Consider the following 144,179-nt stretch of genomic DNA (forward strand, 5'->3'; position numbering starts at 1 on the left):
CATCTCCTGCGTTAGTGGCGAGCGCCTTGCCCACTGCGCCACTTAGCCGCCCCTGTCTTTTCACTTTGAGCTAACGTTCTCTAACGTTCTCTCTCATGCGCACACAGCTCCAAGGACATACACTCACAAATCACAACTAATGTTGTTAGCTTGCACTAGGTGGCTAAGTTGTACCAAAAGTCCAAAACACAGCTTAACTAACGTTATTGCTATACTAGCAGTAGCAACTAACGTTAGCCATCAACCATACACTCTTTATAGCCTCTATAGCCACAAGTTCGGTAGCTAGCTAGCTACTTAACGTTAGTAAACGTTGGTAAACACAGGTGCAATGATATTATATATAGGTGTGCAAGGGCCCTGGTAAACACAGGTGCAATGATATTTAGGTGTGCAAGGGCCCTGGTGCAATGATATTATATATAGGTGTGCAAGGGCCCTGGTGCAATGATATTATATATAGGTGTGCAAGGGCCCTGGTGCAATGATATTATATATAGGTGTGCAAGGGCCCTGGTGCAATGATATTATATATAGGTGTGCAAGGGCCCTGGTGCAATGATATTATATATAGGTGTGCAAGGGCCCTGTTGCAATGATATTATATATAGGTGTGCAAGGGCCCTGGTGCAATGATATTATATATAGGTGTGCAAGGGCCCTGGTGCAATGATATTATATAGGTGTTATATTATATAGGTGTGCAAGGGCCTGCTATTTTGCACGCTGTCCTGTCGTAATGGTTGTGACACATTTAAATGGAATGGGACCATAATTAATGTTCTTAATTACACCTGTGATGACATGTTAAAATGACCACTGTGAAAAGGGCCTAAAGCAACACTTATTTATTGTTATTATTATTGTTATTTATTGTTATTATTAGTGTTATAATAATAATCATTATTATGTTCTATTATTTATGTTATTGTGCTTCTTGAAGTGAAGTGTAATAATTTAAGAGAAAGCCCTGTTGTTGAAGGGCTCCATACTGAGCTCTGGCTTGTCAGCCACACGCCTAATGGGGCCACGCTCCAATCTGTACAAGCACTGAAATAAATGCTGAGACTTTGGTGCCTCAGTGGCTGAGGTGACAAGCTACAGTTCTTGCTTAGGAGTTTTTTTTTCTTTATTTGATTTTTTTTTTTACTTCGACAGCTCTCAACCTCTTAACAGGCGTCCCCAAAAGTGGATTTTTTTCTTACTTGAACTTGAGGACTGCATACTCTTTTTGCAATCCAAAATACTATACTTTATATTTATAGCACATGCATGAGCCTGGTCCCTTTTGAAAGACGACATTCTGAAGTACAATAAAGATAATTCACACAATAAAGATAATGAAATAGAGTAACATAGGTCTGAACTTGAGTTGTAGAAAAACGTGTTACTCACGTTGTTCTGTAGTAGTTGCAATATCCAAAGTAGTATATCCAAAAAAATTGGAATGGCTGAAAAAACACCCTCGGTCCATAGCCTGAAGTCTTGTGTAGTACATGTCCAGATTTCATAAATATCCGTTAACATTTGTGATATAGAGCGATATCGCCAAATGATTGACTGAGCGAGAGCCTCGGGAGTCGGGAGTGGTATTCGAAAAAATTAAAAGTCGGCTAAAGACGTTGGCGCACGCCTCACATATCGGCATGTAACTCAAGAACCGCTGATTGGATCTATATATTGTATTAAAAACATTGTCTTTATTAAAAATGTTTTACTTCTGTGCAATGCTCATTGCTGAAAATATCTAATGAATGAATTCAAATAATGAAAAATCCATGTTTCTCTCTTCTTAATTAGTCTCTGTTCCAAGAGTCGCATTCTCTGCTGCATTAGGAACGACAGTGTCTGCCGATAAAGGTAGATTGATCTTCAAACACGTCTTCACCAACTTGGCCAATGCTTACAACAACGACACAGGTAATGTATCTGGGGGTTGAAATGTTTTGAGCCTGCAACGTTTTTGATGAGTGTTTATTTCCAATGAAGCCTGCATTCATTTTAACTGCCATGTTATACGTTACATTTACACAGAGAACACAAGTGTAATAATGCTTTTGATAAAACGACTAAATGTAAATGTAGTATAGGCAAGGTAGATTCCTTAGTAGCAAAGTGCATACTAGTAAAAGACAGTATGAAGGTTAGTATTTATTTTTTAATTATTTGTTACATTATTATGAATGTTTTTTTTTTTTTTTTATTATTATTCTTTTTTAAACAAACACATAAACAAACATGACAACACACGATTAGATATACAAGCATTGTTAACAGTGCACATCAGTTAAATCACTGTTTGGATAAATGTCTTATACAAGATATACCCCTAATACCTGCTATCTATTCCCCTACACACATATGCTCTTGCTCGCACCCCCCGCCCTGGACCCCCCAATGGATAATCCATCCATTATCATTCGCTCCTAACCATTATTATGAATGTAATACAATGTCAATGTCATTATTATGAATAAAATACAATGTCAATGTTACAATGTCCTTCTGTCACAGGTATCTTCACTGCTCCAGTCAGAGGCGTGTACCTCTTCACCTTCACCATTGCCTTTCGAATCACCCGACATCAGTCAAGGGCCATGTTGGTGAAGAACAACGACTATCGTCAAGTCAGCAGCAGCACCTACGCGACAAGTGATGGCAGATCAGCCTCCAGTGGCACAGTGATTCTGCAGCTTAATCTTGATGACACGGTCTCCATTATCCATCGAGGCATTGTGTTTGATCATCAGGTCCACCACTTTCAGTGGCTTCCTGCTCTTCCCATGGTAGACTGGTGTACTATTGGTGGTATTCTCGTGACATGTCGTGTATATATATATATACTGTAGCTCAACACCACAGCTCACTGGCCATGTTGTCATTTAACAGTAACCAAAAATAAGACTTAAATTACTTTGAAAGCGTATTGTAATCAGTAAATAAATACGTTTATGCCTATAATCAGTAAATTGAACCTGTACCTTTTGCAGCAGTGGTAATCGGTGTGTGTTCTCTGTGTAAACAGAAATGTTTGAAACCCTTTCCTTTCCTTTGGAATATCTTTGACTGAATATATGAACCACTCTAAGTGCATCCATAGCTTGGTGTTCAATCGTGTGTGCCTGCTCTTGATCTGTGCCAGACAAACTCTAGTAGTTGAATGTGGAAGGAGGGGCTGGGAGGCAGTGAAGCCATCACAGGCTTAAGTCGTCTTTGAAATTAGTTGTTTTTATTATTTTACCATTAAACAATGATCTTTAATTTAGCGTGACCTGGTTTTATTCTGGCAGTATATCCATTCTAGTCTCAACATTGCCTTGTATGTACAGTACTCTGGTGTCTGGGGTGTAAAGCTGTCTGGAGTGTGAGGTGGGCGTGGACACTTATGGCCCAGTGACATCGTATTGGCCAACGTTGAAATGTATTCCTCTTTTGCTATGTTGATTGGACAATGGTATCTGTAATGTATTCATTTTCATATTCTCTTATTGGTTGATTTGTGATGCTACGTCCTTCCTATAAAACCATCATTGTGAGTCAAGCTGTTGTTGTACAAAACAAAGTGCTTCCTAGATCTGGTAAATAAACAGTTCTAACTTCTTGATGAAATCCTGGGTTGAGGTGTCTTTCTTCCGTCCTTAGCCATCCAAGTCTCCAAGGCTGCCTTACAGTAGTGAGCAAAGAATATGCAAATAGGATCATACCTTTTTGTAAGGAGATGACTGCGATTGAATATTTAACTGGTTAATATAAAACAGCATAAAAATAACTTTGTACAGCTTTATCGTTATTCACATTGTCAACCGGGAAGCCATACATTCCCCTATGCTAAAATCATTAAATAAAGCACACAAACACATATTTCCAGTTTTAAATATGTCAATTTTTCATGAAAAACAGGGGCATTGCAGAAAGCTCTATCGTACTATTGATGTACAGTAAAGTAGTAAACAGATCATAGTCCCTGAGGATGCACATTACACTACAGTCCAGTTCAGGAGAAAGTACATGTTCATTGCATCAATACATTATACTGTGACTGTCTGTCTCAATAAAGAACCTTCTCTCCTGTGTCTTATATTAGATTAGATTAAATTATATTCAAATATATTGTCATTATACAGTATACAGTACACCAAAAATAAGTTTGGCATCCAACCAGAGTGCAAATGTAACAGTAAAGTGCAATAGTGATATACAATGTACAGGTGATTAAACTGGGTATAAAATATATAAAGAGTACTACTGAGTAAAAGTGCTAATCAGATGTATGTACAGGGTTATAGTATTAATATGTACAGTGATACAGGTATAAGGACATTATGGTAGTAAGTCATACTGGCCAGCCCAGCAGTGTAGTAGGTAAAAAAAAGTCAACCAACGAACACGATTCTTGTACCGGATCTCCTCTCTGGTAAACATGAATACCCTGAAGACTCTGGCAGGAGCACTCATTCAAGGGTACTACGACTATGCTTGCACCTCAAGGTACCAAAGCACCTCAAAGGCGCTAAAAACAAGATTACAAACATCACAAAACAAACTGGTCAGACTACTACTTGACCTTACTCCTAGAACCCACCTCACCCCTGCCCACTTTGACAACCTAGGATGGCTTAGAGTAGATGACAGAGTACAGCAACTTGCAATGGGCCTGGTCTACAAGATACACTATACGACTAAGGTACCCATGTACATGTCAAAATACTTCCCAAAGGTCAGTGAATACCACAACCACTACACCAGAGGGAGCTCCACAAATCATGTTAAACCCAGATTCGGCTCAAACAAGGGACTAAACACGTTTCGCAATTATGCCACATCAATGTGGAACGCCCTACCCACAGCTGTAAAGGAATGTGAATCACTACCCACTTTTAAAACCACTCTCAAGGAGCACCTACGGGAGACTGCAATTCGAAACTGGCCCCTGTAAATACCCTAACCCAACCCCCCCTCCAATGTACAGTAAATGTCCTAACCCAGTAATACACAAGACCCTCTTCTTGGACCTAGTAAGGTTTTGTCGATAATCCAATGTACAGTTACCCCCCCCCCCGCCTACCCCCCCCCCCCCCACCCCCCGCCTACCCCACCCACCAACCACCTCCAATGTACAGTCCCCCCCCCCCACCCTACCTACCCACCCCCCCCCCCCACCTCCTACAATGTACAGTTTCTTCGTCGAATGTATATTCTTCTCTTCTTTTTTTTTTACTCTTTTTGTATCACAAACAGTACTGTATTTGTAAATCTGGTATGTCATAAATGTATAGATGTAGCAGTACTGTCTATCTGTATGTCATGTATGTCATATTATGTTATGATGAATTGAAAATGGGGGACCCTGATGTAAACAAGACGAAAGTCTTTCTCTGGTCTGCATCCCCTTAACAATTGTGTATATTGAGCTGTACTGATATTGTACCCATTCTGTAATCTGTTAATACAATTTTCAATCAATCAATCAATCAATCAATCAATCAATCAATCAATCAATCAATCAATCAATCAATCAATCAATCAATCAATCAATCAATCAATGATATACATCGTAATAAGTCACAGTTTATGTACAGTAGGTCAGTGGTTTTAAGACATTAAATGCATTGATGTAATGATGTGCCTGTGCTACTAGAAGAGGAACAGGATCTAACATCATCTTACTTTGCTCAAGGAGTCGATTATTTATTTATAGTCGAAAAGCAACTGAGGTTTCCCTCATGTACAGTTAACATCGAGTGTACATGTGAGACCAGCGATGATAAATTCAGCATAGAAATCACACAGCATATGAAATCACAACAATAAGGCAACAAGAAGAGGGAGAACAAGAGCAAGGATAAGAAATACATTTTTTGGATTTATTTGACATTCAGTTAAAAAACACATGAAATGCGTTTAAAGCTAAACATCAAGGATAGGCACAATAAAGTCATGGACTTATTTCCATTGTGGTTTCCTTGGTCTCGGACATATAAAACAATACAACAGCATCGACGAGTGTTTTAATAATGTAGATTGGGCAACTGTTCTGAAATGTAATAATATTGATAACGCCTGGATATGTTTTAAATCTATTTTTCTAAATGTAGTGGAGAAACTAGCACCAAGCAAAGTGGTAAGGATCAAGCGTAGAACAGAGCCCTGGGTTACTGATGACATTTTAAAACTGATACATTTAAGAAATCTAAGTTTTTCAAAATTTAAGAAATCAAGGGATAATTCAGACTACCAAGAGTTTAAGAAACTAAGAAGTGAAGCGAACAGGGAGATTATGACAGCCAAAAAATCCCACTTTTCTGAAAAGATAGTCGAATACAGGAACAACCCCAGTAAATTGTGGAAATCATTAAAGGATCTAGGCTACAGCAAAAGGCTAAAAACCAAACCTAGCAGCCTTAGTTTGAACCACGAGGGTAAATTGACCTCAGACAAAAAAGAGGTGGCGGAGGGGCTGAACACGTACTTTACATCAGTGGCAAGTAATCTGGTAAAAGATCTCCCACAGCATTCAGGGCGTTTTGGAGAAGCACAGGTTAATGAGTATTACTCACAACTATAGCTGCAAGAGGACTCCTTTTCTTTTAGTAAAGTGACAGAGAGCGCAGTCCTCAAGAGGCTAAATCAACTTAATTCCAGTAAAGTGACAGGATTAGATCAGATGCCTGCTAGGTTTCTTAACGACGCAGCAGAGAGCATCACACCTGCTATTACCCACCTAATCAATCTCTCCATTGAGCATGGGAAGGTACCAGCAGATCTAAAGAGTGCTAGAGTAATCCCACTCTATAAGAAAGGTAATAAGTCAGACAAAGGTAACTATAGACCAATTAGCATTTTAAGTATACTATCAAAAGTCATGGAAAAAATCATTCATGAACAGATCAATACATATTTAGTGAGTAACAATATCCTATTTGAGCATCAGTCAGGCTTTAGACAATCTCATTCCACTGAGACTTGTCTGGTGTATTTGACTGACTGCATCAGAAAGGAGATTGATGCAAAGAAATTCTGTGGAATGATCATGTTGGACCTACAAAAGGCCTTTGATACGGTTGACCATAGTGTCCTTTTATTTAAATTGAAGGCGATTGGGTTTAGTTGGTCAGCGTTGAACTGGGTCACCTCATATCTATCAGGCAGGTCTCAGATGGTAGATGTAAACGGGACCTACTCCTCAGCCAAGGCGATCACCTGCGGGGTGCCTCACGGGAGTGTCCTGGGGCCGCTCTTCTTTCTCATTTACATAAATGATATGAAGAATGCCTGTTCATCAGACCTTTTTCTTTATGCGGATGACTCAGCCATTCTGGTCTCCCATAGGGACTTGGCAGTAGTGGAGAGGACCCTTAGTGAGGAGCTATCAAATGTGCAGACATGGCTGTCAGATAACAAACTATCTCTTCATCTAGGAAAAACAGAGGCCATCCTGTTTGGATCAAAGAAACGGCTTGGTAAAGATATTGAAATGAAGGTAAGAGTAGGTGAAAGGCAAATAACAAACAAGGATTCTGTTGTATATCTAGGCTGCATACTGGACAAACATCTTACAGGAGAGGCCATAGCTAAAAAAGCCCACACTAAAATCTGCCAGAAAACGAAATTCCTAGCTAGACAAGGGAAACTACTGGACCAGGCAACACTTAAAATGCTAGCGGGCGCATTAGTACAGAGTCACTTTGACTATGCTGCCACCTCCTGGTTCAGTGGCGCTCCACAGGTCCTGAAAAATAAACTTCAGACAGCTCAAAACAAATTAATTAGAGTAGTCCTTAAACTACCTCCACGCACTCACCTAGGGCCAACTTTCTTTAGGCAACTAAACTGGCTTCCGGTCAATAAAAGGGTAATTCACATCAAATTAGGTCTCACACACAAGATAGTTCAAAATACAGGTCCGAAATATCTATCTAATTATTTTAATCGATTCCGTGACAATCATTCATACTCCACTAGAAGGAGCAGTACGGATTTTATTCTGCCAAGATTTAACTCCCTAATGGGCACAAATACATTTTTATATTCTGCAGCACTGGAGTGGAACAAGCTTCCAGTGGCCCTGAAAAACATCGAAGAGGGGGGAAGTTTTAGACATGCCACAAAGAAATGGCTAGCCAGTGAAGTATAGAATAGCCATAGGAAGGAGAGGGTAGGAAGTGCTTTTTTTGTATGGGGTTGCTATTATGTTTTATTCTGTTTTTTATTATGATGATCTTTGTTTTATTATGATGCTCTATGTTTTATTATGATGCTCTATGTTTTATTATGATGCTCTATGTTTTTATTATGATGCTCTGTTTTAGTATGTTTTATTATGATGCTCTATGTTTTATGATGTCTGTCCATGTCCAAAATCAGGGACCATGATGGAAATAAGTGCTTGCACTTTCTCATGTTTTTATCCCTTGGATGCTGTCTTTTACTCCACAATAAAAATCAATCAATCAATCAATCATCAGTAAATACTATTTACATGAACATGTTCTTAAGCTTTAACATTTTCAAGGAGCCAGGTTTGGACCCTTTCACTGCCACACGACAGAAGGTTAGCCCTTTACTATCACACAACCAACGGCGATGCTCCATCATTAGCATCATTAGCTCCGCAAATGCGGAGCTAATGATGCTAATGATGGAGCATCGCCGTCGGTTGGGTGATAGTAAAGGGCTAACCTTCTGTATTGTCACAGTGATGTCTGTATAACCCAGTTCTATGAGTTATGGTGCGCTCAGCACCTGGACGCCGCTGCGGCCCTTGATCTCGCCTTGTGGTGAAAGTTTGGGAAAGAGGCGAGTAGGTGACCACACACCTGCTTATGAAGGTAAGCGGAAGGGGGTGTGGTCAGACGGATGTTGGGATGTAAAGGTACATGGTGGAATTTTTTATTCAGTGCTCGTGCACGAAGTGAAGTACAGTGCAGACAGGTGCTGAGCAAGCCATAACTTATAGAACTGGGTTATATACATAACCCTTAGTTAACCCTTTCACTGCGACAACACACAGCAGGTTAACCCTTTCACTGCGACAATACACAGCAGGTTGACCCTTTCACTGTGACAATACACAGCAGGTTAACCCTTTCACTGCGACAATACACAGCAGGTTAACCCTGTCACTGCGACAATACACAGCAGGTTGACCCTTTCACTGCGACAATACACAGCAGGTTAACCCTTTCACTGCGACAATACACAGCAGGTTAACCCTTTCACTGTGACAATACACAGCAGGTTAACCCTTTCACTGTGACAATACACAGCAGGTTAACCCTTTCACTGTGACAATACACAGCAGGTTAACCCTTTCACTGTGACAAAACAGAAGGTTGACCCTTTCACTGTGACAATACACAGCAGGTTAACCCTTTCACTGTGACAATACACAGCAGGTTGACCACACAGCAGGTTAACCCTTTCACTGTGACAATACACAGCAGGTTAACCCTTTCACTGTGACAATACACAGCAGGTTAACCCTTTCACTGTGACAATACACAGCAGGTTAACCTTTTCACTGTGACAAAACAGAAGGTTGACCCTTTCACTGTGACAATACACAGCAGGTTAACCCTTTCACTGTGACAATACACAGCAGGTTGACCTACACAGCAGGTTAACCCTTTCACTGTGACAATACACAGCATGTTAACCCTTTCACTGTGACAATACACAGCAGGATAGCAGGAGATTCAAGCCTTACCTGCCCTCTGTCGTTATGGGGAACGTGCGATCGCTGGCCAACAAGACGGACGAGCTCTCAGCCCTGATGAACAACCAGCGTGAGTACAAAGAGGCAAGCCTACTGTGCTTTACAGAATCCTGGCTGAACGATAACATCCCGGACAGTGCAATCGAACAGGAGGGCTTCATGCTGGTGCGCGCCGACCGGGGTAAACAGAGCGGCAAGCGGAGAGGCGGAGGGCTTGTTGTCTTTGTTAACTCCAAATGGTGCCACCCGGGGCACATCACCATTAAGGAACGTATCTGTTCCCCCGACATTGAACTATTGGCACTGAGTCTACGGCCATACTATTTACAGCGAGAAATAACACACGTCCTGGCTCTCACTGTTTACATCCCACCCAGCGCGGCGGCGGCGCAGGCGAGTGACGTCATACACTCTACTGTTGCGGCGCTTCAGACAAAACACCCGGATGCATTTATTTTTATCAATAGGGATTTCAACCATGTCAGACTGAACAAGACCCTGACAAACTTCACCCAGTATGTCACCTGCAAAACCAGGGGAGACAAAACACTGGACCTCCTGTATGCTAACGTGAAGGAGGCTTTCAGTGCGACTTCCCTGCCCCCCCTCGGCCAGTCAGACCACAACCTTGTGAGGCTTGTATCCACATACACGCCTCTCATCAAGAGACAGCCGCCGACCACCATGTCTGTCCCACAGTGGTCTGACAACGTCGAGGAGGAGCTAAGGAGTGTTTCAGGTCGACAGACTGGGACATGTTTGAGAGGGCCCATGGTGATGACATTGATGGACTATCCCACTGCATCACAGACTACATCAGGTTCTGTGAGGAGAGCATCGTACCCACAAAGAAGGTACGCTGCTTTTCAAACAATAAACCCTGGATTAGCAAGGACATTAAACACCTGCTAAACAGGAAAAAGAGGGCCTTCATGGCAGGGGACACTGAGCAGGCCAGGGCTGTCCAAAGGGAGCTCAAAAAAGAGCTAAGGGCAGCCAAGGTCAGCTACAAGGACAGGCTGGAGGGCAGACTACAGGCCAACAACACCAGGGAGGTGTGGGCGGGGGTCAGGAAGATCACTGGTTTCAAACAGCAGGGCACAGCTGTTGAGGGCCCGCCAGAGCGTGCAAACGAGTTCAACTCGTTTTTCAACCGCTTTGACCAGAGTGGCCTCCCCACACCCCTCCCCCCACCCATCGACACCAGCACCAGATCACACCTACAAAGCAGCCCCCCCATCCCCCACCAACCCACACCCATCAGCACCGGCACCCCACCCCCACCGCCAACATCAGCAGACTGCCCACCACCCCCAACCCTGACGATCACAATCAGTCAGGTCAGTAGGCAGCTCTCCAGGATTAATGTAAACAAGGCCAGAGGACCGGACAACACCAATCCCAGGGTGCTCAAAGTATGTGCGGAGCAGCTGGCAGCACCGCTCCAGCATCTTTTCAACCTCTCCCTGAGGCTGGAGAGGATGCCCCAGCTCTGGAAGACCTCCTGCATTGTCCCGGTGCCCAAGAAGGGACGTCCCAGCACCCTCAACGACTACAGGCCAGTTGCTCTGACGTCACACGTCATGAAGACGTTTGAGAGACTGGTCCTGCAACACCTCAAGCCCCTGGTGCGTGACTCCCTCGACCCCCTGCAGTTTTCATACCAGGCAAACATCGGGGTGGAGGATGCCATCATCTACATGCTCCACAGAGCGTACACGCACCTGGAGAAGCCGCGCAGCTCAGTGAGGATTATGTTCTTTGATTTCTCCAGCGCCTTCAACACCATCCAGCCGTCACTGCTAGCGGAGAAGCTCTCCGTGATGCAGCTGGAGCACGGCTTGGTGGCCTGGATCAAGGACTACCTCACTGAGAGGCCACAGTACGTCAGACTAAAGGACAGTCAGTCTGACGTACTGGTGAGCAACACCGGCGCCCCCCAAGGAACTGTGCTGTCACCCTTCCTCTTCACCCTCTACACCTCAGACTTCTGCCGCAACTCAAGCGGGTGCCACCTGCAGAAGTTCTCAGACGACTCCTCCATCGTAAGCTACATCACCGACGATGATGAGGAGGAGTACAGAGCCCTGGTGGAGAGCTTCGTGGGGTGGAGCGACAGCAACCACCTCCAACTCAACACCAGTAAGACCAAGGAGCTGGTGGTGGACTTCCGGAGGGGCAAGAAGAGGCCCCCCCCGATTCCCATCTCCATCCGAGGGGTGGATGTGGAGATGGTGGACTCATACAAGTTCCTTGGGGTACACCTGAACAATAAACTGGACTGGTTGGACAACACAGAGGCCCTCTACAGGAAGGGACAGAGCAGGCTGTTCTTCCTGAGGAGACTCAGGTCCTTCAATGTGTGCAACAGACTGCTGCAGTCTTTTTACCAGTCTGTTGTGGCCAGCATCCTCTTCTATGCTGTGGCATGCTGGGGAGGCTACATCAACTCAAGGGACACCAACAAGCTCAACAAGCTGGTGAGGAAGGCTAGCTCCGTGGTGGGAGTCGAGCTACCTAGACTTGAGGTGATGGCAGAGAGGGGGATGATAAGGAAGCTGGCTGCCATCATGGAGAACCCCTACCACCCCCTCTACGACGAGCTAGTCAAGATGAGAAGCTCGTTCAGCCACAGACTCATTCCCCCCCGACACTCAACTAACCGCCTCGGTCCTTCATACCAGCGGCCATCAGGCTCCACAACAGTGGGCAGCGACTAGCAGCCTCCAGGCTCCACAACAGGGGGCAGCGACAGCGACTGCTACCAGACATTGACCTGGGACTCATAGGAACCCAAGGAGGACAACCTACACTACCTTAGGCTTACTGCACCTTATGTGGATACTGTGATACTGTGATACTGTGATACTGTGATACTGTGAATAATGTATATTTCAGTGGATACCGTGATACTGTGAATAATGTATACTCAGTAGATAGTAAATTATAACACTACCTTATGCATACTGCACCTTATGTGACACTGTGAATAATGTGAATATTTTTTCAGCTAGTCAGATAGTAATTATATTGACCATATTGATCAATTGTTTACACTGCCTGTGTTGTTTTTTACTACCTGTACACTGTGTTGTTTTACTACCTGTACCCCCCCCCCCTCCCCCCCATGCTGCTATGATGCCTGAATTTCCCCAAGGGGATCAATAAAGGAATATCTTATCTTAGGTTAACCCTTTCACTGTGACAATACACAGCAGGTTAACCCTTTCACTGCGACAATACACAGCAGGTTAACCCTTTCACTGCGACAATACACAGCAGGTTAACCCTTTCACTGTGACAATACACATCAGGTTAACCCTTTCACTGCGACAATACACAACAGGTTAACCCTTTCACTGAGCATGTTAACCCTTTCACTGTGACAATACACATCAGGTTAACCCTTTCACTGCGACAATACACAGCAGGTTAACCCTTTCACTGCAACAATACACATAAGGTTAACCATTTCACTGCCACACAACAGCAGGTTAACCCTTTCACTGCCACACAACAGCAGGTTAACCCTTTCACTGCAGCACTACCAAACGGTTAACCCTTTCACTGCCACAATACACAGAAGGTTAACCCTTTCACTGCCACACGACAGCAGGTTAACCCTTTCACTGCCACACTACAGAAGGTTAACCCTTTACTATCACACTACTGACGGTGAAAGGGTTAATAAAACGTGCTATGATCCCAGAGCAGGTGATGATAGGCTGCTACACTGATCCCAGAGCAGCTGATGATAGACTGCTACACTGATCCCAGAGCAGGTGATGATAGGCTACACTTATCCCAGAGCAGCTTATGATAGACTACACTGATCCCAGAGCAGCTGATGATAGACTACACTGATCCCAGAGCAGCTGATGATAGACTACACTGATCCCAGAGCAGGTGATGATAGACTACACTGATCCCAGAGCAGCTGATGATAGACTACACTGATCCCAGAGCAGCTGATGATAGACTACACTGATCCCAGAGCAGCTGATGATAGACTACACTGATCCCAGAGCAGGTGATGATAGACTACACTAATCCCAGAGCAGCTGATGATAGACTACACTGATCCCAGAGCAGGTGATGATAGACTACACTGATCCCAGAGCAGGTGATGATAGGCTGCTACACTGATCCCAGAGCAGGTGAAGATAGACTACACTGATCCCAGAGCAGGTGATGATAGGCTACACTGATCCCAGAGCAGGTGATGATAGGCTGCTACACTGATCCCAGAGCAGGTGATGATAGGCTACACTGATCCCAGAGCAGGTGATGATAGGCTACACTGATCCCAGAGCAGGTGATGATAGGCTACACTGATCCCAGAGCAGGTGATGATAGACTACACTGATCCCAGAGGAAAGGTGATGCGACGCTGAATCGTGACAGGTCTAAAATTACATCAATCACATTTATATATAATTTTGAATTTAAATAACATTAATAGCATTAAAAAAAGCACTCTTGCTGAAATAATTCATTCATTCCGGTTACCGTCGGTAGTGTGATAGTAAAGGGTTAACCTTCTGCAGTGTGGCAGTGAAAGGGTTAACCTTCTGTGTATTGTTGCAGTGAAAGGGTTAACCGTTTGGTAGTGCGGCAGTGAAAGTGTTCATTTTGAATTTCTTATAAATTTTTTATTTAAATAACATTTATAGCATTAAAAAAAGCACTCTTGCTGAAATAATTCATTCATTCATTAATTGGTGGGACGGCAGTATATTGTGCCATGTACTGTATGTGTAACACTTTTGACAAACACCCCTCACCTTGATGAGGGAAAACTCTCATATTATATATATTATGGCCATTTCCCAATTGTAATATTCTTCGTCATGGTCTAAGAGAAGTAAGACGTCAAGTAAAAGGTCCATTGACGATGAATGGGAGACTGATTTTGTGGACCCACAGAATGTTTGTTTTATTTGTTTATACCCAAATGTGCCTGTATGCTCTCAGTCTGGCCTTTACCCTCTGGCCTTTACCCTCTGACCTTTACCTTCTGACCTTTACCATCTCTCCCAATTCACTGACTCTGGAGCAGCTCCAGACTGTATGCTTGATGACATCACAAAGTATATTAATAATATTATAAATAAATAATAGATACATTTGAGATTTTCGGGGCGAGAGTTGCTCATGTTCACTATCATCGTTGGTCTTAAACATCTGCTCTGTTGTTCTATTAAATAAAGTTAATATTATTATTATTAAACCATATGAATATCATATATGAATTCTGAAAATGGGTGTAGTTCCCCTTTTCTAAATCAGAGCGATGGACTGCTCTGTTGTATGTTTGAGCGACGGACTGCTCTGTTGTATGTTAGAGCGACGGACTGCTCTGTTGTATGTTAGAGCGATGCTCTGTTGTATGTTAGAACTTTGTAAAGAAACTCAATGTACTAAGAGCGATACACTGCTCTGTTGTTATATATTTTTTATTGAACAATCTTATCACACTTTTTTACTGTCCGTTCTATCTTATTATCTTTAGCCTATTTTAAACTGAATCAAACCGTACTTTTTTACTCTATCTAATCTATTCTATTTTATTATTTGTATTGCTGAAGAACTGTGATTTGCCTAACCTTGCTACCTCTCTATCTCTTTGTAATTACATTTAAAAAAATTATGCTTGCTTATGCCTGTATTTTTTACTGTTGTGAAGCACTTTAAACTGCAACCTCTGTATGAAAAGTGCTATACAAATAAAGTTATTATTATTAAATGAAAATGGACTGCTTCTACCCTGTGCGGCTGCACTCTCTGGTTCCCAAAATTCAGATCAAACTGTAATGAGCCGTTTGTATAAATCATCATATACAAAACTATCTTTCTTGGTATATATAGACTATACAAAACTATCTTTCTTGGTATATATAGACTATACAAAACTATCTTTCTTGGTATATATAGACTATACAAAACTATCTTTCTTGGTATATATAGACTATACAAAACTATCTTTCTTGGTATATATAGACTATACAAAACTTTCTTTCTTGGTATATATAGACTATACAAAACTATCTTTCTTGGTATATATAGAGTATACAAAACTATCTTTCTTGGTATATATAGAGTATACAAAACTATCTTTCTTGGTATATATAGACAGGCATGCGTTCTTCATGGGACGGGGTCTGTGCAACCCCATATAAGTACTCGCTATTTGCATATCAATAGCGCCGGTCGTCAGGTGTGTTAAATACGTTCTCAGATACATTCACACCTAACTTGTTGTGAAGACATGTGTTACATTCCATTCGTAGAGGCAATTAGGCACTGTCTTTAGTCTGTGCTCAAGCGAGGGGACATTAAATGCGCATTCGCGGGAGCGCGCGCACGTGCCGGGAGTGCGTACACGTGGTGCGTGCAAGCCCAGATGATTTCAATAACGCACCACTGTATAAAGAGTATACAAAACTATCTTTCTTGGTATATATAGACTACAAAACTATCTTTCTTGGTATATATAAAGTATACAAAACTATCTTTATTGGTATATATAGACTATACAAAACTATCTTTCTTGGTATATATAGACTATACAAAACTATCTTTCTTGGTATATATAGACTATACAAAACTATCTTTCTTGGTATATATAGACTATACAAAACTATCTTTCTTGGTATATATAGAGTATACAAAACTATCTTTCTTGGTATATATAGAGTATACAAAACTATCTTTCTTGGTATATATAGACTATACAAAACTATCTTTTTTGGTATATATAGACTATACAAAACTATCTTTCTTGGTATATATAGAGTATACAAAACTATCTTTCTTGGTATATATAGACTACAAAACTATCTTTCTTGGTATATATAGAGTATACAAAACTATCTTTCTTGGTATATATAGACTATACAAAACTATCTTTCTTGGTATATATAGACTATACAAAACTATATATTTGAAAAATATGAGGAAACATGCTGGGGAGATTCTCTCTCTCTCACACACACACACACACACACACACACACACACACACACACACACACACACACACACACACACACACACACACACACACACACACACACACACACACACACACACACACACACACACACACACACACACACACACACACACACACACACACCTCCCGGGGGTCGCGACCCTGACTTTGGGAACCCCTGCTCTAGGGAGTTTGTTAAAGTTGTGTGTGTGTGTGTGTGTGTGTGTGTGTGTGTGTGTGTGTTTTGTTGTGGGAAATTGTTTGTTGTGTTAAAGGACAAAAACGATGAGCCATTTGTATAAATCATTCTGAGTCGTTATTAAAAATAGAAACATAGTTTATTTCATCTGTGGCCACAAAATGTAAGTTCAGTTTACAGTCAGAGACAACATGTGTTCACACACTGAATCTGACTAGCAAAGTGACCAAGAGAAATACATGTAACATTAGAACAGATATGACTGAAAGTATCAAATGGCCCCGTTAGGAGAATCAACCTTGGCTAGGCGGTGATGTTCACGATGTTCCTAACTGGAATGTTAAACAACCTTGCTAGGAGAGGAAAATATTAGATATGTGCTAATCAATGTTCCTGTCTCCCTAATAAACTGGTTTAGATCCTGATGCGTGAGTTCCTCTTTGGTGAGCCTGTTTTGAGAGCACAGACACCACAAAAGATACCCCCCCCCCCTTCTCAAAGTCAACTGGTATTAGTATAAGAAGAGGTGGCCCACAAGCAGAAGCAGAACCCAAACCACAGAGACACACATCGTATACTTTCCACTGATAGGATCCGGCAAAATGTTGAAGACCGCTTTCTGTTTCCTCTTTGTGTTCCTTGGATATGTGTCCATTGAACCTGTGGATGCCAGCAAGAATGACCTGTTCATCCTGAAACAGGAAATCAACCAGCTGAAGTTGAATGAAGAAGCCACCAAGAAGGAAATCAACCAGCTGAAGGTGAATGAAGATGCCAGCAAGAAGGAAATCAACCAGCTGAAGGTGAATGAAGATGCCAGCAAGAAGGAAATCAACCAACTGAAGGTGAATGAAGATGCCAGCAAGAAGGAAATCAACCAGCTGAAGGTGAATGAAGATGCCACTAAGAAAGAACTGCTCATCCAGAAACAGGAAATCAACCAGCTGAAGGTGAATGAAGGTGCCAGCAAGAAGGAAATCAACCAGCTGAAGGTGAATGAAGATGCCACCCAGAAAGAGCTGCTCATCCAGAAACAGGAAATCAACCAGCTGAAGGTGAATGAAGGTGCCAGCAAGAAGGAAATCAACCAGCTGAAGGTGAATGAAGATGCCACCAAGAAAGAACTGCTCATCCAGAAACAGGAAATCAACCAGCTGAAGGTGAATGAAGGTGCCAGCAAGAAAGAAATCAACCAGCTGAAGGTGAATGAAGATGCCACCAAGAAGGACATCAACCAGCTGAAGGTGAAGGTGATCGAGCTACAGAGACAATCCACTCCACAAGCAGGTAATTAATTAACACAATTCATTTCTCAACAGTATATATAATTGGTAAGAATCGAGGGGCACAAGTAATGAATATTTACCTAAGAACTAATAAAAAACTATTAACAAAATGTGGGAACATTATGGAAATATATTGTTAACGTTTAGAATTAAAGCCAAGCAGGTAGATAATTGGGATTTGAGAGGCAAATGTAATAGTTCTTCACTGAATGTGTCATAGAACCTTTTCACAGTGACCGTTTTGGTACATCATCACAGGCCCAGGGGTAAACACAGGTGCAATGATATTATATATAGGTGTGCCAGGGCCCTGGTGCAATGATATTATATATAGGTGTTATATTATATAGGTGTGCAACGGCCTGGTATTTTGCACGCTGTCCTGTCGGAATGGTTGTGACACATTTAAATGGAATGGGACCATAATTAATGTTCTTAATTACACCTGTGATGACATGTTAAAATGACCACTGTGAGAAGGGCCTAAAGCAACACTTACTCCTACAGTTATTCTGTACTTTACTAACAATTATTGTTATTATTGTATTATTATCGTTATTTATTGTTATTATTATTGTTATTTATTGTTATAATTAGTGTTATAATAATAATCATTATTATGTTGTATTATTTATTTTATTGTGCTTCTTGAAGTGAACGGTAATAATTTCATGGGTAAGCCCTGTTGTTGAAGGGCAGAGTCCTTTCTCACCACAATCCATGCTGTTCTCCATACTGAGCTCTGGCTTGTCAGCCACACGCCTAATGGGGCCACGCTCCAATCTGTACAAGCACTGAAATGAATGCTGAGACCTACTTTGGTGCCTCAGTGGCTGAGGTGACAAGCTACAGTTCTTGCTTAGGATTTTTTTTTTCTTTATTTGAATTTTCTTTTTACTTCAACAGCTCTCAACCTCTTAACAGGCACCGCCAAAAGTGGCCATTTTATAACTGGAATTTGAGGACTGCATACTCTTTTTTGCAATCCAAAATACTATACCTTATATTTATAGCACATGCATGAGCCTGGTCCCTTTTGAAAGAGGACATTCTGAAGTACAATAAAGATAATTCACACAATAAAGATAATTCACTTTTAGTGCTAATGAAATAGAGTAGGTCTGAAATTGAGTTGTAGAAAAAAGTGTTCCAAAGTAGTATATCCAAAAAAAATTGTATGGCTGAAAAAAATACCTCGGCCCATAGCCTGAAGTCTTGTGTAGTACATGTCTGGGTCCATAGCCCCATTTCCATGAGTATTGAAACCATTTTAAATATTCAGAATCGATATGTATCGATTTTTGATATTTTTGACAACACTAGGATGCAGACTGTTGTAGTTTGGACTGGGTTCCTTATAACAATAACTTGACAACACATGAGCCGCAGCTACTTGGGACAGCTCTGCTGTAAACACTGGAAATAATCTCGCTTACTATGTCCACACGCAACCAATGCAACCGGGATGCGCGCAAAACTTCACTCTGGACTCCGGTTTTAAAAGACCACGGTTGCAGTGTTCCAAAACCCCGGTTGCGTGTGGTCGAACAGTGCAACTGCGCACATTAAATCACGGTTACATAACACCCCGCGTTCATGTGGACAGGGCCTAAGTGGGGTGAGATTTGTGGCAAGTCAAATAACATCTGATTACAAATTACCGGTACTAGGGCTGACCACGACTAGTCGAATAGTCAACTAATCAATCGAAAGGAGCCGTAGTCGACTGCCAACCTCTTAGTCGAATGCACAACATACAAAAAAAAAATTGTCCAAAAGCAAAGAGGCCTATAAGGGTGGCTAACGCTAATGGCGCGCATACCAGCAAGGCTAACTGCCTAAGAAAACGGGCACAGAGGCACTGAAAGAGGATTTCACCTGTCTAATGAACACACTAGACAAATTGGGTCAATAGGAAGGTGGATGTAATTACAGAGGAAATCAGAAAGTGGCCAAATACTTTTCCATGCTACTGTAAGTACTTAGTTGCTGTCTCCCTCTGCTCCAGATCCACCCAGCGACCTACTGACGATTAAGATAGAAGAGGCTCAGGACACACTAGACCCAACCATGGATATTTCCACTGGGCTGAAGGAGGAGCCCACAGACCATCAGGATATCAGTATGTTACTTTTCTTTTTATTGTCTTTATTTTCTCTTGTTGTCTTTCCTCTGTTGCAGCACAGTTGTCTATCTCTGTATATGTGTCCATAGCTTTCCCTCCTCTCATTCTTTCCATTAAGCCCCAATTTGTGATTTTCCTTTACCATAATAAAGTGAGGTATTTTAACACTTTGGATGCCAGCAGGTCTAGCCATCTTTGTACCGCTCTAAGAGATAGGGATTTTGATCGATTACGCGTGAAGGAAAATCTATTTTTAAAACGCATCTTTAAAAGCATGGCAACAGCAATAATATACTCGATGCTTTATGCTTATTGTCAATCAAAATAGTCACAGTTACCATTTGATATTAAGAGTTTATTCATAACTAACAAACAAGTTGCGCCCACACACACACATGCTCTGTGGTATTGCTGCTAGTAGCAATAACTTTAGTTAAGCTGCATTATGGTATAACTTAGCCACCTAGTGCTACCTAACGTTAGCTAAGACAGTGTCTACGGGAGCTGCCGTGGTACAGCCATGGCTATGATCGGACTAACCAACATGGTTAGCTAGCCAATCTGTCTTTTCACTTATTTTTTTTGATCAACTTTTTCTCCAAATTATTCAATTTTTCTCCCATCCCAATTTCGCCTCGCCAATTCTCCCTTCAATTCTCCCTTCAATTCTCCCCTCCCCTCCCCTGTCTCGAACGTTGCTAGACCATGCCTCCCACTGGTCGGCTGCAGTGAGGACGAAGCCTTGCATCACGTGTCCCCTCCGGTACACGAGGAGGCAGCCGTCGCATCTTTTCACCTGTACAGAGCGATCTCTCAGTGGCGAGGAGTAATGTGTGGGAGGCTCACGCTGCCCCCGTTACTTCCTGATTCTGCTGTACAGGTACACCAACCGACCTGTAGGAGTCGCTGTACACAACGTCCGATCCCCACCCACCAGCTTTCCCACCCCTAACACTGCCAATTGTGTTAGTATGAACGACCAGCCAAGCTGGTAGCAACAGCGAGAGCTGGGCTCGAACCCAGCATCTCCTGCATTAGTGGCGAGCGCCTTGCCCACTGCGCCACTTAGCCGCCCCTGTCTTTTCACTTTGAGCTAACGTTCTCTAACGTTCTCTCTCATGCGCACACAGCTCCAAGGACATACACTCACAAATCACAACTAATGTTAGCTTGCACTAGGTGGCTAATTTGTACCAAAAGTCCAAAACACAGCTTAACTAACGTTATTGCTACTAGCAGTAGCAACTAACGTTAGCCATCAACCATACACTCTTTATATTTATAGCCTCTATAGCCACAAGTTCGGTAGCTAGCTAGCTACTTAACGTTAGTAAACGTTGGTAAACACAGGTGCAATGATATTATATATAGGTGTGCAAGGGCCCTGGTAAACACAGGTGCAATGATATTATATATAGGTGTGCAAGGGCCCTGGTGCAATGATATTATATATAGGTGTGCAAGGGCCCTGGTGCAATGATATTATATATAGGTGTGCAAGGGCCCTGGTGCAATGATATTATATATAGGTGTGCAAGGGCCCTGGTGCAATGATATTATATATAGGTGTGCAAGGGCCCTGGTGCAATGATATTATATATAGGTGTTATATTATATAGGTGTGCAAGGGCCTGCTATTTTGCACGCTGTCCTGTCGTAATGGTTGTGACACATTTAAATGGAATGGGACCATAATTAATGTTCTTAATTACACCTGTGATGACATGTTAAAATCACCACTGTGAGAAGGGCCTAAAGCAACACTTACTCCTACAGTGCTTCTGTACTTTACTAACAATTATTGTTATTATTGTATTATTATCGTTATTTATTGTTATTATTATTGTTATTTATTGTTATTATTAGTGTTATAATAATAATCATTATTATGTTGTATTATTTATGTTATTGTGCTTCTTGAAGTGAAGTGTAATAATTTAAGGGTAAGCCCTGTTGTTGAAGGGCAGAGTCCTTTCTCACCACAATCCATGCTGTTCTCCATACTGAGCTCTGGCTTGTCAGCCACACGCCTAATGGGGCCACGCTCCAATCTGTACAAGCACTGAAATAAATGCTGAGACCTACTTTGGTGCCTCAGTGGCTGAGGTGACAAGCTACAGTTCTTGCTTAGGAGTTTCTTTTTCTTTATTTGAATTTGTTTTACTTCGACAGCTCTCAACCTCTTAACAGGCGTCCCCAAAAGTGGATTTTTTTTTACTTGAACTTGAGGGACTGCATACTTTTTTTGCAATCCAAAATACTATACTTTATATTTATAGCACATGCATGAGCCTGGTCCCTTTTGAAAGAGGACATTCTGAAGTACAATAAAGATAATTCACACAATAAAGATAATTCACTTTTAGTGCTAATGAAATAGAGTAACATAGGTCTGAACTTGAGTTGTAGAAAAACGTGTTACTCACGTTGTTCTGTAGTAGTTGCAATATCCAAAGTAGTATATCCAAAAAAATTGGAATGGCTGAAAAAACACCCTCGGTCCATAGCCTGAAGTCTTGTGTAGTCGGCTAAAGACGTTGGCGCACGCCTCACATATAGGCATGTAACTCAAGAACCGCTGATTGGATCTATATATTGTATTAAAAACATTGTCTTTATTAAAATACTTCTGTGCAATGCTCATTGCTGAAAATATCTAATGAATGAATTCAAATAATGAAAAATCCATGTTTCTCTCTTCTTAATTAGTCTCTGTTCCAAGAGTCGCATTCTCTGCTGCATTAGGAACGACTGTGACAGACCGTGCCGATGGCGGTATATTGATCTTCAAACACGTCTTCACCAACTTGGCCAATGCTTACAACAACGACACAGGTAATGTATCTGGGGGTTGAAATGTTTTGAGCCTGCAACGTTTTTTTGATGAGTGTTTATTTCCAATGAACCCTGCATTCATTTTAACTGCCATGTTATACGTTACTGTTACAAAGGGTCAGATTAAACCGAATATATATATTTATTGCCTGAGATCCCATGTATACTATTTTTATATCGTTTGATATCCCTTGTATATTCTTTGTACATATACACGGAATATCCCTTTACCTGGTACAGGACAGACCATAATATTCGTTCTCCTATTGGAAGCGATCCCCTAGGCGCCACGGCCATACCCCCCAATGTCTAGTTCAAAGCCACCGCCAAGGCTTGTCTCAACATGCCCAGGTTTGCGCAGGAATACGAGACAGAAATAAGGTTGGCACTAGATTATTCACCGTACGTATAAATACGTCGCAGGTGGATACAGCAGTAGTCTTGTCGTATCCTAAAACGTTCGTTCAACGTATCGTTCGTTCCTTACTAGTTGTAACTGAGGGGTACAATTCCCTGACTGTATTACTAGATATGATACTTACTACCACTACCTTTGTACTTAATATTCGGCCACCCAGTACACGGCATAAATATATTATGATGAACACTGTCACGTAGATGAAACGGATCCAACACAAATGTACGAATTAGAAATAGGTCTTTATTTCTACACAGCGATGGTGTGTAGAGCAAGCACTTAATCAAATCAATCACATTTATGAATGGAATTAGTATGCACTTTTATGGCAAGAGTATTCGTCGGTATATCAATAGAGAATGTCCAATCTCTGAAGGCGCAGGTGGTACATATACGACCTGGAATAGTTTAAGGAATAACAGCAATGATACTTTAATGATTATATACTGGACACACTAGGGGGGGTTAATCCGGTCGCTTGTAAGCCGACAGGAGTAGGAGGGGGGGGGGGGTAGAATCCGGCTGCCTCATCCGGCCAAGGGTATCCCAGGTGAACCCACTGTAGTGCCGTTCAATGCGCCGGCGATCCTTGGACCACAGATGAAAGCAGATGGACTCTTTGTGGGCCGGCTCTCTCCGGTCCACGGGGGAGAGACGTGAAGCGACCTCGTCTTGCAGAGCGTCTCCTCACCTTGCGTCCTCTCCAGGGGGGGGGGTTTCCAACACACGGCAGTGTCGGGGGTCTTTATCCATGGAATAATCAAAGTATACAAAGCATAATCCGTGCCTGGGAAGGCGGGCTGTCGTCGGTAGAATAATCCGGTATACAGGTCCACTCGCTCGTCGGCTCTGGGGCTCCTCGGGTGCAGCTTCACGTGGGGTCAACCACCCTGGATAAGCAGCCAGTTCTCTGCCCGAAACGATGGGGTACTGACTACGGTAGTATTCTCACCGCACGAAGCACTATATATTAACAGACTATTATTAGCTTAATAGACTACGTCCAACTCGACGATATAGTGCCAAATATGACTATTCAAATATTAATATACACGATGTCTCAATACCGATGGTAGGCGAACTTGGCCTTACTCCCACACGTGGCGTCGCGGGGAGGCTTTACGTCTGTGACTCTATTGGAGGGTAAGAAACTGGACTGAAAAGGAAGTCCTACTTTAGTAGCGCAGTATATATACGCACTATGAACAAATAGTCCCATTAGTGGTGCGGTAGTCAGATTCCTACGCGGAACTAGGACTTGTTCGTACATGTGGAGCGGTACGTTTGAACTGGGTCTGAGGGGTATGGCAGCCTGGCACCAAGGTCTCGACCAATAGTAGAATGGAGACTATTATGGGATGTTCAGTAGGCTAGAATGGATATTCAATGCATATTGTACAAGGAATATACAAGGGATATCAGGGAATATTAGAGAATATACAAATACAATTAAATATATATATATAAATAAATATATATATTCGGTTTAATCTGGCCCTTCACAACAGCCACCCCCTGATTGGTCCCAGACCTAATCAGTTAAACAGAGACAGATTAATCGCGTTGTCTATTTACACATAAGGGTTTGCTGTAGGGGTCAGTCAACTTCACAAAGTCATAGGGTTATAGGGTCATGGTCATCATCGATTGTGTCTGGGAGTCGAGGCAGTTCTATGAGCCTCGCCACGGGACGGGTGTAAGTGCGACCCTGGACGAGCACTTCAGCTGCTCGGACCTTGCCGTCGGCACCGGTGATCACTTCGCTTACGCGGCCGGCCGGCCACATAGCTCTGGGCAGTGATTGATCAATAATCATGACGACTGTTCCTTCTGTCAAATTGTCTCTCTGGGCTCGCTGCAGTAGAAGCAATTCTGCTTCCTCGTAGTTAGCTGCTGACATATCAGCGGGGGACTTGCACTCCGGGTGGTACCGCAGGAATGTTCTTTGTTGTGCACTCTCTATGGACGTGCAATCGTCTATGTTAGGGTCGGTGGAGGCTACGGTGCTCAATCCACAGAACCCAGACTTCTTATTTTCCACCTCCTCTGGACTTGCTTCCCTCGGGATAGGCATGGGCCACTGTCCTTCCGGGAGTCTTAGGAATGCGGGGCCGTCACTGTAGACATTGCGACGGGTGAGGTCATCCAGGGGCATCCCCCGGGTGATGACGTCAGCTGGGTTCTGTTTTGTATCAACGTAGCGCCACTCTGTTTCTCCGGTTAACTCTACGGTTAAGTCTTGAATCTCGGTGACTCTGACTCCCACGAAGACTTTGTACTTGCATGAGTCCGATTTGATCCAGGCGAGTACCGTCGTGGAATCTGACCACAGGATTGTTCTAGACACCGGTATGGTGAGCTCACGTTGGATGAGCGTGGCTAGGTGCGCTCCGGCTAGGGCTGCGCAGAGCTCTAGACGTGGGATAGATTGTTGCTTGCGTGGGGCTATTCTCGAGCGGGCGAGGACAAATGCTGTGTAGATCTCTCCCCCCTTCTCTTGGGCCCGCAAGTAGGCTACTGATCCGTATGCGACCTCTGAGGCGTCACTGAAGACGTGTAAGTCCATTTTACATGTCTCTGGCCTCACCGTGGGTGGGAAGTAGCTTCGGCGCATATTAACGCCTGGGAGTGAGTGGAGCTCCATCTCCCACTCTCTCCAGGTGGATGCAAGCTGTGCGGGAATGGGGTCGTCCCAGCCCTGGTCCTTGTCCCACAATGCTCGTACAATAATTTTTGCCCTGGTGGTGTACGGTAGAATACATCCTAGCGGGTCATATTGTCGGGCGAGTGTTGTGTACACACTCCGTCTGGTGGTCGGCGCCGCCGCCGGCCTTCCCTGCTCCGTAGTCAGGGGCTTGTGTCTGTAGTGAAGCGAATCTGTTTTGAATCGCCACACCAATCCCAGGGTCATCTCCTGGGCTTCTCCCGGGATTGTAGCCATCCAGGTCTCGCTGCTGGCTGCCTTGTCCTCGGAGGAGAGGCTGCGCAGTACTTGCGGATCGCTGCTGGCCCACTGCCTGAGATCAAAGCCGCCTTTGATCAATGAGGCGCGGAGTTTAATCAGGAGAGCCTCGGCTTCTTCTTGGGTTGAAAGGCTTTGTAGACAGTTGTCTACGTAGAAGCTGTTCTTTACGCTGTGTCGGACCTCTTCGTCCGCTGCTGGGTCCTCTGCTACATGTTTCTGTAGTGCAAATGTAGCACAGCAGGGGCTGCACGTCGTTCCGAAGGGGAGGACTTCCCATTGGTAGATGGCTGGGTGCTCATCTCCTGGCTTCTCTCTCCATAGGAACCGTAACAGGGGCTTGTCCGCCTCTACTAATCTCACCTGCAGGAACATTCCTTTAATGTCCCCGCTGATGGCCACCTTTTCCTGGCGGAAGCGGAGTAGAACGCCGAGTAGGGAGGGGCCGAGTGTGGGACCGGGCAGTAACTCTTTATTCAGATTTTGGGATCCGATCTGGTAGCTGCAGTTAAATACTATGCGGTCTTTACCGTTGTGATGGACCTTGTGGTGAGGCACGTACCACGATTCAGTGGTCTGGTCAGCCTCTTTAATGTCCATCTTTGTGACGTGTCCCGCTGTGATGAGCTTCTCAATCTCAGCGCGGTATACACTCTCTTGGGCGGGGTTCTTGGCTAAGCGCCGCTCCGTGTTCAGCAGGTACCGTTCTGTGGCGTCTGTCTTGGCGTGGAAAGTAGGCATTCCTTCTCGCCGCAGGAGTGGCGTGGCGTATCTCAACACGCCGTTGACCGGGACTCTCTTGGTCCCTGTCTCGAGGAGGTGAATGGCGTAAATGTCATCTTTAGAGCGAATGTCTTTCTTTCCGTTCTTAAAGGGCATTTGTTCCAAGGTCCATAGCCGCTCTACGTGTTGCAGGAGTGCGGTTTCTCCCTCTGTGACTCGGGAGTGGAGACATCTAGTGGCTGTACTTCGGTTGAGAGATTTGGCGAGCGGGCCTTGGAGAGTCCATCCCAAACGGGTCCTCGACTGCTGCAGGACAGCCTCGGGGTCCGGTATGAACCCGGTCTATCGGGACAATGATGTCTGCATGGTCGGAGCCTATCAACAGGGTCGGCATAGCATTGTCTATGAGCGGGATCGGTAACTTGCGCAGATGTGCATATTTCTCCATCAGCTTGGCGACGGGGTATGTGTACCGCGACAGTCCTATTTCTTGGCTGGTGAAAGCGTCTGTAATCTGGTACCGTCGCTCAGGCTGGCCGCTTGCTGCGATAGAGAATGAGACATTCTCGCCCTTTATCGTCTTCAAATCTTGTCTTATTGTCCGAATTGTCATTTGGGTTTCGCTTCCCCGCAGCCCTAGCTGGGCCGCAGCGGAGGCGAGCAGAAGGGTCTTCTCGGACCCGTCATCGAGGACGGCGTAAGTGTCCAGGACTTTATTCTGGTAGCTTAGTGTCACACGCACTACTTTTAGGAGTACTCGGGCTCCACTGCTGCTGGCGGGATCGATGTACATGACGCTCGCTTTGCTGCTGGATGGTGCGGGTGGAGGGCGCCGTCTGTTACTGTCGTGAAGTATGTCCAGATGGGCTCCATCGCACTTGGTGCACCTTTTCTTTAAGCGGCATTCGGCTGCCATGTGTGAGCGCGCACAGCGAAAACAGCGCTTGTTGGACTTTATCCATTGACTTGCTTCCTCCGCGTTCAGCTTGGGGAAGGAGTCACATTGCGCTAGCCAGTGTTCTTTCTCACAGTAGGGGCACACTATCTTCCACTTCTCCGTTCTGGAGGGGGTACTGTGGCTCCTGCTGCTCGGTACTGACTCCGATTGGTGCATCACAGTCACCGATCTTCTTCCATCATTTAGTCGTCTGGTTCCTTCTCTGGAGCCAGGGGTGCTCCGTCCGAATGTATCTAGCCGTAGGCTGCTGACTTCTCTCGCCAGGAAGTCTGCTAGATCGAGGAGGTTCGGTTCGGGGCCATTCGGGTCTCGGTGGTCCCTCTGTCGCCTAAAACGCTCCTGTCGAGCGGGCGGCAGCTTCTCCAAGATCCTTTCCACATTTGAGTTGGCGTAAAGTTCATGCCTCCCCTTCTCTCTCTGCGCTCCCAACATCCCTACCAGGGACTGCACTCTGATGGACAGGTCGTCCAGTGCTCGATTGTCTATTGCTGGGGGTAAGCGGTCGATGTGTCGGATCTCCTGGATCACGTAATCCCATATGCGCCCATACCTCTGGTCCAATGCTACCAGCGCTGCTGTGTATGGGGTGGTGGAAGTCGCGTAGGCGAGCGCTATATTATGTGCGCGGGGCACCTTTAAGTGCTTCAGTAGGATGGCGTATTTATGGCGTTCATCCAATACATCCACCAACATGGTCTCCAGACACATGCGGAGTTCCGTATACTGGGCCCGGTTCTCTTGGGTGAAGTCGGGTACCATAGGCGTGCCAATGTATGACGCTGACTGTGGATACATCGGCGAGCGTTGGGGGAGAGGCCTCCTAGGCGAGTCTCCTCCCGCTCCTTGGTATGGGCTGGTACCGGCAGTGTACCATGGCCCGCTTGTCCAGGTGCTGTTCCTCGGTGCGGGTCGTGCGTCGTGCTCACCCGTGTATAGAGTCGGGGGTCTGTAGCGCAGCTCCGCGGGAGTATAGCCTGGGCTGTACCGGACCTCCTGGTCCGGTAGAGTACTGTGCTGTCGTCGGGTGTGGTTCTCCTCCTCTTCCTCTTCGTCTTCAGTTAGGTCATCCAGTGCTTGTAGTCTCTGGTTTAGCCTCTCCACAGGATATGCTGCTCCTTCCCGGTTGCTAGGTCTCGCTTGGACCGGTGGGGGGAGGTGGTCTGTGGGGGGTATAGACCTCGTCTGTTGGTCAAGTTCAGGGTTGTTTACTCGGCTAGGGGATGCCGCCCTGGAGGTGTGTCTAGACGAGTTCCTGGAGCCTCTGGCGGAGGGAGAGGGTGTTGTCCGTCTGATCAGCTGTTCTATTAGTTGCGCTTGCTGTCTGTCGCGCTCTGCGTCCCGTAGAGCACCAGCAGCTGCTCGCTGGCTGTCTGCTCGGTCTCGGGCCACATTCTCTTCTCTCTGAATGCGTCTTAGTTCTAGACGTATATGCTCTTCTTCGCTCCGCTGCTGGATCTGCAGTCGGTCGCGTTCAGCAGCGGCGTTCAGGCTGATGAGGAAGGCCTGCTGTAGGGTCCTCTCTGCCTCGCTGGGAGAAGGCGGTTGTATAGGGGAGCCTTCCCTCGGGGTACTCCTTGCGGAGCCTTGGAGCTCTATCTCCACGGTGCTCTCCCCGTCTTCTTCCGTGCCGAGTTCTCTCTCGGTAGCGTTGTATTCCTCCCGGGACTCATCGGGGACTACTTCTTCAGTACTGGCGGGGTGTGAAGTCATGTCTGGTTCCCACTGGTCCCCACCGTGAACTTGGTCAGTTACATTAGAGCCCGTAGGGGCCTCTATGGTCGGGGTAGTCTGGGCGTTGGGGTTAGACATACTTTTACTTTCTAGTTTTACCGCGTTTACTGTTAGTAGAAGACTAGGTTGTTGACTGACAGCGTAAGCCTCTAAGTACTGAGGGAGCCGTCGTTCGCGCTGCGGGCGTTGGTTAGGAGGATCGTTTCGTGGAGTGTTCATCATAGGCCATTTCAATATTAATAACACTATATTAATATTACACTAATTACCCTCCGGCTCGAAGGACCAATTGTAACTGAGGGGTACAATTCCCTGACTGTATTACTAGATATGATACTTACTACCACTACCTTTGTACTTAATATTCGGCCACCCAGTACACGGCATAAATATATTATGATGAACACTGTCACGTAGATGAAACGGATCCAACACAAATGTACGAATTAGAAATAGGTCTTTATTTCTACACAGCGATGGTGTGTAGAGCAAGCACTTAATCAAATCAATCACATTTATGAATGGAATTAGTATGCACTTTTATGGCAAGAGTATTCGTCGGTATATCAATAGAGAATGTCCAATCTCTGAAGGCGCAGGTGGTACATATACGACCTGGAATAGTTTAAGGAATAACAGCAATGATACTTTAATGATTATATACTGGACACACTAGGGGGGGGTTAATCCGGTCGCTTGTAAGCCGACAGGAGTAGGAGGGGGGGGGGGGTAGAATCCGGCTGCCTCATCCGGCCAAGGGTATCCCAGGTGAACCCACTGTAGTGCCGTTCAATGCGCCGGCGATCCTTGGACCACAGATGAAAGCAGATGGACTCTTTGTGGGCCGGCTCTCTCCGGTCCACGGGGGAGAGACGTGAAGCGACCTCGTCTTGCAGAGCGTCTCCTCACCTTGCGTCCTCTCCAGGGGGGGGGGGTTCCAACACACGGCAGTGTCGGGGGTCTTTATCCATGGAATAATCAAAGTATACAAAGCATAATCCGTGCCTGGAAGGCGGGCTGTCGTCGGTAGAATAATCCGGTATACAGGTCCACTCGCTCGTCGGCTCTGGGGCTCCTCGGGTGCAGCTTCACGTGGGGTCAACCACCCTGGATAAGCAGCCAGTTCTCTGCCCGAAACGATGGGGTACTGACTACGGTAGTATTCTCACCGCACGAAGCACTATATATTAACAGACTATTATTAGCTTAATAGACTACGTCCAACTCGACGATATAGTGCCAAATATGACTATTCAAATATTAATATACACGATGTCTCAATACCGATGGTAGGCGAACTTGGCCTTACTCCCACACGTGGCGTCGCGGGGAGGCTTTACGTCTGTGACTCTATTGGAGGGTAAGAAACTGGACTGAAAAGGAAGTCCTACTTTAGTAGCGCAGTATATATACGCACTATGAACAAATAGTCCCATTAGTGGTGCGGTAGTCAGATTCCTACGCGGAACTAGGACTTGTTCGTACATGTGGAGCGGTACGTTTGAACTGGGTCTGAGGGGTATGGCAGCCTGGCACCAAGGTCTCGACCAATAGTAGAATGGAGACTATTATGGGATGTTCAGTAGGCTAGAATGGATATTCAATGCATATTGTACAAGGAATATACAAGGGATATCAGGGAATATTAGAGAATATACAAATACAATTAAATATATATATATAAATAAATATATATATTCGGTTTAATCTGGCCCTTCACAACACTAGTAAAGCCTTCATCACGAGTCAACGACCAAGTGAAGTGAGCATCTTGCGTCTAACTAGAGCACTTATAACCGCGTGCGAATAGGACAGTAAAAGTGTCAGAGCTTAGTGGAATAACGTCAAGTTCGACCTAGTTAATGTGAAGTACCGTGCACCGGAGAATCTACACCGGTGAATGCAGAGCCTTTTCCGGCTGGATTATTATATTGCTTTGGTACCGTGGCTGCTGGATCAGAGAACCGTTCTACCCCGCTGCTGTGTGGGATTTACCCGTGAGGAGCATCACTCGAGCCCGTCTCTAGGAGAGGCTGGCTGGCTTTCACCTATGCTGCACGCATACTTGGATTATAGCTGCTGCTTTCGTCTGCCGATCAAGGGAGTAATGTACCGCCTCCCGTAGCTGGAGCTTATTGATTCCTCGGTGATCCAGACTTTTGCATTCGAACATTCCAGCGGACCTACTAGTGTACCATATATATAATTCTTATGATACAGGTGGTATTAATTATCTCCTGCGTAATATGCTCATGGACTTACGCTCTTGACCTATTCATGCACATTCTTCGCCTTACAAGCGCAACTCTCAATCTTGATAAGTAAAGTAATGTAAGATAATCTTCGTGCTGCTAATAAATATTCTTCTAAACAAGTATTTGTTGTGAAGCCGTGTTATTGTGGATGTGTTCATCTCATATACCTGTGTACTGTATGGCCAGTAGTAATGTACATAACGCAGTAGTGGTTTAATGATACCATACTTATTCAATACAGTCAGGGAATTGTACCCCTCAGTTACAATTGGTCCTTCGAGCCGGAGGGTAATTAGCGTAATATTAATATAATATTAATATTAACATGGCCAGCGGTGAACACTCCACAAACGGTTCCCCTAAGCTAGATCGCCCGGAGCGCAGACGGCAGCCACCTCGTTACCTAGAGGACTACGCTGCCAGTCTACTACCTAGCTTTATACAGACGTTAAACGCGGAAAAAGCGGATAGTAAAAGTATGTCAAACCCTACCGACCAGGCGACCCCGCCAGTAGAGACCCTAGTGGGTTCTAACGTAACTGACCAAGCTCACGGGGGGGACCAGGAGGGACCTGACATGACTTTACCCCCCGCCAACGTCAACGAGATAGTCCCCGGAGAGCTCCAGGATAAAGAAAGCCCTCCAGGGACGGAACCCGACCCACTACCAGAAGAGACGCACACCCAGGAGATGGACCTCCTTGGAGCGCGACAGGAGAACGGATCTCCAACGAGCACTGCCAGAAGCCGATCACCTCCGCCGGTGTCTTCCCCCAGCGAAGCGGACAAGATGCTGGCGCAGGCATTCATCGCCACCCTGGCAGCCTCCACCGAACGCGATCGACTTCAAGCGCAACAGACGAGCGAGCGCGAACAAGCTGCAGACCAACGAGAACGCCTTCACGCGCAACTCCAAGCGCAAGCCCTCAGTGAACGCGAACACGCTGCAACCGAGCGAGAGCGCTTCCAGGCGCAACAAAGGAGTGAAGACAACCGCATAAGACTGGAGACCAGACGCCTTCAGACGGAAGAGAACATTGAAAGAAGCCGCGCCGATGCACAGTGCGCCGCCGCCAATGCACAGCGCGACGCCACCCATGCCAGCGCCAATGCACAGCGCGACACCGCCAATGCCCAGCGCGAAGCAGTGCGCGACGCCGCCCATGCCCAGCGCGAGGCAGAGCGCGACCGGCTGCAGGCGCAGATGATGGACAAATTGATTGCCATGGCGACACCCCCTCTCTCCGCACGGAGCTCCCGGAGATCGTCACGACAAGGGTCTAGGACACATTCCCCTACCCGACCAAGCGACCCGGGACCCCGCCAACAGGAGGATCCTGTCCACATCTCCGAACCCCCTCCCCGGCCGGTCCATACGAGACCCAGCAACCGGGAAGAACCGGACCACGCCGAGAGACTGAACAGAAGACTCCAGGACCTAGCAGAGGAAGAGGAAGAGGAAGAGGAGGAATGTCAAGCCGACCAGCAGCAACGTACTCTGGACCAGGAGGCCCAGTACAGCCCCGACCAGCAGCAACGTACTCTGGACCAGGAGGCCCAGTACAGCCCAGACGTCAGCCCCGAGGCACTGCGCTACAAACCCCCGACTCAACTCACGGGTGAGTTTGACGCACCGCCAGCCCCGAGGAACAGCACCTGGGTACCCGGGCTTCGGTACCCACCAAGTACCAGTCCACGACGACACGTACAGGGAGACTCGCCCAGGAGGCCTCTCCCCCAACGCTCACCGATGTGCCAGCCATCCATGGCATCGTACCTTGGCACACCGACGTTCCCGGACTTCACACACGAGAACAGAGCACAGTACACAGAGCTACGGATGTGCTTAGAGACTATGCTGTCCGACGTCCCAGACGAGACGTACAAATATGCTATCCTCCTCAAGCACCTGAAGGTGCCCAGAGCGCATAATATAGCGCTGGCATATTCCAACTCAAGTACCCCATACACCGCGGCTCTAGTAGCCCTCGACCAACGTTATGGACGCATATGGGACTACGTAATACAGGAGATAAGAGACATCGACCGTCTCCCCCCAGCCAGAGACAACAGAGCATTAGATGACCTCTCTATCAAGGTACAGTCCCTGGTAGGGATGCTGGGGTCCCAAAAGGAAAAAGGGATATACGAACTGTACGCTAACTCTAATGTAGAGAGGATATTAGAGAAGCTCCCTCCCGCCCGACAAGAGCGTTTTCGGCGGCAGAGAGACCACCGCGACCCCAACGGCCCAGAGGCATCCCTCCTAGACTTATCTGACTTCCTCGCGAGAGAAGTCAGCAGCTTACGACTGGACACGTTCGTATGGAGTGGACCAAGCCCAAGACCAAGACCTCAGGGATTAAATGATAACCGCCGGTCGGCTTGGTGACCGTTATGCACCAAGCCGAATCAGTACCGCAGCACAAGAACCACAACACCCCCTCGACGAAAGAGGAGTGGAAGATTGAATGCCAGTACTGTGAAGGGGAACATCGGCTGTATCAATGCGACACTTTCGGGAAGCTGACCACGGACGAGGTGAGTCAGTGGATAAAAGACCACCGCCGCTGCTTCCGCTGCGCGCGCAGCCATATGGCAGCTGAGTGCCGTTTGAAGAAGAAGTGCGGCAGGTGCGGCACAAGCTGCAGACCAACGAGAACGCCTTCACGCGCAACTCCAAGCGCAAGCCCTCAGTGAACGCGAACACGCTGCAACCGAGCGAGAGCGCTTCCAGGCGCAACAAAGGAGTGAAGACAACCGCATAAGACTGGAGACCAGACGCCTTCAGACGGAAGAGAACATTGAAAGAAGCCGCGCCGATGCACAGTGCGCCGCCGCCAATGCACAGCGCGACGCCACCCATGCCAGCGCCAATGCACAGCGCGACACCGCCAATGCCCAGCGCGAAGCAGTGCGCGACGCCGCCCATGCCCAGCGCGAGGCAGAGCGCGACCGGCTGCAGGCGCAGATGATGGACAAATTGATTGCCATGGCGACACCCCCTCTCTCCGCACGGAGCTCCCGGAGATCGTCACGACAAGGGTCTAGGACACATTCCCCTACCCGACCAAGCGACCCGGGACCCCGCCAACAGGAGGATCCTGTCCACATCTCCGAACCCCCTCCCCGGCCGGTCCATACGAGACCCAGCAACCGGGAAGAACCGGACCACGCCGAGAGACTGAACAGAAGACTCCAGGACCTAGCAGAGGAAGAGGAAGAGGAAGAGGAGGAATGTCAAGCCGACCAGCAGCAACGTACTCTGGACCAGGAGGCCCAGTACAGCCCCGACCAGCAGCAACGTACTCTGGACCAGGAGGCCCAGTACAGCCCAGACGTCAGCCCCGAGGCACTGCGCTACAAACCCCCGACTCAACTCACGGGTGAGTTTGACGCACCGCCAGCCCCGAGGAACAGCACCTGGGTACCCGGGCTTCGGTACCCACCAAGTACCAGTCCACGACGACACGTACAGGGAGACTCGCCCAGGAGGCCTCTCCCCCAACGCTCACCGATGTGCCAGCCATCCATGGCATCGTACCTTGGCACACCGACGTTCCCGGACTTCACACACGAGAACAGAGCACAGTACACAGAGCTACGGATGTGCTTAGAGACTATGCTGTCCGACGTCCCAGACGAGACGTACAAATATGCTATCCTCCTCAAGCACCTGAAGGTGCCCAGAGCGCATAATATAGCGCTGGCATATTCCAACTCAAGTACCCCATACACCGCGGCTCTAGTAGCCCTCGACCAACGTTATGGACGCATATGGGACTACGTAATACAGGAGATAAGAGACATCGACCGTCTCCCCCCAGCCAGAGACAACAGAGCATTAGATGACCTCTCTATCAAGGTACAGTCCCTGGTAGGGATGCTGGGGTCCCAAAAGGAAAAAGGGATATACGAACTGTACGCTAACTCTAATGTAGAGAGGATATTAGAGAAGCTCCCTCCCGCCCGACAAGAGCGTTTTCGGCGGCAGAGAGACCACCGCGACCCCAACGGCCCAGAGGCATCCCTCCTAGACTTATCTGACTTCCTCGCGAGAGAAGTCAGCAGCTTACGACTGGACACGTTCGTATGGAGTGGACCAAGCCCAAGACCAAGACCTCAGGGATTAAATGATAACCGCCGGTCGGCTTGGTGACCGTTATGCACCAAGCCGAATCAGTACCGCAGCACAAGAACCACAACACCCCCTCGACGAAAGAGGAGTGGAAGATTGAATGCCAGTACTGTGAAGGGGAACATCGGCTGTATCAATGCGACACTTTCGGGAAGCTGACCACGGACGAGGTGAGTCAGTGGATAAAAGACCACCGCCGCTGCTTCCGCTGCGCGCGCAGCCATATGGCAGCTGAGTGCCGTTTGAAGAAGAAGTGCGGCAGGTGCGGCGGCGCCCACTTGGAGGTCCTGCATGACATCAACAGGCGTCCGCCAGGACAACAAAGTGGGCCCGTCACGGTAATGTACCAGGCCGAGGCGGTGGCACCAGTACCGAAGACCCACCAGACCGCCCCCTGGTGTCCCGACTGCTACAGCAGACACTGGGAGTCACGGTGCTACTCGGACGACCGCGAGTCGGCACCACTCCAGAAGATCCAAAGCAACCAACTAACAGGAGTGCTCCACATTGACCAGCATAGCGGGACCCCCCGAGTGCTCATCAAAGTGGTCAGAGTGCTCCTGAGCTACGAGGACAAGGTCCTGGACACTTACGCCGTCCTGGACGATGGGTCTGAAAAGACTCTCCTTCTCGCTTCCGCCGCAGCCCAGTTGGGCCTGCGGGGTGCCAAAGGTACCATGACCATACGCACCATCAGAAGGGACCAGAAGACCATAAAAGGTGAAAAGGTCTCCTTCAAGATAGCAGCGGTGGACCAGCCCGAGAAGCAGTATAGTATTACCAACGTCTTCACCAGCCACGACATAGGCCTGTCCCAGTACACCTACCCCATCCCACAGCTGATGGCGAAGTATGTGCACCTACGTCAACTACCTATACCGCTTATCGACGGCGCCACACCGACCCTGCTCATCGGCTCCGACCACGCGGACCTCATTCTCCCAATTGAGGCGGCCCACATCGGACCCAAAGGATGCCCAGTCGCGGTTCAGACCCGACTGGGGTGGACGCTCCAGGGCCCCCTCTACGGACTTGCCAGTCAACCCACGTCTACACGCTGCCTACACACAAAGGCGAGCGACACCGGCCACTCCCTCGTACAGCCCGTTGAGAGGCTATTGACATTAAGCGAGAGGCCTGTGAGAGAACCGTGGGCACAAGAGGGAGTTCGGAACTCCACCCCCCTCAGCTGCGCTCCAGACGTAGCTGACCTCGAACCCAGCACCCCAAGCGACTCCTTGATGGGGCGGCCGGAACCGGCCCCTACTCAGACGGGGTACAGAGCAAACAAGAGAAACAGACGGAGGAGGTGGAGGCGCAGCCAAGCACAGATCAAAGCAGTCTCAGGCCTGCTTCCTCCTAACCCCCCTACCATCCCTTCCAGCCCGTCAGAAGCGGGTCAAGGACGGGGACAACTTAAAAGTGGACACAGTCGTCGTGATCATAGACCAGTCACTACCCCGAGCTGCGTGGCCGGCCGGCCGCGTAAGCAAAGTGATCACTGGTGCCGACGGAAAGGTCAGAGCGGCAGAAGTGCTCGTCCAGGGGCGGACATACACCCGACCCGTGGCGAGGCTGATAGAGTTGTCAAGGCTCCCCGACTCGCTTAATGACGACCATGACCCACTGACTTTGTGAATTGCCCTACTCCTCACAACGGACATTGAGTAGTGGACAAGACGGTTAATCTGTCTCTGCTTATCTAATTAGGTGCGGACTAATTAGGAGGCGGCTGTTACAAAGGGTCAGATTAAACCGAATATATATATTTATTGCCTGAGATCCCATGTATACTATTTGTATATCGTTTGATATCCCTTGTATATTCTTTGTACATATACACGGAATATCCCTTTACCTGGTACAGGACAGACCATAATATTCGTTCTCCTATTGGAAGCGATCCCCTAGGCGCCACGGCCATACCCCCCAATGTCTAGTTCAAAGCCACCGCCAAGGCTTGTCTCAACATGCCCAGGTTTGCGCAGGAATACGAGACAGAAATAAGGTTGGCACTAGATTATTCACCGTACGTATAAATACGTCGCAGGTGGATACAGCAGTAGTCTTGTCGTATCCTAAAACGTTCGTTCAACGTATCGTTCGTTCCTTACTAGTAAAGCCTTCATCACGAGTCAACGACCAAGTGAAGTGAGCATCTTGCGTCTAACTAGAGCACTTATAACCGCGTGCGAATAGGACAGTAAAAGTGTCAGAGCTTAGTGGAATAACGTCAAGTTCGACCTAGTTAATGTGAAGTACCGTGCACCGGAGAATCTACACCGGTGAATGCAGAGCCTTTTCCGGCTGGATTATTATATTGCTTTGGTACCGTGGCTGCTGGATCAGAGAACCGTTCTACCCCGCTGCTGTGTGGGATTTACCCGTGAGGAGCATCACTCGAGCCCGTCTCTAGGAGAGGCTGGCTGGCTTTCACCTATGCTGCACGCATACTTGGATTATAGCTGCTGCTTTCGTCTGCCGATCAAGGGAGTAATGTACCGCCTCCCGTAGCTGGAGCTTATTGATTCCTCGGTGATCCAGACTTTTGCATTCGAACATTCCTCCCCCTGCTGGCTTACAACCGGAGGGACCCTTTTAGTATCTCCAGCGGACCTACTAGTGTACCATATATATAATTCTTATGATACAGGTGGTATTAATTATCTCCTGCGTAATATGCTCATGGACTTACGCTCTTGACCTATTCATGCACATTCTTCGCCTTACAAGCGCAACTCTCAATCTTGATAAGTAAAGTAATGTAAGATAATCTTCGTGCTGCTAATAAATATTCTTCTAAACAAGTATTTGTTGTGAAGCCGTGTTATTGTGGATGTGTTCATCTCATATACCTGTGTACTGTATGGCCAGTAGTAATGTACATAACGCAGTAGTGGTTTAATGATACCATACTTATTCAATACAGTCAGGGAATTGTACCCCTCAGTTACAGTTACATTTACACAGAGAACACAAGTGTAATAATGCTTTTGATAAAACGACTAAATGTAAATGTAGTATAGGCAAGGTAAATTCCTTAGTAGCAAAGTGCATAATAGTAAGACAGTATGAAGGTTAGTATTTATTTTTTAATTATTTGTTACATTATTATGTGTTATGGTTTGTAACCGACCCCAAACGCAACGGCACAGAGAGAGTTGTTTTCAGAGTTAGCCAAAAACAAGGGGGTGTTTATTCTCAGAGTCACAAGATTGAATTAGGTGGAAAACAGAACAAACAGGGAATCTGGCATGTGAAGAATGTCTTGCGGCTCTGCAGATTCTCCCAGACGGTGTTGGTGAGGAATTTGCTTGTGACGTCTGAGCCGCTCTGCAGATCCCCCCAGCATACACTCCAGATGGAACACGGAGGGAGAGAGAGAATCCCAGTTAGCTCAGCGCACAACAGATAACAGAGAGGTGACTGATCCAAATTAATATCCAAGTGACTTGATCTTCGGTGTGATACACACAGTTAGCAGAGTCCAGAGAAAAAACAATACGGTAATCCAAAGAGTAAATCCAACAACAAAAAATAGGTGAGAACAGTATAACAAAAACGGGATCTCTTCGGTGTTTCACAAACACACAAAAAACTGGTGATCCAAAAAGACTGTTTCAAAAACTCACCAAAGCGCAACGCGTAAAGCGGGCAGATAAACAAGGCGTAGCTTCGTATGGGGAATCAGGTTCTCCAATGGATACTTCACGAGAGTCCTGGAGAGCAACAGACAGCGAACGGGAAAGAAAGGCAGATGCAGGGAATATTCAAAACGATCCAACATCGATATTAGGGAGATCAGGGTATTTAAAGCAACGGGGCGCTTAATGACAAGCTGTGACAGCTGCGGGATGAAATTGATCATTGCTCCAGAAGCGTGTGGTTGGGAGAGCACCAATCAAACGGCATCTTACAGGAAAGAAGCGTGAGGCGCGGAATGCAATTAATTAACAAAATACCTTAAAGGAACGGAGCGAGTGGGTGGGCAGCGGACAAAACCTCACATTATGAATGTTATAATAAAATACAATGTCAATGTTACAATGTCCTTCTGTCACAGGTATCTTCACTGCTCCAGTCAGAGGCGTGTACCTCTTCACCTTCACCACGGCCTTTCGAATCTACCGACATGATGACTCAAGTGCCATGTTGGTGTGGAACAACGACCAACTTCAAGTCAGCAGCAGCAGCTACGCGACAAGTGATTACAGATCAGCCTCCAGTGGCACAGTGATTCTGCAGCTTAATCTTGATGACACGGTCTCCATTATCCATCACGGCATTGTGTTTGACAATGAGTTCCACCGCACCACTTTCAGTGGCTTCCTGCTCTTCCCATGGTAGACTGGTGTACTATTGGTGGTATTCTCGTGACATGTCGGGTCAATCAATATACTGTAGCTCAACACCACAGCTCACTGGCCATGTTGTCATTTAACAGTAACCAAAAATAAGACTTAAATGACTTTGAAAGCATATTGTAATCAGTAAATAAATACGTTTATGCCTATAATCAGTAAATTGAACCTGTACCTTTTGCAGCAGTGGTAATCGGTGTGTGTTCTCTGTGTAAACAGAAATGTTTGAAACCCTTTCCTTTCCTTTGGAATATCTTTGACTGAATATATGAACCACTCTAAGTGCATCCATAGCTTGGTGTTCAATCGTGTGTGCCTACTCTTGATCTGTGCCAGACAAACTCTAGTAGTTGAATGTGGAAGGAGGGGCTGGGAGGCAGTGAAGCCATCACAGGCTTAAGTCGTCTTTGAAATTAGTTGTTTTTATTATTTTACCTTAAACAATGATCTTTAATTTAGCGTGACCTGGTTTTATTCTGGCAGTATATCCATTCTAGTCTCAACATTGCCTTGTATGTGCAGTACTCTGGTGTCTGGGGTGTAAAGCTGTCTGGAGTGTGAGGTGGGCGTGGACACTTATGGCCCAGTGACATCGTATTGGCCAACGTTGAAATGTATTCCTCTTTTACTATGTTGATTGGACAATGGTATCTATAATGTATTAATTTTCATATTCTCTTATTGGTTGATTTGTGATGCTACGTCCTTCCTATAAAACCATCATTGTGAGTCAAGCTGTTGTTGTACAAAACAAAGTGCTTCCTAGATCTGGTAAATAAACAGTTCTAACTTCTTGATGAAATCCTGGGTTGAGGTGTCTTTCTTCCGTCCTTAGCCATCCAAGTCTCCAAGGCTGCCTTACAGTAGTGAGCAAAGAATATGCAAATAGGATCATACCTTTTTGTAAGGAGATGACTGCGATTGAATATTTAACTGGTTAATATAAAACAGCATAAAAATAACTTTGTACAGCTTTATCGTTATTCACATTGTCAACCGGGAAGCCATACATTCCCCTATGCTAAAATCATTAAATATAGCACACAAACACATATTTCCAGTTTTAAATATGTCAATGTATTTTCATGAAAAACAGGGGCATTGCAGAAAGCTCTATCGTACTATTGATGTACAGTAAAGTAGTAAACAGATCATAGTCCCTGAGGATGCACATTACACTACAGTCCAGTTCAGGAGAAAGTACATGTTCATTGCATCAATACATTATACTGTGACTGTCTGTCTCAATAAAGAACCTTCTCTCCTGTGTCTTATATTAGATTAGATTAAATTATATTCAAATATATTGTCATTATACAGTATACAGTACACCAAAAATAAGTTTGGCATCCAACCAGAGTGCAAATGTAACAGTAAAGTGCAATAGTGATATACAATGTACAGGTGATTAAACTGGGTATAAAATATATAAAGAGTACTACTGAGTAAAAGTGCTAATCAGATGTATGTACAGTGTTATAGTATTAATATGTACAGTGATACAGGTATAAGGACATTATGGTAGTAAGTCATACTGGCCAGCAGTGTAGTAGGTAAAAAAAAGTCAACCAACGAACACGATTCTTGTACCGGATCTCCTCTCTGGTAAACATGAATACCCTGAAGACTCTGGCAGGAGCACTCATTCAAGGGTACTACGACTATGCTTGCACCTCATGGTACCAAAGCACCTCAAAGGCGCTAAAAACAAGATTACAAACATCACAAAACAAACTGGTCAGACTACTACTTGACCTTACTCCTAGAACCCACCTCACCCCTGCCCACTTTGACAACCTAGGATGGCTTAGAGTAGATGACAGAGTACAGCAACTTGCAATGGGCCTGGTCTACAAGATACACTATATGACTAAGGTACCCATGTACATGTCAAAATACTTCCCAAAGGTCAGTGAATACCACAACCACTACACCAGAAGGAGCTCCACAAATCATGTTAAACCCAGATTCGGCTCAAACAAGGGACTAAACACGTTTAGCAATTATGCCACATCAATGTGGAATGCCCTAACCACAGCTGTAAAGGAATGTGAATCACTACCCACTTTTAAAACCACTCTCAAGGAGCACCTATGGGAGACTGCAATTCGAAACTGGCCCCTGTAAATACCCTAACCCAACCCCCCCTCCAATGTACAGTAAATGTCCTAACCCAGTAATACACAAGACCCTCTTCCTGGACCTAGTAAGGTTTTGTCGATAATCCAATGTACAGTTACCCCCCCCCCCCGCCTACCCCACCCACCAACCACCTCCAATGTACAGTCCCCCCCCCCCACCCCACCTACCCAATCCCCCCCCCCACCCCACCTCCTACAATGTACAGTTTCTTCGTCAAATGTATATTCTTCTCTTCTCTTCTTTTTTTTTTTTTTACTCTTTTTGTATCACAAACAGTACTGTATTTGTAAATCTGGTATGTCATAAATGTATAGATGTAGCAGTACTGTCTATCTGTATGTCGTATGTCATATTATGTTATGATGAATTGAAAATGGGGGACCCTGATGTAAACAAGACGAAAGTCTTTCTCTGGTCTGCATCCCCTTAACAATTGTGTGTATTGAGCTGTACTGATATTGTACCCATTCTGCAATCTGTTAATACAATTTTCAATCAATCAATCAATCAATCAATCAATAAATCAATCAATCAATCAATCAATGATATACATCGTAATAAGTCACAGTTTATGTACAGTAGGTCAGTGGTTTTAAGACATTAAATGCATTGATGTAATGATGTGCCTGTGCTACTAGAAGAGGAACAGGATCTAACATCATCTTACTTTGCTCAAGGAGTCGATTATTTATTTATAGTCGAAAAGCAACTGAGGTTTCCCTCATGTACAGTTAACATCGAGTGTACATGTGAGACCAGCGATGATAAATTCAGCATAGAAATCACACAGCATATGAAATCACAACAATAAGGCAACAAGAAGAGGGAGGACAAGAGCAAGGATAAGAAATACATTTTTTGGATTTATTTGACATTCAGTTAAAAAACACATGAAATGCGTTTAAAGCTAAACATCAAGGATAGGCACAATAAAGTCATGGACTTATTTCCATTGTGGTTTCCTTGGTCTCGGACATATAAAACAATACAACAGCATCAGTACATACTATTTACATTAACATGTTCTTAAGCTTTAACATTTTCAAGGAGCCAGGTTTGGACCCTTTCACTGCCACACGACAGAAGGTTAGCCCTTTACTATCACACAACCGACGGCGAAGCTCCATCATTAGCATCATTAGCTCCGCAAATGCAGAGCTAATGATGCTAATGATGGAGCATCGCCGTCGGTTGTGTGATAGTAAAAGGCTAACCTTCTGTATTGTCACAGTGAAAGGGTTAACCGGCTGTCGTGTGGCAGTGAAAGGGTTAAAAGGTGCCGGCTGCTTCCTACTTTTTAACAGCAAAGTCAACATATTCCAGCTTGTCGCTCCACCAAACCTAAAGGAACATTTACCCATGTTAGTTTTGAACCTATAGGCAGCACAGATCAGCACCACTGGCTCTTGTGAGGTGAGAACGAGTGTCACCACTCCTCCGAGAGTGATCATCGAGGTGCTCTGGTTCTGGTTGAGGTACTGTTGTAGTAGACGTTATGGACCATACTGAGCTGCAGTTGTACTGACCTAGCTTCCAGAGGGAGCCAGCCCAACTGTGGATACCAAACAGAAGGTAAAGACGACTTTAACGTACAGTAACAGTAATCCAGAACTATTTTATTGCACTGGTAAAGAAACTGTGATTTTATAGTATGTCTGCATTTTATGTGCTCATGTCATCATTCATGTCTTTTGCATTCTACTAAAACTGAATCAAACCATAAACAAGGTGGCCTGTTGGGATGTTGGATCCTAATGTGAAAAACTGTGATTTTATATGTCTGCTCATTTTACCCTTGCTATTATTTTATTTATTTTTACTTTTATCTCTACGCCCCCCCCCCCTATCTGCTGGGTGCATACTATGACCTTTATCATGTTTTGTAACAGATTACAGAAATTCAAGAAGCCTATTGGAACATGAGGTTCTGATATGATTTGATTAATAATACACAGCAGGTTAACCCTTTCACTGTGACAATACACAGCAGGTTAACCCTTTCACTGCGACATTACACAGCAGGTTAAACCTTTCACTGTGACAATACACAGCAGGTTAACCCTTTCACTGCAACAATACACATCAGGTTAAACCTTTCACTCTGACAATACACAGCAGGTTAACCCTTTCACTGTGACAACACACAGCAGGTTAACCCTTTCACTGCGACAATACACATCAGGTTGACCCTTTCACTGTGACAATACACAGCAGGTTAACCCTTTCACTGCGACAATACACATCAGGTTAAACCTTTCACTGTGACAATACACAGCAAGTTGACCCTTTCACTGTGACATTACACAGCAGGTTAACCCTTTCACTGTGACAATACACAGCAGGTTGACCCTTTCACTGTGACAATACACAGCAGGTTAACCCTTTCACTGTGACAATACACTGCAGGTTAACCCTTTCACTGTGACAATACACAGCAGGTTGAACCTTTCACTGTGACAATACACATCAGGTTGACCCTTTCACTGTGACAATACACAGCAGGTTAACCCTTTCACTGTGACAATACACAGCAGGTTAACCCTTTCACTGTGACAATACACAGCAGGTTAACCCTTTCACTGTGACAATACACAGCAGGTTGACCCTTTCACTGCGACAAAACACAGCAGGTTAACCCTTTCACTGCGACAATACACAGCAGGTTAACCCGTTCACTGTGACAATACACAGCAGGTTAACTCTTTCACTGAGCAGGTTAACCCTTTCACTGTGACAATACACATCAGGTTAACCATTTCACTGCGACAATACACATCAGGTTAACCCTTTCACTGCGACAATACACAGCAGGTTAACCCTTTCACTGTGACAATACACAGACGGTTAACCCTTTCACTGCGACAAAACACAGAATGTTAACCCTTTCACTGACACACAACAGCAGGTTAACCCTTTCACTGCCACACAATAGCAGGTTAACGTTAGGTTATGACTATAACCAAGTTCTGTTAGTATAGCGACGCTCGGCATCGCTCTCTGCACTATCTCGCATACGTGCACGCGCACTGAATAAAGACCACAATGTACCTTTAATCCCAATATTCGTCTGACCACACCCCTATCAGCTTACCCATATAAGCAGGGGTGGGGCCACCCACTCTCCTCCTTCCCAAGCTTTCGCCACAAGGCGAGGTCAAAGGCTGCAGCGGCGTCGGATGCCGAGCGTCGCTATACTAACAGAACTTGGTTATAGTCATAACCTAACGTTCTGTATCGTATCGCTCTCGCTCGGCATCGCTCTCTGCACAAGGGAGGCCGAGCGAGAGCCAACGGCCGACAAATACACCCCGCTGACAGCCCCCCACAAACCATCAGAACAGGGAGGGCCGAGCCCCCCCGACCCACCCTAATGGCGGGCACCCCCCCTATTAGGGGCTTCACGGGAGGGCGACGGACCCGACCGTGCGAAGAGGCACTCAAGCAACTCAACGCACAGGGTGAGCAGACCGTGGCTTGACCCCACGACTACACACACGCACAACCCGCATGCCACCCGGGAACGAACGGAGGAACAACCTCGTTACTGCCCCCAGAATCACGGGGTCAAGGGCAAACCCAACCCCGTGGCAAGGCCGTAGCAGCGGAGCACGAAGGAAGACCCAGACCCACCAAAAGGACTGGACTCCCTAGAATGGGGGCCCGGAGAAGTCCATGATGCCAGCATCAAGACCCCACCAGGTGGGCACGTAGTGCCCCGCCCCCCACATCGCCAGCGTATTCGGACAAAGGCCCCTCAGTTACTGCACCTGGTATTCCCAGGCGGAATCCCATCCAAGTACTAACCAGGCCAGAACCTGCTTAGCTTCCGAGATCGGATGAGATCGGGCGTGTTCAGGTTGGTATGGCCGTAAGCCGAGCGGGCCCTGTCCCCCCAATAGTACACCGACTGGCACACTGACCCTGCAGAACAGGCAGTCAGCATGGCCGTAAGCACACAAAAAAGGTTAACCAACGGAAGCAGGCAGCGCACCGGGGAAAAACCAGGCAACAGGCTGTTAACCCTAGCCTGGAGACTGCGGACGAGACAGGCGCCAGAGGGGACAGCTGAACACAGCCGCCCCGGCGGAAGGAGCGTAAGCTGGCGGTGTTGCATGACCAAGCCTCCATTTAAAAACCCCCACCCAGAGGGGTCGAGGCAGAGAAGGCTGACACGATTGGCAGACGTCATGAACGTGCAGGGGCACCCTCAAACGGTGAACCCGGGAGTTGACACTGCTCCAACACACCAGGGAATCAACCACCTCGGTGTTACCCAATGCGGTGGTTGTTCCTATAACCCCTCAAGAAAAAACTCCAAAACACACCTGCGGGTATACACCGGCTATACCGCAGTACAAGTGTTTCAGTTTCCAAAAAGGGTTAACCCAGGCCTACGGGTCGCAAACATCACTTCGGACCGGGCCTGGCGGTACGGGAAGCACAGGGTCACCAGAGGAGGTCAAAAAACCACCCCCACAGGCCCCTCTTCGCCATGCGTGAGAGAGGAGCGAAAAATAATGGAGAACCAGCCCCTAAGCACACCGTACCTGGTATTCCCCGGCGGTCTCCCAACCAAGTACTAACCAGGACCAACCTGTGTAGCGGCCGAGATCCGACGAGATCGAGCGCGTACAGAATGGCATGGCTGTAAGCCATGACGACAGTGCTGAGTAAAAACATACCCAACCAGGGTCTCCATAGCGCTTAACCCTGTGACACCCAGACCGACCTGGCATTTTTCCCCCTGAAAAAAGCCCAAGTCCCTCAGGGTACCAGAACAGCAGATCTGCATCCCCGGCGGACAACGGGTTCAACTGATCTGGACCAGCGTGACCAGAACCAGTCCCGTGCCCTAACCACGCCGACATGCCTACTCCAGGAGAAGGGCAGATATGCGTGTTGATCTTAACATGAAAAGAAGGCGCCACCCAGACGTTCGGACGAACCGCGCCTGGTGGCCCACCCCAAGGGCGTGAGACCCCACCACATATGTTCAGATCCATCCCGTCATCATCCCCCAGACATGAACGAGAATCCGTCGACAACCCACCCAGGTCATGGGATGTGGTCGTCGGAAGAGGAAAAACCCCCATCTCAGTTGCTCTATAAAAACGCTGTTTCAACCACAAGCAACCAAGGCGTGCCAGTCAATCGCCTGTTTACAGCGAGCTAGCACTATACGTGCGTCGGGACACACCCCCATCAATGAACAGGCTATTTAGACCTGTCATTGAATCCCCAAGGCGCCCAGGGGAACGACAAGAGGGGTGTGACACTCCCTAACTCCAACACTTCTGGAATAGAAAGAAGGAAGCATCAACAGTATGTATCCCAGTCTACACAGCCGGGGTAAAATTTTTTCACATTTTTACATCCCACCACCCTCCCATAGGAAAGAGACGGGGATCCCCAGAGAGACTTCCCACGCGAGCTGTACAGATTGAAAAGAATATATTGCACCTTGAGCCATGTAAAAAACTGGTTTTAGGGCCTCCGGGGAAGAGGCACTGAACCCATACACACTCAATAAACGAATTGAATCGAATATACATACAATAGAAAAGGACCCTTCTAGAGGGTCCACTCACTTTGACAATCTGAGGAGGAAGGCTCTGTACTCTGATGGAGGCTTCCTCACATGGAAGAAGGAGTCCGAACTCACAGAAGGCCTGAATAGGCGCTTGGTGAGGAGGAGCCCTGACCACCCCCCCTGAAAACAGATCCATCACATGGACCTGAACAGCACACGGAAGTCCTACCAACAGAGACGCGCACGGTGACGTACTCTATGGCGGGGGAATTCCTGCGGTGCACACGCCCAATATACCAGGCCGTGGGACCAGGAACTCCCTCCCCCCCCCCCCCCCCCCCCCCCGTAACGTGCCGAACCGCCACGTGACGGGAACCTTGAAGGACAGGGGGTGTACCCCTGACCGACAGAACAATGGGGAGAGGAAAGGTTACCAGTTCACCCCTTTACGACCCCACACCCATGATACGATGTAACGACAAAAAGAGAATATGACACAGTCATAGTCAGCTCTATGAAGCGTTTCACAGCTCCACACAGCGCATGAGCTAACCTGCTATCTGATTTTTACTAAGGAAAAACACAGAATAGAGAGGGCTCTAAGAACCCCGGTCCAACATACACATGTGCTTCTGTGGCCAGTACAACCCAGTTGTAGGTCACATGACACACACAACCCATCATCACCTACAAAAAATGGCAAAAACACTCAACAGAGGAACGCCGTTTTTTTCACAATGAGAGAATACATCATTCTTGATTAGTATCAACCACAGGCCTTGCTAAGCACACATGACAGCAACCAAACCAATTTCCCTTTAGGAAATAAGTTTCTCCAGCAGATTTAGCACAACCTCAGCAATCAAGCTAAGAGTTACATCGTATCCCTACCACACAAAAGACACAATTAATGCACAACATGTCTGATAGGAGGATGAAAAAGTCCCCAGGGAACCGGGGGGGAAACACAATCCTCCTATTTTACCCTCAATACGGCCAGTTAAAACAGGAAAACCTGTTAATGTGTGAACACACTGTTCATTGTCATTACAGTCTGAGAAAGAACATTCTTTTACTCACTTGTCACCAAGCATAGCTTCATAGGTTAGTTACCTTAGTTGTGAGTACACGGCCGTGTTTCTCACACAACAACCAGATCATTACATCCCGTTTGCACGGAGAAGCTAACTGCCAGTGACAAAAACAGCTCACACATAACCCGCAACGTATCCTAAATGCATTGTAGCAACACACGTTTTGGGAAAAACACCGTTATTCACAATACATTTAGCAAAGTAAAACCAGAAGACGTGTTATGAGGTTTGGTCAACCCCGTTCCTACCCGGAACGCAGATCAGCGAAGTGCAGTCACAGACACCGTAGGAAACACAGCCGCTCCTGTGTTGTCCGAACTGGGCAGCGTCACCGCCCCAACCCGCACTACAGTCCCCTGTTGATGCAACCTTGCCGTCCTGGCTCAGGGCAGGGTCGACGAAAACATCCCCTGTCAAGGATGACGTCGTGGTCAAGAGTGTAAAACATGTTAAAATCAAAGCACGTTCAACAGACTAGCATCAAGCTAACGGCCGCTCCAACCGTTCGGGTGCTACTGCTTCTGCTCGCGAGACGCCGATCTAACGACGCACGCGATCAGAAGCGAGCTCACGGCGGCGCGCGAGAAGCTAAGCTACCCCGCGCCAGGCCATGGCCATAGCAGCAAGCTAACGTTACCTAGCGACCACGACATGCTAGCCCCGCAGCTAACAGCTGACTGGCTAATAGTAGGCCCTAAGCAGGCCATGCAGCGATCCAGCAGGCTAACGCAGCAGTTAACAGCTGACTGGCTAACCGTAAGCTATGAACATGTAAACAATGACATAACACTCACCCAGACAGGCCGCCGTTCTGAACCTCTCCTCACTTTTTAAGAGAAAAGAGAAAACAAGATGTCAACACCGCTTCACAACGGTGACTTTACCACATCCGACGGAATCAGCACAGTACCAACTGGCCTGTGTAGCTGACTTTGAACATGAATCTGCCGCTATCGCACATTACATGCACATATCCCCTCGTGAAGGAATACTCTCATTTGGATATGAAAGATGGGGCCTTAACACGGTGACAGAGAGAATCCACTCGTCCAGAACACACAGGGATCACCAGTGTCAATGGTCGCGGCCCACTAGTTAAAACTATAATGGTCTTCAGACCAAGGTCTTCTGTCGCCTAGGTGGCTGAACAAAGGACCCTAGCCTGGGGCCGGTTTCCATAAACTTTGTCAAGTAGCCCCCATAGCACTAACAGACAAGTGGAGCCCGCCAGCAAACACTACTCACCCAACCTGGAACGCACCGCTTCTCACAACAGCGGCATGTCCGACAGTTCAGCTGTGGCCTGACAGGTTTCACCCCAACAAACACAGCAAGGAACTGCAGTTGAGAAGCATGCAGCGGCGTGCTCCCAATACGAAAACCGGTGGAGGGTTTTTAGAATGATCATCATCTTCCAGACACTCCAGTACGAAGACAATATCGCCGTATTTTCTCGAAAATAGTGAGAGAGAAAATAAAGATATGATGTCAACGTATCCTTGTTTCCCAAAGCTGCTCCTAAACCTTTCTTCCATCATGGTGTCAAGTGTGGGGATCTACCGAGGCACTTCTTCCTTGTGGTGAAAGCGAGAAGGAGGAGAGTGGGTGGCCCCACCCCTGCTTATATGGGTAAGCTGATAGGGGTGTGGTCAGACGAATATTGGGATTAAAGGTACATTGTGGTCTTTATTCAGTGCGCGTGCACGTATGCGAGATAGTGCAGAGAGCGATGCCGAGCGAGAGCGATACGATACAGAACCCTTTCACTGCAGCACTACCAAACGGTTAACCCTTTCACTGCCACAATACACAGAAGGTTAACTTTTCACTGCCACACGACAGCAGGTTAACCCTTTCACTGCCACACTACAGAAGGTTAACCCTTTACTATCACACTACTGATGGTGAAAGGGTTAATAAAACGTGCTATGATCCCAGAGCAGGTGATGATAGGCTGCTACACTGATCCCAGAGCAGCTGATGATAGACTACACTGATCCCAGAGCAGCTGATGATAGACTACACTGATCCCAGAGCAGCTGATGATAGACTACACTGATCCCAGAGCAGCTGATGATAGACTGCTACACTGATCCCAGAGCAGCTGATGATAGACTACACTGATCCCAGAGCAGCTGATGATAGACTACACTGATCCCAGAGCAGCTGATGATAGACTACAATGATCCCAGAGCAGCTGATGATAGACTACACTGATCCCAGAGCAGCTGATGATAGACTACACTGATCCCAGAGCAGGTGATGATAGACTACACTGATTCCAGAGCAGCTGATGATAGGCTGCTACACTGATCCCAGAGCAGGTGATGATAGACTACACTGATCCCAGAGCAGGTGATGATAGACTACACTGATCCCAAAGAAGGTGATGAATAGGCTACACTGCTCCCAGAGCAGGTGATGATAGGCTGCTACACTGATCCCAGAGCAGGTGTTGATAGGCTACACTGATCCCAGAGCAGCTGATGATAGGCTACACTGATCCCAGAGCAGGTGATGATAGGCTACACTGATCCCAGAGCAGGTGATGATAGACTACACTGATCCCAGAGCAGCTGATGATAGACTACACTGATCCCAGAGCAGGTGATGATAGGCTACACTGATCCCAGAGCAGCTGATGATAGACTACACTGATCCCAGAGCAGGTGATGATAGGCTACACTGATCCCAGAGCAGGTGATGATAGGCTACACTGATCCCAGAGCAGGTGATGATAGGCTACACTGATCCCAGAGCAGCTGATGATAGACTACACTGATCCCAAAGGAAACCAGGTGATGCGACGCTGAATCGTGACAGGTCTAAAATTACATCAATCACATTTATAATTTTGAATTTAAATAACATTTATAGCATTAAAAAAGGCACTCTTGCTGAAATAATTCATTCATTCCGGTTACCGTCGGTAGTGTGATAGTAAAGGGTTAACCTTCTGCAGTGTGGCAGTGAAAGGGTTAACCTTCTGTGTATTGTTGCAGTGAAAGGGTTAACCGTTTGGTAGTGCGGCAGTGAAAGTGTTCATTTTGAATTTCTTATTAATTTTATTTATTTAAATAACATTTATAGCATTAAAAAAAGCACTCTTGCTGAAATAATTCATTCATTCATTAATTGGTGGGACGGCAGTATATTGTGCCATGTACTGTATGTGTAAAACACTTTTGACAAACACCCCTCACCTTGATGAGGGAAAACTCTCATATTATATATATTATGGCCATTTCCCAATTGTAATATTCTTCGTCATGGTCTAAGAGAAGTAAGACGTCAAGTAAAAGGTCCATTGACGATGAATGGGAGACTGATTTTGTGGACCCACAGAATGTTTGTTTTATTTTTTTATACCCAAATGTGCCTGTATGCTCTCAGTCTGGCCTTTACCCTCTGGCCTTTACCCTCTGACCTTTACCCTCTGACCTTTACCATCTCTCCCAATTCACTGACTCTGGAGCAGCTCCAGACTGTATGCTTGATGACATCACAAAGTATATTAATAATATTATAAATAAATAATAGATACATTTGAGATTTTCGGGGCGAGAGTTGCGCATGTTCACTATCATCGTTGGTCTTAAACATCTGCTCTGTTGTTCTATTAAATAAAGTTAATATTATTATTATTAAACCATATGAATATCATATATGAATTCTGAAAATGGGTGTAGTTCCCCTTTTCTAAATCAGAGCGATGGACTGCTCTGTTGTATGTTAGCGCGACGGACTGCTTTGTTGTATGTTAGAGCGACGGACTGCTCTGTTGTATGTTAGAGCGATGCTCTGTTGTATGTTAGAACTTTGTAAAGAAACTCAATGTACTAAGAGCGATACACTGCTCTGTTGTTATATATTTTTTCACACTTATCACACTTTTTTACTGTCCGTTCTATCTTATTATCTTTAGCCTATTTTAAACTGAATCAAACCGTACTTTTTTACTCTATCTAATCTATTCTATTTTATTATTTGTATTGCTAAATAACTGTGATTTGCCTAACCTTGCTACCTCTCTATCTCTTTGTAATTACATTTAAAAAAAAATTATGCTCGCTTATGCCTGTATTTTTTTACTGTTGTGAAGCACTTTAAACTGCAACCTCTGTATGAAAAGTGCTATACAAATAAAGTTATTATTATTAAATGAAATGGACTGCTTCTACCCTGCGCGGCTGCACTCTCTGGTTCCCAAAATTCAGATCAAACTGTAAAACTAAACTAAAAAAGAAGCAAAAAAAAACAATGAGCCGTTTGTATAAATCATCATATTGTGGCAATTCCAGGTGTAGGGGTGGCAGAATAAACAACACACAGACAGGTTGCAGTTCCCAAAATCATGCTCTTTATTTTCTAGTCAAATAATAACGGTTTGCTGGCGGTGATCTGTCGGCCGGGCGGCGTCTCCGCTCTGTGGCCTTTTGCCTTGCGCTGCTACGGGGGACTGAGAGGAGGCTCCTCGGCTCCATTAAGTCCCCCCTCCCCAACAGGCGCAGCGCGCCGTGATTCGCTAATCACGTAATCACTCTGATGGGTCTTTAGTGACAGGTGCGTCCGGAAGCGGACGCCCAAACATGGGCAGCGCCCAGCCATTGGGTCGCCACATAGCGCCCATCAATCACCAAGCCCAGGGGTGGCTTGGGGTTGCCACAGTACCCCCCCTCCAGCTCCGACCGTCGGGGAAGAGCGTCCGACGCCCAACAGGCATCCTTCCTGGAGAGGGCGTCTGCGTTGCCATGCGCCACCCCTGACCTGTGAATGACAGAAAAGTTAAATGATTGCAACTCCAGAAACCATCGAGTCACCCTGGCATTGGTCCCCTTTGTCTTGGCCATCCAGACGAGGGGGGCGTGATCCGTCACCAGCGTGAAACGCCTCCCCAGCAGATAATAACGGAGCGTCTCCAGTGCCCACTTAATTGCCAGACCTTCGCGCTCCACCGCAGAATAGTTGCGCTCGTGTGGCAGCAGCTTCCTGCTCACATATAAAATTGGATGTTCCTCACCCTCCAGTTGCTGGGAGAGGACCGCTCCCAGTCCCACCTCTGATGCATCTGTTTGTACCGTCATCTCCTTGTCGAAGTTCGGGGAGATCAGCACCGGTCCCGAACAGAGGGCAGTCTTGAGGTCCTCGAACGCCGCCTCCGCCTCCGGTGTCCACTTCACCGTGAACGGCCGCCGCGCCTGGGTCAGATCTGTGAGGGGAGCAGCGCGAGCAGCAAAGTTAGGGATAAACCTCCTATAATAGCTCGCTAGCCCATTAAATGTCCTGACCTGCTTCTTGGTTAAAGGGCGAGGCCACTCCCTTATCGCATCAATTTTCCTCTTCTGCGGTTTTACATTGCCCCGGCCTATTGTGAACCCCAGGTACTCTGCCTCTTCTAGTCCCAGCCTGCATTTCTTTGGGTTGGCGGTGAGACCCGCCTCCCGGAGGGCACCCAACACCGCTCTCACCTTTTGGAGGTGGGTGTCCCAATCTGACGAGTGGATGATAATGTCATCGAGATATGCGGCTGCATACTCCCGATGGGGCCGTAGTACTCTGTCCATCAGCCTCTGAAAGGTAGATGGCGCCCCATGCAGGCCAAACGGGAGAACTTTATAATGAAACAGCCCATCTGGGGTGGAGAAAGCCGTCTTCTCCCTCGAGGCGGGGGCCAGAGGGACTTGCCAATAACCCTTCGTTAGGTCTAGTGTCGTGATAAACCTGGCCAGGCCCAGTCTGTCAATGAGCTCATCCACTCTAGGCATGGGATAGGCGTCAAACTTTGAAATGTCATTAAGCTTCCTGAAATCATTGCAGAACCTGGTTGTTGAGTCGGGTTTCGGCACTAAAACAATAGGACTGGACCACCCGCTATGAGACTCCTCAATCACTCCCATCTCCAGCATGACCCGCACTTCTCTTCTGACTGCCTCTCTTTTTGCCTCTGGGATACGATAGGGCTTCAGCTTTACCTTGTCTCCCGGGCTGGTAATGATGTGGTGCTGGGCCAATGTGGTGCGGCCCGGCGTGGCCGAAAACACATGTCCCGGTTCTGTTGGACCAGCTCCCAAAGCTCCTGCCGTTGGGTCGGGGACAACTGTTCCCCGATGGGAACATCGGCCGCCTCTGCCACCTGCTGCGCAAAAGGGGGAAGAGGGGGGGGCGAGAGCAACACATCCCGGGCATGCCATTTCTTCAACAGGTTAAAACATGGTATAACTGTCGATGCTTCCTACGGTCGGGCTGGTGGACCTTGTAGTTGACGGGACCCACTTTCTCGATTATGTCGTAGGGTCCCTGCCATTTGGCTAGGAATTTGCACTCTGCTGTCGGTACCAGTACTAGGACCCGGTCCCCCACATTAAACTCCTGTGGCTGTGCGCCCCGGTCATAAATGCGCTTCTGTGCGTCTTGGGCCTGTTGCATATGCTCTCTCACCACTGGCCAGAGCGCCTTCATCCTGTCTCTCATTACCTGCACATGCTCTATGAGAGACCGGTGGGGCGACGGCTGTTCCTCCCAAATCTCCTTTGCGATGTCCAGGAGACCCCGCGGCTTGCGGGCGTAGAGCAGCTCAAATGGCGAGAAGCCAGTGGAAGCCTGTGGGACCTCACGCACAGAGAACATCAGAAAGGGCAACAACTGATCCCAATTCTTCCCATCCTTCTCCATCACCTTCCTTAGCATGCTTTTTAGGGTCTTGTTGAAGCGCTCGCACAGCCCATCCGTCTGGGGATGGTATATGGAGGTTCGCAGCTGTTCCACTTTCATCAGTTTGCACATTTCTTTCATGACCCGCGACATAAAGCACGAGCCCTGATCAGTGAGAATAGAGTCGGCAATTCCCACCCGACTAAACAAATGAAAGAGCTCCCGTGCCACAATTTTGGCCGTCACCGTGCGTAACGGGATGGCTTCGGGGTAACGGGTAGCAAAATCTATGATTACCAGTATATACTGGTGGCCTCGGGACGATTTAACTAGAGGGCCCACCACGTCGAGGGCAATTCTTGAGAATGGGGTCTCAATGATGGGCAGCGGGATCAGAGGATTTTTATATTGTACCTTTGGTGCTGCGCGTTGACACTCTGGGCAGCTCCTGCAGTAGTCCTCTACCGCTCTCTTCATGCCCGGCCAATGGAAACGCGCCCTTATGCGCTCCATGGTTTTGTCCACGCCCAGGTGCGCTCCGAGGATATGTGAATGCGCTAGCTGGAGTACAGTGGGAATAAAGAATTTCGGCACCAGCAACAGATCTCTAACCTCATCATTCTTTTTTATGACTTGGTACAGCAATTGTCTTTTTATTGCAAAGTGAGGATATGACAGGTTACTCACCCCCTCCACCGGATTTCCATCTATGGTTTTGATATTCGCCCGGGCCTGCGTTAGGTTTGGGTCTTCCAGCTGGGCCGTTCCGAACTGACCCGCCAGGTCCCTCCCCACCTCGTCCGCCTGGGGGAACTCCGCAAATGGGTCCTCGTCACTGCTATCCGTCTCGGGGCCCGCTTGGGGCGCCGGCGCGTCGTCACCCACACCTGATGCCGTCTCAGTCTCACTCCCCGGTATATTCAGGGGTTCCGGCGCGTCGTCACCTACATCTGATGCCGTCTCAGTCTCACTCCCCGTTACGTTCAGAGCACACACCTTCGGCTGACGTAACCCTTTCTTCTTCCTCGGTTTACCCGCAGAGGGTGGGGTGCGCGGGGAGATGACGGCTGAGCACAGCTGGCGATACAGGGGGCAGTCTCGACCAATCAGCAGCGCTACCGGCAGGTTAGGTATGACGCCGGCTGTCATCGAGCAGACCCCCTTGGTGGTTGTCAAGGTGATCTGCGCTGTAGGATACAACTTTGTGTCCCCGTGCACACAGGACACTGACACTTGCGGAGCCTCTGCGTCGCAGTGTGCCAAATGGGGCTGAACCAGCGTTATGACACTACCCGAGTCCAGGAGCGCTACGGCATCTTTGTCGTTGACGCGCACGGGTAAAAGTGTCGCCGATGTTTCCTTATGGGCCCAACAGGCTGCGCCATAATTGCACGTCTTTCCGCGGGGGTCTGAAGCTGCCGCCGATGGCATGGACACATCCCGGCCTGGGCAGTTCCACGAGAGATGCCCGGGCTCGCCGCAGTCATAGCAGCGTCTTTGGTCCTGGTCGAACAGCGGTCTTCTTCGGGGTAGTTCGGGATCACCTGCGTTCCCTACCCGGCCCCTTGGGCTGGGCTCGTCGGGACCCCTCCTTGTTCTCGGCCGCTCTGGCTTTTCCCCTCGCCCCCCTTTGAGTAACTCCCGCGTTACCTGGTGGGCCTCCACAATATTCACCAGCTGCTCCACGGAGCGGGGGTCCGCTTGACTCGCCTGCTTCTTCGTGTCATAGGGGAGGGCTCTGACAAAGCGGTCCATAACAATCCGTTCCAAGACCGTGGGCCCTCCGGGGTCAGTCATTAGCCAGGCTCGGCTTATGCGGACCAGGTCGTGCATCTGGGAGCGCGGGGAGGCCTGTGCGTCATACACCCAGTCATGGAACCGCTGCGCACGGGACTGCAGACTATGGCCGTAACGGGACAAAATGTCCTGATTTAGCCGAGGGTAGTTCTCGGCTTGCTCCGGTGGCAGGTCCTGGTAGGCCTTTTGCGCATTACCCGACAGGAAGGGGGCCAGCAGTCCCCCCCAGTCGTCTTCTGGCCAGCCCTCCCGGCCGGCGGTGCGCTCAAACGCTAGGAGATAGGCTTCTATATCCTCCTGCTCCGTCAGCTTGGGGATGAAGCGCCCGGGGTTAGGCCACGTCCCGGCGGCCCCTTCCTCCCGCCGGTGAGAGGCCATCCGCTGGAGCTCCGCGTGGATCATCCCCGTCTGTTTCCTCTGTTCTTGCAGGGCCTCTTCGTGCCGGGTCTGTTGTTCCATGCTCGCCTGTACGAGCTGCTGCACCAGCGCGTCCATGCTTTTTCCGATATTAAATATATATTTTTTTTTTCTTCTTTTTTTTTTTTTTTAATTTCTTTTATTCTACTTCGATAAAGTCTATTGTTGTTTATTCCGCACCCCTGATTGCCAGTAGACTATGCCCGCATTCTCCACCACTGTGGCAATTCCAGGTGTAGGGGTGGCAGAATAAACAACACACAGACAGGTTGCAGTTCCCAAAATCATGCTCTTTATTTTCTAGTCAAATAATAACGGTTTGCTGGCGGTGATCTGTCGGCCGGGCGGCGTCTCCGCTCTGTGGCCTTTTGCCTTGCGCTGCTACGGGGGACTGAGAGGAGGCTCCTCGGCTCCATTAAGTCCCCCCTCCCCAACAGGCGCACCGCGCCGTGATTCGCTAATCACGTAATCACTCTGATGGGTCTTTAGTGACAGGTGCGTCCGGAAGCGGACACCCAAACATGGGCAGCGCCCAGCCATTGGGTCGCCACATAGCGCCCATCAATCACCAAGCCCAGGGGTGGCTTGGGGTTGCCACAATATACAAAACTATCTTTCTTGGTATATATAGACTATACAAAACTATCTTTCTTGGTTTATATAGACTATACAAAACTATCTTTCTTGGTATATATAGACTATACAAAACTATCTTTCTTGGTATATATAGACTATACAAAACTATCTTTCTTGGTATATATAGACTATACAAAACTTTCTTTCTTGGTATATATAGACTATACAAAACTATCTTTCTTGGTATATATAGACAGGCATGCGTTCTTCATGGGACGGGGTTGCTCTGTGCAACCCCAGATAAGTACTCGCTATTTGCATATCAATAGCGCCGGTCGTCAGGTGCGTTAAATACGTTCTCAGATACATTCACACCTAACTTGTTGTGAAGACATATGTTACATTCCATTCGTAGAGGCAATTAGGCACTGTCTTTAGTCTGTGCTCAAGCGAGGGGACATTAAATGCGTGTTCGCGGGAGCGCGCCCACGCGCCGGGAGCGCGTGCACGTGGTGCGTGCAAGCCCAGATGATTTCAATAACGCACCACTGTATATAGAGTATACAAAACTATCTTTCTTGGTATATATAGACTACAAAACTATCTTTCTTGGTATATATAAAGTATACAAAACTATCTTTCTTGGTATATATAGACTATACAAAACTATCTTTCTTGGTATATATAGACTATACAAAACTATCTTTCTTGGTATATATAGACTATACAAAACTATCTTTCTTGGTATATATAGAGTATACAAAACTATCTTTCTTGGTATATATAGAGTATACAAAACTATCTTTCTTGGTATATATAGACTATACAAAACTATCTTTCTTGGTATATATAGAGTATACAAAACTATCTTTCTTGGTATATATAGACTATACAAAACTATCTTTCTTGGTATATATAGAGTATACAAAACTATCTTTCTTGGTATATATAGACTATACAAAACTATCTTTCTTGGTATATATAGACTATACAAAACTATCTTTCTTGGTATATATAGAGTATACAAAACTATCTTTCTTGGTATATATAGACTATACAAAACTATCTTTCTTGGTATATATAGACTATACAAAACTATTTGAAAAATATGAGGAAACATGCTGGGGAGATTCTCTCTCTCTCTCTCACACACACACACACACACACACACACACACACACACACACACACACACACACACACACACACACACACACACACACACACACACACACACACACACACACCTCCCGGGGGTCGCGACCCTGACTTTGGGAACCCCTGCTCTAGTGAGTTTGTTAAAGTTGTGTGTGTGTGTGTGTGTGTGTGTGTGTGTGTGTGTGTGTGTGTGTGTGTGTGTGTGTGTGTGTGTTTTGTTGTGGGAAATTGTTTGTTGTGTTAAAGGACAAAAACGATGAGCCATTTGTATAAATCATTCTGAGTCGTTATTAAAAATAGAAACATAGTTTATTTCATCTGTGGCCACAAAATTTAAGTTCAGTTTACAGTCAGAGACAACATGTGTTCACACACTGAATCTGACTAGCAAAGTGACCAAGAGAAATACATGTAACATTAGAACAGATATGACTGAAAGTATCAAATGGCCCCGTTAGGAGAATCAACCTTGGCTAGGCGGTGATGTTCACGATGTTCCTAACTGGAATGTTAAACAACCTTGCTAGGAGAGGAAAAGATTAGATATGTGCTAATCAATGTTCCTGTCTCCCTAATAAACTGGTTTAGATCCTGATGCGTGAGTTCCTCTTTGGTGAGCCTGTTTTGAGAGCACAGACACCACAAAAGATACCCCCCCCCCCCTTCTCAAAGTCAACTGGTATTAGTATAAGAAGAGGTGGCCCACAAGCAGAAGCAGAACCCAAACCACAGAGACACACATCGTATACTTTCCACTGATAGGATCCGGCAAAATGTTGAAGACCGCTTTCTGTTTCCTCTTTGTGTTCCTTGGATATGTGTCCATTGAACCTGTGGATGCCAGCAAGAATGACCTGTTCATCCTGAAACAGGAAATCAACCAGCTGAAGTTGAATGAAGAAGCCACCAAGAAGGAAATCAACCAGCTGAAGGTGAATGAAGATGCCAGCAAGAAGGAAATCAACCAGCTGAAGGTGAATGAAGGTGCCAGCAAGAAGGAAATCAACCAGCTGAAGGTGAATGAAGATGCCAGCAAGAAGGAAATCAACCAGCTGAAGGTGAATGAAGATGCCACCAAGAAAGAACTGCTCATCCAGAAACAGGAAATCAACCAGCTGAAGGTGAATGAAGGTGCCAGCAAGAAGGAAATCAACCAGCTGAAGGTGAATGAAGATGCCACCCAGAAAGAGCTGCTCATCCAGAAACAGGAAATCAACCAGCTGAAGGTGAATGAAGGTGCCAGCAAGAAGGAAATCAACCAGCTGAAGGTGAATGAAGATGCCACCAAGAAAGAACTGCTCATCCAGAAACAGGAAATCAACCAGCTGAAGGTGAATGAAGGTGCCAGCAAGAAAGAAATCAACCAGCTGAAGGTGAATGAAGATGCCACCAAGAAGGACATCAACCAGCTGAAGGTGAAGGTGATCGAGCTGCAGAGACAATCCACTCCACAAGCAGGTAATTAATTAACACAATTCATTTCTCAACAGTATGTATAATTGGTAAGAATCGAGGGGCACAAGTAATGAATATTTACCTAAGAACTAATAAAAAACTATTAACAAAATGTGGGAACATTATGGAAATATATTGTTAACGTTTAGAATTAAAGCCAAGCAGGTAGATAATTGGGATTTGAGAGGCAAATGTAATAGTTCTTCACTGAGAACTATGTGTCATAGAACCTTTTCACAGTGACCGTTTTGGTCATCACAGGCCCAGGGGTAAACACAGGTGCAATGATATTATATATAGGTGTGCAAGGGCCCTGGTAAACACAGGTGCAATGATATTATATATAGGTGTGCAAGGGCCCTGGTGCAATGATATTATATATAGGTGTTATATTATATAGGTGTGCAAGGGCCTGGTGTTTTGCACGCTGTCCTGTCGGAATGGTTGTGACACATTTAAATGGAATGGGACCATAATTAATGTTCTTAATTACACCTGTGATGACATGTTAAAATGACCACTGTGAGAAGGGCCTAAAGCAACACTTACTCCTACAGTTATTCTGTACTTTACTAACAATTATTGTTATTATTGTATTATTATCGTTATTTATTGTTATTATTATTGTTATTTATTGTTATAATTAGTGTTATAATAATAATCATTATTATGTTGTATTATTTATTTTATTGTGCTTCTTGAAGTGAACGGTAATAATTTAAGGGTAAGCCCTGTTGTTGAAGGGCAGAGTCCTTTCTCACCACAATCCATGCTGTTCTCCATACTGAGCTCTGGCTTGTCAGCCACACGCCTAATGGGGCCGCCTATTGCTTAATAACAGCGGAGCAGTGCTGCCGTTGCTTCCGCGTTTTCCCTGATTGGCTGCGACACGCCCCGCGGCAGGCGCGGCAGGCGCGGCAACCGCAGAGCGGAGCGGCAGAGCTTGCGGCATTATGTAACCGCCCTAATCCGCCATGATTTTCATTCGGAGCTCAGCTCACCTGGCAGCGCAGCGGTCCTGCGGTCCGTTGTTGACAAGTTCGAATCCCATCAATTTTTTTTTTAACGTGTATTCTTTCGCCGGTTAAGGTTAGGCATGGTTAAGGTTAAGGTTAAGGTTAGGCATTGTTTCGGAGTTGGTTAAGGTTAGAACGGTTAAGTTTAGGCGCTGTTAACACTTTCAGTGCCACTCACGAGATTTCTCTGGTTTTTTTATAGGTGGTTGCATGCCACTCACGAGATTTCTCGGAATTATTATTATTATTATTTTTTTGCGATCTGAAAAATTATTGCATCACCCGAGCCTACCCGAGTATAGCCAAGGGGCGCCGGCGATCACTGTGGAAAAAAGCGCCCCCTGTCGTCTCCCAGATGACATAAGTGATTTTGGAATGGACTCAATGAAAATGAATGGGGAAAAAAATCCGGTACTCCACATTTTCCAGTTCACTGATCCAGCCGGGGTTACTAGAGTTCATTCTGGAGCCTCAGATCCCCGCGGATCATGGAGTTCTACTGTATCGCGTTGGATCCATACACGTATCTGTCAGAATGCAGGTAGGTGAATTCCAATGGGTGAAGGCAATCACAGAGACAGAGAGTGTTTACTCTTGAACAGGTTCGACTTTAATAGTAAGAACACAGAGTAAATTCTAAGAGAGAACAAGTGCTAAAAGCACAAGTGTAAAATAAGGTAAATGGGAGCTTATTGGAGGTCCAGAGTAGAACCGTCCGCGTTATCCCCGAACGCAATTAGTGAAGACCTGACAATGGACAAGCAGAAGAGAGGTATGTTACATAGAGACAAAATACCAACATACCACACACACCCCCGTGACAGCCAATCAGGAACCACCCCTAAGTGACAGCACTAATTGACAGGGAAATGACAGGTGACAAGCCCAGTGACATATGCCAGGAATGTGGGTGGTCACCGACCGAGGTCGGTGTCCAGAACGTAACAGTACCCTCCCCCGACGAACGGCACCAGACGTTCACCTAGGAGCCTCGGGATTCAGCCGCCGGAAATCAACGATCAGGCTGGGATCTAAAATATCCCTTTGAGGCACCCAAGAACGCTCTTCTATCCCGTACCCCTCCCAATCCACCAAGAACTGAAACCCCCTACCCCTCCGCCTACAACCCAGTATCCTCCGCACCGTGTAAATGAGTTGACCGCCAATAAACCGGGGCGGAGGAACCACAGGCAGTGGCGGGGCCAAGGGCGATGAGAGGAATGGCTTCAACAGGGACACATGAAACGTCGGATGAACCCTCATAGAGCTCGGAAGTCGTAGCTTGTAAGCCACTGGATTAACCCGATGAATCACTTTAAATGGTCCTATAAAGCGAGGAGCCAGCTTCTTGGATTCCACCCGGAGAGGGAGATCCCGGGTGGAAAGCCAAACCCGCTGCCCTGGACGGTAAACTGGAGCCGGACGACGCTTACGGTTAGCCTGCCGTTGGGTACTAACCGAAACCTTCTGTAGCGCCTTCCGAACCTGTTTCCACGTCCTGCGACAGCGAGCCACATGTGCCTGGGCCGAGGGCACCTCCGCCTCCTGCTCCTGCTCGGGAAACAGAGGAGGTTGAAAACCATACTGGCACTGAAAGGGAGACATACCGGTAGAAGAGGAGAGAAGGGTATTATGCGCGTACTCAGCCCAAGCCAACCTCCTACTCCACGTTGCCGGACTACCGGCAACGTAACACCTCAAGACCCCCTCCAAATCCTGGTTGACCCTCTCCGTCTGCCCGTTCGACTGTGGATGGAACCCAGACGACAGACTGACAGAGGCGCCGAGGCCGGCGGCAAACGCCTTCCAGAACCTGGAGGCGAACTGAGGACCCCGGTCCGACACGATATCTACTGGCAGCCCGTGGACCCGAAAAACATGCTGTATAATTAAATCAGCAGTCTCCCGGGCCGAAGGAAGCTTGGGGAGAGGGACAAAGTGAGCCGCCTTAGAGAACCGATCCACCACCACCAAGATGGTGGTGAATCCGTCCGAAAGGGGAAGACCAGAAATAAAGTCCAGAGATATGTGTGACCAGGGTCGTTTAGGAATAGGAAGTGGTCGGAGGAGACCCGCCGGTGCCCGTCGAGAGGTCTTACTACGTGCGCACACCGGACAGGCCGCCACAAAGGAACGCGTATCCCCCTCCACTGTCGGCCACCAGAACCTCCTACGGATAAATTCCAGGGTCCTGGTTGCCCCTGGGTGGCTGGTGAGGGATGACGCATGTGCCCACTGTAGCAAGCGTGAGCGCGCCACCTTGGGAACATACGACCGTCCCGGAAGACCCCCACCAGGATCGGGCTCCCGCGTTAGCGCCGACCTTACCACCCTTTCTATGCCCCAAGACACGGGTGCCAAAATCAAGGCCGGTGGAATAATGGGATGGGGCTGCTCCTCCCACCCAGGAAGATCAAACTGGCGCGACAACGCGTCAGGTTTGATATTCTTGGAGCCGGGTCTATAGGAGATGGTATATCGAAATCGTGTGAAGAACAACGTCCACCTGGCCTGGCGAGCGTTAAGGCGTTTAGCCCCTTGGATGTAAGCCAAGTTCTTATGATCAGTCCAAATAATGAAAGGATGTGCCGCCCCCTCCAACCAATGTCTCCACTCCTCCAGTGCCAATTTGATCGCCAATAACTCCCGATTACCCACGTCGTAATTACGCTCGGCTGGTGACAGACGGCGAGAAAAAAAAGCACACGGGTGCACTTTCCCATCCTTTAAGCATCTCTGAGAGAGCACCCCCCCCACCGCGACGTCAGAGGCATCCACCTCCACAATGAACGGAACCTCCGCGTCATGGCGGATCAATACAGGAGCGGATGTAAAACGATGTTTAAGATCGCAGAAGGCCGACTCAGCCCTAGGCGACCATTCAAAGCCAGGGAGAGAGGCCTTAGTGAGAGCTGTTAAGGGATTGGCTAAGGCGCTAAAATTGCGAATAAAGCGCCTGTAAAAATTTGCAAAGCCCAAAAACCGTTGTAACCCCTTGAGCGACGAAGGCCGTGGCCAGTCCAAAACTGCACTCACCTTGGCTGGATCCATGCGCAGATCGCCCTTCGTCAACACAAAGCCCAGGAAGGACACGGTGTCCGTGTGAAACACACACTTCTCAGCCTTAACGAATAGTTGATGCTTGAGGAGACGGTCTAGCACCTCCCGAACGTGCATTTGGTGTTGCACCATGTCGCGAGAAAAAATCAGGATATCATCTAAGTAGACAAACACCGACACCCCAATCAAGTCTCGCAGCACGTCGTTAACCAGGGCTTGGAAGACTGCCGGAGCATTAGCCAAACCAAAGGGCATGACCAAATACTCATAGTGCCCATTGGGTGTGTTAAATGCAGTCTTCCACTCGTCTCCCTCTCTAATCCTGACCAGGTTGTATGCATTACGTAAGTCAAGTTTAGAAAAGACCTGTGCCCCCTGTAAGCACTCAAAGGCCGTGTCCATGAGGGGTAAAGGATATCGGTTCTTGATGGAAACGTCATTCAATCCCCTATAATCAATGCATGGGCGCTGATCCCCATCCTTTTTATCAACAAAAAAGAAGCCAGCGCCGGCAGGGGAAGTGGAAGGGCGTATGTGCCCCGCAAGCAATGCCTCCTCTATGTAGGTGTTCATGGCCAAGGTTTCGGGGCGTGAGAGAGAGAACATTCGCCCGCGAGGCGGGGAGGTACTGGGTAGAAGATTAATGGGACAGTCGTATGATCTATGAGGCGGAAGTGCTTTAGCACGCGTCTTGCTAAAAACGTCCGCCAGGTCCCAATAGATCTCAGGCACCCCTATTAAATCGGGATTAGAGGGTAGATCAGAATCTGCCACGCTCCCCACCATCCTGGAGAAAGAGGGAGGAGACAAAAGAGAAGAGGGGGGGGGAGACAAGGGTTTGGGCAAACTCCCGCTGACGATCGACTTGACGTCGGCCGCCGTTGAGAGTTCGCCCGTGCTCCAATTAATGACACGAACACATGACGACAACCAGGGATGACCCAACACCATGACAGAATAGGGGGAAAAGATGACAAAAAATGTAACCCATTCCCACTCCCCACCCTCCACCCGGATGTGTAAGGGAACTGTGCGCTGGGTGACGCTCCCACTGCCCAGAGGCCGACCGTCCAGGGCATAAACTGGTAAGGGAACCCCTAAATCCTCCACTGGGGTTCCCCACTCCTTCACCAATCCCACGTGAATAAAATTTCCCGCCGCCCCTGAGTCAATGAGAGCCTTAGTTCCCCTAATGTCACCCCCACAGTTGATCGCCACCTCAAAAAATGTACGAGAATCCGTGGTTTTGGCAGGAATGAGCCCACCTGCTGGCGACTTTTCGAAGCCCGACGGCGCACCTTCCATCCCCGATTGGCGCCGAGCCGATACAGCCTGGACCCGACAGCTGCCGAAGCGGTGACCGGTGCGGCCGCACCGGAAGCAGCGTCGCTCTTTGATGAAGCGCTGCCTCTCGTCGTCCGAGAGCGACAGCGCTCCAAGCTGCATGGATTCATCACCCAGTGGCCCACTCGTGTAATGCATGGAATTATCAACACCAGGAGAAGAGGGAAAACATACCTGGGGCTGGGTGTTGTTGACATGCTCCTTCTCCCTCTCCCGGTGCCGATTATCCATCTTGATGGTGGTGTTGATCAGCACTTCCAGCTGCTCGGGGATCTCACGCGCGGAGAGAGCATCTCGCATCCGCGCTGAGAGTCCCCTGACGAACAGAACCACGCAGATGTTCTCCGCCCAAGCTGTCTCCCGAGCCAAGATCCGAAAATTGATAGCATAAGCTGCGACCGTGCGGAGGCCCTGCCGGCAGTCGAGAAGACGACCACCAGCCTCGAAGATCAAGAGTACCCGGGAAGTATCGAATACTCTTCTCAATTCCCGGGTAAAGGCGTCCAGACTGTCGCAGATTATCGCCCCTGCCTCTAATTCCGCCGTAGCCCAGGAGAGAGCTTGACCGGTGAGCAGTGTGATAATATACGCTACCTGCGCTGTCTCCGATGGAAATGATCGTGGTTGCAGCCGGAAAACGAGTAGACACTGGGTGATGAATTCCCGACAACCATCCGGTGATCCGTCATAGCGAGCGGGCGCCTGCAGATGTGGTTCGCGGGACCGCTCCTGGACCCCGAACACCCCCCGACTCTCCTCTGCGTGGAGCGCTGCTTCTCCCGCCGCCGACTGAACACCAGCCACTCCTTCTTGGGCTTGTCGGGCTGTGGCCAACGCCGACTGCGCCACCGCTTGGGATGATCCGACGACCCCATTGAGTCGGATTAACTCGGCGCTGACCAGCTGCTGATGTTCCTCCATCCGTGTCTGGGTTGCTCCCTGCGTCCGGAGCATCTCCATGATGGCCTCCATGGAATTCTGATGGTCAGGTCTTCTGTCAGAATGCAGGTAGGTGAAATCCAATGGGTGAAGGCAATCACAGAGACAGAGAGTGTTTACTCTTGAACAGGTTCGACTTTAATAGTAAGAACACAGAGTAAATTCTAAGAGAGAACAAGTGCTAAAAGCACAAGTGTAAAATAAGGTAAATGGGAGCTTATTGGAGGTCCAGAGTAGAACCGTCCGCGTTATCCCCGAACGCAATTAGTGAAGACCTGACAATGGACAAGCAGAAGAGAGGTATGTTACATAGAGACAAAATACCAACATACCACACACACCCCCGTGACAGCCAATCAGGAACCACCCCTAAGTGACAGCACTAATTGACAGGGAAATGACAGGTGACAAGCCCAGTGACATATGCCAGGAATGTGGGTGGTCACCGGCCGAGGTCGGTGTCCAGAACGTAACACGTATCGATTTTTTCGAATGGTGATCAGGAATTGGAATATACCAGTTGGATACCATCTGATGTCAGGTAAGGACTCTATGTTATCAGTGGTAGGATAATCAGAGTTTGATGAAGTTATAAGCTGTTTTGTGAAATGTCTTCTTTCGGTTTCACTGTAAAAGTCCGTGAGGAAATCAACGGAGCGATTATCAGTGCGCGGCCGTAATGTGCGTGCGTGCACGTATAATATTGATCATCTAGCGTTTATTTGAAAACGATTCATAAAAAGGCAGACGAATATCAACGTTGTGGAATATTCCACTAAAAGACGATTTTCATAGAATGCTCCAGAATGAGCAGTTTTTTATATCAAACGGGGGCTTTTCTAACTGCTCTGAAACGGCAACGACGCGATAAAAAAACAATCTGCCTTCACAGCACTGACTGGAAAATAGTCTTTGATAATGCGATGGGCAGATTAGACACATAGCCATAATTTAAAACATAGATTAGGCGATATTAACGTTAACATTGGCGCCGATGGTGGCATTCAAGCGGTAAAAAGGAAAACCAGGCGTGGCGCTGAAAGTGTTAAGGAGCTGGTTAAGGTTAGAGTTTGTCTTAGAGAATGGCAATATTCTTTCTATGGTTAAGGTTAAGGTTAGGCATGGTTAAGGTTAAGGTTAAGGTTAGGCATTGTTTCGGAGTTGGTTAAGGTTAGAACGGTTAAGTTTAGGCGCTGTTAAGGAGCTGGTTAAGGTTAGCGTTTGTCTTAGAGAATGGCAATAGACAGCCTATTTCCGCACTGCCGCTCTCCCGCGTTGCCGCGGTCACATGGTCAAATTGTCACATTCTTGCACTCCTCCGCTGTTAGAAAGCAACACGCAATGGGGCCACGCTCCAATCTGTACAAGCACTGAAATGAATGCTGAGACCTACTTTGGTGCCTCAGTGGCTGAGGTGACAAGCTACAGTTCTTGCTTAGGAGTTTTTTTTTCTTTATTTGAATTTTCTTTTTACTTCAACAGCTCTCAACCTCTTAACAGGCACCGCCAAAAGTGGCCATTTTATAACTTGAATTTGAGGACTGCATACTCTTTTTTGCAATCCAAAATACTATACCTTATATTTATAGCACATGCATGAGCCTGGTCCCTTTTGAAAGAGGACATTCTGAAGTACAATAAAGATAATTCACACAATAAAGATAATTCACTTTTAGTGCTAATGAAATAGAGTAACATAGGTCTGAAATTGAGTTGTAGAAAAAAGTGTTCCAAAGTAGTATATCCAAAAAAAATTGTATGGCTGAAAAAAATACCTCGGCCCATAGCCTGAAGTCTTGTGTAGTACATGTCTGGGTCCATAGCCTGAAGTCTTGTGTAGTACATGTCTGGGTCCATAGCCCCATTTCCATGAGTATTGAAACCATTTTAAATATTCAGAATCGATATGTATCGATTTTTTGATATTTTTGACAACACTAGGATGCAGACTGTTGTAGTTTGGACTGGGTTCCTTATAACAATAACTTGACAACACATGAGCCGCAGCTACTTGGGACAGCTCTGCTGTAAACACTGGAAATAATCTCGCTTACTATGTCCACACGCAACCAATGCAACCGGGATACGCGCAAAACTTCACTCTGGACTCCGGTTTTAAAAGACCACGGTTGCAGTGTTCCAAAACCCCGGTTGCGTGTGGTCGAACAGTGCAACTGCGCACATTAAATCACGGTTACATAACACCCCACGTTCATGTGGACAGGGCCTAAGTGGGGTGAGATTTGTGGCAAGTCAAATAACGTCTGATTACAAATTACCGGTACTAGGGCTGACCACGACTAGTCGAATAGTCAACTAATCAATCGAAAGGAGCCGTAGTCGACTGCCAACCTCTTAGTCGAATGCACAACATGTAAAAAAAAAATTGTCACTCTTTCCAAAAGCAAAGAGGCCTATAAGGGTGGCTAACGCTAATGGCGCGCATACCAGCGAGGCTAACTGCCTAAGAAAACGGGCACAGAGGCACTGAAAGAGGATTTCACCTGTCTAATGAACACACTAGACAAATTGGGTCAATAGGAAGGAGGATGTAATTACAGAGGAAATCAGAAAGTGGCCAAATACTTTTCCATGCTACTGTAAGTACTTAGTTGCTGTCTCCCTCTGCTCCAGATCCACCCAGCGACCTACTGATGATTAAGAAAGAAGAGGCTCAGGAAACACTAGACCCAACCATGGATATTTCCACTGGGCTGAAGGAGGAGCCCACAGACCATCAGGATATCAGTATGTTACTTTTCTTTTTATTGTCTTTATTTTCTCTTGTTGTCTTTCCTCTGTTGCAGCACAGTTGTCTATCTCTGTATATGTGTCCATAGCTTTCCCTCCTCTCATTCTTTCCATTAAGCCCCAATTTGTGATTTTCCTTTACCATAATAAAGTGAGGTATTTTAACACTTTGGATGCCAGCAGGTCTAGCCATCTTTGTACCGCTCTAAGAGATAGGGATTTTGATCGATTACGCGTGGAGGAAAATTTATTTTTAAAACGCATCTTTAAAAGCATGGCAACAGCAATAATATACTCGATGCTTTATGCTTATTGTCAATCAAAATAGTCACAGTTACCATTTGATATTAAGAGTTTATTCATAACTAACAAACAAGTTGCGCCCACACACACACATGCTCTGTGGTATTGCTGCTAGTAGCAATAACGATAGGTTATGACTATAACCAAGTTCTGTTAATTAGTGGTGACGCTCGGCATCACTCATGCACTGTCCTTGCACACGTGCACGCGCACTGAATAAAGACCACAATGTACCTTTATATCAGCTCACCTACATAAGCAGGTGTGTGGTCACCTGCTCTCCTCCTTCCCAAGCTTTCACCACAAGGTGAGATCAAGGGCTGCAGCGGCGTCGGATGCCGAGCGTCACCACTAATTAACAGAACTTGGTTATAGTCATAACCTATCGTTCTGTATCATTAGTGGATCCGCTCGGCATCACTCATGCACATAGGGAGGCCGAGCGGAGCCACCGGCCGACAAATACACCCCAGCTGAAGGCCCCCCACAACCATCAGAACAGGGAGGGCCGAGCCCCCCGACCCCCCCTAATGGAGGGCACCCCCCCTATTGGAGGTTTCCCGGGAGGGCGACGGACCCGACCGTGCGAAGAGGCACTCAAGCAACTCAACGCACAGGGTGAGCAGACCGTGGCCTGACCCCACGACTACACACACGCACAACCCGCATGCCACCCGGGAACGAACAGAGGGAACAACCTCGTTACTGCCCCCAGAATCACGGGGTCAAGGGCAAACCCAACCCTGTGGCAAGGCCGTAGCAGCGGAGCGCGCAGGAAGGCCCAGACCCACTAAAGGGACTGGACCCCCTGGAACGGGGGCCCGGAGAAGTCCACGATGCCAGCATCAAGACCCCACCAGGTGGTCACTTAGTGACCCCGGCCCCCACATCGCCAGCGTATCCGGACAAAGGCCCCTCAGCCGAGCGGGCCCTGTCCCCCCAACAGTACACCGCCTGGCACACTGACCCTGCAGAACAGGCAGTCAGCATGGCCGTAATCACACAAAAAAGGTCAACCAACGGAAGCAGGCAGCGCACCGGGGAAAAAACCAGGCAACAGGCTGTTAACCTGAGTCTGGAGACTGCGGACGAGACATGCGCCAAAGGAGTCAGCTGAAAACAGCCGCTCCGGCGGAAGGGGCGTATGCTGGCGTTGTTGCATGACCAAGCCTCCATTTAAAAAAAACCCACCCAGAGGGGTTGAGGCAGAGAAGGCTGACACGATTGGCAGACGTCATGAACGTGCAGGGGCACCCTCAACCGGGTAACCCGGGAGTTGACACTGCTCCAACACACCAGGGAATCAACCACCTTGGTGTTACCCAATGCGGTGGTTGTTCCTATAACCCCTCAAGAAAAAAATCCAAAACACACCTGCGGGTATACACCGGCTATACCGCAGTACAAGTGTTTCAGTTTTCAAAAAAGGGTTATTCCAGGCCTACGGGTCGACGAAACATTACTTCGGACCGGGCCCGGCGATACGGGAAGCACAGGGTCACCAGAGGAGGTCAAAGACCACCCCAACAGGCCCCTCTTCGCCATGCGTAAGAGAGGAGCGAAAAGAATGGAGAACTAGCCCCAAGCACACCGTACTTGGTATTCCCAGGCGGTCTCCCAACCAAGTACTAACCAGGACCAACCTGCGTAGCGGCCGAGATCTGACGAGATCGAGCGTGTACAGGTTGGCATGGCCGTAAGCCATTACGACAGTGCAGAGTAAAAAATGTACCCAACTAGGGTCTCCATAGCGCTTAACCCTGTGACACCCGGACCGACCTGGCATTTTTCCCCCTGAAAAAAGCCCAAGTCCCTCAGGGTACCAGAACAGCAGATCTGCATCCCCGGCGGACAACGGGTTTAACTGATCCGGACCAGCGTGACCAGAACCAGTCCCGTGCCCTAACCACGCCTACATGCCTACTCCAGGAGAAGGGGCAGATATGCGTGTTGATCTTAAACATGAAAAGAAGGCGCCACCCAGACGTTCGGGGCGAACCGCGCCCGGTGGCCCACCCCCAGGGCGTGAGACCCCTCTACATATGTTCAGATCCATTCCGTCATCATCCCCCAGATATGAACGAGAATCCGTCGATAACCAAACCAGGTCGTCGGAAGAGGAAAAACCTCCATCCCAGTTGCTTTATAAAAACGCTGTTTTAACCTCAAGCAACCAAGGCGTGCCAGTCAGTCGCCTGATTACAGAACACCCCGAGTTAGCACTATGCGTGCGTCGGGACACAACCACATCAATGAACAGGCTATTTAGACCTGTCATTGAATCCCCAAGGCGCCCAGGGGAACGACAAGAGGGGTGTGATACTTCCTAACTCCAACTCTTTTTAAAAGAAAAGAAGGAAGCACCAACAGTATGTATCCCAGTCTACACAGCCGGGGGTAAAAATGGTTCACATTTTTACATTCCACCACCCTCCCATAGGAAGGAGACGGAAATCCCCAGAGAGACTTCCCACGCGAGCTGTACAGATTGAAAAGAATATATTGCACCTTGAGCCATGTAAAAGTTTGGTTTTAGGGCTCTCCGGGGAGGAGGCACTGAACCCATACACACTCAATAATCGAATTGAATCGAATATACACACAATAGAGTAGGACTCATTCTTGAGGTTCCACTCACCTTGACAATCTGAGGAGGAGGCTCTGTACTCTGAGGAGGCTCCCTCACATGGAAGGAGAATCCCAACTCACAGAAGGCCCGAATACGAGCTTCGTGAGGAGGAGCCCTGACCACCCCCTGAAACAGATCCATCATATGGACCTGAACAGCACACGGAAGTCCTACCAACAGAGACGCGCACAGTGACGTACTCTATGGCGGGGGAATTTCTGCGGTGCACACGCCCAATATTCCAGGGCGTGGGACCAGGAAACTCCCCCCCCCCCCTCACCCTGTAACGTGCCGAACCGCAACGTGACAGAAACCTTGAAGGACAGGTGGGTTTACCCCTGACCAACAGAAAAAAGGGGGAGAAAAGGTTACCAGTTCACCCCTTTACGACCCCACACCCATGATACGATGTAATGACAAAAAAGAGTATGCCGCTAACAGCTTCACACAGCGCATGCGCTAACCTGCTATCTGATTTTTACTAAGGAAAAAACACAGAATAGAGAGGACCCTCCAAGAGCCCCGGTACCAAACTTACACATGTGCTTCTGTGGCCATGGCCAGCCCAACCCAGTTGTAGGTCACATGACACACACAACCCATCATCACCTACAAAAAATGGCAAAAACACTCTACAGAGGAACGCCGTTTTTCATAATGAGAGAATACATAATTCTCGATTAGTATCGGCCACAGGCCTTGCTAAGCACACACGAAAAGCGACCAAACCATCTTTTCTTTTAGGAAAATAAAGTTTCTCAAGCTGTTTTAGCACAACCTCAGCAATCAAGCTAAGGGTTACATCGTATCCCTACCACACAGTGACACAATGTAGTGTAACAACATGTCTGAGAGGAGGATGAAGAAGTCCCCAGGGAACCGGGGGGAAACACCACCCTCCTACTTTACCCTTAATACGGCCAGTTAAAACAGGAAAACCTGTTAATATGTGAACACACTGTTCATTGTCATTACAGGCTGAGAAAAGAATCATTCTTTACTCATATGTCACTAAGCATAGCTTTATAGGTTAGTTTAACCCCCTTAGTTGTGAGTACATGGTACATAAACACACATGATGTTTCTCAACACAACAAACCAGATCATTTTCACATCTGTAACAAACAACCCGATTTGCATGGAGAAGCTAAATACCAGTGACAAGACAATTCACACATAACTCGCGTCGTATCCTAAATGTAGTGCAGCAACACTCGTTTTGGAAAACATCGTTATTTACAAAACATTTAGAAGGGAAAGCAAGAAGAAGTGTTCAAGGTCTGGTCAGGCCTTGCCTACCTTGAGCGCAAATCAAGCGAAACTGCAGTCTCTAACAAGGCACCGTAGTAAACACAGCCGTACTGTGTTGTCGACCTGGGCAGCGTCGCCGCTCCATCCCGCCGCTACGGTCCCCCTTGTTGACGCAGTCCTTGCCGGCCTGGCTCAGGGCAGGTTCGACGAACATCCTCTGTCAAAGATGACGTCGTAGTCAAGAGTGTTAAAAACATGTTATCGTCACAGTACGTTCAACAGTGTAGCATTAAGCTAACGGCCGCTCTCGGCCGAAAGCAGCAAGCTAACGTTTACCCAGCCTAGTGACACAACAGGCTTGGTAACACAGCGAGCTAGCGCCGCAGCTAACAGCTGACTGGCTAACACAGTAGGCCACAACTAGCACGCAAGCTAAGCAGCCACCACCTGAACTTGTACACAACGATACAACAAGTTACACTTAGACAGGCCGCCGTTCTGAAACCCTCCTCACTTTTTAAGAGAAAAGAGAAACAAGATGTTAACACAGTTTTACAACGGTGATTTTACCAACACCCGGCGGGGCCAGCACAATTCCCACTGGGCTGTAGCTGACCTGAACACAGATCTTCCGCTAACGAACATCCATGCCCATATTTCCTCGTGAGGGAATACTCTCATTTGTATACACGGTGACAGAGAAAAATCCACGCGTCCAGAAAACACAGGGATCACCAGTGTTACTGGTCGTGGCCCACTAGTTAACTATAATGGGCTTCAGCCCAAGGTCCTCCGTCGTCGCCTAAAGGCTGAACAAGGGACCCTAGTCTGGGGCCGGTTTCGTAAACATTGTCAGCTAGCCCCCGTACCACTAACAGACAAGTGGAGTTTGCAAGCAAAACATTACTCACCAACCTGGAAACCACCGCTTCTCACAACAGCAGCGCGTCCTACAGTCCAGCTGTGCTGAAAGGTTTTACCGCAACCAGTCACAGCAAAGAATACTGCAGTTGGGAGGCATGAAGCGGCGTGCTCCCCATACGAAACCGGTGGAGGCTTTTTAGAATGATCACCATCTTCCAGACACTCCAGTACGAAGACAATATCGCCGTATTTTCTCGAATATAGTGAGAGAGAAAATAAAGATATGATGTCAACGTATCACGTTTTCCAACTCTTCTCCTATTATCACATCATCGTCAAGTGGGGATCTACCGAGGCACTTCCTTGTGGTGAAAGCGAGAAGGAAGAGAGCAGGTGACCACACACCTGCTTATGTAGGTGAGCTGATAGGGGTGTGGTCAGAAAAATATTGGGATATAAAGGTACATTGTGGTCTTTATTAAGTGCGCGTGCACGTGTGCGAGGACAGTGCATGAGTGATGCCGAGCGGATCCACTAATGATACAGAACTTTAGTTAAGCTTCATTATGGTATAACTTAGCCACCTAGTGCTACCTAACGTTAGCTAAGACAGTGTCTACGGGAGCTGCCGTGGTACAGCCATGGCTATGATCGGACTAACCAACACGGTTAGCTAGCCAATCTGTCTTTTCACTTATTTTTTTTGATCCACTTTTTCTCCTAATTTTTTAATTTTTCTCCCATCCCAATTTCGCCTCACCAATTCTCCCTTCAATTCTCCCCTCCCCTGTCTCGAACGTTGCTAGACCATGCCTCCCACTGGTCGGCTGCAGTGAGGACGAAGCCTTGCATCACGTGTCCCCTCCGGTACACGAGGAGGCAGCCGTCGCATCTTTTCACCTGTACAGAGCGATCTCTCAGTGGCGAGGAGTAATGTGTGGGAGGCTCACGCTGCGCCCGTTACTTCCTGATTCTGCTGTACAGGTGCACCAACCGACCTGTAGGAGTCGCTGTACACAACGTCCGATCCCCACCCACCAGCTTTCCCACCCCTAACACTGCCAATTGTGTTAGTATGAACGACCAGCCAAGCTGGTAGCAACGCCGAGAGCTGGGCTCGAACCCAGCATCTCCTGCGTTAGTGGCGAGCGCCTTGCCCACTGCGCCACTTAGCCGCCCCTGTCTTTTCACTTTGAGCTAACGTTCTCTAACGTTCTCTCTCATGCGCACACAGCTCCAAGGACATACACTCACAAATCACAACTAATGTTAGCTTGCACTAGGTGGCTAAGTTGTACCAAAAGTCCAAAACACAGCTTAACTAACGTTATTGCTACTAGCAGTAGCAACTAACGTTAGCCATCAACCATACACTCTTTATATTTATAGCCTCTATAGCCACAAGTTCGGTAGCTAGCTAGCTACTTAACGTTAGTAAACGTTGGTAAACACAGGTGCAATGATATTATATATAGGTGTGCAAGGGCCCTGGTAAACAGGTGCAATGATATTATATATAGGTGTGTAAGGGCCCTGGTGCAATGATATTATATAGGTGTGCAAGGGCCCTGGTGCAATGATATTATATATAGGTGTGCAAGGGCCCTGGTGCAATGATATTATATATAGGTGTGCAAGGGCCCTGGTGCAATGATATTATATAGGTGTGCAAGGGCCCTGGTGCAATGATATTATATATTGGTGTGCAAGGGCCCTGGTGCAATCATATTATATATAGGTGTGCAAGGGCCCTGGTGCAATGATATTATATATAGGTGTGCAAGGGCCCTGGTGCAATGATATTATATATAGGTGTTATATTATATAGGTGTGCAAGGGCCTGCTATTTTGCACGCTGTCCTGTCGTAATGGTTGTGACACATTTAAATGGAATGGGACCATAATTAATGTTCTTAATTACACCTGTGATGACATGTTAAAATGACCACTGTGAGAAGGGCCTAAAGCAACACTTACTCCTACAGTTCTTCTGTACTTTACTAACAATTATTGTTATTATTGTATTATTATCGTTATTTATTGTTATTATTATTGTTATTTATTGTTATTATTAGTGTTATAATAATAATCATTATTATGTTGTATTATTTATGTTATTGTGCTTCTTGAAGTGAATAAGGGTAAGCCCTGTTGTTGAAGGGCAGAGTCCTTTCTCACCACAATCCATGCTGTTCTCCATACTGAGCTCTGGCTTGTCAGCCACACGCCTAATGGGGCCACGCTCCAATCTGTACAAGCACTGAAATAAATGCTGAGACCTCCTTTGGTGCCTCAGTGGCTGAGGTGACAAGCTACAGTTCTTGCTTAGGAGTTTTTTTTCTTTATTTGAATTTCTTTTTACTTCGACAGCTCTCAATCTCTTAACAGATCCCAAAAGTGGATTTTTTTTTTACTTGAACTTGAGGACTGCATACTTTTTTTGCAATCCAAAATACTATACATTATATTTATAGCACATGCATGAGCCTGGTCCCTTTTGAAAGAGGACATTCTGAAGTACAATAAAGATAATTCACACAATAAAGATAATTCACTTTTAGTGCTAATGAAATAGAGTAACATAGGTCTGAACTTGAGTTGTAGAAAAACGTGTTACTCACGTTGTTCTGTAGTAGTTGCAATATCCAAAGTAGTATATCCAAAAAAAATTGGAATGGCTGAAAAAACACCCTCGGTCCATAGCCTGAAGTCTTGTGTAGTACATGTCCAGATTTCATAAATATCCATTAAAATGTGTGATATAGAGCAATATCGCCAAATGATTGACTGAGCGAGAGCCTCGGGAGTCGGGAGTGGTATTCGAAAAAATAAAAAGTCGGCTAAAGACGTTGGCGCACGCCTCACATATCGGCATGTAACTCAAGAACCGCTGATTGGATCTATATATTGTATTAAAAACATTGTCTTTATTAAAAAAAATTACTTCTGTGCAATGCTCATTGCTGAAAATATCTAATGAATGAATTCAAATAATGAAAAATCCATGTTTCTCTCTTCTTAATTAGTCTCTGTTCCAAGAGTCGCATTCTCTGCTGCATTAGGAACGACAGTGACAGTGTCTGCCGATAACGGTAGATTGATCTTCAAACACGTCTTCACCAACTTGGCCAATGCTTACAACAACGACACAGGTAATGTATCTGGGGGTTGACATGTTTTGAGCCTGCAACATTTTTGATGAGTGTTTATTTCCAATGAAGCCTGCATTCATTTTAACTGCCATATACGTTACATTTACACAGAGAACACAAGTGTAATAATGCTTTTGATAAAACGACTAAATGTAAATGTAGTATAGGCAAGGTAGATTCCTTAGTAGCAAAGTGCATAATAGTAAAAGACAGTATGAAGGTTAGTATTTATTTTTTAATTATTTGTTACATTATTATGAATGTTTTTTTTTATTTATTATTATTCTTTTTTAAACAAACACATACACAAACATGACAACACACGATTAGATATACAAGCATTGTTAACAGTGCACATCAGTTAAATCACTGTTTGGATAAATGTCTTATACAAGATATACCCCTAATACCTGCTATCTATTCCCCTACACACATATGCTCTTGCTCGCACCCCCCGCCCTGGACCCCCCAATGGATAATCCATCCATTATCATTCGCTCCTAACCATTATTATGAATGTTATAATAAAATACAATGTCAATGTTACAATGTCCTTCTGTCACAGGTATCTTCACTGCTCCAGTCAGAGGCGTGTACCTCTTCACCTTCACCACGGCCTTTCGAACCCGACATCAGTCAAGGGCCATGTTGGTGAAGAACAACGACCATCTTCAAGTCAGCAGCAGCACCTACGCGACAAGTGATGGCAGATCAGCCTCCAGTGGCACAGTGATTCTGCAGCTTAATCTTGATGACACGGTCTCCATTATCCATCGAGGCATTGTGTTTGATCATCAGGTCCACCGCACCACTTTCAGTGGCTTCCTGCTCTTCCCATGGTAGACTGGTGTACTATTGGTGGTATTCTCGTGACATGTCGGGTCAATCAATATACTGTAACTCAACACCACAGCTCACTGGCCATGTTGTCATTTAACAGTAACCAAAAATAAGTCTTAAATTACTTTGAAAGCGTATTGTAATCAGTAAATAAATACGTTTATGCCTATAATCAGTAAATTGAACCTGTACCTTTTGCAGCAGTGGTAATCGGTGTGTGTTCTCTGTGTAAACAGAAATGTTTGAAACCCTTTCCTTTCCTTTGGAATATCTTTTACTGAATATATGAACCACTCTAAGTGCATCCATAGCTTGGTGTTCAATCGTGTGTGCCTGCTCTTGATCTGTGCCAGACAAACTCTAGTAGTTGAATGTGGAAGGAGGGGCTGGGAGGCAGTGAAACCATCACAGGCTTAAGTCGTCTTTGAAATTAGTTGTTTTTATTATTTTACCTTAAACAATGATCTTTAATTTAGCGTGACCTGGTTTTATTCTGGCAGTATATCCATTCTAGTCTCAACATTGCCTTTCTATGTACAGTACTCTGGTGTCTGGGGTGTAAAGCTGTCTGGAGTGTGAGGTGGGCGTGGACACTTATGGCCCAGTGACATCGTATTGGCCAACGTTGAAATGTATTCCTCTTTTGCTATGTTGATTGGACAATGGTATCTATAATGTATTAATTTTCATATTCTCTTATTGGTTGATTTGTGATGCTACGTCGTTCCTATAAAACCATCATTGTGAGTCAAGCTGTTGTTGTACAAAACAAAGTGCTTCCTAGATCTGGTAAATAAACAGTTCTAACTTCTTGATGAAATCCTGGGTTGAGGTGTCTTTCTTCCGTCCTTAGCCATCCAAGTCTCCAAGGCTGCCTTACAGTAGTGAGCAAAGAATATGCAAATAGGATCATACCTTTTTGTAAGGAGATGACTGCGATTGAATATTTAACTGGTTAATATAAAACAGCATAAAAATAACTTTGTACAGCTTTATCGTTATTCACATTGTCAACCGGGAAGCCATACATTCCCCTATGCTAAAATCATTAAATATAGCACACAAACACATATTTCCAGTTTTAAATATGTCAATGTATTTTCATGAAAAATAGGGGCATTGCAGAAAGCTCTATCGTACTATTGATGTACAGTAAAGTAGTAAACAGATCATAGTCCCTGAGGATGCACATTACACTACAGTCCAGTTCAGGAGAAAGTACATGTTCATTGCATCAATACATTATACTGTGACTGTCTGTCTCAATAAAGAACCTTCTCTCCTGTGTCTTATATTAGATTAGATTATATTCAAATATATTGTCATTATACAGTATACAGTACACCAAAATAAGTTTGGCATCCAACCAGAGTGCAAATGTAACAGTAAAGTGCAATAGTGATATACAATGTACAGGTGATTAAACTGGGTATAAAATATATAAAGAGTACTACTGAGTAAAAGTGCTAATCAGATGTATGTACAGTGTTATAGTATTAATATGTACAGTGATACAGGTATAACTTAAGGACATTATGGTAGTAAGTCATACTGGCCAGCAGTGTAGTAGGTAAAAAAAAGTCAACCAACGAACACGATTCTTGTACCGGATCTCCTCTCTGGTAAACATGAATACCCTGAAGACTCTGGCAGGAGCACTCATTCAAGGGTACTACGACTATGCTTGCTCATGGTACCAAAGCACCTCAAAGGCGCTAAAAACAAGATTACAAACATCACAAAACAAACTGGTCAGACTACTACTTGACCTTACTCCTAGAACCCACCTCACCCCTGCCCACTTTGACAACCTAGGATGGCTTAGAGTAGATGACAGAGTACAGCAACTTGAAATGGGCCTGGTCTACAAGATACACTATATGACTAAGGTACCCATGTACATGTCAAAATACTTCCCAAAGGTCAGTGAATACCACAATCACAACACCAGAGGGAGCTCCACAAATCATGTTAAACCCAGATTCGGCTCAAACAAGGGACTAAACACATTTCGCAATTATGCCACATCAATGTGGAACGCCCTACCCAAAGCTGTAAAGGAATGTGAATCACTACCCACTTTCAAAAACACTCTCAAAAAACACCTAAGGGAGACTGCAACTCGAAACTGGCCCCTGTAAATGTCCGAACACAACCCCCTCCAATGTACAGTAAATTACCAAGTATGGTCTTGTCAATATTCCAATGTACAGTTTTGTTTGTACAGTTGTACAGTGTCCCCCACCTACCCCTCCTACCCAACCTCCCCCCCACTCCTACCCAACCCCCCCTCCCCCCCCACCCACCCAACCACCTCCAATGTACAGTCCCCCCCACCCCCCCACCTACCCAATCCAATGTACAGTTTCTACGTCAAATGTATATACTCTTTTTTCTGGACTCTTTTTGTATCACAAACAGTACTGTATTTGCAAATCTGGTATGTCATAAATGTATAGATGTAGCAGTACTGTCTATCTGTATGTCATGTATGTCATATATGTTACGATGAATTGAAAATGGGGGACCCTGATGTAAACAAGACGAAAGTCTTTTTCTGGTCTGCATCCCCTTAACAATTGTATGTATTGAGCTGTACTGTACTGTACCCATTCTGCAATCTGTTAATAAAGTTTTCAATCAATCAATCAAACCACAACCACTACACCAGAGGGAGCTCCACAAATCATGTTAAACCCAGATTCGGCTCAAACAAGGGACTAAACACGTTTCGCAATTATGCCACATCAATGTGGAACGCCCTACCCACAGCTGTAAAGGAATGTGAATCACTACCCACTTTTAAAACCACGCTCAAGGAGCACCTACGGGAGACTGCAATTCGAAACTGGCCCCTGTAAATTCCCTAACCCAACCCCCCCTCCAATGTACAGTAAATGTCCTAACCCAGTAATACACAAGACCCTCTTCTTGGACCTAGTAAGGTTTTGTCGATAATCCAATGTACAGTTACCTTATCATTGATGTAATGTGCCTGTGCTACTAGAAGAGGAACAGGATCTAACATCATCTTACTTTGCTCAAGGAGTCGATTATTTATTTATAGTCGAAAAGCAACTGAGGTTTCCCTCATGTACAGTTAACATCGAGTGTACATGTGAGACCAGCGATGATAAATTCAGCATAGAAATCACACAGCATATGAAATCACAACAATAAGGCAACAAGAAGAGGGAGGACAAGAGCAAGGATAAGAAAAAAAAAAATATTTATTTGACATTCAGTTAAAAAACACATGAAATGCGTTTAAAGCTAAACATCAAGGATAGGCACAATAAAGTCATGGACTTATTTCCATTGTGGTTTCCTTGGTCTCAGACATATAAAACAATACAACAGCATCAGTACATACTATTTACATGAACATGTTCTTAAGCTTTAACATTTTCAAGGAGCCAGGTTTGGACCCTTTCACTGCCACACGACAGAAGGTTAGCCCTTTACTATCACACAACCGACGGCGATGCTCCATCATTAGCATCATTAGCTCCGCAAATGCGGAGCTAATGATGCTAATGATGGAGCATCGCCGTCGGTTGTGTGATAGTAAAAGGCTAACCTTCTGTATTGTCACAGTGAAAGGGTTAACCGGCTGTCGTGTGGCAGTGAAAGGGTTAAAAGGTGCCGGCTGCTTCCTACTTTTTAACAGCAAAGTCAACATATTCCAGCTTGTCGCTCCACCAAACCTAAAGGAACATTTACCCATGTTGGTTTTGAACCTATAGGCAGCACAGATCATCACCACTGGCTCTTGTGAGGTGAGAACGAGTGTTACCACTCCTCCGAGAGTGATCATCGAGGTGCTCTGGTTCTGGTTGAGGTACTGTTGTAGTAGACGTTATGGACCATACTGAGCTGCAGTTGTACTGACCTAGCTTCCAGAGGGAGCCAGCCCAACTGTGGATACCAAACAGAAGGTAAAGACGACTTTAACGTACAGTAACAGTAATCCAGAACTATTTTATTGCACTGGTAAAGAAACTGTGATTTTATAGTATGTCTGCACTTTATGTGCTCATGTCATCATTCATGTCTTTTGCATTCTACTAAAACTGAATCAAACCATAAACAAGGTGGCCTGTTGGGATGTTGGATCCTAATGTGAAAAACTGTGATTTTATATGTCTGCTCATTTTACCCTTGCTATTATTTTATTTATTTTTACTTTAATCTCTACGCCCCCCTATCTGCTGGGTGCATACTATGACCTTTATCATGTTTTGTAACAGATTACAGAAATTCAAGAAGCCTATTGGAACGTGAGGTTCTGATATGATTTGATTAATAATACACAGCAGGTTAACCCTTTCACTGTGACAATACACAGCAGGTTAACCCTTTCACTGCGACATTACACAGCAGGTTCTATGTCGTTATGGCTTGCTCAGCACCTGTCTGCACTGTACTTCACTTCGTGCACGAGCACTGAATAAAAAATTCCACCATGTACCTTTACATCCCAACATCCGTCTGACCACACCCCCTTCCGCTTACCTTCATAAGCAGGTGTGTGGTCACCTACTCGCCTCCTTCTTCACTTTCACCACAAGGAAGTGCCTTCGGTAGATCCCCACTTGACGAGGTTGTTAGCTGAAGAAAGTTGAGACGTGTTTACATTGTGCTTATTTTTTTCTTCTCTCATAAATATTCGATAGAAAAATCTAAGTCATAATGTCTACTTCGGAGAGTCGCAGAGCCACTCTCCACCAGCGGTTCTCCATTTCCGCCTCCGTTGTGCGTCCTGGTGCAGGGCTGTTGCCTCTCTCGTGGTTGGCAGCCACGCCCGGTAGGCGTCCGATGGGTAGTTTGCCTCTCCAAGGAGCTGCTGCACCGGTGCCGTCGCCTCTGCGATGGCCTGGTCCTGGCTCTGGTTCCTCTGCTTCCGGGGAATCGTCTGTTGAGCGGCCGGTTCCTTTGGTTCCCGAGGATTTGAGACACAAACTTTTTGCGTCTGCTCGCTCCCGTCGCAAGATGGTGGCTTGCAGACGCGAACGGCCTGGGTTTGGTGAGTTGCTGGAGCCCAGTGAGGATGCGTCGGTCTCTACCTGCCTGATGGAAACAGAGGATTACATGGTAGAGGCGGACGGGTTCTTATTTGAAGGCCCGGTGGAGACATGTATCCTGCCCGTCCAGGTAACACTGGAGGGGGGTGAAATGTCTCCTTGGGGCGCCTTGTTTGAAGATATTGGGGAAGATTCTCTGACTTGTCAGCAGGATGCCCTACTATCAGCCACATCAGAGTGTGGCTCCTTGACCAGTCGAAGTCTGCTGTATGTGAGGGATGCGGGCTCGGTGGAGGAAAGTCTGCAGGGGGAACTGCAGGCTTTGTTTCCCGAGTTCATGGCGGTGGCGGCAGTCGCAAACGGCGTGCCGCTGCCGCAGCCACTGCCTGTTCCTGTCCCTGATGATCTAATAGGTCATCTCTGGCAGCGTCGCCCGGTGAGAGGGGTGGACGTTGTATACCCATTTTTCCCCTCAATGGGGGCCTATGTTCGTCGGGGCCAGGTGGTGTCCCACATCATTGGCCTCACCCCCGCCTACGTACAAGTTACGCGGGTGGCGGGTTTGGTCGAAGGTATGAGAGAGGGCATGCCACGGCTTGATAGGCCGATGGCCGCGCTCCTCTGTCCGGAGGTGGTGTGGGAGCCGTTACGCAAGCCGGTTCCTCAAGGGAAATCGGCGAGGCGGTTGGCTTACTGGAGCGACCAGTCATTTATCTCCGGAACACAATCTCTGGCTGCCGCGTCTAACATCGCGCAGCTGGCAAGATTCATGTCTGGGATATTGACGGGCGGCATGGAGCTGAGTGATGTACAACATGACCAGCTCACCCAGTCGGCAGGAGCTATCCTGCATCTGACTCAGCCGCAGGCCATAGCCGCTGGGAAAGTGCGTGCCCTGGCAACTCTAACCCAGCGCCACCTTTGACTGGAGCAGGCCCGTGTGCCGGAGAAGAAGAGGATTCCACTTCTGACGGCACCTCTCTCCGATGCTGGACTGTTCGGGAAGGCCCTGCAGTTGATGACCTCGACGTGCAGAGAAATGCAGGAGGAGCGCTCCGTGCTCCAACCTCATTTTCCCCCTCCCGACATTGCCGGTGGAGTCAAACGGCTGCCACGTCGTCGAGCTTCCTCCGCCGTGGCTGCTGCTGCTACCACCGCCACTGCTGGCCCTTCGAAGAAGGCCAGGAGGAGAGAGGGCACCGCCGCTGCAGCCGGCCCATCTGCGCCTGGAGGAGACGGTAGGGATCGTCGTGACCAGCCGCCGATTGTCTACCGTCCCTCCGGGGCTCCACGGGGTGGCAAATCCCGAGCGGCTCGAGGCGGCAGGCGCCGCTAGACCCAGTGATTTCCCCCCCCCCCTGCGGTCCCCTCTGTTTACCCCTCCCCGGCCCTCCCCAGCCCTCTCATATACTTTTGTTCGAAAATAAAAAGTCTCCTCTAAAGGGGGACTGTATTTTTTGTTAACAAACTGTGTGTTTCTTCACCAAAACATATGATGAGGTTGCAAAGTGTGAATCTTCACTAGTATGCATTGAGAGGAGGGTTACGTTCGTGTTATGAGCTTAAGCAAGGTCTGCAGCCTACACTCGGTTATAGAAAGGTTTTCTACCTCGGCCTGAGACTCCACATGCAGGTAGAGGCTAGTTGTATGGTCTGTTGCTTACACAAGTAATGTTGAGCTACAACACTGTTGTGTTAGTTACAGTAATGCTCATATGAACACGTACCACGGCCGAGCCGTTTCGCTCTCTCTATCAGTGTTTTTCTGTGTACAACATGGATGCGGGTGTAGGATTCACACACACGCGACTTGGTTTTGTTGTAAACCCTGTTCACAGTTATCTGTGGGTAGCGTGCATTGTATTAGCTTGCGCTATTTCATTAGCATTCTACCAAAGGTATCATATGCTAAAGTTGTTGTTGTGTGCAGAGGGGAAGGGCTTGTGAGGGGGTACCGAATAAACCCCTCCTTCCCTCTTCTGATTGGTCAGGGGGGTTTTACTCATCTCCTGTCAGGCCAGTCAGGGCCAAGCCGTTAGGCGACTTGGCAGGGAGGGGGGGGGGGGGGAAGGGTTGCCCTGACTCTGCTCCTATTAACAGGCGTTGAGTGTTGGGTTTCCCCCCGTCATAGCACACGTCACTACGCACGTTGCTATTGACGATGGCTTCCGTGAGTTAGATCTGTACGTACGATCTGTTGCTGTCAAAGTGTCGGGATAGACTTACGGGTCCACTACGCTCGATTTTATGTGTAACTTGAGTCGGTTGGTCACATGACTCGAAGTTACCATGGCTTTCTCATTCTACGACTCACGTGGGAAGGCTCTCTGGGGAATTTCAGTCTAAAATTGTTAGGGTTTGAACCGACCTCAATCGCACGGCACAGACAGGAAGTTCAGAGTTAGCCAAATACTAGGGCGTATTTATTTACAGAGTCACAAAAGGGGTAAAGTAACAATTATGAAACAACAAGGGAGACTGCCATCGGCAGAGTTCTCTGCGGCTCTGCAGATCCTCCTGGTGATAGCGGTGGGGAATCGGTATTTGACGTTGTAGCGGCTCTGCAGATACTCCCAGCTTTAACTCGAGGTGGGAAACGGAGAGAGAGAGAGATATCAATAACAGTCCAACGAAACACAGAGGCAGTGTGGTTCCCTCCTCCCTTAGCTGTGTCCAGAACCAATGAACAGTAACAATTTTCAGTGTTCTCCACAACACACAAGTTAGCTGAGTTTAGTGCAAACAGAAATGATATCTTCAGTGTCTCTTCAAAACACACACTTCAACTGAGTCCAGTGCAAGCAAAAATGATTATCTTCGGTGTTCGTCACACACACAGACAGAATAATCCAGAGGGGTTTGGTTCCAACTCACCCAAGCGCAAACGCGTAAAGCGGGTAAACGAGGCGCAGCTCCAAACGGGGAACAAGGTTCTCATCAGCGGATCTCCACAGAAAGTCCTGGAGGGAAAGAAGACGAGGCACAGCAACGGGGAAAAAGCAGGCAAAAGCAGTTGTATTCCAAAACGACCCGACCTCGATTGAAGGGAAGTCCCAGTATAAAAAGCTTCTTGGCCGAGGACCGAAGCGGAAGGTCCTTTGCGGACAGCCACACCCTCTGCCCAGGGTGGTACGTCGGCGCAGGGACCCGGCGCCGGTCGGCCCCACGACTGGCGCGCTCTGATGACCGGAGCAGCGCAGTCCTGGCGATCTCCCAGACCCGACGGCACCGGTCGAGATGCTCCTGTACGGAGGGAACTGCCACTTCCGACTCCTGTGCAGGGAAAAGAGGGGGTTGGTAGCCCAGGGATACCTCAAAAGGTGAGAGGCCGGTGGCGGAACTGACCATGGAGTTGATGGAGTACTCGACCCAGGGAAGGAAACGGCTCCAAGAAGCGGGTTTCTCGGCAGACACACACAGAAGAGCAGACTCCACACTCTGGTTCATCCTCTCCGTTTGTCCGTTAGTCTGGGGATGATAACCAGAGGAAAGACTGACCGTTGCCCCCAAGCCCTTGCAAAATGCCCGCCATACCTGGGAAGTGAACTGGGGCCCCCGGTCCGAGACGACGTCCTGGGGAAACCCATGGAGGCGAAACACGTGGCGTGTCAGGAGGTCCGCCGTCTCGGCCGCCGAGGGAAGCTTGGGAAGGGCCACGAGGTGAACCCCCTTGCTGAACCGATCCACCACGGTCAGTAGGCACGTGTTCCCCTGGGAAGAAGGAAGACCAGTGACGAAGTCCAACGCCACATGGGACCAAGGGCGGCTCGGAATGGGAAGCGGCTGCAATAGCCCGGAGGGTGCCTGGTGGGAGGCCTTGCTGCGGGCGCAGACTGCGCAGGCCAGTACGAACTCCTTGACGTCGTTCCTCATGGTGGGCCACCAGAATCGACGAGCCAGGAAGGAGAACATGCGATGAACGCCTGGGTGGCAGGCGAACCGGCTGGTATGGCCCCACTGGAGGACCCGGGACCGGACTGAGTCGGGGACGAAGAGACGATGAACTGGTACATTGCCTGGAGCGCGATGGAAGCGTAGGGCACGCCTTACCACCCCCTCGATGCCCAAGGTGACTACTCCTACCACCCTGGCCTCTGGGAGGATGGGAGTCGGGTCATCAGTGGTTGGAGCCCCCTTGGAGTGTAACCGGGACAGGGAGTCGGCCTTCGTGTTGCGGGAACCAGGGCGAAACGTCAGCGAGAAGTCGAACCGACTGAGGAAGCTGGCCCATCTTGCCTGCCGGCCATTGAGGCGCTTGGAAGCACGGATGTACGTCAGGTTCTTGTGGTCCGTCCAAATGGTAAATGGCTCCTCGGCCCCCTCTAGCCAATGACGCCACTCCTCCAAGGCAGCCACAACCGCCAGCAGCTCCCGATTGCCGATGTCGTAGTTCTTCTCGGCAGGGAGGAAACGACGCGAGTAGAAGGCGCACGGATGTACCTTCTGGTCCGTTGCCGACCGCTGGGATAAGATAGCTCCTAGTCCAGTATCCGAGGCGTCCACCTCTACGATGAACTGTCTCTTGGGGTCTGGATGGAGCAAGACCGGGGCGGAAGTGAACCTCTTCTTGAGGGAGCGGAACGCAGCACACGCCGCTGGGGACCAGTCGAACGGCAGGGCGGGAGAGGTCAGCCTGGTAAGTGGTTCCGCCACCTGACTGTAGTTCCGGATGAATCTTCGGTAGAAGTTGGCGAACCCGAGGAAGCTCTGTAACTCCTTCAAAGAGGTGGGTTCCGGCCACTCCTCCACGGCCCGGATCTTGCTCGGGTCAGCTCGGGTCAAGCCTCTCTCCACGATGAAGCCCAGGTAATCGACGGAGTCGGAGTGGAATCGGCACTTCTCTGCCTTGACGAAGAGCCGATTGTGGAGGAGGCGCTCCAGCACACGGCGGACATGCTGGATGTGTTCCTCGAGGGTCTTGGAGAAAATGAGGATGTCGTCTAGGTATACCACCACAAACTCCTCCAGCATGTCACAAAGGACGTCGTTCATGAGCGCCTGGAATACCGCCGGAGCGTTGGTGAGGCCGAACGGCATTACCAGGTACTCGTAGTGGCCCCTGGGAGTCTTGAAGGCGGTCTTCCACTCATCGCCCTCTCGGATACGGACTAGATGGTAGGCACTCCGGAGGTCCAGCTTGGTAAAGACGGTAGCCTGGGTGAGAGGCTCGAAGGTGGAGTTCATGAGAGGAAGAGGGTACTTGTTCTTAATGGTGATCTCGTTGAGCTGGCGATAGTCGATGCAGGGTCGAAGGTCTCCGTCCTTCTTCCCAACAAAGAAGAAACCGGCCGCCACAGGGGAGGAGGAAGGCCGAATGAGTCCTGTTTCCAAGGACTCAGAGATATATTGATCCATCGCTGCCTTCTCAGGGACGGTCAGACTGTAGAGGCGGCTGCCGGGAAGGGGAGCCCCTGAGCGGAGGTCGATGGCACAGTCGTAAGGCCGGTGAGGCGGAAGGGCCTGAGCCCTGGACTTATTGAAAACCTCCTCGAGGTCGTGGTACTCGGGGGGTATGGTCGAGAGGTCCGGAGGCGGCTCACAAACGGATCTCCGGGGCGAGGGACAGGACGCCGCCTGAAGACACTGGGCATGACAGGAGGAGCTCCACCCCTTGATGGTACCGGAGGACCAGGCGATGTGGGGCTCGTGCAGCGCGAGCCAGGGCCGGCCCAGGACTACTGGGACAAGAGGGGATCTGGTGATAAAAAACTGGAGTCTCTCAACGTGGTTACCAGCAATGGTGAGCAGGACAGGACAGGTGCGTTGAGTGATGTCAGCCAGGCGGTGTTGGTCCAATGCGAACACCTCCAATGGCCTCACGAGGTCCTCTAGTGGAATGTTGGCCCGGGTAGCAAACTCGAAGTCTGGGAAACTCTCGTCAGCACCCGAGTCAATGAGTGCCTCCACTGAAACAGAAATCAGCCCCCATTGCCCAGGAGGCAGTAACCCACTGTGCTGCCCGGCCTGAGAGCAGGTTAGTCATGTAAGCCACTCGGGCTCCCCTTGAAGTGAATCGGCTGGGTTGATGACGAAAAACCAACTCACATTGCATGATGAATGTGGCACAATCCTCGAAGTTACCATTGAACAACCGTGGTTCGGAGAGACGGGGCTCCCGAGGTGCGGGATCGGGAGGCGCGGGGCCTGCCACGGCTGCGGGTGATGCTCCGGCCGAGGCTCCTGTAGTAGGTGGGGTTACAAGCAAGGTGTTAACGGCTTCACTCAGCGCTTGTAATTGGTGGAGAATATTAGTCTGCTGATTACCCTGGGCTGTCTGCAGGCTAGCCAGAGAGCCAAGGGACTCCTGAATAGGCAGGACCTGGTCTCGGAGCTCCTGTACAGCAGCCGCAGCCGCACCTAGCTGTAGGCTGTGGTCGTTGGTTAATTCAATCTGGACCGCCAACGCTGTTCTGACCCTGTCTGTGTCGGCTGAGGTCGTCATGGTCGTAATTTTAGGGTTTGAACCGACCTCAATCGCACAGCACAGACAGGAAGTTCAGAGTTAGCCAAATACTAGGGCGTATTTATTTACAGAGTCACAAAAGGGGTCAAGTAACAATTATGAAACAACAAGGGAGACTGCCATCTGCAGAGTTCTCTGCGGCTCTGCAGATCCTCCTGGTGATAGCGGTGGGGAATCGGTATTTGACGTTGTAGCGGCTCTGCAGATACTCCCAGCTTTAACTCGAGGTGGAAAACGGAGAGAGAGAGAGATATCAACAGTCCAACGAAACACAGAAGCAGTGTGGTTCCCTCCTCCCTTAGCTGTGTCCAGAACCAATGAACAGTAACAATCTTCAGTGTTCTCCACAACACACAAGTTAGCTGAGTTTAGTGCAAACAGAAATGATATCTTCAGTGTCTCTTCAAAACACACACTTCAACTGAGTCCAGTGCAAGCAAAAATGATAATCTTCTGTGTTCGTCACACACACAGACAGAATAATCCAGAGGGGTTTGGTTCCAACTCACCCAAGCGCAAACGCGTAAAGCGGGTAAACGAGGCGCAGCTCCAAACGGGGAACAAGGTTCTCATCAGCGGATTTCCACAGAAAGTCCTGGAGGGAAAGAAGATGAGGCACAGCAACGGGGAAAAAGCAGGCAAAAGCAGTTGTATTCCAAAACGACCCGACCTCGATTGAAGGGAAGTCCCAGTATAAAAAGCCTCAGGGGCGCTAATCAAAAACGATGACAGGTGCGCGCTGGAATTGACACTTGCTCCAAAAGCGTGTGGCGGGGAATGCACCAATCAACACAGCACCTTAAAGGAGCGGAGCGTGTGGCGGGGAATGCATCAATCAACACAGTACCTTAAAGGAGCGGAGCGTGTGGCGGGGAATGAACCAATCCTCACAAAAATCCTCTGTGGTAGAGGTGACTGGATGTAAAAATGTGAACAGTTTTTACCCTCAGCTGTGTCAAATGGGATTCATGTCAGTTGGTGCTTCCTTCTTTTTAAATAAAAGAGTGTGGAGTATAGGAAGCACCACACCCTTCTTGTCGTTTCTCCCAGGCGCCTTGGGGATTCAATGAAGGGTCTAAATAGCCTATTCATTGATGTGGTTGTGTCCCGACGCATGCATGGTGCTAGCTCGGGGTGTTCTGTTAAGAATCATGCGGGTAGCTAGTACGCCTTGGTTGCTTGTTGTTAAAACGGCGTTTTTATAAAGCAACTGGGATGGATGTTTTGTCCTCTTCCGAGAACCTGTTACTGGTTCTCGACGGATTCTCGTTCATATCTGGGGGATGATAACGGAATGGATCTGAACATAGGTAGAGGGGTCTCACGCCCTTGGGGTGGGCCACCGAGCGCGGTTCACACCGGCCCGTCTGGGTGGCGCCCTCTTTTCATGTTTTAGATCAACACGCATATCTGCCCCTTCTCCTGGAGTAGGCATGTCGGCGTGGTTAGGGCACGGGACTGGTTCTGGTCACGCTGGTCCAGGTCAGTTAACCCGTTTGTCCGCCGGGGATGCAGATCTGCTGTCCTGGTACCCTGAGGAACTTGGGCTTTTTCCAGGGGGAAAAAGGCCGGGTTGGCCCGGGGCATCACAAGGTTAGGCGTTATAGAGACCCTTGTTGGGTACTCTTTTGTACCTGGCACTATCATAAGGGGCTGGTTCTCTTCTCCGCACCTCTCTCATGCATGGCGGAGAGAGGGCTGTTGGGGTGGTCTTCTGGACCTCCTCTGGTAACCCTGTGTGCTTCCCGAGCCGCCGGGCCCGGTCCGAAGTAAAGTTTCGTTGATACCGTAGACCTGGGATAACCCCTTTTTCTTGAGGGGTTATAGGAACAACCACCGCATCTGGTAACGACAGGGTGGTTGATTCCCTGGTGTGTTGGAGCAGTGTCAACTCCCGGGTTGTCCGGTTGAGTGTGCCCCTGCACGTTCATGACGTCTGCCAATCATGTCAGCCTTCTCTGCCTTGACCCCTCTGGGTGGTTTTTTTTTTATGGAGGCTTTGTCATGGTGATCAACAACGCCAGCATCCACCCCTTCCACCGGGAGGGCTGTTTTCAGCTGACTCCTTTGGCGCCTGTCTCGTCCGCAGTGCTCCAGGCTCAGGTTACAGCCTGTTGCCTGGTTTCCCCGGTACGCTGCCTGCTTCCGTTGGTTAACCTTTTGAGTGCTCACGGCCATGCTGACTGCCTGTTCTGCAGGGTCAGTATGCCAGGCGGTGTGCTATTGGGGGGAAAGGGCCCGCTCTTGGAGGGGCCTTATCCGAATACGCTGGCGATGTGACCACCTCCTGGTGGGGTATTGATGCCTGGCGTCATTGACCTCTCCGGGCCCCCTTTTCCAGGGGATCCAGTCCCTTCAGTGGGTCTGGGTCTTCCATCGCGCTCCGCTGCTACGGCCTTGCCACGGGGTTGGGTTTGCTCTTGACCCCGTGATTTTGGGGGCAGTAACGAGGTTGTTCCTTCGTTCGCGAAGTTTGCGAAGTAGGCGAGTAGGTGACCACACACCTGCTTATGAAGGTAAGTGGAAGGGGGTGTGGTCAGACGGATGTTGGGATGTAAAGGTACATGGTGGAATTTTTTATTCAGTGCTCGTGCACGAAGTGAAGTACAGTGCAGACAGGTGCTGAGCGCACCATAACTCATAGAACTGGGTTATATACATAACCCTTCGTTAACCCTTTCACTGCGACAACACACAGCAGGTTAACCCTTTCACTGCGACAATACACAGCAGGTTGACCCTTTCACTGTGACAATACACAGCAGGTTAACCCTTTCACTGCGACAATACACAGCAGGTTAACCCTTTCACTGCGACAATACACATCAGGTTGACCCTTTCACTGTGACAATACACAGCAGGTTAACCCTTTCACTGCGACAATACACAGCAGGTTAACCCTTTCACTGTGACAATACACAGCAGGTTAACCCTTTCACTGTGACAATACACAGCAGGTTAACCCTTTCACTGTGACAATATACAGCAGGTTAACCCTTTCACTGTGACAATACACAGCGGACAGTGCAATCGAACAGGAGGGCTTCACGCTGGTGCGCGCCGACCGGGGTAAACAGAGCGGCAAGTGGAGAGGCGGAGGGCTTGTTGTCTTTGTTAACTCCAAATGGTGCCACCCGGGGCACATCACCATTAAGGAACGTATCTGTTCCCCCGACATTGAAATATTGGCACTGAGTCTACGGCCATACTATTTACCGCGAGAAATAACACACGTCCGGACTCTCACTGTTTACATCCCACCCAGCGCGGCGCAGGCGCAGGCGAGTGACGTCATACACTCCACTGTCGCGGCGCTTCAGACAAAACACCCGGATGCATTTTTATCAATGGGGATTTCAACCATGTCAGACTGAACAAGATCCTGACAAACTTCACCCAGTATGTCACCTGCAAAACCAGGGGAGACAAAACACTGGACCTCCTGTATGCTAACGTGAAGGAGGCTTTCAGTGCGACTTCCCTGCCCCCCCTCGGCCAGTCAGACCACAACCTTGTGAGGCTTGTATCCACATACACGCCTCTCATCAAGAGACAGCCGCCGACCACCATGTCTGTTGCACAGTGGTCTGACGACGTCGAGGAGGAGCTACAGGAGTGTTTCAGGTCGACAGACTGGGACATGTTTGAGAGGGCCCATGGTGATGACATTGATGGACTATCCCACTGCATCACAGACTACATCAGGTTCTGTGAGGAGAGCATCGTACCCACAAAGAAGGTACGCTGCTTTTCAAACAATAAACCCTGGATTAGCAAGGACATTAAACGCCTGCTAAACAGGAAAAAGAGGGCCTTCATGGCAGGGGACACTGAGCAGGCCAGGGCTGTCCAAAGGGAGCTCAAAAAAGAGCTAAGGGCAGCTAAGGTCAGCTACAAGGACAGGCTGGAGGGCAGACTACAGGCCAACAACACCAGGGAGGTGTGGGCGGGGGTCAGGAAGATCACTGGTTTCAAACAGCAGGGCACAGCTGTTGAGGGCCCGCCAGAGCGTGCAAACGAGTTCAACTAGTTTTTCAACCGCTTTGACCAGAGTGGCCTCCCCACACCCCTCCCCACACCCATCGACACCAGCACCAGATCACACCTACAAAGCAGCCCCCCCACCCCCCACCAACCCACACCCATCAGCACCGGCACCCCACCCCCACCGCCAACATCAGCAGACTGCCCACCACCCCCAACCCTGACGATCACAATCAGTCAGGTCAGTAGGCAGCTCTCCAGGATTAATGTAAACAAGGCCAGAGGACCGGACAACACCAATCCCAGGGTGCTCAAAGTATGTGCAGAGCAGCTGGCAGCACCGCTCCAGCATCTTTTCAACCTCTCCCTGAGGCTGGAGAGGGTGCCCCAGCTCTGGAAGACCTCCTGCATTGTCCCGGTGCCCAAGAAGGGACGTCCCAGCACCCTCAACGACTACAGGCCAGTTGCTCTGACGTCACACATCATGAAGACGTTTGAGAGACTGGTCCTGCAACACCTCAAGCCCCTGGTGCGTGACTCCCTCGACCCCCTGCAGTTTGCATACCAGGCAAACATCGGGGTGGAGGATGCCATCATCTACATGCTCCACAGAGCGTACACGCACCTGGAGAAGCCGCGCAGCTCAGTGAGGATTATGTTCTTTCTCCAGCGCCTTCAACACCATCCAGCCGTCACTGCTAGCGGAGAAGCTCTCCGTGATGCAGCTGGAGCACGGCTTGGTGGCCTGGATCAAGGACTACCTCTCTGAGAGGCCACAGTACGTCAGACTAAAGGACAGTCAGTCTGACGTACTGGTGAGCAACACCGGCGCCCCCCAAGGAACTGTGCTGTCACCCTTCCTCTTCACCCTCTACACCTCAGACTTCTGCCGCAACTCAAGCGGGTGCCACCTGCAGAAGTTCTCAGACGACTCCTCCATCGTAAGCTACATCACCGACGATGATGAGGAGGAGTACAGAGCCCTGGTGGAGAGCTTCGTGGGGTGGAGCGACAGCAACCACCTCCAACTCAACACCAGTAAGACCAAGGAGCTGGTGGTGGACTTCCGGAGGGGCAAGAAGAGGCCCCTCCCGATTCCCATCTCCATCCGAGGGGTGGATGTGGAGATGGTGGACTCATACAAGTTCCTTGGGGTACACCTGAACAATAAACTGGACTGGTCGGACAACACAGAGGCCCTCTACAGGAAGGGACAGAGCAGGCTGTTCTTCCTGAGGAGACTCAGGTCCTTCAATGTGTGCAACAGACTGCTGCAGTCTTTTTACCAGTCTGTTGTGGCCAGCATCCTCTTCTATGCTGTGGCATGCTGGGGAGGCTACATCAACTCAAGGGACACCAACAAGCTCAACAAGCTGGTGAGGAAGGCTAGCTCCGTGGTGGGAGTCGAGCTACCTAGACTTGAGGTGATGGCAGAGAGGGGGATGATAAGGAAGCTGGCTGCCATCATGGAGAACCCCTACCACCCCCTCTACGACGAGCTAGTCAAGATGAGAAGCTCGTTCAGCCACAGACTCATTCCCCCCCGACACTCAACTAACCGCCTCGGACAGTCCTTCATACCAGCGGCCATCAGGCTCCACAACAGTGGGCAGCGACTAGTAGCCTCCAGGCTCCACAACAGGGGGCAGCGACTGCTACCAGACATTGACCTGGGACTCATAGGAACCCAAGGAGGACAACCTACACTACCTTAGGCTTACTGCACCTTATGTGGATACTGTGATACTGTGATACTGTGAATAATGTATATTTCAGTGGATACCGTGATACTGTGAATAATGTATACTCAGTAGATAGTAAATTATAACACTACCTTATGCATACTGCACCTTATGTGACACTGTGAATAATGTGAATATTTCTTCAGCTAGTCAGATAGTAATTATATTGACCATATTGATCAATTGTTTACACTGCCTGTGTTGTTTTTTACTACCTGTACACTGTGTTGTTTTACTACCTGTACCCCCCCCCCCCATGCTGCTATGATGCCTGAATTTCCCCAAGGGGATCAATAAAGGAATATCTTATCTTAGGTTAACCCTTTCACTGTGACAATACACAGCAGGTTAACCCTTTCACTGCGACAATACACAGCAGGTTATCCCTTTCACTGCGACAATACACAGCAGGTTAACCCTTTCACTGCGACAATACACAGCAGGTTAACCCTTTCACTGTGACAATACACATCAGGTTAACCCTTTCACTGCGACAATACACAGCAGGTTAACCCTTTCACTGAGCATGTTAACCCTTTCACTGTGACAATACACATCAGGTTAACCCTTTCACTGCGACAATACACAGCAGGTTAACCCTTTCACTGAGCATGTTAACCCTTTCACTGTGACAATACACAGCAGGTTAACCCTTTCACTGCGACAATACACAGCAGGTTAACCCTTTCACTGCGACAATACACAGAAGGTTAACCCTTTCACTGCGACAATACACAGAAGGTTAACCCTTTCACTGCCACACAACATCAGGTTAACCCTTTCACTGCCACACAACAGCAGGTTAACCCTTTCACTGCAGCACTACCAAACGGTTAACCCTTTCACTGCCACAATACACAGAAGGTTAACCCTTTCACTGCCACACGACAGCAGGTTAACCCTTTCACTGCCACACTAGAGAAGGTTAACCCTTTACTATCACACTACTGACGGTGAAAGGGTTAATAAAACATGCTATGATCCCAGAGCAGGTGATGATAGGTTGCTACACTGATCCCAGAGCAGCTGATGATAGACTACACTGATCCCAGAGCAGGTGATGATAGACTACACTGATCCCAGAGCAGCTGATGATAGACTACACTGATCCCAGAGCAGCTGATGATAGACTACACTGATCCCAGAGCAGGTGATGATAGACTGCTACACTGATCCCAGAGCAGGTGATGATAGGCTACACTGATCCCAGAGCAGGTGATGATAGACTACACTGATCCCAGAGCAGCTGATGATAGACTACACTGATCCCAGAGCAGGTGATGATAGACTACACTGATCCCAGAGCAGGTGATGATAGGCTACACTGATCCCAGAGCAGGTGATGATAGACTACACTGATCCCAGAGCAGCTGATGATAGACTACACTGATTCCAGAGCAGCTGATGATAGACTACACTGATCCCAGAGCAGGTGATGATAGGCTGCTACACTGATCCCAGAGCAGGTGAAGATAGACTACACTGATCCCAGAGCAGGTGATGATAGGCTACACTGATCCCAGAGCAGGTGATGATAGGCTGCTACACTGATCCCAGAGCAGGTGATGATAGGCTACACTGATCCCAGAGCAGCTGATGATAGACTACATGGTCCCAGAGCAGCTGATGATAGACTGCTACACTGATCCCAGAGCAGGTGATGATAGGCTACACTGATCCCAGAGCAGGTGATGATAGGCTACACTGATCCCAGAGCAGCTGAAGATAGACTACATGGTCCCAGAGCAGCTGATGATAGACTGCTACACTGATCCCAGAGAAGGTGATGATAGGCTACACTGATCCCAGAGCAGGTGATGATAGGCTACACTGATCCCAGAGGAAACCAGGTGATGATAGACTACACTGATCCCAGAGGAAACCAGGTGATGATAGACTACACTGATCCCAGAGGAAACCAGGTGATGCGACGCTGAATCGTGACAGGTCTAAAATTACATCAATCACATTTATATATAATTTTGAATTTAAATAACATTTATAGCATTAAAAAAAGCACTCTTGCTGAAATAATTCATTCATTCCGGTTACCGTCGGTAGTGTGATAGTAAAGGGTTAACCTTCTGCAGTGTGGCAGTGAAAGGGTTAACCTTCTGTGTATTGTTGCAGTGAAAGGGTTAACCGTTTGGTAGTGCGGCAGTGAAAGTGTTAATTTTGAATTTCTTATTAATTTTTTATTTAAATAACATTTATAGCATTAAAAAAAGCACTCTTGCTGAAATAATTCATTCATTCATTAATTGGTGGGACGGCAGTATATTGTGCCATGTACTGTATGTGTAAAACACTTTTGACAAACACCCCTCACCTTGATGAGGGAAAACTCTCATATTATATATATTATGGCCATTTCCCAATTGTAATATTCTTCGTCATGGTCTAAGAGAAGTAAGACGTCAAGTAAAAGGTCCATTGACGATGAATGGGAGACTGATTTTGTGGACCCACAGAATGTTTGTTTTATTTTTTTATACCCAAATGTGCCTGTATGCTCTCAGTCTGGCCTTTACCCTCTGGCCTTTACCCTCTGACCTTTACCCTCTGACCTTTACCATCTCTCCCAATTCACTGACTCTGGAGCAGCTCCAGACTGTATGTTTGATGACATCACAAAGTATGTTAATAATATTATAAATAAATAATAGATACATTTGAGATTTTCGGGGCGAGAGTTGCTCATGTTCACTATCATCGTTGGTCTTAAACATCTGCTCTGTTGTTCTATTAAATAAAGTTAATATTATTATTATTAAACCATATGAATATCATATATGAATTCTGAAAATGGGTGTAGTTCCCCTTTTCTAAATCAGAGCGATGGACTGCTCTGTTGTATGTTAGAGCGACGGACTGCTTTGTTGTATGTTAGAGCGACGGACTGCTCTGTTGTATGTTAGAGCGATGCTCTGTTGTATGTTAGAACTTTGTAAAGAAACTCAATGTACTAAGAGCGATACACTGCTCTGTTGTTATATATTTTTTATTGAACAATCTTATCACACTTTTTTACTGTCCGTTCTATCTTATTATCTTTAGCCTATTTTAAACTGAATCAAACCGTACTTTTTTACTCTATCTAATCTAATCTATTCTATTTTATTATTTGTATTGCTGAAGAACTGTGATTTGCCTAACCTTACTACCTCTCTATCTCTTTGTAATTACATTTAAAAAAAATTATGCTCGCTTATGCCTGTATTTTTTACTGTTGTGAAGCACTTTAAACTGCAACCTCTGTATGAAAAGTGCTATACAAATAAAGTTATTATTATTAAATGAAAATGGACTGCTTCTACCCTGTGCGGCTGCACTCTCTGGTTCCCAAAATTCAGATCAAACTGTAAAACTAAACTAAAAAAGAAGCAAAAAAAAACAACGAGTCGTTTGTATAAATCATCATATACAAAACTATCTTTCTTGGTATATATAGACTATACAAAACTATCTTTCTTGGTATATATAGGCTATACAAAACTATCTTTCTTGGTATATATAGACTATACAAAACTATCTTTCTTGGTATATATAGACTATACAAAACTATCTTTCTTGGTATATATAGACTATACAAAACTTTCTTTCTTGGTATATATAGACTATACAAAACTATCTTTCTTGGTATATATAGACAGGCATGCGTTCTTCATGGGACGGGGTTGCACTCTGTGCAACCCCATATAAGTACTCGCTATTTGCATATCAATAGCGCCGGTCGTCAGGTGTGTTAAATACGTTCTCAGATACATTCACACCTAACTTGTTGTGAAGGCATGTGTTACATTCCATTCGTAGAGGCAATTAGGCACTGTCTTTAGTCTGTGCTCAAGCGAGGGGACATTAAATGCGCATTCGCGGGAGCGCGCGCACGCGCCGGGAGCGCGTACACGTGGTGCGTGCAAGCCCAGATGATTTCAATAACGCACCACTGTATATAGAGTATACAAAACTATCTTTCTTGGTATATATAGACTACAAAACTATCTTTCTTGGTATATATAAAGTATACAAAACTATCTTTCTTGTTATATATAGACTATACAAAACTTTCTTTCTTGGTATATAGACTATACAAAACTATCTTTCTTGGTATATATAGACTATACAAAACTATCTTTCTTGGTATATATAGAGTATACAAAACTATCTTTCTTGGTATATATAGAGTATACAAAACTATCTTTCTTGGTATATATAGACTATACAAAACTATCTTTCTTGGTATATATAGACTACAAAACTATCTTTCTTGGTATATATAGAGTATACAAAACTATCTTTCTTGGTATATATAGACTATACAAAACTATCTTTCTTGGTATATATAGACTATACAAAACTATATATTTGAAAAATATGAGGAAACATGCTGGGGAGATTCTCTCTCTCTCTCACACACACACACACACACACACACACACACACACACACACACACACACACACACACACACACACACACACACACACACACACACACACACACACACACACACACACACACACACACACACACACACACACACACACACACACCTCCCGGGGGTCGCAACCCTGACATTGGGAACCCCTGCTCTAGGGAGTTTGTTAAAGTTGTGTGTGTGTGTGTCTGTGTGTGTGTGTGTTTTGTTGTGGGAAATTGTTTGTTGTGTTAAAGGACAAAAACGATGAGCCATTTGTATAAATCATTCTGAGTCGTTATTAAAAATAGAAACATAGTTTATTTCATCTGTGGCCACAAAATTTAAGTTCAGTTTACAGTCAGAGACAACATGTGTTCACACACTGAATCTGACTAGCAAAGTGACCAAGAGAAATACATGTAACATTAGAACAGATATGACTGAAAGTATCAAATGGCCCCGTTAGGAGAATCAACCTTGGCTAGGCGGTGATGTTCACGATGTTCCTAACTGGAATGTTAAACAACCTTGCTAGGAGAGGAAAAGATTAGATATGTGCTAATCAATGTTCCTGTCTCCCTAATAAACTGGTTTAGATCCTGATGCGTGAGTTCCTCTTTGGTGAGCCTGTTTTGAGAGCACAGACACCACAAAAGATACCCCCCCCCCTTCTCAAAGTCAACTGGTATTAGTATAAGAGGAGGTGGCCCACAAGCAGAAGCAGAACCCAAACCACAGAGACACACATCGTATACTTTCCACTGATAGGATCCGGCAAAATGTTGAAGACCGCTTTCTGTTTCCTCTTTGTGTTCCTTGGATATGTGTCCATTGAACCTGTGGATGCCAGCAAGAATGACCTGTTCATCCTGAAACAGGAAATCAACCAGCTGAAGTTGAATGAAGAAGCCACCAAGAAGGAAATCAACCAGCTGAAGGTGAATGAAGATGCCAGCAAGAAGGAAATCAACCAACTGAAGGTGAATGAAGATGCCAGCAAGAAGGAAATCAACCAGCTGAAGGTGAATGAAGATGCCAGCAAGAAGGAAATCAACCAGCTGAAGGTGAATGAAGATGCCACCAAGAAAGAACTGCTCATCCAGAAACAGGAAATCAACCAGCTGAAGGTGAATGAAGGTGCCAGCAAGAAGGAAATCAACCAGCTGAAGGTGAATGAAGATGCCACCCAGAAAGAGCTGCTCATCCAGAAACAGGAAATCAACCAGCTGAAGGTGAATGAAGGTGCCAGCAAGAAGGAAATCAACCAGCTGAAGGTGAATGAAGATGCCACCAAGAAAGAACTGCTCATCCAGAAACAGGAAATCAACCAGCTGAAGGTGAATGAAGGTGCCAGCAAGAAAGAAATCAACCAGCTGAAGGTGAATGAAGATGCCACCAAGAAGGACATCAACCAGCTGAAGGTGAAGGTGATCGAGCTGCAGAGACAATCCACTCGACAAGCAGGTAATTAATTAACACAATTCATTTCTCAACAGTATGTATAATTGGTAAGAATCGAGGGGCACAAGTAATGAATATTTACCTAAGAACTAATAAAAAACTATTAACAAAATGTGGGAACATTATGGAAATATATTGTTAACGTTTAGAATTAAAGCCAAGCAGGTAGATAATTGGGATTTGAGAGGCAAATGTAAAATGTAAGTTCTTCACTGAATGTGTCATAGAACCTTTTCACAGTGACCGTTTTGGTACATCATCACAGGCCAAGGGGTAAACACAGGTGCAATGATATTATATATAGGTGTGCAAGGGCCCTGGTAAACACAGGTGCAATGATATTATATATAGGTGTGCAAGGGCCCTGGTGCAATGATATTATATATAGGTGTTATATTATATAGGTGTGCAAGGGCCTGGTATTTTGCACGCTGTCCTGTCGGAATGGTTGTGACACATTTAAATGGAATGGGACCATAATTAATGTTCTTAATTACACCTGTGATGACATGTTAAAATGACCACTGTGAGAAGGGCCTAAAGCAACACTTACTCCTACAGTTATTCTGTACTTTACTAACAATTATTGTTATTATTGTATTATTATCGTTATTTATTGTTATTATTATTGTTATTTATTGTTATAATTAGTGTTATAATAATAATCATTATTATGTTGTATTATTTATTTTATTGTGCTTCTTGAAGTGAACGGTAATAATTTAAGGGTAAGCCCTGTTGTTGAAGGGCAGAGTCCTTTCTCACCACAATCCATGCTGTTCTCCATACTGAGCTCTGGCTTGTCAGCCACACGCCTAATGGGGCCACGCTCCAATCTGTACAAGCACTGAAATGAATGCTGAGACCTACTTTGGTGCCTCAGTGGCTGAGGTGACAAGCTACAGTTCTTGCTTTGGAGTTTTTTTTTCTTTATTTGAATTTTCTTTTTACTTCAACAGCTCTCAACCTCTTAACAGGCACCGCCAAAAGTGGCCATTTTATAACTTGAATTTGAGGACTGCATACTCTTTTTTGCAATCCAAAATACTATACCTTATATTTATAGCACATGCATGAGCCTGGTCCCTTTTGAAAGAGGACATTCTGAAGTACAATAAAGATAATTCACACAATAAAGATAATTCACTTTTAGTGCTAATGAAATAGAGTAACATAGGTCTGAAATTGAGTTGTAGAAAAAAGTGTTCCAAAGTAGTATATCCAAAAAAAATTGTATGGCTAAAAAAAATACCTCGGCCCATAGCCTGAAGTCTTGTGTAGTACATGTCTGGGTCCATAGCCTGAAGTCTTGTGTAGTACATGTCTGGGTCCATAGCCCCATTTCCATGAGTATTGAAACCATTTTAAATATTCAGAATCGATATGTATCGATTTTTTGATATTTTTGACAACACTAGGATGCAGACTGTTGTAGTTTGGACTGGGTTCCTTATAACAATAACTTGACAACACATGAGCCGCAGCTACTTGGGACAGCTCTGCTGTAAACACTGGAAATAATCTCGCTTACTATGTCCACACGCAACCAATGCAACCGGGATGCGCGCAAAACTTCACTCTGGACTCCGGTTTTAAAAGACCACGGTTGCAGTGTTCCAAAACCCCGGTTGCGTGTGGTCGAACAGTGCAACTGCGCACATTAAATCACGGTTACATAACACCCCGCGTTCATGTGGACAGGGCCTAAGTGGGGTGAGATTTGTGGCAAGTCAAATAACATCTGATTACAATATTACCGGTACTAGGGCTGACCACGACTAGTCGAATAGTCAACTAATCAATCGAAAGGAGCCGTAGTCGACTGCCAACCTCTTAGTCGAATGCACAATATATATAAAAAAAAAATTCACTCTTTCCAAAAGCAAAGTGTGGCTAACGCTAATGGCGCGCATACCAGCGAGGCTAACTGCCTAAGAAAACGGGCACAGAGGCACTGAAAGAGGATTTCACCTGTCTAATGAACACACTAGACAAATTGGGTCAATAGGAAGGAGGATGTAATTACAGAGGAAATCAGAAAGTGGCCAAATACTTTTCCATGCTACTGTAAGTACTTAGTTGCTGTCTCCCTCTGCTCCAGATCCACCCAGCGACCTACTGACGATAGAAGAGGCTCAGGACACACTAGACCCAACCATGGATATTTCCACTGGGCTGAAGGAGGAGCCCACAGACCATCAGGATATCAGTATGTTACTTTTCTTTTTATTGTCTTTATTTTCTCTTGTTGTCTTTCCTCTGTTGCAGCACAGTTGTCTATCTCTGTATATGTGTCCATAGCTTTCCCTCCTCTCCTTCTTTCCATTAAGCCCCAATTTGTGATTTTCCTTTACCATAATAAAGTGAGGTGTTTTAACACTTTGGATGCCAGCAGGTCTTTGTACCGCTCTAAGAGATAGGGATTTTGATCGATTACGCGTGGAGGAAAATGTATTTTTAAAACGCATCTTTAAAAGCATGGCAACAGCAATAATATACTCGATGCTTTATGCTTATTGTCAATCAAAATAGTCACAGTTACCATTTGATATTAAGAGTTTATTCATAACTAACAAACAAGTTGCGCCCACACACACACATGCTCTGTGGTATTGCTGCTAGTAGCAATAACTTTAGTTAAGCTGCATTATGGTATAACTTAGCCATCTAGTGCTACCTAACGTTAGCTAAGACAGTGTCTATGGGAGCTGCCGTGGTACAGCCATGGCTATGATCGGACTAACCAACATGGTTAGCTAGCCAATCTGTCTTTTCACTTATTTTTTTTGATCCACTTTTTCTCCAAATTATAAAATTTTTCTCCCATCCCAATTTCGCCTCGCCAATTCTCCCTTCAATTCTCCCTTCAATTCTCCCCTCCCCTGTCTCGAACGTTGCTAGACCATGCCTCCCACTGGTCGGCTGCAGTGAGGACGAAGCCTTGCATCACGTGTCCCCTCCGGTACACGAGGAGGCAGCCGTAGCATCTTTTCACCTGTACAGAGCGATCTCTCAGTGGCGAGGAGTAATGTGTGGGAGGCTCACGCTGCCCTCGTTACTTCCTGATTCTGCTGTACAGGTACACCAACCGACCTGTAGGAGTCGCTGTACACAACGTCCGATCCCCACCCACCAGCTTTCCCACCCCTAACACTGCCAATTGTGTTAGTATGAACGACCAGCCAAGCTGGTAGCAACAGCGAGAGCTGGGCTCGAACCCAGCATCTCCTGCATTAGTGGCGAGCGCCTTGCCCACTGCGCCACTTAGCCGCCCCTGTCTTTTCACTTTGAGCTAACGTTCTCTAACGTTCTCTCTCATGCGCACACAGCTCCAAGGACATACACTCACAAATCACAACTAATGTTAGCTTGCACTAGGTGGCTAATTTGTACCAAAAGTCCAAAACACAGCTTAACTAACGTTATTGCTACTAGCAGTAGCAACTAACGTTAGCCATCAACCATACACTCTTTATATTTATAGCCTCTATAGCCACAAGTTCGGTAGCTAGCTAGCTACTTAACGTTAGTAAACGTTGGTAAACACAGGTGCAATGATATTATATATAGGTGTGCAAGGGCCCTGGTAAACACAGGTGCAATGATATTATATATAGGTGTGCAAGGGCCCTGGTGCAATGATATTATATAGGTGTGCAAGGGCCCTGGTGCAATGATATTATATATAGGTGTGCAAGGGCCCTGGTGCAATGATATTATATATAGGTGTGCAAGGGCCCTGGTGCAATGATATTATAATAGGTGTTATATTATATAGGTGTGCAAGGGCCTGCTATTTTGCACGCTGTCCTGTCGTAATGGTTGTGACACATTTAAATGGAATGGGACCATAATTAATGTTCTTAATTACACCTGTGATGACATGTTAAAATCACCACTGTGAGAAGGGCCTAAAGCAACACTTACTCCTACAGTGCTTCTGTACTTTACTAACAATTATTGTTATTATTGTATTATTATCGTTATTTATTGTTATTATTATTGTTATTTATTGTTATTATTAGTGTTATAATAATAATCATTATTATGTTGTATTATTTATGTTATTGTGCTTCTTGAAGTGAAGTGTAATAATTTAAGGGTAAGCCCTGTTGTTGAAGGGCAGAGTTCTTTCTCACCACAATCCATGCTGTTCTCCATACTGAGCTCTGGCTTGTCAGCCACACGCCTAATGGGGCCACGCTCCAATCTGTACAAGCACTGAAATAAATGCTGAGACCTACTTTGGTGCCTCAGTGGCTGAGGTGACAAGCTACAGTTCTTGCTTGGGAGTTTTTTTTTCTTTATTTGAATTTGTTTTACTTCGACAGCTCTCAACCTCTTAACAGGCGTCCCCAAAAGTGGATTTTTTTTTACTTGAACTTGAGGGACTGCATACTTTTTTTGCAATCCAAAATACTATACTTTATATTTATAGCACATGCATGAGCCTGGTCCCTTTTGAAAGAGGACATTCTGAAGTACAATAAAGATAATTCACACAATAAAGATAATTCACTTTTAGTGCTAATGAAATAGAGTAACATAGGTCTGAACTTGAGTTGTAGAAAAACGTGTTACTCACGTTGTTCTGTAGTAGTTGCAATATCCAAAGTAGTATATCCAAAAAAATTGGAATGGCTGAAAAAACACCCTCGGTCCATAGCCTGAAGTCTTGTGTAGTCGGCTAAAGACGTTGGCACACGCCTCACATACAGTATAGGCATGTAACTCAAGAACCGCTGATTGGATCTATATATTGTATTAAAAACATTGTCTTTATTAAAAAAAAATTACTTCTGTGCAATGCTCATTGCTGAAAATATCTAATGAATGAATTCAAATAATGAAAAATCCATGTTTCTCTCTTCTTAATTAGTCTCTGTTCCAAGAGTCGCATTCTCTGCTGCATTAGGAACGCCAGTGTCTGCCGATGGCGGTAGATTGATCTTCAAACACGTCTTCACCAACTTGGCCAATGCTTACAACAACGACAAAGGTAATGTATCTGGGGGTTGAAATGTTTTGAGCCTGCAACGTTTTTGATGAGTGTTTATTTCCAATGAAGCCTGCATTCATTTTAACTGCCATGTTATACGTTACATTTACACAGAGAACACAAGTGTAATAATGCTTTTGATAAAACGACTAAATGTAAATGTAGTATAGGCAAGGTAAATTCCTTAGTAGCAAAGTGCATAATAGTAAAAGACAGTATGAAGGTTAGTATTTATTTTTTAATTATTTGTTACATTATTATGAATGTTATAATAAAATACAATGTCAATGTTACAATGTCCTTCTGTCACAGGTATCTTCACTGCTCCAGTCAGAGGCGTGTACCTCTTCACCTTCACCACGGCCTTTCGAATCACCCGAGATGATGACTCAAGTGCCATGTTGGTGTGGAACAACGACCAACTTCAAGTCAGCAGCAGCACCTACGCGACAAGTGATTACAGATCAGCCTCCAGTGGCACAGTGATTCTGCAGCTTAATCTTGATGACATGGTCTTCATTATCCATCACGGCATTGTGTTTGACAGTGAGTTCCACCGCACCACTTTCAGTGGCTTCCTGCTCTTCCCATGGTAGACTGGTGTACTATTGGTGGTATTCTTGTGACATGTCGGGTCAATCAATATACTGTAGCTCAACACCACAGCTCACTGGCCATGTTGTCATTTAACAGTAACCAAAAATAAGACTTAAATTACTTTGAAAGTGTATTGTAATCAGTAAATAAATACGTTTATGCCTATAATCAGTAAATTGAACCTGTACCTTTTGCAGCAGTGGTAATCGGTGTGTGTTCTCTGTGTAAACAGAAATGTTTGAAACCATTTCCTTTCCTTTGGAATATCTTTGACTGAATATATGAACCACTCTAAGTGCATCCATAGCTTGGTGTTCAATCGTGTGTGCCTGCTCTTGATCTGTGCCAGACAAACTCTAGTAGTTGAATGTGGAAGGAGGGGCTGGGAGGCAGTGAAGCCATCACAGGCTTAAGTCGTCTTTGAAATTAGTTGTTTTTATTATTTTACCTTAAACAATGATCTTTAATTTAGCGTGACCTGGTTTTATTCTGGCAGTATATCCATTCTAGTCTCAACATTGCCTTGTATGTGCAGTACTCTGGTGTCTGGGGTGTAAAGCTGTCTGGAGTGTGAGGTGGGCGTGGACACTTATGGCCCAGTGACATCGTATTGGCCAACGTTGAAATGTATTCCTCTTTTGCTATGTTGATTGGACAATGGTATCTGTAATGTATTCATTTTCATATTCTCTTATTGGTTGATTTGTGATGCTACGTCCTTCCTATAAAACCATCATTGTGAGTCAAGCTGTACAAAACAAAGTGCTTCCTAGATCTGGTAAATAAACAGTTCTAACTTCTTGATGAAATCCTGGGTTGAGGTGTCTTTCTTCCGTCCTTAGCCATCCAAGTCTCCAAGGCTGCCTTACAGTAGTGAGCAAAGAATATGCAAATAGGATCATACCTTTTTGTAAGGAGATGACTGCGATTGAATATTTAACTGGTTAATATAAAACAGCATAAAAATAACTTTGTACAGCTTTATCGTTATTCACATTGTCAACCGGGAAGCCATACATTCCCCTATGCTAAAATCATTAAATATAGCACACAAACACATATTTCCAGTTTTAAATATGTCAATGTATTTTCATGAAAAATAGGGGCATTGCAGAAAGCTCTATCGTACTATTGATGTACAGTAAAGTAGTAAACAGATCATAGTCCCTGAGGATGCACATTACACTACAGTCCAGTTCAGGAGAAAGTACATGTTCATTGCATCAATACATTATACTGTGACTGTCTGTCTCAATAAAGAACCTTCTCTCCTGTGTCTTATATTATATTATATTAAATTATATTCAAATATATTGTCATTATACAGTATACAGTACACCAAAAATAAGTTTGGCATCCAACCAGAGTGCAAATGTAACAGTAAAGTGCAATAGTGATATACAATGTACAGGTGATTAAACTGGGTATAAAATATATAAAGAGTACTACTGAGTAAAAGTGCTAATCAGATGTATATGTACAGTGATACAGGTATAAGGACATTATGGTAGTAAGTCATACTGGCCAGCAGTGTAGTAGGTAAAAAAAAGTCAACCAACGAACACGATTCTTGTACCGGATCTCCTCTCTGGTAAACATGAATACCCTGAAGACTCTGGCAGGAGCACTCATTCAAGGGTACTACGACTATGCTTGCACCTCATGGTACCAAAGCACCTCAAAGGCGCTAAAAACAAGATTACAAACATCACAAAACAAACTGGTCAGACTACTACTTGACCTTACTCCTAGAACCCACCTCACCCCTGCCCACTTTGACAACCTAGGATGGCTTAGAGTAGATGACAGAGTACAGCAACTTGAAATGGGCCTGGTCTACAAGATACACTATATGACTAAGGTACCCATGTACATGTCAAAATACTTCCCAAAGGTCAGTGAATACCACGATCACAACACCAGAGGGAGCTCCACAAATCATGTTAAACCCAGATTCGGCTCAAACAAAAGACTAAACACATTTCGCAATTATGCCACATCAATGTGGAACGCCCTACCCAAAGCTGTAAAGGAATGTGAATCACTACCCACTTTCAAAAACACTCTTAAAAAACACCTAAGGGAGACTGCAACTCGAAACTGGCCCCTGTAAATGTCCAAACACAACCCCCTCCAATGTACAGTAAATTACCAAGTATGGTCTTGTCAATATTCCAATGTACAGTTTTGTTTGTACAGTTGTACAGTGTCCCCCACCCACCCCTCCTACCCAACCTCCCCCCCACTCCTACCCAACCCCCCTCCCCCCCCCCACCCACCCAACCACCTCCAATGTACAGTCCCCCCCACCCCCACCCCCCACATACCCAATCCAATGTACAGTTTCTACGTCAAATGTATATACTCTTTTTTCTGGACTCTTTTTGTATCACAAACAGTACTGTATTTGCAAATCTGGTAGGTCATAAATGTATAGATGTAGCAGTACTGTCTATCTGTATGTCATGTATGTCATATATGTTACGATGAATTGAAAATGGGGGACCCTGATGTAAACAAGACGAAAGTCTTTCTCTGGTCTGCATCCCCTTAACAATTGTATGTATTGAGCTGTACTGTACTGTACCCATTCTGCAATCTGTTAATAACGTTTTCAATCAATCAATCAAACCACAACCACTACACCAGAGGGAGCTCCACAAATCATGTTAAACCCAGATTCGGCTCAAACAAGGGACTAAACACGTTTCGCAATTATGCCACATCAATGTGGAACGCCCTACCCACAGCTGTAAAGGAATGTGAATCACTACCCACTTTTAAAACCACGCTCAAGGAGCACCTACGGGAGACTGCAATTCGAAACTGGCCCCTGTAAATACCCGAACCCAACCCCCCCTCCAATGTACAGTAAATGTCCTAACCCAGTAATACACAAGACCCTCTTCTTGGATCTAGTAAGGTTTTGTCGATAATCCAATGTACAGTTACCTTATCATTGATGTAATGATGTGCCTGTGCTACTAGAAGAGGAACAGGATCTAACATCATCTTACTTTGCTCAAGGAGTCGATTATTTATTTATAGTCGAAAAGCAACTGAGGTTTCCCTCATGTACAGTTAACATCGAGTGTACATGTGAGACCAGCGATGATAAATTCAGCATAAAAATCACACAGCATATGAAATCACAACAATAAGGCAACAAGAAGAGGGAGGACAAGAGCAAGGATAAGAAAAAAAAAATTGGATTTATTTGACATTCAGTTAAAAAACACATGAAATGCGTTTAAAGCTAAACATCAAGGATAGGCACAATAAAGTCATGGACTTATTTCCATTGTGGTTTCCTTGGTCTCAGACATATAAAACAATACAACAGCATCAGTACATACTATTTACATGAACATGTTCTTAAGCTTTAACATTTTCAAGGAGCCAGGTTTGGACCCTTTCACTGCCACACGACAGAAGGTTAGCCCTTTACTATCACACAACCGACGGCGATGCTCCATCATTAGCATCATTAGCTCCGCAAATGCGGAGCTAATGATGCTAATGATGGAGCATCGCCGTCGGTTGTGTGATAGTAAAACGCTAACCTTCTGTATTGTCACAGTGAAAGGGTTAACCGGCTGTCGTGTGGCAGTGAAAGGGTTAAAAGGTGCCGGCTGCTTCCTACTTTTTAACAGCAAAGTCAACATATTCCAGCTTGTCGCTCCACCAAACCTAAAGGAACATTTACCCATGTTGGTTTTGAACCTATAGGCAGCACAGATCAGCACCACTGGCTCTTGTGAGGTGAGAACGAGTGTCACCACTCCTCCGAGAGTGATCATCGAGGTGCTCTGGTTCTGGTTGAGGTACTGTTGTAGTAGACGTTATGGACCATGCTGAGCTGCAGTTGTACTGACCTAGCTTCCAGAGGGAGCCAGCCCAACTGTGGATACCAAACAGAAGGTAAAGACGACTTTAACGTACAGTAACAGTAATCCAGAACTATTTTATTGCACTGGTAAAGAAACTGTGATTTTATAGTATGTCTGCACTTTATGTGCTCATGCCATCATTCATGTCTTTTGCATTCTACTAAAACTGAATCAAACCATAAACAAGGTGGCCTGTTGGGATGTTGGATCCTAATGTGAAAAACTGTGATTTTATATGTCTGCTCATTTTACCCTTGCTATTATTTTATTTATTTTTACTTTAATCTCTACGCCCCCCCCCTATCTGCTGGGTGCATACTATGACCTTTATCATGTTTTGTAACAGATTACAGAAATTCAAGAAGCCTATTGGAACGTGAGGTTCTGATATGATTTGATTAATAATACACAGCAGGTTAACCCTTTCACTGTGACAATACACAGCAGGTTAACCCTTTCACTGCGACATTACACAGCAGGTTCTATGTCGTTATGGCTTGCTCAGCACCTGTCTGCACTGTACTTCACTTCGTGCACGAGCACTGAATAAAAAATTCCACCATGTACCTTTACATCCCAACATCCGTCTGACCACACCCCCTTCCGCTTACCTTCATAAGCAGGTGTGTGGTCACCTACTCGCCTCCTTCTTCACTTTCACCACAAGGAAGTGCCTTCGGTAGATCCCCACTTGACGAGGTTGTTAGCTGAAGAAAGTTGAGACGTGTTTACATTGTGGTTATTTTTTTCTTCTCTCATAAATATTCGATAGAAAAATCTAAGTCATAATGTCTACTTCGGAGAGTCGCAGAGCCACTCTCCACCAGCGGTTCTCCATTTCCGCCTCCGTCGTGCGTCCTGGTGCAGGGCTGTTGCCTCTCTCGTGGTTGGCAGCCACGCCCGGTAGGCGTCCGATGGGTAGTTTGCCTCTCCAAGGAGCTGGTGCACCGGTGCCGTCGCCTCTGCGATGGCCTGGTCCTGGCTCTGGTTCCTCTGCTTCCGGGGAATCGTCCGCTGTTGAGCGGCCGGTTCCTTTGGTTCCCGAGGATTTGAGACACAAACTTTTTGCGTCTGCCCGCTCCCGTCGCAAGATGGTGGCTTGCAGACGCGAACGGCCTGGGTTTGGTGAGTTGCTGGAGCCCAGTGAGGATGCGTCGGTCTCTACCTGCCTGATGGAAACAGAGGATTACATGGTAGAGGCGGACGGGTTCTTATTTGAAGGCCCGGTGGAGATATGTATCCCGCCCGTCCAGGTAACACTGGAGGGGGGTGAAATGTCTCCTTGGGGCGCCTTGTTTGAAGATGTTGGGGAAGACCCTCTGACTCATCGGCAGGATGCCCTACTATCAGCCACATCGGAGTGTGGCTCCTTGACCAGTCGAAGCCTGCTGTATGTGAGGGATGCGGGCTCGGTGGAGGAAAGTCTGCAGGGGGAACTGCAGGCTTTGTTTCCCGAGTTCATGGCGGTGGCGGCAGTCGCAAACGGCGTGCCGCTGCCGCAGCCACTGCCTGTTCCTGTCCCTGATGATCTAATAGGTCATCTCTGGCAGCGTCGCCCGGTGAGAGGGGTGGACGTTGTCTACCCATTTTTCCCCTCAATGGGGGCCTATGTTCGTCAGGGCCAGGTGGTGTCCCACATCATTGGCCTCACCCCCGCCTACGTACAAGTTACGCGGGTGGCGGGTTTGGTCGAAGGTATGAGAGAGGGCATGCCACGGCTTGATAGGCCGATGGCCGCGCTCCTCTGTCCGGAGGTGGTGTGGGAGCCGTTACGCAAGCCGGTTCCTCAAGGGAAATCGGCGAGGCGGTTGGCTTACTGGAGCGACCAGTCATTTATCTCCGGAACACAATCTCTGGCTGCCGCGTCTAACATCGCGCAGCTGGCAAGATTCATGTCCGGGATATTGACGGGCGGCATGGAGCTGAGTGATGTACAACATGACCAGCTCACCCAGTCGGCAGGAGCTATCCTGCATCTGACTCAGCCGCAGGCCATAGCCGCTGGGAAAGTGCGTGCCCTGGCAACTCTAACCCAGCGCCACCTTTGGCTGGAGCAGGCCCGTGTGCCGGAGAAGAAGAGGATTCCACTTCTGACGGCACCCCTCTCCGATGCTGGACTGTTCGGGAAGGCCCTGCAGTTGATGACCTCGACGTGCAGAAAAATGCAGGAGGAGCGCTCCGTGCTCCAACCGCATTTTCCCCCTCCCGACATTGCCGGTGGAGTCAGACGGCTGCCACGTCGTCGAGCTTCCTCCGCCGTGGCTGCTGCTGCTACCACCGCCACTGCTGGCCCTTCGAAGAAGGCCAGGAGGAGAGAGGGCGCCGCCGCTGCAGCCGGCCCATCTGCGCCTGGAGGAGACGGTAGGGATCGTCGTGACCAGCCGCCGATTGTCTACCGTCCCTCCGGGGCTCCACGGGGTGGCAAATCCCGAGCGGCTCGAGGCGGCAGGCGCCGCTAGACCCAGTGATTTCCCCCCCCCCCCCCCCCCCTGCGGTCCCCTCTGTTTACCCCTCCCCGGCCCTCTCATACTTTTGTTCGAAAATAAAAAGAGGGGACTGTATTTTTTGTTAACAAACTGTGTGTTTCTTCACCAAAACATATGATGAGGTTGCAAAGTGTGAATCTTCACTAGTATGCATTGAGAATAGGGTTACGTTCGTGTTATGAGCTTAAGCAAGGTCTGCAGCCTACACTCGGTTATAGAAAGGTTTTCTACCTCGGCCTGAGACTCCACATGCAGGTAGAGGCTAGTTGTATGGTCTGTTGCTTACACAAGTAATGTTGAGCTACAACACTGTTGTGTTAGTTGCAGTAATGCTCATATGAACAAGTACCACGGCCCAGCCGTTTCGCTCTCTCTATCAGTGTTTTTCTGTGTACAACATGGATGCGGGTGTAGGATTCACACACACACGCGACTTGGTTTTGTTGTAAATCCTGTTCACAGTTATCTGTGGGTAGCGTGCATTGTATTAGCTTGCGCTATTTCATTAGCATTCTACCAAAGGTATCATATGCTAAAGTTGTTGTTGTGTGCAGAGGGGAAGGGCTTGTGAGGGGGTACCGAATAAACCCCTCCTTCCCTCTTCTGATTGGTCAGGGGGGTTTTACTCATCTCCTGTCAGGCCAGTCAGGGCCAAGCCGTTAGGCGACTTGGCAGGGAGGGGGGGGGGGGGGGAAGGGTTGCCCTGACTCTGCTCCTATTAACAGGCGTTGAGTGTTGGGTTTCCCCCTGTCATAGCACACGTCACTACGCACGTTGCTATTGACGATGGCTTCCGTGAGTTAGATCTGTACGTACGATCTGTTGCTGTCAAAGTGTCGGGATAGAGCGTAGGACTTACAGGTCCACTACGCTCGATGTTATGTGTAACTTGAGTCGGTTGGTCACATGACTCGAAGTTACCATGGCTTTTTCATTCTACGACTCACGTGGGAAGGCTCTCTGGGGAATTTCAGTCTAAAATCCTCTGTGGTAGGGGTGACTGGATGTAAAAATGTGAACAGTTTTTACCCTCAGCTGTGTCAAATGGGATTCATGTCAGTTGGTGCTTCCTTCTTTTTAAATAAAAGAGTGTGGAGTATAGGAAGCACCACACCCTTCTTGTCGTTTCTCCCAGGCGCCTTGGGGATTCAATGAAGGGTCTAAATAGCCTATTCATTGATGTGGTTGTGTCCCGACGCATGCATGGTGCTAGCTCGGGGTGTTCTGTTAAGAATCATGCGGGTAGCTAGTACGCCTTGGTTGCTTGTTGTGCTGAAAGGTCTGCAATTAGGTAAAATTAGACCTAAAATAATCCCCCTTTAAGTTCACCAACCTGTTTAATATGTGGGAGTTAAGTTATTATTTACCACATAAAGTTACACTGTCTGCCTAGTGCCTACTTATGGCATCTCAGGTTATATTATGGTGCTGCCATCTAGTGGGCCAGAGGTGGTAGTGTTCCCTCGTAAATGCGTCACTTCCTCTAGGAGCTTGTTGACGTTAGAACTTGGCCGGTCTTGTTGGAGAACAAACGTACATCCAGCGTTGCTCTCGTTAACGTTATAGTTTGACAGTGACCAAGGCAAGGATGTAAAGTTGCTTACCAAGAGGACATTATACCACCAAGAGAGAGTGAGTTTTAGTACCCAGCTAATTCGATGTTTAGTAAACGTCTGGGATTAGCACATTACAGCGGACTATAATATTCCCCATCTATCGTTAACAGTTAGCCGAAGCTAGCTAGCTCGGCGCTAATACCTAAAGTAGCTTCGGCTCATGCTTCGATAGCTGCTCTATACTGGACATATCAGTCGATATATAACACAGACCAGAGAACATTTAGATAGGGTCTGTGTCGAAGGGACGCTGTAAAAGGACACAACTAGTCCTATGTAGTAGCCATAGCAGTAGCCTGTGGTACAGAGGGGACCAGCGTGTCTGCAGCAGCTGTCGGCGTGCGCCGTGCAGCACCACGGAGCGGAGCGAGACACTCGGATCCACCACAGCGGAGCATCTGGTCTGCAGGAGCAGACTGGTGGCGCCTATCGGACCGGGCAGCGTCTTCCCGCCCTCATCACCACACAGCGGTCTACTACTCCTCGTCACAGAACCCATCCGGGTCCTTTTCTCACCCCCAGGATTATTAACTCTCTCCATCTCTCTCATCCTGCAGAGGGAATTGTTCCTCTGACACAGTGGTAACCGCGGCAGCGTTTGGCCAGAACACTTTAATAGAACTATTTGGGCGCCCATCTAAATTTAGTAATAGTATTTAATTAGGCATTGTGTAACGTGATAACAATATTTGTATGTATCTTTTTTCCCCTTTTTTGCTTATATAAAGGCATTATGATTCAAACAGTTTCCTCGCTCTTTCTAGTTTAGGCGACTCCATTTTAAGTTATTCACTCAGTTGTGTATTTGGTACAATTAGTTTAAGAGTTAAGGCATCCTACCACACCCCCTAAGGTGACAATTATATACAGTCCTCTAAGCTCCCGCGTTTTTATAAAGCAACTGGGATGGAGGTTTTGTCCTCTTCCGAGAACCTGTTACTGGTTCTCGACGGATTCTCGTTCATATCTGGGGGATGATAACGGAATGGATCTGAACATAGGTAGAGGGGTCTCACGCCCTTGGGGTGGGCCACCGAGCGCGGTTCACACCGGCCCGTCTGGGTGGCGCCCTCTTTTCATGTTTTAGATCAACACGCATATCTGCCCCTTCTCCTGGAGTAGGCATGTCGGCGTGGTTAGGGCACGGGACTGGTTCTGGTCACGCTGGTCCAGGTCAGTTAACCCGTTTGTCCGCCGGGGATGCAGATCTGCTGTCCTGGTACCCTGAGGGACTTGGGCTTTTTCCAGGGGGAAAAAAGCCGGGTTGGCCAGGGGCATCACAAGGTTAGGCGTTATAGAGACCCTTGTTGGGTACTCTTTTGTACCTGGCACTATCATAAGGGGCTGGTTCTCTTCTCCGCACCTCTCTCATGCATGGCGGAGAGAGGGCTGTTGGGGTGGTCTTCTGGACCTCCTCTGGTAACCCTGTGTGCCTCCCGAGCCGCCGGGCCCGGTCCGAAGTAAAGTTTCGTTGATACCGTAGACCTGGGATAACCCTTTTTTCTTGAGGGGTTATAGGAACAACCACCGCATCTGGTAACGACAGGGTGGTTGATTCCCTGGTGTGTTGGAGCAGTGTCAACTCCCGGGTTGTCCGGTTGAGTGTGCCCCTGCACGTTCATGACGTCTGCCAATCATGTCAGCCTTCTCTGCCTTGACCCCTCTGGGTGGGTTTTTTTTTATGGAGGCTTTGTCATGGTGATCAACAACGCCAGCATCCGCCCCTTCCGCCGGGAGGGCTGTTTTCAGCTGACTCCTTTGGCGCCTGTCTCGTCCGCAGTGCTCCAGGCTCAGGTTACAGCCTGTTGCCTGGTTTCCCCGGTACGCTGCCTGCTTCCGTTGGTTAACCTTTTGAGTGCTTACGGCCATGCTGACTGCCTGTTCTGCAGGGTCAGTATGCCAGGCGGTGTGCTATTGGGGGGAAAGGGCCCGCTCTTGGAGGGGCCTTATCCGAATACGCTGGCGATGTGACCACCTCCTGGTGGGGTCTTGATGCCTGGCGTCATTGACCTCTCCGGGCCCCCTTTTCCAGGGGATCCAGTCCGTTCAGTGGGTCTGGGTCTTCCATCGCGCTCCGCTGCTACGGCCTTGCCACGGGGTTGGGTTTGCTCTTGACCCCGTGATTTTGGGGGCAGTAACGAGGTTGTTCCTTCGTTCGTTCCCGGGTGGCATGCGGGTTGTGCGTGTGTGTAGTCGTGAGGTCAAGCCACGGTCTGCTCACCCTGTGCGTTGGGTTGCTTGAGTGCCTCTTCGCACGGTCGGATCCGTCACCCTCCCGTGAACCTCCAAAAGGGGGGTATCCTCCATTAGGGAGGGTCGGGGGGGCTCGGTCATCCCCGGTCTGATGGTTGTGGGGGGCCTCAGCGGGGTACATTTGTCGGCCTATGGCTCCCGCTCAGCCCCTGTTGCAGACAGGTGCTGAGCAAGCCATAACGACATAGAACGAAGGGTTATGTATATAACCCAGTTCTATGAGTTATGGTGCGCTCAGCACCTGGACGCCGCTGCGGCCCTTGATCTCGCCTTGTGGTGAAAGTTTGGGAAGGAGGCGAGTAGGTGACCACACACCTGCTTATGAAGGTAAGCGGAAGGGGGTGTGGTCAGACGGATGTTGGGATGTAAAGGTACATGGTGGAATTTTTTATTCAGTGCTCGTGCACGAAGTGAAGTACAGTGCAGACAGGTGCTGAGCGCACCATAACTCATAGAACTGGGTTATATACATAACCCTTCGTTAACCCTTTCACTGCGACAACACACAGCAGGTTAACCCTTTCACTGCGACAATACACAGCAGGTTGACCCTTTCACTGTGACAATACACATCAGGTTAACCCTTTCACTGCGACAATACACAGCAGGTTAACGCTTTCACTGCGACAATACACAGCAGGTTGACCCTTTCACTGCGACAATACACAGCAGGTTAACCCTTTCACTGCGACAATACACAGCAGGTTAACCCTTTCACTGTGACAATACACAGCAGGTTAACCCTTTCACTGTGACAATACACAGCAGGTTAACCCTTTCACTGTGACAATACACAGCAGGTTGACCCTTTCACTGTGACAATACACAGCAGGTTAACCCTTTCACTGTGACAATACACAGCAGGTTGACCCTTTCACTGTGACAATACACAGCAGGTTAACCCTTTCACTGTGACAATACACAGCAGGTTAACCCTTTCACTGTGACAATACACAGCAGGATAGCAGGAGATTCAAGCCTTACCTGCCCTCTGTCGTTATGGGGAACGTGCGATCGCTGGCCAACAAGACGGACGAGCTCTCAGCCCTGATGAACAACCAGCGTGAGTACAAGGAGGCAAGCCTACTGTGCTTTACAGAATCCTGGCTGAACGATAACATCCCGGACAGTGCAATAGAACAGGAGGGCTTCACGCTGGTGCGCGCCGACCGGGGTAAACAGAGCGGCAAGCGGAGAGGCGGAGGGCTTGTTGTCTTTGTTAATTCCAAATGGTGCCACCCGGGGCACATCACCATTAAGGAACGTATCTGTTCCCCCGACATTGAAATATTGGCACTGAGTCTACGGCCATACTATTTACAGCGAGAAATAACACACGTCCTGGCTCTCACTGTTTACATCCCACCCAGCGCGGCGGCGGCGCAGGCGAGTGACGTCATACACTCCACTGTCGCGGCGCTTCAGACAAAACACCCGGATGCATTTATTTTTATCAATGGGGATTTCAACCATGTCAGACTGAACAAGACCCTGACAAACTTCACCCAGTATGTCACCTGCAAAACCAGGGGAGACAAAACACTGGACCTCCTGTATGCTAACGTGAAGGAGGCTTTCAGTGCGACTTCCCTGCTCCCCCTCGGCCAGTCAGACCACAACCTTGTGAGGCTTGTATCCACATACACGCCTCTCATCAAGAGACAGCCGCCGACCACCATGTCTGTCCCACAGTGGTCTGACGACGTCGAGGAGGAGCTACAGGAGTGTTTCAGGTCGACAGACTGGGACATGTTTGAGAGGGCCCATGGTGATGACATTGATGGACTATCCCACTGCATCACAGACTACATCAGGTTCTGTGAGGAGAGCATCGTACCCACAAAGAAGGTACGCTGCTTTTCAAACAATAAACCCTGGATTAGCAAGGACATTAAACGCCTGCTAAACAGGAAAAAGAGGGCCTTCATGGCAGGGGACACTGAGCAAGCCAGGGCTGTCCAAAGGGAGCTCAAAAAAGAGCTAAGGGCAGCCAAGGTCAGCTACAAGGACAGGCTGGAGGGCAGACTACAGGCCAACAACACCAGGGAGGTGTGGGCGGGGGTCAGGAAGATCACTGGTTTCAAACAGCAGGGCACAGCTGTTGAGGGCCCGCCAGAGCGTGCAAACGAGTTCAACTCGTTTTTCAACCGCTTTGACCAGAGTGGCCTCCCCACACCCCTCTCCCCACCCATCGACACCAGCACCAGATCACACCTACAAAGCAGCCCCCCCACCCCCCACCAACCCACACCCATCAGCACCGGCACCCCACCCCCACCGCCAACATCAGTAGACTGCCCACCACCCCCAACCCTGACGATCACAATCAGTCAGGTCAGTAGGCAGCTCTCCAGGATTAATGTAAACAAGGCCAGAGGACCGGACAACACCAATCCCAGGGTGCTCAAAGTATGTGCGGAGCAGCTGGCAGCACCGCTCCAGCATCTTTTCAACCTCTCCCTGAGGCTGGAGAGGGTGCCCCAGCTCTGGAAGACCTCCTGCATTGTCCCGGTGCCCAAGAAGGGACGTCCCAGCACCCTCAACGACTACAGGCCAGTTGCTCTGATGTCACACGTCATGACGGGAGACTGATTTTGTGGACCCACAGAATGTTTGTTTTATTTGTTTATACCCAAATGTGCCTGTATGCTCTCAGTCTGGCCTTTACCCTCTGGCCTTTACCCTCTGACCTTTACCCTCTGACCTTTACCATCTCTCCCAATTCACTGACTCTGGAGCAGCTCCAGACTGTATGCTTGATGACATCACAAAGTATATTAATAATATTATAAATAAATAATAGATACATTTGAGATTTTCGGGGCAAGAGTTGCTCATGTTCACTATCATCGTTGGTCTTAAGCATCTGCTCTGTTGTTCTATTAAATAAAGTTAATATTATTATTATTAAACCATATGAATATCATATATGAATTCTGAAAATGGGTGTAGTTCCCCTTTTCTAAATCAGAGCGATGGACTGCTCTGTTGTATGTTAGAGCGACGGACTGCTTTGTTGTATGTTAGAGCGACGGACTGCTCTGTTGTATGTTAGAGCGATGCTCTGTTGTATGTTAGAACTTTGTAAAGAAACTCAATGTACTAAGAGCGATACACTGCTCTGTTGTTATATATTTTTTATTGAACAATCTTATCACACTTTTTTACTGTCCGTTCTATCTTATTATCTTTAGCCTATTTTAAACTGAATCAAACCGTACTTTTTTACTCTATCTAATCTATTCTATTTTATTATTTGTATTGCTGAAGAACTGTGATTTGCCTAACCTTGCTACCTCTCTATCTCTTTGTAATTACATTTAAAAAAAATTATGCTCGCTTATGCCTGCCAAAACTATATATTTGAAAAATATGAGGAAACATGCTGGGGAGATTCTCTCTCTCACATACACACACACACACACACACCTCCCGGGGGTCGCGACCCTGACTTTGGGAACCCCTGCTCTAGGGAGTTTGTTAAAGTTGTGTGTGTGTGTGTGTGTGTGTTTTGTTGTGGGAAATTGTTTGTTGTGTTAAAGGACAAAAACGATGAGCCATTTGTATAAATCATTCTGAGTCGTTATTAAAAATAGAAACATAGTTTATTTCATCTGTGGCCACAAAATTTAAGTTCAGTTTACAGTCAGAGACAACATGTGTTCACACACTGAATCTGACTAGCAAAGTGACCAAGAGAAATACATGTAACATTAGAACAGATATGACTGAAAGTATCAAATGGCCCCGTTAGGAGAATCAACCTTGGCTAGGCGGTGATGTTCACGATGTTCCTAACTGGAATGTTAAACAACCTTGCTAGGAGAGGAAAAGATTAGATATGTGCTAATCAATGTTCCTGTCTCCCTAATAAACTGGTTTAGATCCTGATGCGTGAGTTCCTCTTTGGTGAGCCTGTTTTGAGAGCACAGACACCACAAAAGATACCCCCCCCCCCCTTCTCAAAGTCAACTGGTATTAGTATAAGAAGAGGTGGCCCACAAGCAGAAGCAGAACCCAAACCACAGAGACACACATCGTATACTTTCCACTGATAGGATCCGGCAAAATGTTGAAGACCGCTTTCTGTTTCCTCTTTGTGTTCCTTGGATATGTGTCCATTGAACCTGTGGATGCCAGCAAGAATGACCTGTTCATCCTGAAACAGGAAATCAACCAGCTGAAGTTGAATGAAGAAGCCACCAAGAAGGAAATCAACCAGCTGAAGGTGAATGAAGATGCCAGCAAGAAGGAAATCAACCAGCTGAAGGTGAATGAAGGTGCCAACAAGAAGGAAATCAACCAGCTGAAGGTGAATGAAGATGCCAGCAAGAAGGAAATCAACCAGCTGAAGGTGAATGAAGATGCCACCAAGAAAGAACTGCTCATCCAGAAACAGGAAATCAACCAGCTGAAGGTGAATGAAGGTGCCAGCAAGAAGGAAATCAACCAGCTGAAGGTGAATGAAGATGCCACCCAGAAAGAGCTGCTCATCCAGAAACAGGAAATCAACCAGCTGAAGGTGAATGAAGGTGCCAGCAAGAAGGAAATCAACCAGCTGAAGGTGAATGAAGATGCCACCAAGAAAGAACTGCTCATCCAGAAACAGGAAATCAACCAGCTGAAGGTGAATGAAGGTGCCAGCAAGAAAGAAATCAACCAGCTGAAGGTGAATGAAGATGCCACCAAGAAGGACATCAACCAGCTGAAGGTGAAGGTGATCGAGCTACAGAGACAATCCACTCCACAAGCAGGTAATTAATTAACACAATTCATTTCTCAACAGTATATATAATTGGTAAGAATCGAGGGGCACAAGTAATGAATATTTACCTAAGAACTAATAAAAAACTATTAACAAAATGTGGGAACATTGTGGAAATATATTGTTAACGTTTAGAATTAAAGCCAAGCAGGTAGATAATTGGGATTTGAGAGGCAAATGTAATAGTTCTTCACTGAATGTGTCATAGAACCTTTTCACAGTGACCGTTTTGGTACATCATCACAGGCCCAGGGGTAAACACAGGTGCAATGATATTATATATAGGTGTGCAAGGGCCCTGGTAAACACAGGTGCAATGCTATTATATATAGGTGTGCAAGGGCCCTGGTGCAATGATATTATATATAGGTGTTATATTATATAGGTGTGCAAGGGCCTGGTATTTTGCACGCTGTCCTGTCGGAATGGTTGTGACACATTTAAATGGAATGGGACCATAATTAATGTTCTTAATTACACCTGTGATGACATGTTAAAATGACCACTGTGAGAAGGGCCTAAAGCAACACTTACTCCTACAGTTCTTCTGTACTTTACTAACAATTATTGTTATTATTGTATTATTATCGTTATTTATTGTTATTATTATTGTTATTTATTGTTATAATTAGTGTTATAATAATAATCATTATTATGTTGTATTATTTATTTTATTGTGCTTCTTGAAGTGAACGGTAATAATTTAAGGGTAAGCCCTGTTGTTGAAGGGCAGAGTCCTTTCTCACCACAATCCATGCTGTTCTCCATACTGAGCTCTGGCTTGTCAGCCACACGCCTAATGGGGCCACGCTCCAATCTGTACAAGCACTGAAATGAATGCTGAGACCTACTTTGGTGCCTCAGTGGCTGAGGTGACAAGCTACAGTTCTTGCTTAGGAGTTTTTTTTTCTTTATTTGAATTTTCTTTTTACTTCAACAGCTCTCAACCTCTTAACAGGCACCGCCAAAAGTGGCCATTTTATAACTTGAATTTGAGGACTGCATACTCTTTTTTGCAATCCAAAATACTATACCTTATATTTATAGCACATGCATGAGCCTGGTCCCTTTTGAAAGAGGACATTCTGAAGTACAATCAAGATAATTCACACAATAAAGATAATTCACTTTTAGTGCTAATGTAATAGAGTAACATAGGTCTGAAATTGAGTTGTAGAAAAAAGTGTTCCAAAGTAGTATATCCAAAAAAAATTGTATGGCTGAAAAAAATACCTCTGCCCATAGCCTGAAGTCTTGTGTAGTACATGTCTGGGTCCATAGCCTGAAGTTTTGTGTAGTACATGTCTGGGTCTATAGCCCCATTTCCATGAGTATTGAAACCGTTTTAAATATTCAGAATCGATACACTAGGATGCAGACTGTTGTAGTTTGGACTGGGTTCCTTATAACAATAACTTGACAACACATGAGCCGCAGCTACTTGGGACAGCTCTGCTGTAAACACTGGAAATAATCTCGCTTACTATGTCCACACGCAACCAATGCAACCGGGATGCGCGCAAAACTTCACCCTGGACTCCGGTTTTAAAAGACCACGGTTGGAGTGTTCCAAAACCCCGGTTGCGTGTGGTCGAACAGTGCAACTGCGCACATTAAATCACGGTTACATAACACCCCGCGTTCGTGTGGACAGGGCCTAAGTGGGGTGAGATTTGTGGCAAGTCAAATAACATCTGATTACAAATTACCGGTAGGGCCTACTAGGGCTGACCACAACTAGTCGAATAGTCAACTAATCAATCGAAAGGAGCCGTAGTCGACTGCCAACCTCTTAGTCGAATGCACAATATATATAAAAAAAAATCACTCTTTCCAAAAGCAAAGAGGCCTATAAGTGTGGCTAACGCTAACGGCGCGCATACCAGCGAGGCTAACTGCCTAAGAAAACGGGCACAGAGGCACTGAAAGAGGATTTCACCTGTCTAATGAACACACTAGACAAATTGGGTCAATAGGAAGGAGGATGTAATTACAGAGGAAATCAGAAAGTGGCCAAATACTTTTCCATGCTACTGTAAGTACTTAGTTGCTGTCTCCCTCTGCTCCAGATCCACCCAGCGACCTACTGACGATTAAGAAAGAAGAGGCTCAGGACACACTAGACCCAACCATGGATATTTCCACTGGGCTGAAAAAGGAGCCCACAGACCATCAGGATATCAGTATGTTACTTTTCTTTTTATTGTCTTTATTTTCTCTTGTTGTCTTTCCTCTGTTGCAGCACAGTTGTCTATCTCTGTATATGTGTCCATAGCTTTCCCTCCTCTCTTTATTTCCATTAAGCCCCAATCTGTGATTTTCCTTTACCATAATAAAGTGAGGTATTTTAACATTTTGGATGCCAGCAGGTCTAGCCATCTTTGTACCGCTCTAAGAGATAGGGATTTTGATCGATTACGCGTGGAGGAACATCTATTTTTAAAACGCATCTTTAAAAGCATGGCAACAGCAATAATATACTCGATGCTTTATGCTTATTGTCAATCAAAATAGTCACAGTTACCATTTGATATTAAGAGTTTATTCATAACTAACAAACAAGTTGCGCCCACACACACACATGCTCTGTGGTATTGCTGCTAGTAGCAATAACTTTAGTTAAGCTGCATTATGGTATAACTTAGCCACCTAGTGCTACCTAACGTTAGCTAAGACAGTGTCTACGGGAGCTGCCGTGGTACAGCCATGGTTATGATCGGCAGGGCCGCCTCAGGGGGTGTGCGAGCAGTGCGGTCGCACAGGGCCTCGCGGGAAGGGGGGCCTCGCAATTTTTTTTTTTTTTTTTTTTTATTATTATTTTTTTTTTTTTTTTTTTTTTGCGAGGCCCCCCTTCCCGCGAGGCCCTTTTTCATCACAGACCTAAAATCTAGTTTTGCTTATATGCTTATATATTTCACATTAGACACGTTTGTAGAATGTTCCTGGCTCTGCGGCTCTGCACTATTCTCTATTGGAGCTCTGGGTCTCTGCAGATTGGTTTCAAGAAGGGAGGGGTTACATCATGTGTATGCCGGCGTGCGTCAGCTGCGTTTGACTATTTCGCGCGTGCAGCTTTGGAGGTTATGCTTAGTTATGCCAGCCAAAACGAAGAGGACGGTCATTCGGCAGATGGACTGAAGATGAAAGTTGTTGCATGTTAGACAGTTCAGTCAGGCTAGCCATCCCAGCTAAAGGCAGGGACAGCTAGTTAGCTTTAGCTACGTTATAATATTGAGTGCTAACGTGTGGTTCAGTCGGGATAGCCATGATGATGTCGGCTAGTAGCTAGCTTAGCTAAAGGCTAACTAGCGTTAGCTAACCTAGAGAGAGCGCGTGCAGCATTGTTATGCCAAGATGAAGAGGACGGTCATTCGGCAGATGAACTTCGTCAACTCCACGCGGTTGTCTCCATCCTCTTGGACGTTTGGTGAGTTTTTAATGCACTCTATTCTATTCCCGCCGTGGATATCTCTCTCTCTCTCTCTCGGGAGCCAAACGGGCCGGCTAGCTGTTGTAGTAGCTAACGGTGTGTGGCCTGGTGTCAGCACCTGGTGCGAGGGAGGTGAGCTTGGTGTTTCATTATGAGAATATCTCCATGCTCAAGTCGGCTATAGTCCGCGAGGGACTTGTTGCCGGCACCGCTATGGTAAACACCACTCTGTAGTGGGACGTGTATTGCCTTCTTTTTCCCTTCCCTCTTCGGATGAGAAGAGGAAAACACAGCGGCTGTCTGAAGTGTTGGCCTGTATTGCTTTTCTCACGTTGTACAGTTTTTCAGTGGTAGCCGCATAGCTTGCTTCTGCGTTAGCTAGTGGTTAGCGATAGCCGGGTTGAGCTAACTGTTAGCCAGTTAGCTGTTTAGCTACGACGTTAGCTGCTCGTTTTCGCTCGGCTGGGAACGTTAGCTTGATGCTATCAGTTAGCCTAGAGTTAGCTGTTAGCTTGTGCTACGACCATTGACATTAGCCGTGAGAATAACAGGCCCTGGCACTCTGACTACGACATCATCTTTGACAGAAGATGTAGTCGGGCCTGCACCATGACAAGGCCCCGGCCATAGCTTCTTTTTGTCCCGCCAGCGAGAGGCCTTTCGTCAACGTGGAGACCTGTGTTGCGGCCTTTCGCCCTGCGTTCCTTGGTGCAGGTAAGATGTCCATTGGACATTACCCCACTCTTCCTTCCTTCCCCTCCCGAATGTTTTGTTAATAACGATGTTTTTTTCCAGGCAAAACATATGTTACTTCACAACATTTGGAGATACGACATGTGCTGTGTGTGAATTGTCTTGGTCGTTTGTGTAGCTTGGGTAGCGTTGGCCAAAGCTGTGTGTGGCCTGGTGTCAGTACCTGGCTACTCTATTTGCAGTTAGCCTATTTAGCTGATGTCGGCCATTGGCTCCTTGCTACTTTGTTTTCTCTGGTATAGACCCTCTTCTCTTTGGATTTATGTGTTGATCTTTGTCCTTTTGGATCTATGTATATTCATGTTGCCTTTGTGAAGTTATCTTTTCCTTCTGTTTTGTTCTTCCATTAAAAGTTGAATATCCTTTAGGGGCTCATCTTTGCTTATCTCTCTCATACATGCTCTCTCTCTAACACACACACACACAGACATGCTCTCTCTCTCTAACACACAAACACACATGCTCTCTCTCTCTCTTTCTAACACACAGACATGCTCTATATCTCTCTCTAACACACAAAATGACATGCTCTCTCTCTATATATTTCTCTCTCTTTCTAACACACATATACATGCTCTCTCTCTAACACACACACACAAACAGACATGCTCTCGCTCTATCTCTCTCTCTCTGGCCTTGCTCTGGTGGAGGGTCAGGGGCATTGCCGGGTCTGTGCAGCGATAACACTGTATATTGACTGTAGAATGGGAGCTCTCTCTCGCTCTCTCTCTTGCTATATGTTGACTGTATCATGCCCAGCCTCGGGCAGCGCTATTATTTAAGAATATGTTGACTGTATGAAAAAAATAAAAATAAAAGCCTCGCGTTTAAATCTCGCACAGGGCCTCGCATTTCTCCCAGGTGGCCCTGATGATCGGACTAACCAACACGGTTAGCTAGCCAATCTGTCTTTTCACTTATTTTTTTTGTCCAATTTTTCTCCTCATTTTTTTTATTTTTCTCCCATCCCAATTTCGCCTCGCCAATTCTCCCTTCAATTCTCCCTTCAATTCTCCCCTCCCCTGTCTCGAACGTTGCTAGACCATGCCTCCCACTGGTCGGCTGCAGTGAGGACGAAGCCTTGCATCACGTGTCCCCTCCGGTACACGAGGAGGCAGCCGTCACATCTTTTCACCTGTACAGAGCGATCTCTCAGTGGCGAGGAGTAATGTGTGGGAGGCTCACGCTGCCCCCGTTACTTCCTGATTCTGCTGTACAGGCGCACCAACCGACCTGTAGCCTAGGAGTCGCTGTCCACAACGTCCGATCCCCACCCACCAGCTTTCCCACCCCTAACACTGCCAATTGTGTTAGTATGAACGACCAGCCAAGCTGGTAGCAACGCCGAGAGCTGGGCTCGAACCCAGCATCTCCTGCGTTAGTGGCGAGCGCCTTGCCCACTGCGCCACTTAGCCGCCCCTGTCTTTTCACTTTGAGCTAACGTTCTCTAACGTTCTCTCTCATGCGCACACAGCTCCAAGGACATACACTCACAAATCACAACTAATGTTAGCTTGCACTAGGTGGCTAAGTTGTATCAAAAGTCCAAAACACAGCTTAACTAACGTTATTGCTACTAGCAGTAGCAACTAACGTTAGCCATCAACCATACACTCTTTATAGCCTCTATAGCCACACGTTCGGTAGCTAACTAGCTACTTAACGTTAGTAAACGTTGGTAAACACAGGTGCAATGATATTATATATAGGTGTGCAAGGGCCCTGGTAAACACAGGTGCAATGATATTATATATAGGTGTGCAAGGGCCCTGGTGCAATGATATTATATATAGGTGTGCAAGGGCCCTGGTGCAATGATATTATATATATAGGTGTGCAAGGGCCCTGGTGCAATGATATTATATATAGGTGTGCAAGGGCCCTGGTGCAATGATATTATATATAGGTGTGCAAGGGCCCTGGTGCAATGATATTATATATAGGTGTTATATTATATAGGTGTGCAAGGGCCTGCTATTTGCACGCTGTCCTGTCGTAATGGTTGTGACACATTTAAATGGAATGGGACCATAATTAATGTTCTTAATTACACCTGTGATGACATGTTAAAATGACCACTGTGAGAAGGGCCTAAAGCAACACTTACTCCTACAGTTCTTCTGTACTTTACTAACAATTATTGTTATTATTGTATTATTATCGTTATTTATTGTTATTATTATTGTTATTTATTGTTATTATTAGTGTTATAATAATAATCATTATTATGTTGTATTATTTATGTTATTGTGCTTCTTGAAGTGAAGGGTAATAATTTAAGGGTAAGCCCTGTTGTTGAAGGGCAGAGTCCTTTCTCACCACAATCCATGCTGTTCTCCATACTGAGCTCTGGCTTGTCAGCCACACGCCTAATGGGGCCACGCTCCAATCTGTACAAGCACTGAAATAAATGCTGATACCTACTTTGGTGCCTCAGTGGCTGAGGTGACAAGCTACAGTTCTTGCTTAGGAGTTATTTTTTCTTTATTTGATATTTTTTTTACTTCGACAGCTCTCAACCTCTTAACAGGCGTCCCCAAAAGTGGATTTTTTTTACTTGAACTTGAGGACTGCATACTTTTTTTGCAATCCAAAATACTATACTTTATATTTATAGCACATGCATGAGCCTGGTCCCTTTTGAAAGAGGACATTCTGAAGTACTATAAAGATAATTCACACAATAAAGATAATTCACTTTTAGTGCTAATGAAATAGAGTAACATAGGTCTGAACTTGAGTTGTAGAAAAACGTGTTACTCACGTTGTTCTGTAGTAGTTGCAATATCCAAATTAGTATATCCAAAGAAATTGGAATGGCTGAAAAAACACCCTCGGTCCATAGCCTGACGTCTTGTGTATACATGTCCAGATTTTATAACTATCCTTAAAAATGTGTGATATAGAGCGATATCGCCAAATGATTGACTGAGCGAGAGCCTCGGGAGTCGGGAGTGGTATTCGAAAAAATTTAAAGTCGGCTAAAGACGTTGGCGCACGCCTCACATATCGGCATGTAACTCAAGAACCGCTGATTGGATCTATATATTGTATTAAAAACATTGTCTTTATTAAAAATGTTTTACTTCTGTGCAATGCTCATTGCTGAAAATATCTAATGAATGAATTCAAATAATGAAAAATCCATGTTTCTCTCTTCTTAATTAGTCTCTGTTCCAAGAGTCGCATTCTCTGCTGCATTAGGAACGACTGTGACAGACCATGCCGGTAGCAGTAGATTGATCTTCAAACACGTCTTCACCAACTTGGCCAATGCTTACAACAACGACACAGGTAATGTATCTGGGGGCTGAAATGTTTTGAGCCTGCAACGTTTTTGATGAGTGTTTATTTCCAATGAAGCCTGCATTCATTTTAACTGCCATGTTATACGTTACATTTAAACAGAGAACACAAGTGTAATAATGCTTTTGATAAAACGACTAAATGTAAATGTAGTATAGGCAAGGTAGATTCCTTAGTAGCAAAGTGCATAATAGTTAAAGACAGTATGAAGGTTAGTATTTATTTTTTTATTATTTGTTACATTATTATGAATGTTATAATAAAATACAATGTCAATGTTACAATGTCCTTCTGTCACAGGTTTCTTCACTGCTCCAGTCAGAGGCGTGTACCTCTTCACCTTCACCACGGCCTTTCGATTGACCCGACATGAGTCAAGTGCCGTGTTGATGAAGAACAACGACCAACTTCAAGTCAGCAGCAGCACCTACGCGTCAAGGGATGGCAGCGCCAGTGGCACAGTGATTCTGGAGCTTAATCTTGATGACATGGTCTACATTATCCATGGAGGCATTGTCTTTGATAATCTGTTCCATCGCACCACTTTCAGTGGCTTCCTGCTCTTCCCATGGTAGACTGTGTACTATTGGTGGTATTCTCATGACATGTCGGGTCAATCAATATACTGTAGCTCAACAGCACAGCTCACTGGCCATGTTGTCATTTAACAGTAACCAAAAATAAGTCTTAAATTACTTTGAAAGCGTATTGTAATCAGTAAATAAATACGTTTATGCCTATAATCAGTAAATTGAACCTGTACCTTTTGCAGCAGTGGTAATCGGTGTGTGTTCTCTGTGTAAACAGAAATGTTTGAAACCCTTTCCTTTCCTTTGGAATATCTTTGACTGAATATATGAACCACTCTAAGTGCATCCATAGCTTGGTGTTCAATCGTGTGTGCCTGCTCTTGATCTGTGCCAGACAAACTCTAGTAGTTGAATGTGGAAGGAGGGGCTGGGAGGCAGTGAAACCATCACAGGCTTAAGTCGTCTTTGAAATTAGTTGTTTTTATTATTTTACCTTAAACAATGATCTTTAATTTAGCGTGACCTGGTTTTATTCTGGCAGTATATCCATTCTAGTCTCAACATTGCCTTGTATGTGCAGTACTCTGGTGTCTGGGGTGTAAAGCTGTCTGGAGTGTGAGGTGGGCGTGGACACTTATGGCCCAGTGACATCGTATTGGCCAACGTTGAAATGTATTCCTCTTTTACTATGTTGATTGGACAATGGTATCTATAATGTATTAATTTTCATATTCTCTTATTGGTTGATTTGTGATGCTACGTCCTTCCTATAAAACCATCATTGTGAGTCAAGCTGTTGTTGTACAAAACAAAGTGCTTCCTAGATCTGGTAAATAAACAGTTCTAACTTCTTGATGAAATCCTGGGTTGAGGTGTCTTTCTTCCGTCCTTAGCCATCCAAGTCTCCAAGGCTGCCTTACAGTAGTGAGCAAAGAATATGCAAATAGGATCATACCTTTTTGTAAGGAGATGACTGCGATTGAATATTTAACTGGTTAATATAAAACAGCATAAAAATAACTTTGTACAGCTTTATCGTTATTCACATTGTCAACCGGGAAGCCATACATTCCCCTATGCTAAAATCATTAAATATAGCACACAAACACATATTTCCAGTTTTAAATATGTCAATGTATTTTCATGAAAAATAGGGGCATTGCAGAAAGCTCTATCGTACTATTGATGTACAGTAAAGTAGTAAACAGATCATAGTCCCTGAGGATGCACATTACACTACAGTCCAGTTCAGGAGAAAGTACATGTTCATTGCATCAATACATTATACTGTGACTGTCTGTCTCAATAAAGAACCTTCTCTCCTGTGTCTTATATTATATTATATTAAATTATATTCAAATATATTGTCATTATACAGTATACAGTACACCAAAAATAAGTTTGGCATCCAACCAGAGTGCAAATGTAACAGTAAAGTGCAATAGTGATATACAATGTACAGGTGATTAAACTGGGTATAAAATATATAAAGAGTACTACTGAGTAAAAGTGCTAATCAGATGTATGTACAGTGTTATAGTATTAATATGTACAGTGATACAGGTATAAGGACATTATGGTAGTAAGTCATACTGGCCAGCAGTGTAGTAGGTAAAAAAAGGTCAACCAACGAACACGATTCTTGTACCGGATCTCCTCTCTGGTAAACATGAATACCCTGAAGACTCTGGCAGGAGCACTCATTCAAGGGTACTACGACTATGCTTGCTCATGGTACCAAAGCACCTCAAAGGCGCTAAAAACAAGATTACAAACATCACAAAACAAACTGGTCAGACTACTACTTGACCTTACTCCTACTGTAGAACCCACCTCACCCCTGCGCACTTTGACAACCTAGGATGGCTTAGAGTAGATGACAGAGTACAGCAACTTGAAATGGGCCTGGTCTACAAGATACACTATATGACTAAGGTACCCATGTACATGTCAAAATACTTCCCAAAGGTCAGTGAATACCACGATCACAACACCAGAGGGAGCTCCACAAATCATGTTAAACCCAGATTCGGCTCAAACAAGGGCCAAAACACATTTCGCAATTATGCCACATCAATGTGGAACGCCCTACCCAAAGCTGTAAAGGAATGTGAATCACTACCCACTTTCAAAAACACTCTCAAAAAACACCTAAGGGAGACTGCAACTCGAAACTGGCCCCTGTAAATGTCCTAACACAACCCCCTCCAATGTACAGTAAATTACCAAGTATGGTCTTGTCAATATTCCAATGTACAGTTTTGTTTGTACAGTTGTACGGTGTCCCCCACCCACCCCTCCTACCCAACCTCCCCCCCACTCCTACCCAACCCCCCTCCCCCCCCCACCCACCCAACCACCTCCAATTTACAGTACCCCCCACCCCCACCCCCCCACCTACCCAATCCAATGTACAGTTTCTACGTCAAATGTATATACTCTTTTTTCTGGACTCTTTTTGTATCACAAACAGTACTGTATTTGCAAATCTGGTATGTCATAAATGTATAGATGTAGCAGTACTGTCTATCTGTATGTCATGTATGTCATATATGTTACGATGAATTGAAAATGGGGGACCCTGATGTAAACAAGACGAAAGTCTTTCTCTGGTCTGCATCCCCTTAACAATTGTATGTATTGAGCTGTACTGTACTGTACCCATTCTGCAATCTGTTAATAAAGTTTTCAATCAATCAATCAAACCACAACCATTACACCAGAGGGAGCTCCACAAATCATGTTAAACCCAGATTCGGCTCAAACAAGGGACTAAACACGTTTCGCAATTATGCCACATCAATGTGGAACGCCCTACCCACAGCTGTAAAGGAATGTGAATCACTACCCACTTTTAAAACCACGCTCAAGGAGCACCTACGGGAGACTGCAATTCGAAACTGGCCCCTGTAAATACCCTAACCCAACCCCCCCTCCAATGTACAGTAAATGTCCTAACCCAGTAATACACAAGACCCTCTTCTTGGACCTAGTAAGGTTTTGTCGATAATCCAATGTTACCTTATCATTGATGTAATGATGTGCCTGTGCTACTAGAAGAGGAACAGGATCTAACATCATCTTACTTTGCTCAAGGAGTCGATTATTTATTTATAGTCGAAAAGCAACTGAGGTTTCCCTCATGTACAGTTAACATCGAGTGTACATGTGAGACCAGCGATGATAAATTCAGCATAAAAATCACACAGCATATGAAATCACAACAATAAGGCAACAAGAAGAGGGAGGACAAGAGCAAGGATAAGAAAAAAAAATTGGATTTATTTGACATTCAGTTAAAAAACACATGAAATGCGTTTAAAGCTAAACATCAAGGATAGGCACAATAAAGTCATGGACTTATTTCCATTGTGGTTTCCTTGGTCTCAGACATATAAAACAATACAACAGCATCAGTACATACTATTTACATGAACATGTTCTTAAGCTTTAACATTTTCAAGGAGCCAGGTTTGGACCCTTTCACTGCCACACGACAGAAGGTTAGCCCTTTACTATCACACAACCGACGGCGATGCTCCATCATTAGCATCATTAGCTCCGCAAATGCGGAGCTAATGATGCTAATGATGGAGCATCGCCGTCGGTTGTGTGATAGTAAAGGGCTAACCTTCTGTATTGTCACAGTGAAAGGGATAACCGGCTGTCGTGTGGCAGTGAAAGGGTTAAAAGGTGCCGGCTGCTTCCTACTTTTTAACAGCAAAGTCAACATATTCCAGCTTGTCGCTCCACCAAACCTAAAGGAACGTTTAACCATGTTGGTTTTGAACCTATAGGCAGCACAGATCAGCACCACTGGCTCTTGTGAGGTGAGAACGAGTGTCACCACTCCTCCGAGAGTGATCATCGAGGTGCTTTGGTTCTGGTTGAGGTACTGTTGTAGTAGACGTTATGGACCATACTGAGCTGCAGTTGTACTGACCTAGCTTCCAGAGGGAGCCAGCCCAACTGTGGATACCAAACAGAAGGTAAAGACGACTTTAATGTACAGTAACAGTAATCCAGAACTATTTTATTGCACTGGTAAAGAAACTGTGATTTTATAGTATGTCTGCACTTTATGTGCTCATGTCATCATTCATGTCTTTTGCATTCTACTAAAACTGAATCAAACCATAAACAAGGTGGCCTGTTGGGATGAAAAAAAAAAAAACTGTGATTTTATATGTCTGCTCATTTGACCCTTGCTATTATTTTATTTATTTTTACTTTTATCTCTAAAAGTACTTAAGTACTAAAAAGTAAAAGTACATTTTGTTTTTGAAAGGGATAGACCAGGGGTCTCAAACTCATTCCATCATGGGCCAAGTTTTCATTTTAACTACACATTGCACCAGGTGAGCTAGTTGAAGAGGTGAGCCAATTAGTGAAATCATCAGCTGGTGTTTAGGCAAGGCTGGAATGAAACCAAGCATACACTCTGCCCACAATGGAATGTGTTCTGCGATAGACAATGCTGAAATGAAAGAACAGAGGACACTTTTTTTGCATTAAAATGATTTAATGCACTTCTCCATTGAAGGTAAACTAACATGGACGACATTCACATCACAGCATGAATAATATCACAATATTAAAAACAGAATGGTGTATCCTGAATAATATCACAATATTAACCACAGCATACTGGATTATCCTGAATAATATCACAATATTAAAGGCAGAATACTGGAGTACCCTGAATAATATCACAATATTAACCACAGCATAATGCGGATCTGACTGTCTATTGTTAGCAGGTGTTTAATCAAAGATCCCCGCTTTCTAGTGTTGCAGAAGGACCAATCGGCATGGGTATGGGCGGGTTTATTTTCCATTGATGGGGATTTGATTGGCTGACCGCAGGATTAATAACATTAACATTAGTTCGGCCAGATAAACAATTAAAATATACTAATTAAAATGGTTGGACCTGTGAGATTTGTACTTTGTACTTTGTAGGTCTGCATTTTAAATGTAAGGAGTAAAAAGTATGTTTTTTTTCTCTGAAATGTAATGGAGTAAAAGTACAAAGTATACAAACCTAATAATACTCGAGTAAAGTACAAATCCCCCAAAACAGTACTTAAGTATTGTAACGAAGTACTCAACAGTACTCAAGTATTTTCACCCCTGGACAATACACAGCAGGTTGACCCTTTCACTGCGACAAAACTCAGCAGGTTAACCCTTTCACTGTGACAATACACAGCAGGTTAACCCTTTCACTGTGACAATACACAGCAGGTTGACCCTTTCACTGTGACAATACACAGCAGGTTGACCCTTTCACTGTGACAATACACAGCAGGTTAACCCTTTCACTGTGACAATACACAGCAGGTTGACCCTTTCACTGTGACAATACACAGCAGGTTAACCCTTTCACTGTGACAATACACAGCAGGTTAACCCTTTCACTGTGACAATACACAGCAGGTTAACCCTTTCACCATTGTGCCTCCCTGGTCATGAAAACTACTTTCGTGTGTGTGTGTGTGAGCACAGCGGTGTCTGTGTTTATTATTATTTCATGAAATTGGGAAAATATCTTCATTTTACATATATGTTCATTGTGTCAAAAGCTTATAATTTGAAACACTCTAAAAAGATAGTTATAGTGTTTAGAACCTACGGGGACCTGGTCATGTTTTCTACTCCATCCGCTCCCATGTTAAATGGCATTTTTAACCATTTTTAATCTGCTCTCATTCGTTAAATTCTCGATATAATTACCAAATGCTTTGCATATTCCACAACCTAAGAAGCCCGTCTAGCGTTAAGATGTGCTGTTACCGATGTAAAACACACAGTGGCATAATTGCTCTACAGCTAACTTTGCCACAATTCAGGGGAACGTGGGAGGTGCTGTGGTAGATTTTGGGACATAGATCATCATCATAATAGGATTTCAAATCAAACTAATGTGTAGAAACAGTCGAAGTGGAACAATTGGCCCTCAAACTATAGTTTCATAGAATGTGTGTTACCAAGACCTTGTGTTCACTCCAGGAGGTCATTTGCATATAGTGGCAGCTGGTGGCAGTTGAGATAACCTTCTTCCCCTTAGGGGGTGTGTAAGAACAAAGGGCAGGAAGTTCTAGAGAAACATGTGTCTCCTTTTAGGAGACATCAATGTGGCCAACTGGTCTGCCAAAGACAATGATTAGGTCACATGCAGTTGGTATCTGATGGCTTGCATGTGACCATCAAAGGTCTGATAACCCATTTAGATTAGTTTTGATATGAAATATAATTAGGAGTGTTTACATTGGGATAATAATTCTGAAGCCATATTAAACTGTGTAAAATCAGATGATGTAAGTTAAAATATAAATAGAATAGGCTTGTTTATATTGGGGTAAGAATTCTGAAGTCATATTTAAACTAGGTAATTAGTGTTCACTTAAAGTGAAAATAGGTTATAATGATAAGAAATGTGTTCAAGTATAATATCTCTGTGTTTAGGTGATCAATTACAATTCAAATATATATGTTATGAAATCAATAATGCAATGTATTAAGGTAGATTGTTAGATTGAATGAAACAAATGAAAGTATATATCTGGTTGACTATATAAGGACCGCCTCTGTTGCATTCAAACATAGAGAGGCTGTGATTGGACAAACCACAGCTGATGATGTCATCACCCAGAGACGCTGGGCCTTGAGATATAATGGGATGTTGTGATGGGGAGAGGGACTCTGGAAACCCAACTCAACAGGACACACCTATCACCCATCCACACTCAAGGCGGGCAGGTCAGCAGGAGAACAAAGGACATCGCTTTTGGAGGGAAAACAGAACTATACTTTGTTCATCAGCCAAGGGAACAAAGCCATCAACAACTATCATTCTTCATCTACTCTGGTTGTTATCAAGACGGCATAGTGTCTTTGATCACAATTATAGCATTCTTTATTGTAATTTGTATACAACTCTTAACTTTGATTAAACAGCTGTTGCTAACTACCTTTTCCTCCTGATTTCTTCGCCTGCACCGCCGAGAAGTTCATAAGTCATTCCCAGAGCTTTAGAGTTATTGAAACAACGCAGAGTACTAACCGCCCGGTTCTGATACAGAGCAGAACCGTTATTTAGCTTGGGAATCTACTTCAGTGCTCTTGCGGGCTGAAGTGGCTGGAAGTGCGGACAGGCTTTGGGGTGGTGGGGGGGGGGGAGCGAGCGGATTTTCAACACAGAACCGGATGCGAACCGGACCCCCGTGGTCCACAGCGTGCCAGACGCCGAAACACAAGCCCTGCAGGGCCGCCGCGCTCCAATGAGGAAGTGCATTTCATGGAGGACCTCGGGTCGTCTGCCCACCAGCGACCAGAGTTCAAGATTCCACCGGGGGATCCACTTGAGAACACCCACAGGAGATTCTGGTATTTATAAGCGCCTAGTAACGTTTCGCGTCTCTGCTGTTTCTGGCCGAATTAGTCATCGTTTCTTTCTTTTTTTTCTGATTCTTATTCAGAGGTATTTCGTCGAGATTACATAACGTGTAATGTGGCATCAGAAATGTGTAGAAATATTATAAATATGGCTATTTATCAGTTTTTTCGATGAAAAAAGACGTGGTATCAAACAAACACAGATTTAAGTGGTTATAATTCCGAAATATAAGTAATCTGTTAGAGATATATTGAGATTAGGCTATTACTGTTAATCATGGGGATTTAAAAAAAAAATATTAAACAGTTAAAGTTATATGGCTTTGAAAAAAGGCTCATTTTCGTCGAAATCCTTAGGGAGGCACAAGGGTGCGACAATACACAGCAGGTTAACCCTTTCACTGTGACAATACACAGCAGGTTAACCCTTTCACTGCGACAATACACAGCAGGTTAACTCTTTCACTGAGCAGGTTAACCCTTTCACTGTGACAATACACACCAGGTTAACCCTTTCACTGCGAGAATACACAGAAGGTTAACCCTTTCACTGAGCAGGTTAACCCTTTCACTGTGACAATACACAGCAGGTTAACCCTTTCACTGTGACAATACACAGCAGGTTAACCCTTTCACTGTGCCAATACACAGCAGGCTAACCCTTTCACTGCGACAATACACAGCAGGTTAACCCTTTCACTGCGACAATACACATCAGGTTAACCTTTCACTGCGACAATACACAGCAGGTTAACCCTTTCACTGCGACAATACACAGAAGGTTAACCCTTTCACTGCGACAAAACACAGAAGGTTAACCCTTTATATGAAGCCTCTGGAGCGCTAATCACAAACTACGACAGGTGCGTGATGGAATTGGTAATCGCTCCAGAAGCGTGTGGCGGGGAATGCACCAATCAACACAGTACCTTGAAGGAGCGTGTGGCGGGGAACGAGCCAATCCTCACAGTACCCCCCCCTCCACGGGAGCCACCCGGCGACCAGCACGACCCGGCTCGTCCGGATGGGAACGATGGAAGTCGGTGATCAGGCCGGGGTCCATGATGAGCTGGCGGGAGACCCAGCTCCGTTCCTCCGGGCCGTATCCCTCCCAGTCCACCAGGTACTGGAACCCCCGACCCCGCCGTCGGACACCCATTAGCCGGCGGACCTGCCACTGGGGTTGTCCGTCCACCATCTCGGGAGGAGGCGGGTCCGGAGCAGGAGGCATCAGGGGACTGAGAGAGACAGGCTTAACCCGGGACACATGGAAAACGGGGTGAATGCGCATGGACGCAGGAAGCTTAAGACTCACCGCCGCCGGACTGAGTACCTTCAGAACCTCAAAAGGACCGACGAACCGGGGGTTAAGCTTCTTGGCCGAGGACCGAAGCGGAAGATCCTTTGTGGACAGCCACACCCTCTGCCCAGGGTGGTACGTCGGCGCAGGGACCCGGCGCCGGTCAGCCCCACGACTGGCGCGCTCCGATGACCGGAGCAGCGCAGTCCTGGTGATCTCCCAGACCCGACGGCACCGGTCGAGATGGTCCTGTACGGAGGGAACTGCCACCTCCGACTCCTGTGCAGGGAAAAGAGGGGGTTGGTAGCCCAGGGATATCTCAAAAGGTGAGAGGCCGGTGGCGGAACTGACCATGGAGTTGATGGAGTACTCGACCCAGGGAAGGAACCGGCTCCAAGAAGCGGGTTTCTCGGCAGCCACACACCGAAGAGCAGACTCCACGCTCTGGTTCATCCTCTCCGTTTGTCCGTTAGTCTGGGGATGATAACCAGAGGAAAGACTGACCGTTGCCCCCAATCCCTTGCAAAAAGCCCGCCATACCTGGGAAGTGAACTGGGGCCCCCGGTCCGAGACGACGTCCTGGGGAAACCCATGGAGGCGGAACACGTGGCGTGTCAGGAGGTCCGCCGTCTCGGCCGCCGAGGGAAGCTTGGGAAGGGCCACGAGGTGAACCCCCTTGCTGAACCGATCCACCACGGTCAGTAGGCACGTGTTCCCCTGGGAAGAAGGAAGACCCGTGACGAAGTCCAACGCCACATGGGACCAAGGGCGGCTCGGAATGGGAAGCGGCTGCAATAGCCCGGAGGGTGCCTGGTGGGAGGCCTTGCTGCGGGCGCAGACCGCGCAGGCCAGTACGAACTCCTTGACGTCGTTCCTCATGGTGGGCCACCAGAATCGACGAGCCAGGAAGGAGAACAAGCGATGAACGCCTGGGTGGCAGGCGAACCGGCTGGTATGGCCCCACTGGAGAACCCGGGACCGGACTGAGTCGGGGACGAAGAGGCGATGAACAGGTACATTGCCTGGAGCGTGATGGAAGCATAGGGCACGCCTTACCACCCCCTCGATGCCCAAGGTGACCACTCCCACCACCCTGGCCTCTGGGAGGATGGGAGTCGGGTCCTCAGTGGTTGGAGCCCCGTTGGAGTGTAACCGGGATAGGGAGTCGGCCTTCGTGTTGCGGGAACCAGGGTGAAAAGTCAGCGAGAAGTCGAACCGACTGAGGAAGCTGGCCCATCTTGCCTGCTGGCCGGTGAGGCGCTTGGAAGCACGGATGTACGTCAAGTTCTTGTGGTCCGTCCAAATGGTGAATGGCTCCTCGGCCCCCTCTAGCCAATGACGCCACTCCTCCAAGGCAGCCACAACCGCCAGCAGCTCCCGATTGCCGATGTCATAGTTCCTCTCGGCAGGGAGGAAACGACGTGAGTAGAAGGCGCACGGATGTACCTTCTGGTCCGTTGCCGACCGCTGAGATAAGATAGCCCCTAGTCCAGTATCCGAGGCGTCCACCTCTACGATGAACTGTCTCTTGGGGTCTGGATGGAGCAAGACCGGGGCGGTGGTGAACCTCTTCTTGAGGGAACGGAACGCAGCACACGCCGCTGGGGACCAGTCGAACGGCAGGGCGGGAGAGGTTAGCCTGGTAAGTGGTTCCGCCACCTGGCTGTAGTTCCGGATGAATCTTCGGTAGAAGTTGGCGAAGCCGAGGAAGCTCTGTAGCTCCTTCCGAGAGGTGGGTTCCGGCCACTCCTCCACGGCCCGGATCTTGCGAGGGTCAGCTCGGGTCAAGCCCCTCTCCACGATGAAGCCCAGGTAATCGACGGAGTCGGAGTGAAATCGGCACTTCTCTGCCTTGACGAAGAGCCGATTGTGGAGGAGGCGCTCCAGCACACGGCGGACATGCTGGATGTGTTCCTCGAGGGTCTTGGATAAAATGAGGATGTCGTCTAGGTATACCACCACAAACTCCTCCAGCATGTCACGAAGGACGTCGTTCATGAGCGCCTGGAATACCGCCGGAGCGTTGGTGAGGCCGAACGGCATTACCAGGTACTCGTAGTGGCCCCTGGGAGTCTTGAAGGCGGTCTTCCACTCATCGCCCTCTCGGATACGGACCAGATGGTAGGCACTCCGGAGGTCCAGCTTGGTAAAGACGGTAGCCTGGGTGAGAGGCTCGAAGGTGGAGTTCATGAGAGGAAGGGGGTACTTGTTCTTAATGGTGATCTCGTTGAGCTGGCGATAGTAGATGCAGGGTCGAAGGTCTCCGTCCTTCTTCCCAACAAAGAAGAAACCGGCCGCCACCGGGGAGGAGGAAGGCCGAATGAGGCCTGCTTCCAAGGACTCAGAGATATATCGATCCATCGCTGCCTTCTCAGGGACGGTCAGACTGTAGAAGGGGAGCCCCTGAGCGGAGGTCGATGGCACAGTCGTAAGGCCGGTGAGGCGGAAGGGCCTGAGCCCAGGACTTACTGAAAACCTCCTCGAGGTCGTGGTACTCGGGGGGTATAGTCGAGAGGTCCAGGGGCGGCTCACAAAGGGGGCTCCGGGGCGAGGGACAGGACGCCGCCTGAAGACACTGGGCATGACAGGCGGAGCTACACCCCCTGATGGTACCGGAGGACCAGGCGATGTGGGGCTCATGCAGTGCGAGCCAGGGCCTGCCCAGGACTACTGGGACAAGAGGGGATCTGGTGATAAAAAACTGGAGTCTCTCAACGTGGTTACCAGCAATGGTGAGAAGGACTGGACAGGTGCGTTGAGTGATGTCAGCCAGGCGGTGTTGGTCCAACGCGAACACCTCCAAGGGTCTCACGAGGTCCTCTAGCGGAATGTTGGCCTGGGTAGCAAACTCGAAATCCAGGAAACTCTCGTCAGCACCCGAGTCAATGAGTGCCTCCACCGTCGCCCGTTGGTCCGCCCAGGCCAGGGTGACGCTCATCAGACGGCTAGGTGGTGCACGGTTCTGGGAACGAGAAAAACGGCTCACCAGGATCTCCCGGGGTCCCGGCGAGCCTGGTCTTTTGGCCGGGTGGGGCAGTTGGAGATACGGTGCCCATCCCGGCCGCAGTAGAGGCAAAGGCCAGACCTGAACCTGGCCTCCCGTTCAGCCGGGCTAAGGTGTGAGCGTCCCAGCTGCATGGGTTCCTCCTCGGGCACCGAACGGGAGGGGAAGGAACCACCAGTTGTGGTGGGAGCAGGACGGACCGCAGTACCGTCACGAGTGCGGGGGGTCTGGGGAACTTCTGGGGGTCCCAGTCGGGCTCTCTCACGCCTTCTCTCCCGGAGGCGTCCGTCGATGCGAATGGCGAGGCTGAATAGGTCCTCGAGGGACTCAGGCTCCTCACGGGTCGCGAGCTGGTCCCTTACCGCGTCGTTGAGCCCCCTCATGAAGGTGAGACGAAGCGCTTGATCGTTCCAACCGCTCTCGGTTGCGGCCAGTCTGAACTCCAGCACGTAGTCGGTGACCCCGCCACTGCCCTGCCGGAAGGTGCCCAACCGAGCTCCTGGGTCCTGGCCACGGGCTGGGTGGTGGAAAACCCTGCGGAGCTCTGCCACGAAGTCTGGGTAGGAAAAACAAAAATCAGCCCCCATTGCCCAGGAGGCAGTAACCCACTGTGCTGCCCGGCCTGAGAGCAGGTTAGTCATGTAAGCCACTCGGGCTCCCTCTGAAGTGAATCGGCTGGGTTGATGAAGAAAAACCAACTCACATTGCATGATGAATGTGGCACAATCCTCGAAGTTACCATTGAACAACCGTGGTTCGGAGAGACGGGGCTCCCGAGGTGCGGGATCGGGAGGCGCGGGGCCCGCCACGGCTGCGGGTGGTACTCTGGCCGAGACTCCTGAAGCAGGTGGGGTTACAAGCAGGGCGTTAAATGCTTCACTCAGAGTTTGTAATTGGTGAAGAATATCAGCCTGCTGATTACCCTGGGCTGTCTGCAGGGTAGCCAGAGAGCCAAGGGACTCCTGAATAGGCAGGACCTGGGCTCGGAGCTCCTGTACAGCAGCCACAGCCGCACCTAACTGTAGGCTGTGGTCGTTGGTTAATTCAATCTGGACCGCCAACGCTGTTCTGACTCTGTCTGTGTCGGCTG

Source organism: Notolepis coatsorum, assembly GCF_963971535.1.
Source record: "Notolepis coatsorum genome assembly, chromosome: 17".
NCBI lineage: Eukaryota > Metazoa > Chordata > Actinopteri > Aulopiformes > Paralepididae > Notolepis > Notolepis coatsorum.